General features: G+C 39.1%; 8 protein-coding genes and 1 long non-coding RNA gene across 16 annotated transcripts in view; 3 read left to right on the plus strand and 6 right to left on the minus strand.

Annotated features, from left to right (window-relative positions):
• Positions 1-5,076: 5,076 nt before the first annotated feature.
• Positions 5,077-11,744, minus strand: cdc45 (CDC45 cell division cycle 45 homolog (S. cerevisiae)). The gene is made up of 18 exons (XM_042421567.1): positions 11,522-11,744; positions 11,321-11,380; positions 10,077-10,169; positions 9,844-9,981; positions 9,471-9,620; positions 9,336-9,394; positions 9,201-9,249; positions 8,888-8,949; positions 8,730-8,780; positions 8,447-8,566; positions 8,153-8,284; positions 7,912-8,010; positions 7,628-7,789; positions 7,285-7,423; positions 7,099-7,182; positions 6,888-7,006; positions 5,900-5,976; positions 5,077-5,488 (listed from the first exon to the last, which is right to left on the minus strand). The coding sequence occupies exons 1-18, from the start codon at positions 11,570-11,572 to the stop codon at positions 5,424-5,426; spliced, it is 1,710 nt and encodes a 569-aa protein (XP_042277501.1). The 5' UTR covers positions 11,573-11,744; the 3' UTR covers positions 5,077-5,423.
• Positions 11,745-13,454: 1,710 nt separating this feature from the next.
• On the minus strand, positions 13,455-23,204 carry plpp5 (phospholipid phosphatase 5). Its single transcript, XM_042421568.1, has 8 exons — positions 23,062-23,204; positions 20,191-20,331; positions 19,904-20,012; positions 18,863-18,953; positions 18,692-18,755; positions 18,497-18,621; positions 18,029-18,199; positions 13,455-16,886 (listed from the first exon to the last, which is right to left on the minus strand). The coding sequence occupies exons 2-8, from the start codon at positions 20,259-20,261 to the stop codon at positions 16,717-16,719; spliced, it is 801 nt and encodes a 266-aa protein (XP_042277502.1). The 5' UTR covers positions 20,262-20,331; positions 23,062-23,204; the 3' UTR covers positions 13,455-16,716.
• Positions 23,205-25,529: 2,325 nt separating this feature from the next.
• On the minus strand, positions 25,530-55,784 carry nsd3 (nuclear receptor binding SET domain protein 3). 4 transcript variants are annotated; one of them, XM_042421633.1, is made up of 25 exons: positions 55,495-55,784; positions 51,504-52,363; positions 49,717-49,962; positions 49,446-49,608; positions 49,102-49,256; positions 47,398-48,021; positions 46,526-46,718; positions 46,333-46,433; positions 45,623-45,668; positions 45,382-45,512; positions 44,513-44,638; positions 44,283-44,409; positions 43,993-44,193; positions 41,947-42,126; positions 41,096-41,242; positions 36,104-36,260; positions 34,863-35,065; positions 34,642-34,754; positions 34,379-34,525; positions 34,160-34,282; positions 32,825-32,941; positions 32,578-32,719; positions 31,052-31,158; positions 30,757-30,961; positions 25,530-29,958 (listed from the first exon to the last, which is right to left on the minus strand). In XM_042421633.1, the coding sequence occupies exons 2-25, from the start codon at positions 52,317-52,319 to the stop codon at positions 29,687-29,689; spliced, it is 4,842 nt and encodes a 1,613-aa protein (XP_042277567.1). In that variant the 5' UTR covers positions 52,320-52,363; positions 55,495-55,784; the 3' UTR covers positions 25,530-29,686. The 4 variants fall into 4 exon arrangements, with proteins under 4 accessions (XP_042277567.1, XP_042277568.1, XP_042277566.1 ...); XM_042421634.1 differs by having other exon boundaries at positions 44,513-44,548; positions 49,717-49,965; XM_042421632.1 differs by having other exon boundaries at positions 49,717-49,965.
• Positions 55,785-55,836: 52 nt separating this feature from the next.
• Positions 55,837-56,602, plus strand: LOC121904102. Its single transcript, XR_006098170.1, has 2 exons — positions 55,837-55,999; positions 56,240-56,602. It is a non-coding gene; the product is annotated as an uncharacterized LOC121904102 (long non-coding RNA).
• Positions 56,603-58,690: 2,088 nt separating this feature from the next.
• Positions 58,691-75,814, plus strand: letm2 (leucine zipper-EF-hand containing transmembrane protein 2). Its single transcript, XM_042422008.1, has 11 exons — positions 58,691-58,945; positions 60,231-60,299; positions 62,476-63,016; positions 66,236-66,379; positions 67,534-67,677; positions 68,140-68,343; positions 68,918-69,037; positions 69,410-69,529; positions 69,951-70,049; positions 70,243-70,311; positions 73,174-75,814. The coding sequence occupies exons 2-11, from the start codon at positions 60,253-60,255 to the stop codon at positions 73,228-73,230; spliced, it is 1,545 nt and encodes a 514-aa protein (XP_042277942.1). The 5' UTR covers positions 58,691-58,945; positions 60,231-60,252; the 3' UTR covers positions 73,231-75,814.
• Positions 75,815-80,572: 4,758 nt separating this feature from the next.
• On the plus strand, positions 80,573-85,772 carry LOC121904221. Its single transcript, XM_042421857.1, has 2 exons — positions 80,573-80,957; positions 82,615-85,772. The coding sequence occupies exon 2, from the start codon at positions 82,622-82,624 to the stop codon at positions 83,930-83,932; it is 1,311 nt and encodes a 436-aa protein (XP_042277791.1). The 5' UTR covers positions 80,573-80,957; positions 82,615-82,621; the 3' UTR covers positions 83,933-85,772.
• Positions 85,773-87,542: 1,770 nt separating this feature from the next.
• Positions 87,543-90,515, minus strand: prnpa (prion protein a). The gene is made up of 2 exons (XM_042422276.1): positions 90,414-90,515; positions 87,543-88,621 (listed from the first exon to the last, which is right to left on the minus strand). The coding sequence occupies exon 2, from the start codon at positions 88,608-88,610 to the stop codon at positions 88,071-88,073; it is 540 nt and encodes a 179-aa protein (XP_042278210.1). The 5' UTR covers positions 88,611-88,621; positions 90,414-90,515; the 3' UTR covers positions 87,543-88,070.
• Positions 90,516-90,986: 471 nt separating this feature from the next.
• LOC121904697 (ras association domain-containing protein 2-like) lies at positions 90,987-105,204 on the minus strand. Of its 2 annotated transcripts, none has more exons than XM_042422560.1 (11): positions 104,988-105,204; positions 101,099-101,144; positions 98,766-98,839; positions 97,030-97,105; positions 96,641-96,792; positions 95,588-95,691; positions 94,787-94,929; positions 94,423-94,576; positions 94,173-94,294; positions 93,977-94,074; positions 90,987-93,434 (listed from the first exon to the last, which is right to left on the minus strand). In XM_042422560.1, the coding sequence occupies exons 3-11, from the start codon at positions 98,816-98,818 to the stop codon at positions 93,365-93,367; spliced, it is 972 nt and encodes a 323-aa protein (XP_042278494.1). In that variant the 5' UTR covers positions 98,819-98,839; positions 101,099-101,144; positions 104,988-105,204; the 3' UTR covers positions 90,987-93,364. The 2 variants fall into 2 exon arrangements, with proteins under 2 accessions (XP_042278494.1, XP_042278495.1); XM_042422561.1 differs by having other exon boundaries at positions 104,926-105,204.
• Positions 105,205-107,195: 1,991 nt separating this feature from the next.
• Positions 107,196-144,179, minus strand: part of slc23a2 (solute carrier family 23 member 2) — a 43,017-nt gene continuing 6,033 nt past the window's right edge. Inside the window, exons 2-16 of one of the 4 annotated variants that reach the window (XM_042421160.1) lie at positions 132,215-132,263; positions 130,033-130,256; positions 126,760-126,858; positions 125,518-125,634; positions 124,461-124,618; positions 119,727-119,815; positions 119,351-119,418; positions 117,571-117,752; positions 115,554-115,674; positions 114,796-114,952; positions 114,181-114,328; positions 113,952-114,057; positions 112,698-112,965; positions 111,781-111,876; positions 107,196-111,222 (exon numbers count right to left, since the gene is read on the minus strand). In XM_042421160.1, coding sequence (XP_042277094.1) covers positions 110,945-111,222; positions 111,781-111,876; positions 112,698-112,965; positions 113,952-114,057; positions 114,181-114,328; positions 114,796-114,952; positions 115,554-115,674; positions 117,571-117,752; positions 119,351-119,418; positions 119,727-119,815; positions 124,461-124,618; positions 125,518-125,634; positions 126,760-126,858; positions 130,033-130,256; positions 132,215-132,263 — 2,160 coding nt within the window. In that variant the 3' untranslated portion in view covers positions 107,196-110,944. Of the gene's footprint in view, positions 111,223-111,780; positions 111,877-112,697; positions 112,966-113,951; positions 114,058-114,180; positions 114,329-114,795; positions 114,953-115,553; positions 115,675-117,570; positions 117,753-119,350; positions 119,419-119,726; positions 119,816-124,460; positions 124,619-125,517; positions 125,635-126,759; positions 126,859-130,032; positions 130,260-132,214; positions 132,264-144,179 lie in introns of all 4 variants that reach the window. The other 3 variants (XM_042421159.1, XM_042421161.1, XM_042421162.1) reach the window with 3 other exon arrangements.

Below are 144,179 nucleotides of genomic sequence, written 5' to 3' on the forward strand. Positions count from 1 at the left end.
GCTTCTCTTTGTATGAATTTGATGTTTAGCACAGTATAAAATCATATCCAGGTGTCATAAGAAACTATATTAGAAGTGAGATACAGACATGAAAAACTACATTTTCAGGAGTTCACAGTTCTAGCACAAGTTTGTCAATTGTTTGCTTGTCTCTAAATGAATGAATGAAATGAATGAAGCATAAATAAGCAGTTCAAGTGCATTAAAAAAAAACAACTAAAACATGCACAATTTCTTTCAGTCCACCTGCAGTGTAACACAATTATGCAAATTCAAGCACAAAATTGTGCAGCATCCGTCAAATTCATGGAAATTTTTTTCCAGGCAGTACTAATCTCTTTTTGCCTGAAAGCCCTTTAAAACAATGGACGAGAGGAGAGCGATTCAGGGAATAACACCCCAACTGTGAAAGGGCTCCAGGGGTGAAAGGTCACAGGGGTTAGGGATCATTAAGGGCATCTGTGGGCTGACAGGCTGACATGAAGCTGGCAGCAGCAGGGCAGAAAAATATCAAAAGGTTTGAAGGTTTTTTTTTCTGTTTTTTGATGATTTTTAGTGGAATGTCAGTTTGCAGAAGTTTTCTGAGGTTGAATAATGTTGAGCTTTTGTTTGTGAGGTTTGATTAGATGCTGAGTTTGTGTTTAAGTGTGTGTGAGCATCTTCTCACAGCATGACAGACAGACAGGAAGCAGGCAGAAACAGTCAGCTGTGGCTCTTTGTGTCTGCCTGTCCAGTATAGCTAATCCTATCTGGAATCTGAGATTGTTAGAGACGGAGAGGCCGGAGGGATGAAAAAAAAAAAAAAGCTGACATAGTTTTAGAAGGATGCAGAGAAAGAAGGAAGTGAAGCTGGAAACGACTCTCAAAACTTCAGAAACCGAAATATAAATGTTGAAAGAGTAACTGAACACCAGATCGTGGAGTTTCACTGTTGTCTCTGGTTAAACATTTCTACTGTTTCACTTCCCTTTGTGTTTGCTCAGAAATGTGCTGTGATGTCACGGTGTACTGACACACCCTGGAGCACACTTCTACATCACTGCAGCAAGGAGATATGATATGAATTTGCTCGTTCACTTCCTGCAATAAGAGCCAATATTATGCACTGTGAGTACATTGTCAAACAAAACTTTATAACTACCAGCACACCTGGAAGTTGTTCTACATCCTCTCTGATCTACAGTCTTCATATTTGCCTAATATTGTCATACTGTTTCTCCTTATTGTAATTTTACCATAAAAGCTTCTATTAGGTGATCTTTTTTATGTGCTTAGTGCATATAGCACATCGTATTTCCTTCATTCTTTGCCCTCTAACTGTGTGATTTTATTGAGGCTTTTTCTGGCTGATTTTCTATATTTTTCTTATTGTCAGCAAATCTCATGTGCAAAGGCCAAACTAATAATGAACTCATCCTACTTACGAGTATTGTGTGTGTATCCAAAGCTTGATATATCATACTCCTCTGTGCCACAGAACTCTGTTGTCGCCCAAAAACTATTGAAAAACATGTCAATGAGCAGGGACGAGGAAACATGTCACCCAGTGCGGCGCCGTGGCTCATTGACACACACAATACTTGTAAGTAGAATCAGACAAATATAGAAAACCGCTGACCTCGTCCTTCAACTATGTTTACTCGGTTGTTGCTCTGTTATTGCTTTTACATGTGCAGCACCTTGTAACCTTGTTAAGAAAAGTGCTATATAAATAAAGATTATTATTATTACTTCTGTCTAGTCTGTAAATATATCCGTTACATGTCTTTTGGTTCCTCCTCTGTTGCTCTTCTAGGAAGGTTTCTCCTTATTTAAAGGTTAGTGGTTAAAGACTGTAATTGTTGAAACAGACATTTTGAGCAGCAGGATGAAAGGTCACCAAAGTCATATACTGTATATTCATCTTTTTGGAACCAGGTAAGTCTGTAATCCAATATTTTTAAATTTTGCTACTGACAAATTACGACAGGTTCAGTTGCAACTTTTCCCTGATCGATAAAATGTTTTTTTAAACTTTGAATCTCAAAGCACATAATCCTGCATCATTCACACCATAAAACACTGTAACCCTGCATCATTACTCCCACCGACATCCCTCTGAAACCACAATAAGCAGCTCAGCCCAGAGGAGCAAAAGCAACACGGCTGTTTGAGAGAGAGAGGCCTTCAAACATGCTGCTGTGCACATCACCACATCGGCTGTACGGTCCTGCCTTTGAGGGGATGTTTCCCTCTGTGTGTGTGTGTGTGTGTGTGTGTGTGTGTGTGTGTGTGTGTGTTACATGCCACATTCCTCAGATGCAGAGCGGCGGAAAGGGCAGTGGCCCCACTTCAGCAGAGGTGCATGGGGGGGGGGGGGGGGATGGAGAGCAAAGTGATTGATGGCTGAGGGGAGAAGGCCAAATGATGAGGCGAACAGGTGGATTCAATGCTGGAACATCATCAGACCACCTCAAACCAGCATCATGTCTGCTCTTAGACCAGGTAACTCTAGAAATTAAACAATTAGCTGATTAGTTCATCAACAGAAAATTAATAACCGACTGTTTTTGATATGCAGTTTATCTTCAGCAAATCCTCTCAGATGTGAGATTTTGCTGTTTTTCTTTATTTTATATCACTGAAAATTGAACTCATCTTTGGGTTTTTGACTGTTGCTCAAAAAAAAAAACAAAAGTAATTTGAAGGCATTTTTCAAATTTTCTTACATTTTACAAACTAATTTTTCTCCAATTTCACCAGCCCTCTTTGCTAAGCCCATTTTCATTTTGTTGCACACTGTTTTTATTTTAATTAATTATTTTTAAAGATAATTTAGATTTTTTATTGTATTAATATTAATATTATATATTAATATTATTCTCCTGCCATGTTAACTAATTTTTTAAGTGAATTTTACAATTTTCCTGCTTTTCTTTGTTGTTTTTACTGCAAAGCACTTTTTAAATGTGTTTGGAAAAGTGCTATATAAATAAAGTTTACTCTTTAAAGTTTAACGAGCCATGGAATAATCAAAAACTAAAATATATAATGATTGCAGCTGAACTGTCAGATGATTAAAGATGTTTTTAGGCTAGATCTCTATCCTAATAAACAACTAACATAAAAAAAAAAACAGACCTACAGAATTCTTCACATCAGGACACGGAGGAAAAACTAAGTGAAACATGTTAAAAAAAACTCCCTCACAGACATAAATAACAAGAGGAAACGAAGAAGTAACAACGGAAACAGAAAAGCAACTGAAGATGCGCTTATCAGCAATTCAAGATAATTATGTTGCTAATAATAGACAGCCTCTCCACCCTCTTAACGATATAAATGTGTCTTCCACAACCTTTTTTGTGTATCTGCTAAATGTTTCCTCAAACAGTATGGGGTATTATTTCTCCTGGATAACATCGCTCTGATGTGACTGTAAACAATATCATTATGGGAGTAAATTGTGCTCGAACAGTTGACCCAGAGGGCGCAGCGAGTTATACACATTCATACACAATTAAGTGATGACACACACACACACACACACACACACACACACACACACACACACACACACACACACACACACACACACACACCTCACTGGTAACAATAAGACGTTCTGCATTAACATCCTGCTGTGGCACGATGCTGATCTCGGCACGTTTCAGTCTCACCGCTGCCAGTGTCAGTCCGGATTTTTTCCTGTGAAACCACCCGAACACCGTCCACTCTGAAGGCCATGATCTCATCCTGATCCAGGAGCGATAAGGATCTCAAATCACCCCTCAGAGACCCGCTCAGGCCCCACCTTTCCAGTCGCGCTCTAGTCCGACAGAAAAAAAAAAAAATCACCGCCGGGAGGCCTGGCCTACATTCTCCAATGTGGGCCAAGGTCACGGCGCTCACCTTTGCCCTACATGAGCGGCTTGAGCTCAGTAGATGTAAAGATCATTAAATTTTAATAGTTTAACTAGAATTCTCACCCATAAGACAGTTTTAGTGTTGTGTGTAACTGCTAGTTGTGCGTCAGCAAAACAAAAGATTGGATCAAGATGAAACGACTAATCAGTTTGGATCACTCTCTCTGTCCCCGCTGGCTCTAACTTGCCAAAAACACCAACACTCTGCCAGATCTTTGTTTCATGGCAAGAGAGAAAGTTCCCCTAACAAATGGATTTGGACCTTGTAGGAGCCTGTTTGCCAACAATGCTGGTTCTTAACCCTGGACACTGGAATAAAAAAAAAAAAAATTGGTGGAAAATTATAATTCAGTTTTCCCGTCTTGGAAAACTTCAGCCTGAAGGCCTCATCTGATGATCAAATGGAGTTGAAAAGTGAAAACCATTAAAAGAGTTGAGTTGCTCACCTTTTTGCATATGAACACCTGTCACAGGGGCTGCAAGCAGGTATTTCTATGCTTCAAAGAAGTCACGAGGTATAAAAGGTTTAAAACTACAACACACTGACTCAACAGAGCAACCAGATTGATACAGAACACCAGTGAGATGATCAATATGATTTAATTTGATTAGGCTGAAATATCTAAGTGGCAGCACTGATAATAAATCCTTTTCTTATTTCCTTTAGCCTAAGATAAACGGGGCCATATTTTACTAAAAAGCAGGAGTTTCTTGCAACACAGTTATTAAAAAGGATGACGCATCAGTTTAAACTCAAGTTACATAATCACAACACCTGTTTCAAACAGTCATTCGTTAACAAAATGATCTGCTTCACATTTTTCCTTCACCTCATCACATTTTCCATCTAAATTAATGGAAACTGGTATGAAAACAGAAAAGAAAATGATTTAGAGTATTTGAAATTATCCTTTTTTTCTTTTTTTTAAACTGCTGTCTAAAATCTCTGGTGACTGAGAGAACATCAAGAACGACAAAATAAAACCTGAAACAAAAACAAAGGAACTTTCCAGTGTATGCCTTAATGATATAAAAGCTAAAACTTCAAAGAACAATTAACATCTTCAACGTCAAAGAAATTCAATCTCCTGTATTTCATCACTCTCACAACTCAAAACCGCAGAGTAACAATAACAATGAAACAGTTGAATTACTTTGCTCAATCAAAGCATTGAAGTCATTTAATATGTTTTATTAAACATGTTTAAAATGTTAAATTTGTTGACCTTCTCATATACATGGTCAGGAATAAAAAAGACAAAACGTTCAGAATTTAAAAGCAAAAATAAGACTCCCACACATTTACAAAAAGACTGTACAATATACACACAAAACTAATAAAAACCTTAAAAACATGGATAAAGTTTTTGTACTAGTGACACCGTATATATATATGTCTGATGTGATTGGTTTTAATCACATCTGACATAAAGATGTGAACAGCACCAGCACTCACACTTTTCAAGCCTTTAAGACTTTAGACTCAATCTCAAAACTCAAACTCAGTACTGAAGGTTCTCATGACAGAAGGGTGATGAGAGCGTCCAGAAACTTGCTCCTGTCCTCCGTCTTCAGTTCAATTACTGCAGAAGAAGAATCAGAGGTTAGAAGAGGTGTGCAAAGAAAAACTGCATACATTCATCAGCCAGCAACAGGTTTCCTTTAGGGAGGTTTTCTGCAATTAATTTCTCCACTCAAATGTCTCTGATACCTAAAATGTTTCAGGTAGGAAAGTGTAGCACTATTCTGGACTATGACTGAGAAGTAATTAACGACCTAACATGTAGCACATTTATTTCATGATACCCAGTGATCAGCATGCTTAACTGTCTGAATCTTCATGAATTTTCACAAATAAAGTTCAACTAGACATGAAACGGAGACAACGCTGCCACCTGGTGTCTAATGAAGAGATGACGACTCCCTCTCACAATGAACGTTAGTGAGCATAAAGACGCTGCACGATACAGAAGTAAAACGGTTCGATCACTTACTTGAAGTGTCAAAGTGGTCGTGAAGAGTTCTGGAGCTGGTGCTCTCTGCTGCTTTCTCAAACGCTCGGCCAAAGAAACTGAATACAGAGAATAGACGAGAGATGAGGAAATGATGATGTCACTCAAAACACCATAATTTCTGTGCATTTTAAATTTAGCAACAAAAAACACAACTGGCAACAAAAAAAATTGTGTTATTTTGTTTTAGTCATTTACCTCTAAGGAAAGATTTTAATCAAATGTTTTTAGAACTGCAGAGTCAATTTCAAACAACTTAAATCAAAACAGCAACAAATATAAGAAGGTAGAATTTTCTCTGAAAGCATCATATTAAAACGGCAATAACACGTTTATATGTACTGTAGGCCGGCAGAGTCAATTAAAGCTGCAAATATTAAATCAATGAGTTGATCAACAGAAGATTAATCAGCAGCTGTTTTGATAATCAAGTCATTATTTGAGCAAAAATGCCAAGAATTTGTTGGTTTTAGCTTCTCAAATGTGCTGTTTTGAAGCTTTTCTGTGTCATACATGAAGTGAACTGAATATGTTTGAGTTTTGGACTGTTGATCAGACAAAACAAGATATCTGTGCTCTGGAAAAATATATAATCAAGTCATTTTTCACAAATTTCTGACATTATATAGAAAAAATGAACAATCTATTAATCAAGAAAAGAACTGGCAGATTAATGAATAATGAAAATAATTAGTTGCAGCCCTGGAATCAAAGAAACGACACCAGATATGAAATATATTAATATATACAGTCCAAATATCAAAATTCTGAGGTTTTATTTTCTGTGAAACATTTTTGAAGCAGCTTCTTAAATACAGTTTTAAGTTATTTTGGAGAAACATTTATCTTGAATTACTCAGCATATTTTGAGCCTTAGCATCTCATTTGTGTGGGAAAGCTGTGCTGCTACACGCAGCCCAGCACAGTTTTTGCTGTTTATATCCTATAGATCTACAAAGTGGGGTCTTACTTCTTCTTGTCAGACGTCTCAGACTCAGGTGGGATTCCCACAACAATGACAGTCCCCTTCTCCACATCCTTGGGAGCAGCCATGATGAGGGGAAGCAGTTTGCAGCGTTTATTCCTCGTCTAACGGACAAAACAGCATGAGTGAAAAGACATCAGTAACAGTCTACTTCCTCCGCAATCTACCTCCACTTGGACAGCAGCGAGACACTCACCGAATGGACAAAAGCTTTCAGGAGGTACTTTGAGAGCAGAATCAAGGCCATGGGCTTAGAAAAGAGCTTCACATCAGGGGTGCCCTGTACACAAAAAAGCAGGAGGAGGAAAGGCTTGAGCTGAGCACGATCTACGGCTAACAAACAGTCACATACTGTGTGCGTTGACCATACAGACACTCGTACCTCCATAAGGTAGCAGTAGAGGAAAGGTCCTTGTGACAGGATGAGGTTGGTACAGATGCAGCTGGCTACAGTCTGCTGGACGGCAATAAGCTTCTTCTTTGCCAGGTCAATGCCTGAATGTAGTCGGTCCAGGTTACTCCTACACAGACAGAAAGGAGTCAGAAAGTTATTCTGACACAAGTATTTCATTATCAGGTCATAAACATTTTTACAGCTTTAAAATATTTCATGCAGGAGGTGAAATAAATCAAACCTGGTTATCTCTACATCGAAAAAGTAAGAAAATCCTGGAAACTTTAGGCAGTGAACTAATCAACCAGGCAATTTTATTTCTGCTACACACCTGGAGAGGGAGTCCAGAGCCTTGATGAAGTTGTCACTGTCACTCTCATCTTTCTCAGTGCTCTCCAGTAAAGCAGCAGTGGCGTGCACCATGTCGCTGGCAAGGAAACGGTTCTTAAAGCCAAAGTGAACACCAAACGTCTGAATGCGGATATCTTTCATACTGATGGAGGAGGAAAACAAAGACGAATCATTTCAGATTGTGTGTCAATAAATGCATCCGTGTGTAACCTATAAAGTCAACTGAATGACAACAGCATCACTTTCTCTTTTCTAGATTCATACCCGTATTTATTTGACGACTCTTCAATGACGTCCCGAAGGTTCTCTTTGATTGACATGTCCATGGAGTTGAATTTCTGTCGCACTTGCTTCAGAGGTAGCCTGTTACAAGTGGCACCACCAACAAATATTGGCAAGTAAAGCATGTAAACTCTATTTCACATTACAGCCTGAGCTCAACTTCTACTTTATAACTGGTTCTTTTGTTGATAAACATTTCATTGTGAAGTCACCAAGCACTTACCCCATGTCAGCCAGAAACTCCTGGAGTTTCTTTTGGCCATTTAAAGTCCAAAGCTTGAAGTTGCAGGACGTGTAACATGAATTACAGATGCTCTCATACAGAGACCAGTGCTGGTAGAGGGTTAAACGCAGGCTGAAGCAAAGATTTAAGGCAAACACAGAGAAAAAAAGAGACGGAGACAGCTACAAAGAGTCTGTAAGAGTGATTACTGCAGCTATAATACTTGAATTTATGAGTGGGAAGCAGAATTATAAAGCTCCATAATGATGACAAGTCAAGATGAATTAAGGATACTCGTATTCAAAGGAGATCCTCATACAGTCGATGGAGAGAGAGTTCTCCTCATCCTCATTTCGGTGGTTATGGCGGGAAACGTGTCGCTGCATTGTGGCGATGTCTGTTACATACTTCATACTTTAAAGGATCAAGGAAGACAAAAATAGCTCAATGTCAGTGCACATCGTCATGCAAACAAACAGTAAACAATAATCTTGCAGCCAATAAGAAAGCAAAAACATATGAAGCAGACATGTACTCAAAGGGAATTATGTTTTGGAATAATTTTAAAAAATCTTACTGTGTGATTTTATCATGAACCCACTGGTCTGTCAGCCCAATAATGGCCCACCTGCATAAAGAAAAAACTCAACAGTCTACATCTAAAAGTCTCTGTAGTCCACAGTGCATTTGCATAAAATGTGTGTCATTAAAAAAGGAAATTACATCAGAGCTTACCAGAGCATGTCCTTCGTGTCTTTAGTCAACATCCAGGCCAGTTCAAAAAACATCATTGCAGCCTAACAAAAGAAACATATGAAAACATCTGAATATTGTTCAGTCTGACTAAAAAACAGAAAAGTTAAATGATGATCAACATACAGCTGTGCAACCCTTAAAAGTCACACACACATACACACACACAATAAGATCAGATTTTCTTACAGTTTAAAGCTTTTGTGAAAGTTCAAACATGCAGATTAAATTCATATACATTTTTCAGAACTCGCTGGATATCATGTCAAGAAATTTTATAAAATCTTTTACTCACAGACGTTCCATGGTATTCATACTGCTCGTAGTCAAACAAGATCTCTCTCCTGTGAAATGAATGAAACATGTTTATATTTAGTCACCGTACTGCTTATTTGACAAACATGATCCCATCCTTTAAAAAACACTTCACCTTCGTGCCTCCCATTCCCTCCTCGCTCGCTGTCTCTCGATTCTCCTCTCAACTGCCCCCTGCAACGACACGAACACACTGTTACATTGTTCTGCTGAACTTCCACGTTGTGCACCGATTCTGTTAAATAGATACCTCATCAAATCTCCTCCTTTTGCCAGACGGCTCTGAGCCTTCGTCACTCTCATTTCCAGAGTCATCTCCTTCCTCATCATCTTCATCTCGAAAGATATCATCATAGGAGGGCACGCCCAGGTCATCGTCCTGTTTAATTAACAGCTTTATCTGTGGGAGGAACGAAGATGATGGTTTATAAATCTTAACTTCCACAAATGCAAGTATTGATGCATTATTTGTGTTGTTCAAACATCAAACCTTAAGAGCAAAATAAACAAACAAAAACCTTAACGCTCACATTATGATGCTTTAAAAATACAAATAAAGGATCCAACACATTTAAAAATCAATAATTTATAATAATTCATCTGAAATGGTCATTATCCATCACCTGGGTGTCGTTGTAGACGTTGACCACATCTACGGGCCGGTGAGTGTCGCAGATGAAGAAGATGGAGTCATCATCAGGCTGCAGCATCTCAAGCAGGTCAACATTCGCCCCACAGTTGATGAGAACAAAGTACCGAAACTACAACACAGAAAAAATACAAAGGACACTGTAGCAAAATTAAACAACTCTTCTTTATGATATAACTTAACTGAAAGACGGACGGAGCTTCGTACCTGCTCTTTGTGTTCGAGGAAGGCAGTACTGAGGTCCTGCCAGCCTTTCACTGGTACAAGTGTATATTGGACCTGGTCGCAGTGGAACAACGCCTGGTGAAGAAAAAAGATCAGAAATCATTGTCTAGTTTACTAATTTATCATCATCATGAATCTTAAGACACTTTTGTGACTAAAAAAAGAAGCAGATGAGAAAAAAATCTTAGCTAAATGTTTTATCATTTATTATTTGTCAGACTGTCTTACTCAAACTCACAGCACTATTCAAATGCAAAAAATTCATGACTGAGACAGCACTATCAGCTCTAGTGAAGTTGAGCTGCAACCATTAATTGATTAGTTATCAACCATTAAATTAATCTGCAACTATTTTGATAATCAATTAATCCTTTAGAGTCATTTTTTAAGAAAAAAAAGTCAAAATTGTCTGATTCCAGCTTCTCAAATGTGAATATTTTCTGGTTTCTTTAGTCTTCTATGACTATAAACTGAATTTGGGTTGTGGACTGTTGAGACAAAAAAGACATTTGAGGATATCATCTTGGGCTTTGGGAAACAGTGATTGACATTTTTCGCCATTTTCTGACATTTTCTGGGCCAAACAAGAAAATAATCAACAGATTAATCAATAATGAAAATGATCATTGGTTGCAGCCCTATAGTGAAGATATATTTTTGGCAGCATTTACATAACTGAGTGAGATAAACATTTCAAATATGCAAGCAGTACAATTTAGAGGTTTTTTTTTTCTTTTTTGCTTTCATGCTACGAAGCAAACAGATTATCTGGACACAAGTTTTTATGAAAATAACATGAAGTTTCAGTTGTCCAAATGAGTCAAATCAAGAAGATATATTTCAACATTACAGTCTTTTTAGTCACAAAGTCCCTCTTTTTGTTACTATACTTTCAACGCAGCTCAATAGGGAAGCACTGTCCTAGGAAAAACAAAGAGTGAATTGATGCTAAAAAAAAAAGACTAAATGTGTCAGATATCCACTTAGTATGAATAACTCATATAAGCTTCAGGTAAACTTTTAAATGCATTTTTTTGCATAAAATGACTGTATGGAAACACTGTGGATTTTGCCCCCCATCATTTACACTGAAAGCACATTTGAAGGGGACTTTTTAATAGCCAGTATGAGCAAGAGGGAAACCTCTTTCAGTGTTCATATGAGCACCTGACTGTTGTTTTAAGACAGACTTGAAACAACTAAGTCAGCTTTAAGTTATATCTTACCTGCAGTACCTTACAGGCACATAGAGCGTCGATGTCTGATGCCACCAGGAGTGCGACTCTCTAAAAGAAGAGTATCACAGTTTGTGTAAATGTATACCATTGTAAGTACTTTGTGCCTCAAACGATAATTGACGTTATCTCTCCGCTAAATCGTAGCGTAAATACTCTTCTTGCTAGCTTATAGCTCAAACAACAACGTACCTGGTTGGCAACAACTTCATAAAATTCCCTCCGTATGTCCGCGATAAACATTTTCAAGAATGTGAATTAAAAGTTATACAGACTGTTAAAAGCTTTAACGACGAGCAAAACACGATAAAATGCAGCTAAAGTCTCATGAACAGCGAGTTATTTGGTTATCTGTCAGACTCGGAGCTCTTTTTGCTGCACTGTTCCTTGTTGGAAATGTGGCGCCAAATCTACACGTCACACGTTGTACGTCATACGCATAAGGCCACGCCCCCCGCCATTGACAAACACTGCTACTTAAAAACAAAGAAGAAACCTGAACTAAACTTTGGTTTAGTTCATCAATATAACTGAGACCACGACTGCCACGAATACTGTTTGATGTAATCAAATAAACATGAAATAAATAAATAAATAAATAAATAAGGAAGTGAAATAAATTAAATTGTAATAAAATTATATGTAAAACAAAAACAAAACAAAACAAAAAACACACAAGCTTAAGTGTCATCAAAAAGAGCCTCATAAGTGTGTGTGAGGGGATTACTTAACATACAAATGTATGGAGTCAAGTAGATTTAGTGAATTTTTACTATTAATGCATCTCAAGGATTTTAAAAGGACAACCGATTCGTTTTAATGCCAAGCTCTACAGATGCCTGTTTATACTTTTGAATTCAATAAAGAGGAAAGAAAAAAACAAACAAGCCACCTGACAACAAGGCAGCAGTCTGTGCAGGTTCCTGCAAAAATCTTTTGATAAAACAAATTTTATGTCCACTTTGGAACAGGAGCTACAACAGAGAGTGAAAAACTTCAATAATTATCTTGTTCATTGCCCTACAAAAGCTGCATTTAATTGATTCCACACTAAAATGTTAAACTACTGACATTGCTTTCTAAAGAGCATTAATACTTTAATGAGCTGTGATCATTGAGGATGCTGAGAGTCTAAAAAATCTGATAATTAGGATGTATCAGCCGATATTAGTTTAGTTTTCTTTAAACAATCCATAACATAAAACATAAATATTGTGGATAAGTTTCCCTCAAATTAAATCTTTTTAACAATTACGACTAAAACATGTAGTGGACAAGATGTTTTACAGTTGAAAAATAAATTTGTCATTACTCTCTGGTGGACAAAATATAAAACACTTTTTCAAAAATGTATATTTAGCATCTCTGTACTTTCTGTTTCCTGTCAATTTTACACACAGTGGGGTTTTTTAGGGTTGATTTTCATATTTTTAGGTTCAACATCTCAATTTAAGGTAAAAGAAAACCCAACTAAAAAAGCATTAAAGGAATAAGTTGTAAAAATAATTACATATATGGTATAACCCTTTTTGACTCATTTTTATAAATACTGAGTCTATTTTAAATACATATGTGACATTTTACTCAGCAAAAGTTGTTTAGATTTCTCTAAATCCATATTTCCTTACAGTCCAGATTCCCCTCTGAAGCTGTTTACATCAGATTTGCATTAATGACCATCTACAACATTACAATTCATTAAATTAAAGTGAAAAGGTTTAAAATTCAAAACCCTCTGTTTTAAACAGCTTTTGGTCAATCACTCGGGAAGATACGATTTACAGAAAATTCAATTGTACAGTTAAATGAAAAAAGAAAACATGGGGGAAAAAATAAAATCATATAATTTTACAAACCTTTTAGTGGTGTCATAAATTTCTTAAAGGGGTGAATGTTGTGTTGGGGAATGTGGAGTATTTCTTAAATCCAGACTGCAATATTACTTCAACTTTCCTAATTTAATCAGGTGCTTCAGCATTGTTTAATAAAACTACATTCTATTTTATTTTTCTTTGCTTTTTAACATGTAAACAATTATTGCCAAATTCTTCAAATGTATCACAAGCAGGAGCCTGAACATCGCAGCATCTCACACACTCAACACCAGAATCACTGACTCACAAAATAAGCAAAGGACAAATGTGTGTATTGGAAGATTATTTAGAAACATCATTTTAGTGTCACCAAAAAGATTCATTAAAAGCATCACAACATGTACAATCAGGATACTGTGTCAGCATGAGCGGCTGCTATTTGCTCCTACAAAGCCAAGGCAAATGATGAGCATGACGAAAACAAAGCAAAACAGGCAAGTTTTGGTATCATCCCTCGTCATGACAGAACATCTGAAGAGACACGATCATCAACCTGATATACACCGACTTTCTGAAAATAAAAAATAAAAAAATCACAAAAGAAATGGATGGAAATGTGGGGGATTCTGTATCCTGCTCTGTAAAATTCAAGAAAGAAGTGATGAGAACAAATGACGTAGCTCTTAAGATGTGAAACATGCAGGATTTTATCAAAATGCAGCAGAATCTAATTAACTTGTATTTGATAACAATCTACTCAAACCCCCATGTGCCCACAAGTATGATTCCTATTCTCATGAAATAACATTATCACATTTAGGATAAACAAACACATATTTAAAATTCAAGTAAACTCCTACATGCCCCAAAAAATTAAATACAACACCTGTACATCATCTCATAAATACCTGTTAGACCGGCAAAGTAAATTAAAGATATTATTTGTCTCAAAGATGTGTATAAAGTGAAGGGTTTTTTTTCTCCATCTTTGCTACTCCCGCAGTTGTAAATGTTACACTTTTCCACCCAGAAATATTCACATTTGTCTTCGTTAAACTTCATCAACAATGAAATCTATGAAAAGTAATATGGGTTGGTTTTTTTTTTTTCTGAGGTAAAGAAAGGCAGCATGCCACATTTAAACATCATTATCTTCCCAAAGTGAATCCTATACACAAAATTAAAAGTTACAGACCCAAGTGGTGTCGACGACATGACAGAGAGCATACACTGTTACATGCAGTATATACTTCATTCATGAACAGAGAAGCAAAGAAGTAAACAAAGGCACAAAATTCACCAGGTTTTTCTGCCAAGTTTGGTCTGAAACTGTTGCGATCCAGTTCGATTTTAGCTGGATGTACGACAACGACGAACAAAAGTGCTTTGACCCTGCAAAACTTTGGCTGGTTTGACACGAAAACAAAAAACACGATGAGGTTCCTCTTAGTTTCTCATGTTTCAACCTGCAAAAAAAACATCATTTCTGCATAAAAATTTGACACTTTCTATCAAATTTTAAACCAACAAGTCAGCTGTAATTAAAGGATGAAATTGAAAAAAAACATTGAACAGAACGGAAATAAGTAAAACAGACTATAAACGTTCAATCTGTTAAATTAAACTTTGATGAAATCTACCAACGAAAATCAACAAACCACCAAATTTCTTTAAGTGACAATAAAACTATTAACAGGACAGAAAACCTGACCAGCAGGAGCACTGGGAGGCTAGCACCATCACCTGGAGAGGCTACAGTCTGACCCCACTCAGGTTCATCATCAGAAAGATCTACTGTCACTCCAAAAAAAACCCCAACAAAAACAAACAAACAAAAAAATAAACAACAACCCCTGTGACGTCTCTTCATCTCCGCTGAACATTCACACTTTTGTTTGAACGGGTCGGCCGCTGAGCCAGTGTGCAGTGACGTATAAACAGACCTACAGTAAGCCTGAGACCACTGAAAAAAAACATTTATATTCTCTTACAGTCATATTAACGCCTGAAGATATTTTGATGTGCTGTCCAGTTAGACCAGAGATATGATTTTTTTAAAGAATTATAAATAAGTACAGCAGGCACTGCAAAAACTGTAGTACGAGTCGAGTGTAACTGCTACATCAGGATGTTATCAAGTGATATATCAATTCATGAATATGTGAATGGTAACGGGTTGACATTCAAAATATAGGAAGACAAAGAGATTTAAAGCACTCGAGATGGAGACAGTAGAGCAAAACTGAGAAGACCAAAGATGCGACGCTGACCAAGTTGTTGAGATAAGTTGCTGAATTCGCCTCCAAAACAGACATCCTGGTCTGGTTATTTTATCCATTAACAATTTCTTAAATGATTTTCTAAAAGGTTGATTGTATCACAATATATATGTATACTGATATTGTGATTTAAAATGACATATACTGTTATAAAAAGGATCGCCCACCCCGAATTTCAGACATGAACAGCCCACATCAAAGACTCGTACTTCGCCAGGTTTCTTCATCCAAAATACAACCTGGTGAAGGGAATCGAAGTTCAAAGGTCGACTTACTAATGATTCAGAGGTTTCAACCGTATGTCACGCTACAGATGCACCCATCTGACTTTTTCTATTCCAACACCTTTTTCCCCTCAAATTTAAAATCTTTGTACCTCACTGTCATTTAGATCATTTATATGTAAGGTCACATGAGACCAGGGAGTCACTGAGAGAATATAACTGATAGCGGAAACACTGTTTCTTATGACGATGTTGATAACGAAACCGTCTTAATAAGGTCACCAATACTGATCAAACGGTGCATCCACATCTCATGGTCTTCTTCAGCGAGTGCATCAGACTCATGTCTAATCGTGTTAAGTTATGTGCTCGTCGTATATTGGGGGTTAACTATTGTTTCTGGTTAAAGACGACGGTCTCCAGCGACTTTCGCTTCTTCCCAGTCGACGCTGTGACTGTTTTTGATCTGATGTTGAGATGCGGCTAGAATCTCTGATTCATTAGTAAGCAGATGTTTGAACTTAAGATTCTCATTTTTCCTCCTCGAGTCTAAACCCTGCTTTTTTTGAAATAGTTGCGAGTTTACAAAACAATCACAAAATAGTGACCCTACACAACTAAACTGTTTCACAGCAGCTGAGCCAGAGACTGACGGGCAGTGAACTTTTAGTGTGGTGCTTGTGTACTTGACCTGCTCAGCTGTTGTGAGTACTTAATGTTATGTGATCTATAGGCACAATACACAGGGTGTGTACAGTAGGGCTGGGCCAGATGGGGAAAAAAAATAAATGTCATGACCACCAGACCTTTAAATATTGGCTGTTAAACTGGTTTTAGTATTGTCAGCAACTCTCAAATGTTTAAGGAAACTTTCAGGAGAAAAAGTGTCATTTTAGTTTAGTCTCATGTTTCACCACCAAAAAAAAAATTCCCACAATACAGTTACAATGATAAACAGTAAATATTGATATACTGCCCAGCCCTAAGGATGCGAAAACCAGAGGTTGAAGGATTAACATGTAACCCGTTATAAATGACACCATTAAAGAGTATAATCAAGTTACAGCTGGTTACAGGGGCAGGATGTAGTTGGAGTTGGCCAGCCTGCGTTCCTGTGCAGCGGGGACACCCTCTCTGTGACGCAGAGGTCTGTGGCAGTCGGGGTCCTGTAATGGAGGGTAGTGCTGTCTGTAACACAGCCAGGCGAACACGAGACCCAGCAGAGAACCCACTAACACATCTACAAGAAAGAGAGAGAAAGAAAGACACACATACATGAGGAGATTCATTCTCAAATCTGTGTCTCCACAGTGTGGGATGTGGCGCTAAAGGTAGTCCAGCATTTTAGTATCACACTCCCAAAAAGACGAGGTTAAACTCCAAAAACACTGCACTTCCCATAATGCAACTCAATAAATGACTAAACTGAACTTAAAGGTGCCCTGTGGAGTTTTTTTTTTTTTTTTTAAACAAACAAATTATCCTTGAAGTCTAACAAACATTTTGAATGATGTCCTTCCTCATTTAACATTTGCATTTTGTTTAAAAGAAAAAAGAAAAACAAATCGGCTACTGCACATTTGCATTTATTACATCTATTTTTTCCAGTCTGCAGTCTTCTAAATCGCCTCTGTTGGTGTGCTGCTACGTTTGTTAGTGTTTTATCACCACCCGTTGTCAAACAGGATAGCATGAAACCAATAGCAGGGCCTGAATCCTGTGTACTTGTGCACACACACGTGCACAATACAAACAAAACTGGGACCTGCTCGTAAAAAGAAAAAACAAAACAAAACTTAGTTGCTTAGTGCTAGTAGGGACCAAAGACTCCTCAAGGTACCCGACTTCTTTTTCAACTTGCACTTACAAAACAGAGAAGTGGCCCCACAATGAGAACAAAATAAACATATGAAACAAGTTGTGAAATGCAGTCTGATACATTTGAATGAAACTAATAACTCGTTTCAATTAGAATCGCTTCACTTCCGCAAAGAATTTATCCAATTACATGAGTTTTCCTATCTGGAATAAACTTGATCCTCCAAAAATTCAAAGAATCCCCCCGAAAAAATACAACTCCATAAAATATCAACCATTTTAGTAAACATATGTTTTGTTATGAAATGATTGCTGGCATAAAAATGAAGCACAAAAAGGTTACGGCTGGCAGTTAAACACAAAAGTAAAACCAACATGTTTGCAACCAAAATAATCTGCATTTGCCTTTAATGAAGCTCATGTGGGAGGAAAAGTTCAACAATGTCCCGTAATTGCATTTATGATATATTCGTCACTTTAAGATCACTTCTTTCTGTATGTGACTCATGGATCAGACTCGACATACGACATGATTTTAGTGCTAAGCGGTGCTCTGACTCTCACCTTGCCAGTGGTGTTTGTAGTCGCAGGTTCTGGAGAGGGCGATCACAGTCGCCACCAGTAAAGGGGTGAGGAAGGCACACAGCCGCCACGCTCTGCCTTGGCCTGCCGCATTAAAGCAGCGCAGCTTTCCTGCGATGTACAACGCCGTGAAGCCCAATCCTGCGAAAGCAACTGGAAGCAGAGAGAAGAGATTGAATGATTAGAGCCAGAAGAAGTTTTATACAGAAACAGAGAGAACAACAAAGAGAAGGGACCAGGATCAGAGCTGGAAAGATGTTGTAACGTCGAATGCTCTCCTGCTCACACAGCAAAATAATTGCCTGGAGGCAAAAATACACTTACGTACATCTATTTTCAGATGTATCATTTGCTCCCTGGCCTGCTTTGTACATTTGTTTTCTTTCCTTGTTGCCTGCTGATGAAAGTGTACCAGCTATAGAAGTATAATTGCCCAGAAGAGGCTCTTACAGGAAGAGTGTCCGCTAGGAAAGCTCTTTCTGCCCTCCATGACCACATCTGGGTCGCCGCTGCAGCGAAGCTCCAGGTTCATCTGACCGTCTGGAAAACAGCGGTAGAAGAAGTCTGGTCGTGGCCTGAGGCAGAGAGGACAGAGTTAGGTTTTCACCCAATATGGCACCAGATGACATTTAGTACAGCGTTTACCTGCCGACAGCCAGTTTGATGACGTTGGTGAAAACTCCGTTCAGCACCAGAGTCAGAGTCACAGCTGGATGAGAGAAGGAAACAGAACTGAATCATGAGGAAAAAGACTCTAGTTGACATTTTTATTAATATGAATAACCAGATGTTTGTACGCAGCTGTCTGTTTCTCACCCAGCGACGCCTCCTTCAGATCTCCTCGCTCAGACTTCTTCAGGAAGGTGAAAACCATGATTACGATCAGCGGTGTGAAAACCGCCACACTCTGGTGCAACGAAGCGAAAACACAGAATATAATTAGTCCAATCTATTTAAAGGAAGAATGAAAAGAATAGGTTCATAATTTTTTATGTGTCTTAAAACAACAGTCGGGTGCCAAAATGAACATTGAAACAGATTTTTCTTGCTGTAATTGTTCTGTTTACGTTTGTGTCTCGACAGTGTTTTCCTGTTCAGCTGCAGTAGAACAAAAAGAGGGAATTTGGCACTAAAAAGACTGTAACTGTGAAAGATATTGAATTGATTTGACTAATTTGGACGGCTGACGCTTCACATTAGCATCAGATAAACTTTTAAATACATTTTCGCACAGAAGGACTGTGGATTTTGTTCCCCATCACTTACATTTTAAGTGCATTATGAAGGGATCTTCTAATGGTCAGTTTGAACAGGAGGAAACATGAGTCAATGTTCATTTGGTCATCTGACTGTCGTTTTAGGACAGACTTGAAAAATTGTGGACTCGTCCTTTAACTACAAATCAAACACACTTCAACTCAACTTACAGACACTTAAGACATGCTTGATTAAAGTAAAAACAAAAAGTATTTATGTCCACTTTAAGTTTTGATAATGTTACATTTTATGATTGATAACAATTGAAAGCATTGAGGGATTTGAAAACAATAATAATAATAATATTCATAATGATGGATTAGATTTTTCCAGTAAAGTTTATGTCTCTGTAAGTTAAAATTGTTTTGAAATTAAATGAATCCAGTGACTGTCTGGAAGGTAGGAAACAAATCTTAAAATGTGTTTTGGAACATTGTCGACAGTAATATAAAGCGTTTTCATCATCAAAAGACACTAATAGTATATGGATTTATCGGTATAGTCCTTTAAACGCAGTAAAATAAAAGAAGGATTTAAAACTCAGCCGAGGGATTTATTTTGTCCCTCTTTAAGTCGCAGACATGCAGATATATTACTTACAAACATGAGAGATGTGGGTACGTGGTCTCTCTCCACACGATGGAATTTATACAACCACATCTCCTCCGCCTGGATCTCACGGTAGAAAGGAGGAAGCTGCTCCGTCACACTGAGTGAAGCGCACACACACACACACACACACACATATACATAATCAGAGCCGCAACATTTGTTTACCTTCGTTAAAACAGCACCTGCCTTCTCAACAATGGATCCATGAAGCCGGGATGCAAATTAAATAATGCATTCACAGATGCAAACGATCCGAAAGGAGGATCGATACTTACAGGAACACCACCAGCAGCGCCATCCGGATGGAGATTTCCGACAGGAAACCACGAAGCAGCCTCCTCTTCATTTTGTTTCTCGGGGATGGACTTCAGTCAACAGCAAACATCTCTACTTCACTTTCTGAAACTGAACTGCAACTACAGAAAAAATGGACAGTTTCAGGCTATAAAGTCATCAACATGCATGACATAAACTATTATTTGATGGGTTATAAGCTTATATTTGAATAGTTGGAGAGGTGGTGGGTGTGCAAGTGGAAAAAAAACCTGTAAATATAATTATTTCATGTTGACACATCCATTATGTTGTGCAAATATCTGCTCTCGGCCATCATGATGAATTATCTGAGGAGACGAGTGAAGTGGTTTTGCTTTGTCTGGGCACTTTATGTTCCACGTAAAAGGGACCCGCACACCCACACAGGTGCCGTCAGCGATTTTACCTGACAAACCACTTTCCAGGACGGTGTGGGAGTTTACAGACTGAGCTCCACTCGTATCATCCTCTCGTGTTATTTATTTTATTTTAGGGCTGCATCTGTAAAGTTCCTTCTTTTTCCTGCATAATTCACAAGTTTAAAAAAGGACGGGTTCAGATTATTTAAAAGTCTATTTTAATACAATATCCTCATGCCCACATTTACAGTGAAAGTCAATATTTAAGTAAAGTTATGCCTTCAGAAATTGAGTATAAACAGTTGTTTTTAATTCTAGTAATCAGTGTTTCCTCTCTGAGCTGCAGTGTAGTTACAGTAACACAAAGTTCTGTATTAAAAATAACAGGAACTTTGTTGATACTGATGTTGAGGATTACAGCAACAATTCAACAGAAAATTAATCTGCAACTATTCTGATTATCGAATAATCGTTTCAGTCATTGTGACTTTTCACTGTTTTCTGAATTTTTTATAGACCAAACAATTAATCGATCAATCGCACAAATATTCGGGTAATTCGAAAGTTAGATTCACTGTGTTATGCACAAGCAACAGCTCAGTCCACATGAACTTATAAGACACCACAAATGTTGCTGCAGTGGCGAAACAATACAACTTCTTACATTTAACAATACAATGCAAACAAAGCACTTTGTCTTCTGTCCAAAGATCCACAAAGACACAAATATCAGCTTCGTCTGAATGAACTGTTGCACAGAACGAGGACTGGACTGTGGATTTTGTTCCTCATCTCTTACATTGGAGTCATGCAAACTCCAATGTAACTCTAAATGTATTATTGGCATGTGAGTAGGGCTGCAACTAATGATTATTTTCATTATGGGTCTATAAAATGTCTATAAAATGTCAGAAAACGGTGAAAAATGGGAAACAGTGATTGACATGTTTGACCATTTTCTGACATTTTAAAGACCAAACATCTGATTGATTAATCGAGAAAATAGCCAATAGATGAATTGGTTATGGAAATAATCGTTAGTTGCAGTCCTAATCAGCATATAAAACAAAGTCATTTGTGTTGAGCCTAATATCATATAAAAATGTCTCTTGTGGCTTCACAGTCCCACGTTACTGTTTGACCTTTGTCCCTTAGTTTATCTTTATCTCTGACTAGTCAACAAGAAGAAAAAAACAATTTTAAAAGTTCATAAATGAGGAAAATGTTTCTTTTCATGCAGCTCCACTACTTTTACTCTGAATATATTTTAAGTAAATAAATCGTTTAGTATCTTTCCATTTCTTCACTTTTCAGCCCCCTAACTAAGTACATTTACTCAAGTACAATTTTGAGGTACTTGTACTTTACTTTCATATTTCCATTTCTCGCTACTTTATACTTCCACTCCATTACATTTCAGAGGGAGATATTGTACTTTCTATTCCACTACATTTATTTGACAGCTTTGTTTACTTTTCAGATGAAGATTTGACACAATAGATAATATAACAAGCTTTTAAAATACAACACATTGTTAAAGATGAAACCAGTGGTTTCCAACTTTTTTCGCTTTTGATGTCTTACAAAAAGCAGTGTGTAGTCGTGGTCCCATTTCAGATGTTTATGAGTTGTTAACAGCTCCACCAAATAGTGATTTTCCCTCTAAACTTCTCACATGGTTTCATTTCAGTAAATGTTTAAATGATCCAATATTTCACCAAAAATCAAAGATTTGAGAAAAAGTCCAAAAACTGACAACAGATTTGTGTATCAGAACTTAGTTTTTTTTTTCTTTTCTCTCCCATTAATCATCTCACGACCCCTCAGATTTATCTGGTGACCCTTTGAAGGGGCCTGACCCCTAGGTTGGGAACCACTGGACTAAACTAGTTAACTTCATATAAAGTGGATCAAACTAGCTCCACCTCCAGCAGCTACAACAGTAACATGCTGCTCTAACACTGATGCTTCAATATTAATAATCTAATGATGTCATATGTAATAATATATCAGTCAGAGGGACCAAACCAGTACTTTTACTGCAATACATTAACTACATTTTACTGCTGATACTTGTGTACTTTTACTTCAGTAGGATTTTTCATGCAGGACTTGTAATGTATTATTTTTACATTGCTCTATTAGTACTTCTACTGAAATAAAGGATCTGAATAGTTCTTCCACCTCTGCTGTAAAACCTGACATACAGGCCAACAAGCTGCACCTTCACTTCTACATGACACTCAAATAAAGAAACCGTTTATTTCATTAAAATTTATATCAGTTTAAACCTAATTTCACGACACCGATATATTCTCAGCCTGTGTCAACACATAACAAGCTCACATTAAGAGTCTGTGCTGCCGTAGAAACAAGATGTTAGCAGTCCGAGCTAAAGCTACCGAGCCACATCTGTCAGACATCTGGCTCATTTCCGCGTTAGTCAAACAGGAAACAGGCTCCGTAACTCACCTTCATCCAGACGGGTTTTTTATCTCCTCATCCTCATATTAACGTGTGTCGTTAACATGAACCAGGCCTCGGTACCCGCCGTATCTGCCGACGGAGGAAGCTCCACATTTGAGGACTTGAAGGAAACAGGGATGATGAGGAGGAGGAGGAGGAGGAGGAGGGGGGGAGGGGGAGGGGGAGGAGCTGCGTAAAGGTACCGGAACAACAGAGACACATCCGGTTGACTTTCCAAAGTAAAACATAAATGTCACTTATAAAAGTGGACCTATAGGTCCACTTACTAGCTTGTTCTGGAGCTTTTGATCATATTTCATATTTGGCTGTATGTGTATATATGATAATAACAACAAGATATATAATAAAGACAATAAAAGAGAGGGAGAAGAAACATAATAAAAGCAGATGCCTCCACACAGGTGCACTGCATGGTACAATTAAGCAATTAACATCCAATAATGCTCTGTGTACATGTATAAAAATGCTGAGCAGGCCCAGTTGATTCTGATTTTGTATCAAGATGGTAAGAGGAAAAGATCTGAGTGACTTTGAAAGAGGATTCATTGTTGGGGCACGGATGGCAGGAGCTTTAGTCACAAACTGCTCAGCTGGCTGGTGATTCAACAGGAACAGTGACTAAAGTGACATCTGCATTTAGATCTAGACTGTGTCAGCAAGAACAGTCTGTCAACAGTTACATAGAGAAGGATATTATAGTAGGGTTGCGGTGCATAAACCTCTCATTACAAAGATGAATGCACATTTGAGAGTTCAGTGGTGCAAAAAGCACTGTTGAAAAAAGTGATATGGTCAGATGAGTCATCCTTCACCAGTGCATGTGTGGCGTTCACCAAGAGAGCGGTACAGGTCTGAATGTTTGATCCTTACAGTGAGGGGATCCGGTGGCTCTGTTATGCTTTGTGAGGCATTTTGCTGGCATAGTTTGGGTCCACGTGTCTCCTTAGAGGGAAGGGTCACTGCAAATCAATACGGAGTTGTTCTGAGTCATCACCTTTATCCTATGATGAAGCATTTCTATCCTGATGGGAATGATCTCTTCCAGGATGACATTGCCCCCATCCGTAGGACACATATTTTCTTCTAAATATAACACTTTAAATCTCTAGTTTAAGTACAGATAAAGAATATAAAATTATATTTCTGCTTTATGAGACATGAAAACATGAGTTATTTATTTTTATTTATGTATTTTATTGTAATTTTTATAGGATTGGATGATGTATTTTTGTCAGTGAAGTCCATATGAAACTTTGCAGGATAACAAAGTTCACAAAATACTCTTTTAGAATTTAATCACAGGAAATTACAAGTGGAGTAAATTATCATAATTGCTGTATCTAATGTGTTTATTACTAGTGGAAATTCAATAAAACATGTTTTGAATATGATTATTGCAATAGTAATTTGAAATATGATCTATTGTAATAAATACAATAATAAATCATATTATAATATTCATTTCAATTTCATAGTGATAGCCTGCAAGTATTAAATAAAATATATATTTATAAAATAATGACTTAATTGTACACGTCAGGTTCTATAAACAATGTAAAATTTATTTATGTAGGCAGTTATGAACTTTACATCAGACATAAACAGCATTAAGACATCATAGGAAAAAAATGGAAATGAACAATATAGACTGAATGGTCTTACCATCAGACCATAAGTATGGTTTCTTTTTTTGGTCTAAATATTGATCAGAGACCTTATAAACACCAATTATACCAATAATCATCTGTTTACATGTTATTCTGTAGCCACTGGAGTTTATTTAAATTAATAAACAAAACAACAACAGAGTATTTTCAGTGTGAGACTATATATATATATATTTATATAGTCAATGGTTTGATCACCTGGGAACTGTGATGTGCTTTACAAACCGGAAATAGTAGTGTAAATAACTTTACCTTGACACGTGGATGCAAGAAGCCACGTCACGTTACAGAGCGCCATCTAGAGGTTAAAAACGTTTCATCCATTTTTATTTTGCTATCAAATAAATTAAAGCTTTGCCTTTTCCCAGTTTATTCTCTTATCTCATGAAGTTAGTTTAGTCATTTTTTTAGGATGTTAATTTTTGACTGTCATGTGAAAGTTTTGTAAGTTTGTTATTTTTCACAACCTAATTTCATCTTAGAGGTTTCACAGTATGAATTAATTTATTTTCAACACATTTACCTTTTACTCAGGTAGTTCCCACTTTTAATGTATCTAAAACACTTAAAATAAATTGTTTAATTTCTGTTAAGATTAGATTTAGCATTATTTTAATCAATTTTAACATCTTTATTTCATAAAGCTTGTATTTAATAGTAGCTGTGATGATTAGTTCAGCTGTGACCTGCTTCACAATCAGTTAAACAGAAAAGTCAATATATCGTCTTACTTGTGTTTTCACCAAATCCTCAAACATGAAAAAAAAAAAACATACGGTGAGAGAGTTTCACTGAGACAGAGTACAGCTTTATTAAAGTCAAACTTCAGGCATGTCTGAACTCTTCAAACTCAACTTTAGAATGAAAAAGGACAGAATCAATATTCTCAAATAAAAAGACAGCCATGTACAAAAAGAGTGTCGTCTCAACAGTCACACACATTTAGAAGCAGAATTGTACAGGCAAAAAATAGCACGCCACAGTAACATGATTCTATGCAAGTTCAATGCAAACTATGTACAAGTTCTTCAACAATATGCAGTTATGCAGTAACACAGGTTGAACAGTAATCAACATGGTATTTGTGTGTTCATCCACGTTTTTAATTGAAGCAACACCAAGAGAGATAGATATGACCCCAGTTAGAGTTTCTGTAAGCAATTTTACTACAAGTAAAAAGAGATGATGAGTGCTTATGAAGGTGAGTTTATTTATTTATTCCAACACTATTTCTCCTCTGACAGCATGTCAATCAGAAACTTATAGACAGTCGGCAACATTGCACAAAAAAACAAAAAAAAACAACAAAACTAAGGACGTCACAGTGAACTGAAAAAATACCCTTTGACATACAAAGGGGACGGGGGAGGGGTGGTCCATCCTAAATTTAAGGTCATATATAAAAAATAAAAATTAACAAATTCCTGGACACTTAGAAAAATCCTCTTCAGGCTTATTTAAGGGTCACTTAAATGAAATCAAACATGCTGTCTTCTCAAAAAAAAAAAAAAAAAAAACGTGGGCACTATACGGAGAATAAAACCAACAAAACAAACACATCAGATAGTATTTTAAACAAATGAAATGATGCATGTTGGGATGCATAAATTAGGCATTTTATAATACTGCTGCAGTGTCAGCTGAGAGAGGGCAAGAGGACGAACTGGCACAGAGTAATTCATGATCACACGATGTGCAGGTGCAAAAAAATATTATAATAATAAAGGCGGTTTGGTTACGCAGAATCTCTGTGCAATGTGGTAAAACAAATAAACACAAATAAAAACTAAATGTTGGCATTAAAATTAGGCTTTTAGAGACTCTCCAACTGATTACAAAAGTGGGTTAAACTAGCAACTGGTGTTGGAAGCATGAAGCTGAACAGCAGTCACCCTGAAAAAAAAAAAAAGGCTTTAAAACCATCACTCAGACATTTTTTTCGGACTCAAAGATGCCTGCGGTCCGATAATCACACATGTATGAACACTGTGTAAAAAAATAATATGTTAATAAATAAAAAAAAACTACGAAAATTCAAGTTAACACGCAGACTGAGCGTGAAAAGAAAAGTGTCTTAATGATGCACCGACCTAATGATGAACAAGTACTGAAGTGGCCTAATTCCTATGAATAACTATTAAATAAAATTAAAAGATGTGAGGCGTTTGGCAGATTTGGGAGCTTAGTTGTGCTTAGTTGCACAAGGAAATTAGTGAGTTTTTTTTCCCCAGGAATCCATGTGTGGAAAAAAAAAAGCTTCCCAAATGAGTCGGTGATAACAGAAAGAAAACAGGAGTAGAGCTGTCAAATGCAGAAAAGGGAGTAAAACTAATATGCTGAATATGTGCACGAATACAGGCATCATCATCATCATCATCATCAACGTCATAAAAAAAAAACAACACACACAGAGCATATTAACTTTTCTGCATTTGACGGCTTTCTTTTCTCTTTCTTCAGTCTGATTTCTTCATGATTAAACTAAATGAACGGAAATTATTTGGACACATTGGCACCGTTTCACCCCGTGGTTCGACATTTTTATATCGAACCACCTCGGGATGCTTTAAAAAAACCAAACAAACAAACCAACAAAAAAACATCTTCTTAAGGGGCAAACAAACAGTCATGTAACCGGGGAAAGAATAGCAAGCAAAGAGGCTGAGGCATGATTACAGATAAGCTTCCTCCTGTTGATGACTACTTTTTGAGTCCAGGCTAAAACAGCACAAAATCGCTCTGAAACGGGAACTTCACATTCCAAATATTGAACTGCTTTACACTGCTTTTAACACCAATTACAGTGAGTCACGATACAGGTCGATGAGCAGCGGCTGTTATCGAATGTGGAATCATTACACCAATGTAAAAAAAAAAAAAAAGAAAAAAAATGCAATGACTAGATACAGATATATTATGTAAAACTCCCCATTTTTTTAAATAGTCTATTTCACTTACACCTTGGTGGGGAGGGAGACAAATTACTGCACTGGTGTTTGAAAAAGAAATTGGTATAAAATGTGGTGCAATAAATACAAAAAATTTGAATTTGACAGATGAGCGATTAAAAACACTGTACAGAAGTTTTGTATTTGTACATTATACTGGACTGGACTGTTGTACACCATTATGTCTTTATATATATAAAGCCCAGCCTTGTAAGACGTTCCCCTGGTGGAAAAAATGAAGAGGTGCCTCTGTCAGACGCTGGAGGGCTTTTTCTGTAACAGACGAGGCAAACAGGCCGGGCTGGCAGTTATTCCTACTTGTGCCAAAAACAAACAACAGCTTTCAGGCCACTTTCCTCAAAAAAACCCCCCCAAAAAACCAAAAAAAAAACAACACTCGCCCAGCTCTCACCAGGTTTCTGACCGAGAGGAAAAAAAAAAAAGTTACAACACAGTTTGAATTCCGACGTTACTACAAGAAGAAGAGGTATCCATTTTGAAACACTTGTCATATGTTCTTTTAATATACATTTCTGTATATGTATGACCTAGTTAAATTGTGTAGCGACAAGGCATGTGAAAGTGCTTTTCAGAAAAAAGTTTGGCAAAACAAAAACAGAGAATTTAAAAAAAAAACAAAAAAAAAAAAACAACAACAACAAAGCATTAGCGGTCACAGTACACAACGTTACTGAAATGGACTGCGTCTGGGCAGTAGTTCCTACAACCAGAATCCAACTGAGGTGATCCCGTAAGGCTGATTAACAATACTTTAAGACAGCACCAGTGCTCAGAAGCTGGGCCCCTCCGTCTACGATATACAAGTGACAGTAACGGCTCAGAGGAAATGCGGAACAGAACTTTATCGAAAAAAAGGAAAATCTAAAAGGATCTGTCTTGTTTAAAAAAGCGTTTCCTTCCTCCAAGAAACAACCGGAGAGGCGAGGCTCCGTCCCTCCTGATCTGTAAGTACTTTACAATATTATGAGCCAATTATGTACACAATGGCGAGTGAGACTGGCAATATGAAAACCACAAGTACTTCTGTAATGTCATACCATTACACTATATACCATTATACAGTATTTCACCTTAATAGGACTATTTTCACAAGGAGGTCTGCGTAATGCTTAACACCTAAACAAACAAACATAATACACCACTCACCGAGATGAAGTGAGAGAATCTGTCTGTAAACATTAACAAACATAGATACGTATATAATTATATTCATCTATACCCATAAGTATATTAAAACCATGTTTAAGGAAGGTTGGAATGTAGTGTGGTCCTGAAAAAAATTGCACAAAAAAATCGGTCATTTCCCTCCTCCTTTCCTCCGAGAAGAAGAGATAAACACGATGACGGATCACGTCAGGAGTGATGGTCGGCCGTGGAGGTGCGTGTGTGTGTGTCTGTGTGTGTCTGTGTCTGTGTGTGTGTGTGTTTGTGAGAGGGATGCCGACCACAGCTTACAGCAGGTAAACCGAGAGAGAGAGGAGCAGCGAGGTGGAGAGGGTTCGGCTTCGCACCTCCTCTTCCTCCTCTCTCTAACCTCTCCCTCCACCTCACTCGTCGAGTTCTTCAAAGTGCCGGTTAACTGACAACGTGACAACACTTAAAAATTTCCACAGCTGTAAAAATTAAAAAAGGAAACAAAATGAGGTGGTGGTCTGGGCCCTTCAGTGGGCGCAGGCGAGCTGTAGAGAGTGTTAGTAGTGGTGTTTATGGCAAGAGAGGAGGGAAACGGTGCACAATGATGCCTGGTCACTTCCCCTGCCGACACCCCCAATCGCTCTGTTCTCGCCACGAGTGGCACCGAGGTGTTCGTCGGAGTGTCTCGGTTCTGCAGAGCAGCCATCGCACTGGTCAAAAGCACTGTATTCCCTTTCGTAGTGCACTGCTTCAGATCAGAGGTGGACTGGAGCCCGGAGAGAGGCTCTGGCCAACAGGAGCGTACTTTACAGGGAATGAGGTATTGAGGGAGCTGCTGCATCACTCTGATGCCGGCTGGCCCGGCTCCGTCTCAGGCTCCTCTTTGACCCTGACGGGGCTCAGAGCGGAGTGGCGCAGCTGAGTTGAGCTGGGGTTGGAGTCCAGGGGGCTGAGAGGGTTGTGACTGGCGCAGCAGGGGCGGCCCTCCAGCGAGGAGGCGGTGAGCGCCCCCGCTTCGTGATCCCGGCAGAACGAGCGAGGGCAGAAGTCACAGAGAGACGAGGCCGGGGAGCCGCAAATACTGCAGTCGTGCCACGGACATTCCCAACGTCCTGCAGACAGGAAGAGAGGTCATTATGGTCGTAGTGATTTCAGATTTAAAAGGTCAGATCGGTCAGTTAATCTGATCAAACTGATCCATTTTGCTATCTGGTCTATTCTGTACACACAACATCTATTTCCTGTCTGTCCGTCCTAGAAGAGGGTTTCCTCCTCTGTTGCTCTTCCTGAGGTTTCTGCCATTTTTTCCTTTCAGTTTTCTCTTTTTTTTCCCTTTTTTCTGTTTTTCCTTGTCCAAATCAAGGGTCTAAAGATAGAGGATGTTGATTGCTGTACAGCTTGTAAAGCCCCCTGAGGAAAATGATGATTGTGATTTGTGATATTGGGCTCTATAAATAAAATTGACTTGACTATCTGGATATAATGGTTGAAAAAACTTATAATTATTGTTATACAATTCCAAAACTACACCCTACTTGTTGATATGATGGTCCAAACTACGCCAAGTAAGCACCAACTCTTGTCTGTTCACCCATATTACAGATAACATATTCTTTCCAACTTCTGGTAGTATCTAACCATGGAGATAGTTTTGGTTTTATTTGTGAGGAGAATTTGGTTTGTGGTATTGAAAGCACTGAAAAATTACATTTAAAAAGATTTAACAGCAAATTGAGAGCAGGCTGATGACAAACTAATGAAGTGGTGTTTTTTATACTTCTGCATCATGTTATAACAGGAAAAGTTCACTGATAGAAATTAAACATGTGGTATTATTATAGTGAAACCATAAATACGGTTGAAAGCAGCTGAAATGACCATGAAAAATATCAAGCTTATCTCATCATTACCGTATGGCGGCTTGGTGAGGTTGAGACACAGCAGGTGGTACGCTTTCGGACAGTCTTTCCTATCACACATCACCAGCTCTCCTCCCTCTCCGCAGCAGAAACAGAAGTACTCGTGTGCATGTTTGCCCTCCGGCCGCAGCTTCCGCTTCTTGGGCTTCAGCTTAGCGTTCCTGGCCTTCTCCTCTTTTTCCATCACCACAGCACTCTGGAGGAAATGAGAAGAGGAAAGTAGTGTCAAACACAGCCGTGAAAGTCAGGATTGGGCTGTGATAGGAACTAACAGTAGTGTCCTCACCGTTGGCTGGACCCCGAGGAACCCAGAGCAGTTATCTGATCCACAGTGGCACGACGTTCTCCTGTTGCCCACACAGTGCAGGTTGTAGTTAAACGTCAGCTCTGTGCCTGCAGGAACAACAGGGACGACATTCATATTAAAAAAAAAAATCATCTGAATCACTGTAGGTTTGTGCACTGTTAACATTTGTGACACAATATATCCAGACCAGCCAACCCTGGAGACCACTTCGGTGATCTAAATGCATCAGATGCAAATCAATGCTGTTCACACAATGATTTATTGCACATTATTTGCATACATACACATTACAGTGTATCATTTGCATGCATGCAGCAGTCAAACAGACAAAAAAGTGGCTGATATGAAAATTCTTGACACCATTAACAGATTGTTTACAAGAATATCTGCAGATGCCGACACTGTTAGTTGGTCATTTATGCCTCTTTGTCCATTTGTCTTTCACCTTCAATCAGGCTACTCACTAAACTGCCACTACTGCTGTGTTTATGTAGTTTCTATTGTTTACACCTCCACAATACTAAAACTTTAAGCCAATTTGATTTTTAAAAATATGGTTTTCAGCTAATTTGAAAAGACGATGATGTAGCTGTAAACCCAAACCAGCCTAAATAGAATATTTTGTGGCGATGGGGAAATAAATAATGGTTAATATGACTGTTCTCAGTATAGGAAGGTTATTACTTAATGATGACCTAATAACAAAACAGGCTGAATATGAACATTTCTGTTGAAACTGTAGAAGCAATCACTTCCCTTCTTACATATTGTACTTTGTTTCCTTTCCTTGAAATTTTCCTTGAGTAGGCAAAAGTTATAGACTACAACACACACACACACACACACACACACACACACACACACACACATACACACACACCTCCCATTAACCTTCTAAGTAACATTATTTCTGCACTCACTTTTTTTCATCATGCCATGATCTGCTCCTCTCATTACGGTTATGGGTTTGGCTGCGATAATAATTGAATGAATACAGTTCTATGAAAAGTCACATTTAACAATATGTGACAAGGATAATATAATGTTACTTTGCCAATTTAAATGCCTGGTGAACAAGCGAGCTAGCTTGCAAATTAAGTAATGTTAGGCTAATGTTTTAAACATTTTCCAAAGGTTGTCAGGTCTGTATTAACTTAAGTTAACTCAATTCACATTTTCAGCTTTCCACATCCACCTCAGTCCGTTTATCTTTGCAAAGGAGTTAAAAGAACCATTCTCACTTGAGGAACCAGCCATCCGGAGTGAGGAGGGGGAACGAGAGGGATAAAATCGATGTCATGTTGCTGTTGATTTGCAGTCTCTTGAAATGACATTATGCATTTATCAATCATGATCATCCCGGGTGGAAAATGAATCCGGCGCTCACAGGCATTACCGGCTTTTTTGCGCAGTTTCGAGTGACAAATTGTACCGGCGTACTTTGATGTCAAAATGCGTCCAGGTTGGCAGGTCTGTATATGTGTGATGTTCTCATGTGAACTCACCAGCCTCGATATCGCAGAGGGTGAAGAGTCCGATGCGAACGTCTCCGTTGACCGTCCACTTCTGAGTTTCACAGTTGGGGCTGCAGCTGTGGTTCATAAACCGAGATGAGTTTCCTTTTGGGCCGGCGTCGATCACACGATCCTAAAAGCGAAGACGGACATTAAGACAAAAGGTTTCTGCGATACATTTGGAGGAGGGGTCTCTCCTGAACAGTGTTTCAGTGTTTGTCAGCGTGACTGATGTTACCTTGGTGAGGGTGAGCATGTAGAAGTTGGTCACGTGATTTTCGTGGGCGCGTTTGATTCGCTGCTGGCACTCCTCTGAATCGATAACCTCTCCTACATACTCAGTCACAAAGTCGCCCTGTAGGAAACATTTTTACATGATGTTTTAGGTGATATGCAGAAACCCTTAATGGGGCAAATCACTGATTTTACACTTCAACTTTACTTCACTTGTCACGAGGAAGAACAGTTGTATAATTTCTTCTTGAAAAAATAACTCTGATGATGTCATCAGTAATGTTTTTAATGTAAAGCCTGGATTACAAACTGAAGATGGGGAGGGTTGGGTAGGGGTCACAGGGGTAGGGTTTTGTTGATACAACGGATTAAAATCAGGTAATCTCAGTCTCTGCTGCTTCAAACTATTTTTTCTTTTATCACTTTATCTGAAGTGAGAAGAAGACAGAGTCAGCGTCTTTCACAAGGATATTCTGACAGGGTGCGGGGTTGTTACAGTCACTGAACCTGTGATCTTATTATATGGAAAATTTTGATCACTGATAATAATTTTGCTGGTATTTAACTGGCAGCTGAAGGTAACCCTGGAGCCAGTGATACAACTCTGGTTTAAACTGTGGCTGTGGACTTTTATGAAATGTCATCTCTCTTTATACCCTTGTCTCCTGACATTCTGCACTGTTACTATCTAATAAAGGAAAAAAAACTACAATATTTTAAAAAAAAATGACCATCTTGTTCATTGACATTCAATCTCTTTCACTCATTCTCAGCCCTGAAATCATGACTGAATTTTAAATTTTCTTTTTTCTGCGTTTCCTGTCAGTTTTCTGAAGTTTTTTGCATCCACATTTCTCCTAACAAATGAGAGTTTGTCCTCAATTAGAAAACATACAGTACATTGTTGTGACTAACATGATGGTCACCATTTAATTTATAACTCCTATCAGTGATCTACCTGGCCTCAAAACGCTTCTGAATTTGCTTGTACTTAAACATTGAGTCCTACTGTTATTAATTTGACACCTTGAAGTAAATCTTGACCAAAAACAAACATATTGTCCCTGAGTAATTAAGTCCTTGTCCCTCTTTGGTCAAAAAAGTCCATCAGAGGGCAGCACTGGGCCGGCATGTAATTCTAAGTTATGTTTTATCAAATTGTACTGTTAAATGTCTGTTTTATAGACATCTGTTTTGCATACAGTATGTTCAAGAGAAAGATGGTTAAGATGTGGTTTGATAGTCAAGCCTTTCATGGTTTTAAGTGGGTTGGTTCACATTTAAGATGTAAGTAAACACAACAGAATGACTGAGACTGAAAGTTAAGCTTGACACCCACCTTCCTCAGAGCCTGGTTGGTCCTGAGGCCCCAGCCACGACCATCTGTCTTTATCACCTCTGTCTCTGCATAAAGCCGTTTGGAGAAACACTGGTTCTCACAGTTGTCTCCTGCAGGACAAACCTGTCAAGCGACAACATGAAAGGTAAGAAGTTATGAGGTGGCATTTAATCACTCAAGAAATCAGTTAAACAAATGATGACCAACATGTACACAGACCTGTGGATGGCACTCGTACTGCAGCATGCGGTTGAGACACTGAGAGTCGAGGCTGCAAGGATGCTCGTCTGTTGGTCTGCAGTTGCATCGTGGGATTTCTGACAAGTCAGCGACGTGCACTTGCACTTTGCCTACTGGTTTGTTGGACTGACACAGGAAATCACACCCACATAATGAGTCGAGACACATTAAAAACAACTTCAACTTAAGTGTTATACATGTTTGGGTTGTTTGTCGTGGGTGCGATAATGACTTAGCATTACCTTGATGAATTTGTACGGTGGAGGTTTGCGAGAGTTGCGTTCCTGCTCCAGAGCCTCCCTGCTCTCCCTCTGAGCCTTGAGCTCCTGAAACCGCCGGGCTGCTTCCTCCAGAGCTGAAACACACCGACAGCGTCTTAGAAATTCATCTTCCCAGCTGTTTTACAGAACTAAATCACAAGAGATTTGTCTTGAAGTAGGAGGAAACCTTTAATGATAATTACCTTTCTTGAAGGTTTTGTTGATGTTGATCTGCCCCGTGACAAAGTTCTTGTCATTTTCCACGTAGGGGAAGACGCGGCCCTGGTTGATCCAGTAGTAGTCATGGGAACCGAAGAAGAAGACAGGGAAGTCACCGATATCGTGGCGAAGGCTCTGAATGTTGGATGGCACCAAGCGAGGGTTGCAGATCTCCGCTGGCCACCACCTGAAAGAGAGCAGGACAGAGACATAGTTCCATAAAAAGGAGAAGATGAGGAGATAGAAAAGTGAGGACAGAATAGTAATCAAAAAAGATGACAGCCTGAGGGTCACACTAGCACCAAACGCTTAAGATATTTACTTTGCTTCTCATTCATCTGAAACCTTTGTGAAGGACAATTTCCATCATTTTTTAAAAGGAACCTGCAAGGCTCCTGGAAAACCACAGGTTAATAGAAACTATATTTTTTCTTAAATGATGAAGATATTATTTTTGTCCCATCACCTCACCTATGCTAGCAGACTACAAACTGCATAAATATCAAAGAGCATGTCTCACAGTCAGTTGTGAGGCAGGAAAACACCACTGCTGCACTCTCTGATCAATATTTCCTGAATACCTGCATCTATGATATAACATCACACATCCTGTTTCACAGTTTGCAGCCGATTTGTTGGACTGAACTCAACAGATAAGTCTGGAGATATTCTATATTTTTATTATAGTCAACAAATCTCATAAAAAGACCAAAAGCAACATTGTGCAAATCATTTTCAATACTTTCTAACTTCTCCATTTTTGTGTGGCTCTCAGGCCCAAGCCCATGTATTCTTACAGAAGACAAGCTTATAGTTTCAACCAGCTAAAAATCTCCTTAAACAGCTGGGCAATGTAGATTTTAGCAAATGTTACTCAAACATGAGTAAAAAGTGTATTTTGGGGGGGGTGTGGACTTGGTGCTCGAGTATTTACAGCAGCAAGACTGTGTTTTGATGTTGTTGTTTCATGTTTTCATGAAGAAACATGTCACAGCGGGCAACGGTGTGTCTATGGCACAGAGTAATAAGGTATATCAAGCTTTGGAAACACAGACAACACTTCTAAGTAGGATCAGTTAATTTTTTGTTTTGGTCTTTTCATGGGGTTTTTTTTAATAAAAAGAGAAATACAACATATCACCTGACTTGTGCTTTAAATGTGACCGTACCATAAAATGGCAGTTGCACAACCCTCTGCAGTCTATAATCAGTGCTCTCTGCGTACCTGTAGTTACCCAGTTTGACCCAGACAATTTGTTTGTAGTGAGGTTTCTTCCCTGCCCTGCAATCACTGCAGGACCACGCCCCCTCCGGCATCTCCATCTCCAGACACTCCGGGTGGAAGGAAGCTGGGCATGAGTCGCAGCACAGCAACTTGCCTCCTACATTTGTATGTATGGATGTACACATGTATATATGTGTGTGTTTTTTGTGTATATATGTGTGTGTGTGTGTGTGTGTGTGTGTGTGTGTGTGTGTGTGTGTGTGTGCGTGTTTGTGTGTGTGTGTGTGTGTTTGTGTGTGTGTGCATGCGTTGTGGGAAATGGGTATGCAAAGAGAGGAGGAGTGTACGATTAGGTGATGCACCTTAAAACCTGGACAAACTCTGAATCTCATTTGCAGACAAGCCAGAGAAAGGTATAAATACTACAAAACCAACAGGCAAATACAGCATCAAGTTAAAGTTTTCCAGGATCTGGTATGACAGGAAAACGGTGTCTTTGAATGGAAAATATTTTAACCTGAAGCTGCTTTACGAATTCATTATTCTGAACTAAGAAACTAAAGCCAGCAGCTTCTACTTGAGTGAAGGCTGCATGAAAAGGACTGATAATGGTTGGAAGCCCCTGCATGGGGGGCGAGGGGGGGTCGTCCAGTCAGTTGCAACTTTTACCGCAGAAGTTACAGCATGTCTGGCAATCAGATTCAGAGCACTGTACCAAGACCAGTCTATGGGAAATACATGCAGCAGCAGCACAGGAATAAAACCAGCCAGCGCATTAACAATGAATCAGGGTTGAATCAAAATAACAAATTATTGGCAAAAAGCAGGCATGCAGTCCTGCTGGTAAAGCAAACGTTTCCCATCACACATATCACATCCTGCACAGACCAGCTTGCATGGAATCTTATTTTTATAATATTGCAATTTGCCAAATTGTTCTTTCTTCTTTTAAGAATTGTTGTGCCGATATCACAACATTAAAGAGCTCAATGTCACTTGAGGATTCTTATATTTGATCTACTGTACTCATGTTGAGTCCAGATTGACAGTAAATTCCATCCAAGGCAGGTCAAAGCTCAAGAAAAATGGAGGTGAGCCGAAATTTCATTTCATCTGACAATTTCAGTCAAACATAAAACTTAGTTGCAGTCGGCATAAAGGAGGTGAAGCTGGACAAGGCCTTTCAAAATCAAAAAACAAGCCCAGAGTGCTGAAGCAGAGAAGCAGTGCGTCTCCAGCAGCGATAAGCTCCACAAACCACAGACAGAGCCAAAACTGACCCAGAGCATCCAGCATCAGGGCACCTGACAGTAGTTCTATTTCGTTCTTCCTAACCGCCAGTGGCAGTGCTTTACACTGGATGTTATCCGTCTCACGCACACACACAGGTCGAGTATGTAATATCAACAAAGTCACATGTGACCTGGGATGACGTAGTGTATATAAACCCACGTCACACATAAGATGTCCCTTGTATCTTTTCGTGGCAGGTAATCCACAAATGCAGATTGAATCAAAATAAGAAGATAGCCGGTGACTTTTTAAGTGCTCCCCTTGCTGTATTGCTATTGGTAGACAACGTCTCAGTTACCCCCTGATGAGTGCTTTTGCTCGTTACTTTTGATGAAAAGTGTGACTGCTCCCCATTAAGTGGTTTCATTTGTGGGTACACTTCTTTTGCTGTGATAGTTGCTGTAGAGGCGCTTTGGTGTCGTACATTAAGGGAACAGGTTATTTGCTCCCCGTTGTTTGGTCACTCATTTTGTAAGTTCAGCAGAACTAGCAGTTAGTTCACTAGTGTCTTGTTACTGAGGAAGTTGTTTTGATTTGAGTTTTGGAAACTCACCGTATTTAGCAAATTGATTGATTGATTTTTCTGTTACCAGAGAGTGCTTTCACTCCTGAGTAGCCAGTTATCTTATACATATATATATATATATACATGTATAAACATGTATAAAAACATTTAAAAAATTAATTCAAGACATAAAATTGAGAATACAAGTTATTCATATTGCGGCCCACCATACTGGAATCACGTTTGCCGTGCCTGCATGTCTTCACTGCTAGCTACCGATGGCTATGACAAATGCCCCTCATGCATCAGTGTTGTACACCTGAAGGAGGGGCTATCTGACAGTCAGTGAATGACTTGCAGCCTCATAACACGGGAGCTGAAGCTAGCCTTACTAGCTGAGGTGGAAGGACTGCTGCCTGAAGGCCAGCCTCCACCTGGTGCCTCTTTGAATGTACGGAGTGGGCCGAGATGCTCCCCAACTGAGGGTGCCCTGCCTAGGAAAAAGGCCAAGAAAGTGGACTGTTTGGCAGCTAATGTCGATACACTAGTGTTGCTCCTTAACCTTCAGTCAAGCAAGGGGACTGCTATCCAGATGGACAGCCCTTTGTATCTCACCCTTTGAGCCTCTGGAGCAATCAGGGCTGAAATGGTCTTCAGCAAAGGTTGCTTTTCTTCTGACAATGGCATCCGCGAAGCGTGCGAGTGAGTTTCACGCCTTGTCGGTGAGTTAAGCATGCATGCACTGGAACTCGAATGGTACAGGGGTGGCACTAACTCATTGTTCTTCCCAAAGAGGTTGGCTCCAGCACCCTCTAATCAGGTCATTGAGCTGGCAGCTTATGACCCCTCATTCCTACAGGATGAGGAAGCTGATTCAGCAGAATTGCTCTGCCCAGTAAGGGCCTTGAGGCGTTATATACAGGCAAAGGCTGGCCTTCGCCACTCTGATAGCCTGTTTGTCTGCTATGGGGACCATAGGAAAGTGCACACCCTGTCCAAACAGAGGCTTTCCAGGTTGACTATTGTTTAATATCAGCTTAATATCAGGGGCCACTCCTCCAGAAGTCTCCACTTCCTGGGCAATGATACGGGGGTCCCTTTAAGTGAGATTTGCACTGCAGCTACCTGGGCTTCATCATGTACCTTTGCCCATTTTTACAGGGTCAATGTTGCTGCTCCCCATGCAGTAGCAGCAGTGGTCTTTCAGGAACCCTCAGGCCATTCCCGGTAAGGTGGGTTTCCTTGTGACTATGTTAGTAATGGTCATCCAGTGTTAAACACTGCCTCTGGCGGTCAGGAAGAATGAAACAGAACCAGAGTTACGTACGTAACTACAGTTCTATGAATTCTGGACGACCGCCAGAGTTTTTGGTTACTCAGAATCCTGGTGAGAAGATTCTGGAGGGACGTTTCTTGATGACATGAGCTTATATACGCTACATCATCCCAGATCATAAGTGACTTTGTTGATGTTAAATATTTGACCTGCGTGTGCGCGAGACATATAACACATAACAGTGTTATGCACTACCTCTGGCGGTCATCCAGAATTCATAGAACTTTAGTTACATACGTAACTCTCATTTAACTACTGCAGGTTAAATGACCAATTATGTTTTCCCAGTGGAGATATTTTACTCATTTAAAGGACTGTTTATTGCAGAGATATTTACTCAGATTGACTGTTCATGCACAGCATAAACCAGTCTCACAATGAGCCTCAGGCAAGAACCATGCATACTAAAAGATTATTTTGTCGCAAAACTTGCTGCATTCACCAATTTTCTTGTACTCAGAATTATTTGTTAGGTACAAACAAAATAAACCAGTAACCCACGCCTGTTGTTAGAGTCATATACAGACAGTCTGCCTTTGTCCGCAGCGGAAACAACACCGGTTTGATTTAAGAATCATAATCTCTTAATCTGAATTAATTTAAATGTCACTTAAAGTATCAAATACTAATTATGTAAACGGCTCCTATTAGTGTTATATTTTTTTAAATCATAAATGTTGCTGCCTTAACATCCAAGCCCTACTTTACTGTCGTAATTGGTTGAGGTCGAGCTAAATTTAGTTGATACAATTAATAACATCTACACATCATATTTTATAAACTGCTCGTGTCTCGTAAGTAAAATCTTACACAGAAAAGTAACTTGTAAATATAATTGAGAAACAAATCCAGTGGAGTAAAGAGAACAATACTTCCCTCTGTACTCTGGTGGAGTTTACCAAGTAAACATACATGTAAAGTACAACAAAACTGTACTTAAGTATAGTACTTGAGTATAGTACTTAGTTACTTTCCACCACTGTACACTGGCCTTTTTTTAAATTTTATTTACTGATTTTAGTGGCATATTTCATTTATATAGTTCAGTAGTTGTTAGGAAAGCTTTCAATTTGTAGTCTAGATTTACTGTTGCACAGAGAGTTGACCTAGAGTGTTATTGTCTCATCATTTTGACCTCTTACCATTTAAGTCATAGTCCACTTTACTTAACAAGACGTTAATTTTTTAAAATCTAATTTATGTCAAGCCCTCTTTATGTCTGTCACAATACGCCGCTGCTCTGAATGGACGTCCGTGGCAGCTGTATCAATATTTTCACAATTGTTTTGTGTCCCCTAATGCGACTACTGACACCTCTAAATGTGTTCTGTTTTCATCTGCAGATATTCAACAGCAGGACTTGAAGCTCTGCAGAGTGAGATTCCTCTTTTTGTTATATCTGTGACTGAAACATGCTCACAAATAGAGCAGAACAGGCAGCCTTATATAGCAATTTAGGGCGTTGATATTGCTCACGATCAAATCTCACAAGTGAGCACTTCCTCATGAACAACTATCATTCAGCAAGCTGAAACAGGAAATTAACAAGTTTGTACAGTTAAGAGTTTTGGTGAATCAGAAATGAGTAGGAGACATTTGGGATAACACTAAGAAAATGTTCTTGCATGAGGCCCAATGTTATCCGTTAATGTGTTAGGGAACTTGGCTGAGGTTACTTCTTTAATGCACCACTCTGCATTAAAATTAACTGCAGGTTTAACCAGTTAATTAACGTAGCACCTCAAGGCTTTGAAATGAAAGTTGCGGACAAAAAGGGAAACTAAATAAGAATGGGAGCAGGCACAACACAAACACAAACCAGTGGGACAAAGGAGAAAGAGAAAAACTGTTCAGTTACCTTTCCCAACATTCTTTTTGGTAGCTGACGAAGGAGAGGGAATCATAGGTAATTTCAACTCAGCACGATTTGACTCAGTCAGAAGGTAGTGGGACTTATAGGCATATGAACTTAATATGGTGTCAGTAAGGTCTTGCACTAACAGCCCTACACAAGACACACAGGAAGAGACGGGGGTGAGCCGCAATCAAACTCGAAATTACCCAAATATTCACAAAAGAGAAAGAACGAACACACACAGTCTCACACACACTCACGCATACACACAGTTAAAACACAAGAAAGACACAAGTAAAACAAAGTTTGCCCCAACACAAAGAGGCCAAACAGTGCACTCAACTTATGTTTAACAGGAAAAAACTACAACATCAGATCATACCTGGATCACAATTATTAAAAAAAAAAAAAAAAGTAAATAGTGTGTTTTCTGACAGATTCTTCTAAGTGGAGTGCAGTGTAACAGCCTGGATCATTCATCATATTAGTATCGTAATGGAAAACAAACATTACATTTCACAGCACTGCTATTCATGAACAACAATGCCAAACATGAAACATGAAATATTAAAGATAAAATGTCTAAACAAAGTATGTGAGGTTTCAGATTTCATTCTTGAGGTGTTATCGTAGCTGCATGTGCCCAAAAAATGTGTCTAAGATTTTTTTTAAAAAACTACAGTCATGGAGGGCGACTGGGTCCTCTTTTATGCATAGCGCAAGTCAGAAGACATCAGCCACCTGTGGTGAAATCATGAGCTTCTAGTTTTCCCTGATCCGCCTGTTCGGGGTTGCCGCTGAGTCTGAGGCTGCGGGAGAGGAGACCGTTAGCGAGTACAGTGTGAGGGGCTTACCTCTGGCACACAGGAAGCACCAGCCCACGTTGACGGGCGAGGTGAGGAGGCCGTTCCTCTTGGTGCTGCAGTGGCTGCTGCAGATCATGATGTGATGGGTGAGGACGACGCTGCCCGCCGCCACGCAGCTGTCTCCCGTGTGATAGGCCACTGGACAGCGGATACAACGCATCAGACGACCTGGACAGGAAGCAGAGAAGAGGGACAAAAGATTGATAATGAAATAAAACGCTGTCTCTGCAATCACTTTCTATATACAATATAGTTCACTATTTTAACTGCTCACCATTTTATTTGACTTTCTCAGTGTGATATGCCACATAGGACGATACACCTGTCAATAACGACGCAAAATAACAATGATCCATAAGTATCTGAAACCTCTATTTCCTGTTAACCACTGAGTACACTAACGAGTATCTCTAAACGAGCGATGATTGTGGACACAGCCACAGTTTTGCCCCAACTCCTGTCCCCTCTGTTATTTTGTAAAAGAGACAAAGATTATGTGAACAGCTCACTCCTTCAGTGGATTCATGTAGCTGTGATGCAGCACAGCAACCGGAGCTGTGAAAAGCTTCACTCTCTTTCTTTACAGAGTTTTTGACGATGAATTAGGTCAGATTTCTTTATGGGTTCCAGCTGTAATTAAAGGGATCCAATGGACAAATAAGACTGTCTTATTTAATTTGTTTGGTGTGCAAGACAATCACTTCCTCAAAGCTTTATGGTAGCATACAGGCTAAAGGTGGTTTCATAAGATGGCCACACGTGAAGTTTGGAGTGTATTTTCAGAACAATACATCCATGAGCGACTCTTAAAGGATAGTTTTACTCACTGTAATTATTCCTCCTCTACAAAATGTACTTACAATGTAAGTGATGGAGGACAAAATCCACAACCCTCCTTCTGTGCAAAAAATTATTTAAAAGTTTATCTGAAACTAATATGAAACTTCAGTCGTCCAAATGAGTCAAATCAAGTAGATACCTTTCAAAATTACAGTCTTTTTAGTGCCAACTTCTCTTTTTTAGTTACGATCCTTCCACTGCAGCTGAAAAGGAAAATGCTGTCCGTTGAGACACAAAGACGGAAAGTTTTGCTATAAAGACTGTAACTGTAGAAGATATTCACTTTATTTGACTAACTCAGACAGCTGAAGCCTCATATTATCTTCAGATGAATATTTAAATACATTTTTGCTCAAAACGAGGACTGTGGATTTTGTCCCCCATCACTTACACTGTAAGTGCATTTGGAGGGGATCTTCTAATGGTCACTATGAACAGGAGGAAGCTAAACCTGTTTTAAAGAGTGCATAATATTATTCAATTTGAGAAAAATCCCTGAGGGGTTTTGAAAAGATATATCTCCATCACCATGCAAAACATTTTCATTTTCTTTGCTATCCAGCTTTGTGTCAACGGTGCAAATTGTAGTTGATGGTGTCACCGTGAGACAAATGTTCTTTAGGGACATTTTTGGCACATTTTAAACCACAAGATACCTAAAATTTGTTGCAAACACAGTGCATTTCTTCACTTTTTTTCACATGGGATATTTGCAGCAGAATAATGCACCATCATCTGAGGATCTTTCCAGGAACAGGGCAATTACTTTATTTTTCTCCAATTGTCTGCAGCCTTCAGACGCCCTTCAACTAAAACCACATTTGGTTTCAGGTGGAACAGGATGCTTGTGGGAAGACTGTCACCAAATAATCTGCAGAAGTGCATCAGGTTGGCACTGACCAAGATTTCAAGGTGTGCCTCCTAAAAGTAGCACCCGTTTGTCATTTTTCTCTCTCTCAATATAATTTGTCTCAAGAAAAACACACTCTACATTTCATTTCTTCTTCGTGCACTTCACTCTTACAGTACAACTTTGACTTTTGATCTCATTATTTGAGCTTTTTCTGTTGCTACACTTACAGACATTTTGGTCTAAGGTGTAATAACTTTTCTTCACACTTTGCTGATGTAGCACAGTCATAACTTGCAGACTCAAAACAGGAAATCAGAATGACAAATCAAAAGTTGTTTTACCTTTGCTGGCTCGCTGCACGTCTCTCTCCAGGCAGCAAGTTGAGCAGCTGTGCTGAGGGCAGCTGAAGCCGCCGCCCGAACTGCTGGTGGTGCCCGGGAGTTTACGGACACAATCCTCGTGGTAGTAGCAGCCACATCCAGACACAGAGCAGCGTGTCACCTCCCGCCCCGCTGTTTTACAGCTGAAACACGGATGATTGCCTGGAAAAAGGATGACAGAGAGTCTCTGATAGTAAAGAGCAAAAAAGCTTTGGACATCAGACACAGTGAAGCTGAAGCAGTTCACTCACCATTTCTGCATTCCAGACAGGTGAACCTGCCTTCAGGTAGGGACGTAAGACCAAGACACTCCAGGTGAAATTGTCTGTTGCAGTCTCCTTCACACACCACCAATCCCTCTCCATACACCTCACAGATCTGCACACACACACACACAAAGTTAAAACATCATACAACTAAATACCTGTACATCTTCAGAAGAAAGTGAATATAAGAAAGAGGAATCATGAGCAATGCTTACCTGGCAGACAGTGTCCCTCTTCCCCGTGCTGCTGTCCTGACGAGACAAACCAGAATCCACAGACTGAGTATCTGAAGCGTCTGCATCTGCAGCTGCTGGACTATCAAGACTCTTCCCAAATAAACCCTGTGAGATAAATAAAGACCACGCGTGTTGATGTGTCCTGCGTGCAGGAAACCAAGCCTCGATGTTTAGTTACCATATTGGCTCAAAAAATAGCCCTGATTATACAGGACAACCTTTTCCAACCGCAATTATATGGAAAAGGAAAGAAATAGATGAATCTGTCTCAAATCTGATTCTGCAGTAAAGACGTCAGACACTTTTTCAATTTGTTTTCGCGTGTTAGGAGTTTATTAAATGAGCCATCAGAAACTCCCTCCCATTAATATGTGCTTCCTAAACGCTTTTGGGGCTGATTAACTCCAAAGGACACACAAATGTGAAGAAACTCACTAGCCTTAAAGCTACAAACAACCCACATTCTTATGCAACAGTCTCATTCTGTGAGACAATACTTGCTCCATTCAAAGAAAATAATCTGCTGTTGTGAAAGAATAAATGTCTTATTTCATATATAATACGACCTCCACTTTTACAAATGTAATATCCAGAAGAAAAATATCATCTTATGTTTGTTGTGATGGTGTAAGAAGTCTTGCACACTACTAAAAATGAATAAATAAAGGATCCTAACAGAGAAAGTTAAACAAATAGAGAAAGTTAAACAGACAATGATTCAGGAGAGCCAAAATGTAGATTCTGATTTGTTTATACGGATCATGTGTACAAAAGAAATCAAATCAAATAATATTTTCCTCTTGGTGTGTGTGTGTGTGTGTATTTTTTTGTATGTTTTCCAACCCTACCTGCGGATCATTGAGGCCTCTTGAGTCGGAATCAGAGGTATCTCTGTACTGAGATGAAGCCATCTCCACATCTGTTGACGCTCTGCTTCGCTTCTTCAGTGGCTTGCAGGCATCTGAGATCTCACTGGCTCCTAAAAGATGACATGACGGATGATAAAAAGGATGGATTTCACTTTCGGGAAATACAAGGGAATTGCCACCAAAGGCGTTTACAAAAGGCTTCAAAGAGTTGATGTTCTACCTTTCTGTGAGCCCGTCCTCAGTGTGGTCTCAGGAGCCATCTCCGCCTGTGATGAAGTTAAACATCGAGTTTTAGTGTACAGTTGTCGTCATTTTGATTCAGATGGTAGCAGGTTAGTTTGAAAAAATTTGGCACTTAAAATAGGACCACTGCATTGATGCAGCAGAGGAACAAAAACAGGAAACTAAAGCAAAAAAAAACTTTCAGAGCAACACAGTGTGACATCTTCCTGCAACACTGCGTTGGCCAATCAAATACCTGATTAGTTTGTAACGTGAATGCTGTATTTTTACTGTTTACCTCACAATCATCATGACAAAGGATAATCAGATCGCAGCCGTGATATTGTTCCAGTTGGAAATTATATTAAGAAATACAGTGCAGTGTTTTGGCATCTGTTAAGTCTTCAAACTTCCTGGATTTTATTTCACTGATGCAATCAACACTGACACTTCTATATATTTTTAAAAATGTATATTATGGGAAATTTTGCCTTTATTTAATAGCTGACAGTGGAGAGAAAAAAAGGTGTGTACAGAAAAAGTGTGGAGAGAGGGGCATGACATGGAATCAAACTGGGGACGATGGGATTATATGTTATGTTTCTTAACCATTTGGTCATCAGGAAGCATCACTATTGCATTTTTTTATTTTTTTAATGCAGTGCTATTTTCAGTCTGAACACCAGGTTAGCTGAGGAGGACGGATACCTGTTCCTTTTTGGTTTTCTTCTTAGGGACGGGATCGTTGCCTCTCTCTGACTCAGACCTGCTCCTGACTGAGCGCCGCTGCAGCTTCCTCTCCTGAGAACCTGAAAACGAAACCATGAAAGTATTGAGCTGTATCTCTTCCTGATTGTATGATGTCTCAACATGTCAAATAACATGTCTGGGTTTTACAAACCTTGTGGGCTACTGTGGTGTGAACCAGGAGAGGAGGTCTGCTGCATTCCTCCCTCCTCACTCCTCTGACTGGCGGGGGATTCTCTCCTCTCCTCCCCCTCTTCCTCCACGTCGTCCACGTCCCCATCCACGTCGCCGTCCCCGTCCCCGTCTTCCTCCTCCTCTGGACTGGGCTCCGGTTTAGCTCTGCTGTCCTAATCACAACAAAAACCCGTGCATATTAAAAGGGGACCTCTTATGTTTTTTGTGGTTTTCTGTTTTTCATATACTGTTATGACGTCAGATATCTCTGTTAAATACGATAAAAGTTTCAAAGCTTGAGGTTAACGTATACAGAAACGCTCCCTGCAAGTCAAAAGTCAGGGCTTCAACCTGCTCTCAACGCTTCATTTGTAGTGGGGTTTTTTTGCAGACGAGCTGACATCAGATCGTTGCACATGCCTGTAAATGGCCGTCCATTCAGTAGCCTTGGTTGCTAACGTTGTTGCTATGTTTTTTCCATGTGTTGTTTGCATTGTTCTCCTATCCTTCTACTATAGTTTATTTCACGGTTTGTTTATGTAGCCTCCCGAGCGGCCAGAAGTCGGCTGTGACGCAGCTTATGGAGGCTAACCAATCAGAACAGAGTGGGCTCATCGGGAGGGGGGCCTTAGAGAGACAGGAGCTAAGACATCCTGTTTCAGACAGCTGAACTGAGAGGCTGCATAAAGAGCCAGAACAAGATAAATAAGGATTTTTTTGAATTATGAATAATGGAAAGCTACTCTAGTAGAGTCCCAGAATAAAAACATAGAGCTGGGAATGAGCATAATAGGCCCCCTTTAACTCACAGAATAAAATAAAAAAGTTGCCTTCTTCCTCAGTTACACCAACCTCAGGTGAGCAGTATCCCAGGTCGGGCTGCCTGGCCTCTCTCTCCACCCTCTCCTCTTTCTCTTCTTCTTTTTTCGGAGAGGGAGCTGCTTTCTTCTGCAGCAGAGGCCAGTCACACTTTGTGATCTCCACATTCAGTCTCTTCATGGTGATGGAGAGAGGCAGCAGCTTTCTTGCTGCTGCAGTTTTCCAGGCTCTAACTGGTGGTGGGGAATCCTGCCGTGCTCGTGCATCAGAACCAGCGTTCTGTTTAGGGGAGCCGATTTTACTTGGGTCCCCCCTCTGGTTTTTCTCCTCGTTTGATGCCTGGGAGTTCGTGTTGTCGTCTGTATTTGAAACGCTACACTGCCTACGTGGCAGTAGCCTTCGTGGTGGCTGCTCTCTGTCGGGTGACTTCACTCCTCCGTCCTCTTTCTTGGTTGTTGAGCCACTAGAGCGCCGGTTCCGTTTCTCCGCTCTGATGCTGGGTTTCTTGGCTGAAGGGGCCTCACGAGGGTCTGGATCAACATAAATGAAGGTGTAGTTGTCAATTCGCTCCTGCCGCGTCATCAGGAAGGCGTCCTCGGCATGGCCCACACCCACTTCCCACTGGGAACGCTCCCTTTGAGGGATAGGCTTCAGAAGCTGGAGAAGAAAACATCAAAAAGACACAAATCAACTTAAGAATTTCACTTGTAAATAGAGCACGACTGATCGGCAACATGATATTACACATTCTACACATACAGCATACAGTACCACAAAAAAGTTTGGACATACTTTCTCTTTCAAGGGAATGGGAAGTTCTGTACTAACTTTTAGATTATATGCAGTGAAACATCCCAAAATTGTTGTGTTGTCTGCTGCCAGAGGACACTGCTCCCTGCAGTTTACAGTAAACAAGGTCATTTTGTGTCTTTTGTATTAGAGGAAGCATATTTTGAGCTGTTTTGTGGAGAGGACAGTTCAGAGCAACCTTCCACTAACACAAAATGTTTAACAGCTGCCAATTATGAAGTATAAATAGCTAAACTACAAAGTGTTTGCAATGCAAATAACACTGTCATAATATGACATTTTTCTGTTTTTGTAATATTCGAAAGAAACACAAATAATTTTCTGCATTTTGAAAATAACAAGCCCTAATAATGAAAAACTGTAAGTTGGCAGAGTAGAATATATAACATCAGAACAGATGCTGGTGTGGAGAGTGATGTGTACTCAGGATTTAAGTTTATACAGTATATTCATTGTTGAACTGTAAAATACTTATCTGGTTCATTCTGCACAACTTGAAAACCAAAGTTGAAGGGTTTTTTAATAAACCATGTGTAAATATTCATCAGTGAAAGTAATACTAGCCAGTATATTGTTATCTCATGTTTTCTCGGGATCTACATCAGTCCTACTACTTCTACCAGCTGTGTGATCTTTTTCTACACCTGTTTTATATATGTGCATATGATTTAGTCATTGGTTACCTTGTTTTGCCACAAATAAAAAGATAAAGGAACTCCTAATCACATAAAATAAAATAAAATCAAATGAAATTGTCAATTTTAATCCTAATACATATAAAGCCTCAATCTTCTATTTTCTGGTGATAGTGAATGTTGACTTTGAGTTAATGATTCTTCCTCCAAAAAATGCATTTATATCATCTGTAAAAAAACCTCATTATGTTGGATAAGTTTATCAGAGGTTCTTCAGTAGACTCGTACGTACTTTGTGTTTTTCTACGGGGTTTGTGGCCTTGCGCAGAGTCTCAGCCTGAAGTTCATCAAACTGTTGCTTCCCCTGGTACATGACTATCCTCTTCTCATGGATCCATGCTCGCTCTGCCACGCTGCCAAAAAACTGGACGTGATACTCCCTGTGACCTGTGCGGCAAATGAGAAAGTCAAGATAACAAGCTGCAGAGTCTGTGCCTGATATACAGTATGTGAAACTAAATACGCAGGCTCGGGGTGTTAAGAGACATTTTGGACCACTGTGATCAACCTTTAAAAAAGCACATTTGTGTGCAAAAATCTTAACGAAGGACGGTGTTTGTCTGTGTTTATTCTTACCTCTGGTGTTGATGCGCGTGTGGACCTTCATCTGCGGGTCAGAGGAGACCATGCAGGGCCACCATGGGTAGGTGCCCACCTTGGACCACACCAGATCTCCTATCACAAACTCCTTACAGAAGCCCGTCTCTTGGATCACTGAAGGGTGATGGACTTTCGGAACCTAAAAACAGAACATAAATGGATCAATAGTCTGCTTTTGAAATAAAAAATAAAAAAAGTTTTTGTTTCATGTTTTAATTCTTTGGAGAATGAACGGTTGAGCTCTTGCCTTCGGCGTCTTTGGTTCAGTTTTGATAACGGTCTTCTGGGGCTTCTCTGCCGGGGCCGCGGGTGTCTCTCTCGGCTGGGGCGAGACGTGGGTGTCCTCCGTCTGACCTGTGGTACCTGCCTGTGGTTGGACCTGGTCCAAGCTCTGTTCCTGGACCTGCAGCTGCAGCCTCGCGCTCTTTTTCCTCTTCTCCTTCTTCCTCTCATGTCTGCGCTGCATCTGAGTGGCCTCGTTCTTCTGAGACTCCTTCTGAAGATTAAAAAATAGAAAAAGGAAAACAGCGGTGATGAGACATCAGTGGACTTTTTTTTTTTTCTGTAACGGCAACTCAAAAATGGATCCCTTTGCGAGACGATATCAAAACTTTCTCAGATATCTACTTCTTAAGTGATGCTGAAAGGATGATTAAAAGCAAACCAAGAGGCACACTGCGTAACATATTCCATATGAATTTTAATGGGACAGGTTACACTTCTATTTAGTGATGACTTCCTTGTAATTTCATGTAAGGTACGTGTAAGGTTGTTTGTTGTGTACTGTATGTAGAGCTGAAATAACTGGTTGTTCAATTGATAGACAGAAAATTAAACTGCAACAATTTTGATAACGGATTACTCAGTGAATATTTCAAGGAAAAATGACCACAATTACCTGGTTCAGCTGCTTCAAATCTGAAGATTTCCTGCTTTAATAAACTGAATATCTTTTGGTTTAGTTGTTATTATTCGGACAAAACAACAAATTTGAAGATGTCATCTTGTGCTCCAGGAACTTGTAATTGGCATGTTTCCCTATTTTGTGGCATTTTACAGTCCAAAGTATTCATCAGATTAATCAATAAGTGAAAGAATAGTTAGTTGCAGCCCTTTTATATCGTTCAGGGTTTGGGAATAAATTTGCTGATTGCCACTTCTCTATACGATGCCTCAGATGTCTTTGAAGTTGCAAAACAATAATAGACAAAAATTAATAACCTAAAAATAAATAATTTAGTTTTCTTACAATTGTCAGATTTCAATTATCCCTGATGACGGGCAATATAAAGACCCACAAAAAACAAATCTCAAGACAAAGCAGCGGCAGTGTGGGTTGAGGCTCTTTTTTTTCTCTCTTCTCATCTGGAAATTTGAGTATAAATTTTGATTGCAGAGATGCTCTATAATGTCTTTGAATGTAATTTTGTTAATATGCACATATTGATAAAAACGAGAGCTGTCGATCGACAGAAAATAAACCAACAACTCTTTTGGTAATAGTTTTATCTCTTTGTAAACTGAATATATGTTTGGGTTTTTGGATTGTTGGTCAAACAAAACAAGACATTTGAAGACGTCACCTTGGGCTTTACGAAGTCATGATGATAATAAAAACAACCAAAGCAGAGTTTAAAAGATCGAAACACCAGATTAGATGATTAATATTATTTAGCAGACGCTTTTGTCCAAAATGACGAACAAATGAGGTACAATCCAGCCACAGTAGAGGCCAAATTCAAATAAGTGCCACAACATTTACTTTCAAATTCCACCTCACACAAGTGCCACAAAGTTGGCGATGCAAAGAGAAACTGGTTTTAGCCCTTAAAATATATTTATAATGCTCATTGAGTGGTTTCTTTTGATAAGGATCAAGTATGTGTATAGTTTAAATTTAATCAACTACAAAGGACTATTCATTTCCCTCCAAAATGAATCGCTATCTGTGAGTGAGGAATGTAACTGTGTCTACAGTGGTTGTTATATCTGTGAGAGTATGTATCTGCAGCTGATTGGACCTGCATACACTACCTGCAGTTCTTGCAGCAAGTCTCCACACAGGGCAGATTCAAACAGCTCTTTGCCGTTCTGATACGTCTTGATGATCTTCAGCTTGATCTCCGGAGAGCTGGTTTTCTTCAGCACCCCACCGGGCGTGTTGGACGGGGTGTGGGAGGGCTGAGAAGAGGGTGTGCTGTCCACAAGGGAGGGCGGAGGGCTGGAGGAGGGCAGGTGTAAAGGGGGAGGAGGCGGGAGAGTGTGGGTCATGATGTGCGGCGTCTGGGGTAAGTGGTGCTGGGAGGGCAGAGGCGGCGGTGGAGGGCTCTGCGGGTGCGGGTGGGTTTGTATGTGAGGCGGGTTTGAGTGGAAGAGATGCGTGTGGTGGTGATGTGAAGGGTGGTGGTGGTGGTGGTGGTGGAGGTGAGGGTGATGTGTGGGCAGCGGTGGCGACACAGGAGATAAGGGTCTTTCCTGGAGGCCCGGGCCTCTCAGGACCGTCCCCTCCCCTGGCATGAGGCCATGCTCTCCGTAGCTCCGTATGGCCCCGTAGCCGTTAGCCGAGCCGTTGGGGAACTGCGAGTACATGGAGAACTTGGCCTGTGGCTCGTACATGCCCAAACCTGGAGGATAGCCATTCGAGACCTGCGGCATGTCCTCCGAGGCCGACGGCGGGTAGGAAAACTCTGCATCCAGGGCAGCATCGTAGGAGGGACCACCATCCTCACCCGGGTCACTGCCGGTGTCGCAGGTGCCTTCCTGTCTGATGTTGGCGGAGTCAATGAGCTGAGGGGGTTGCTGAATTGTATTTCCCATGATCCCTTGCATGAAAGAGAAGGAGAAATCCATTGTTGGGCTCCTGCATCCTTAACTGTCTTTTTCTTTGACTGGACCTGTTGAAAGACATGTACGCAATTAAAAGGAGATGCAAACTGGCTCCGATTAAATATTTTTCTTTTTTTTCCAAAATCAGGACAGACAAACAACCCAAATACCTTGTTCAACATTATCTCAATTATCCTTTTTGAGGCTGAAAGAAATTATATGACATGTAGCACCACATTGACACAACTTATCTCTCATTTTTACGCTCCGCAGCTCAGTACCAGATTATGGTACAGTGCAGACCACAGACTCCACCGTGGCAGAGTCATAATATTTCGTTCACAGGCCCCAAAACACACCAGTACTCCTGTTCAGGGATATTGTCGCCAGTTTGCTGTATTTCACTTATTTTTTGGTAATCTGATTAAATGTAAATGTATTTGTAAATATGCACCGTGTGAGCATAATATCAACTGACATCATAAAAGTGTAGAACCAGGGGGTCCCATCGCCGTAGCCTTGGGTTTAAGATGCCACATAACCACATTTACCTTTTGCATGTCTTCCTGTCTGTATCTAAACCGTTCAATATTAATCTTACAAACAAGTACGACCTGCCTTTACAAATTCATCATTTAGTGTACTTTAGTGGTGCATAATTCCAAACAGATTTGCAATTAAACAAATTACCACAAACTGATTGCAACATAGTGAACCTGAGGGTCAGGGGTCTCTGGGGCAGTCGCCTGCTTTGCTGTGTTGGTAACCCGGCCTTGATGCTTTATGAAGCCACAAGATATTATGTGACATGCAGCACCATCCTGAACACACAGATCTCTCTGATGTAACCTCCGCAGCACCCTGGAGCTGAAATGATCAGTCGATTGACAGAATATTAATCTGCAACAACTCCTCTTCATTTAAGCATCGTTGTAATTGTTTCAGCAGAAACACCAATTATCTACTTTGAGAACACACACACAGCGAGGTGCAGATAAGTGTGAGCGTCAATGCAAGCCAGTCACAAACAAAACCACCAAAAATCTACAGGTGCCAGCATCTGAAATATGAATATTTGCTTGTTTTCTTCATCTTCTGTGCAGTGGTGAAAGAAGTATTCAGATCCTTTACTCACATACTACTTAAGTAAAAGTACATCAGTATCAGCAGCAAAATGTTTTGGTTGCTCTGACTGATATATTTTTATATCTGACATCATTATATTATTAATACTAAAGCATCAGTGTATAAGCAGCATGTTACTGTTGTAGCTGCTGGAGGTGGAGCTAGTTTGATCTACTTTATCTACAGTTAGCTAGTTTAGTCCAGTTGTTCCCAACCTAGGTGTCGACCAAACCAAAGGGTCACCAGATAAATCTGAGGGGTCGTGAGATGATTAATGGGAGAGGAAAGAAGAAAAAACAAAGTTCTGACACACAAATCTGTTTTCAGTTTTTGGACTTTTTCTCTAATCTTTGATTTTTCTGTGAAATATAGGATCATTTGAACATTTATTGAAATGAAACCATGTGAGAAGTTTAAAGGGAAAAATCAACTCATAGACATCTGAAATGTGACCCCGACTACACCCTGCTTTTTGTTTTTGTAAGACGTCAAAAGCTGAAAAGGTCGGAAACCAATTGTTTCTTTTTTCCCAATTGTATCTCTAAAAAGCTTATTATGTTATCCTTTGTGTCAAATCTTCATCTGAAAAGTAACTAAAGCTGTCAAATAAATGTAGCGGAATAGAAAGTACAATATTTCCCTCTAAAATGTAGTTGGAATGGAAGTATAAAGTAAAATAAGTGGAAATACACAAGTACAAGTACCTCAAAAGTGTACTTAAGTACAGTACTTGAGAAAATGTACTTTCCATCAATAGTCACTCGTCAGACAAAACAAGAAATCCAAATATGTCAAGTTGCGCTCTGGGAAATTCTGATGGACCTTTTTCAATAGTTTATAGACGAAACAATTAAAAAAGAGAACAAGAAGCAGGCTCGTAAAAGTCCCAACTCTTCCAAAAACAGGATAAACTCTGAGCCAACATCCCCATCAGTTATCATAAAACTGCTATCAAAACACAACACGAACTCCAGCCAGCTTGGCCTCCTCTTAGCTTTGCCATTAATCATCTGTTTAGTGCTTTCTTCTCCTCAGAAACTACAGTATAGATCATTTTGTGTTTTTTCTTTATTTATTTCAGCAACACAAACACATGGTGTGTGGCCTTCAATCACAAACAAAACAAAGAGCAGTTGACCAGTAGCTGACACACACACACACACACTTGACAGTTTTAAAGTCTGTGATGATTAATGATCAGGTTAAAAGTGTCCAGGAGATCCAGGAAGTGAACAAACTAATCCTCTTGATTGTGGTTTAATTAGTGGAGCAGACTCAGGCTGCACAACACTGCTGGATAACAGTGAAGTAAACATCCATAAAGGTGTCAACTAACGCTCACTAGCCACCTTTATCTGTTAAAGAGATGTTATTTAAGGCTCGTATCGAGTGTGGCAAACATAAATACCTGGTTGAAACAGAGTGGTTTCATTTATAAACGACTGCGCAGACACACACACACACACAAAACACTGTTTCACTGAATGATCTTATAGCCTTTCTGCGATGTTAGCCTGAAGCTACCTGGCAGCATCAAAGGGGGGTTGTGTTGAAAAGATGTTGAACCGTTAAAACCGTTAGCGAGAAAAAACACACAAACACACACACACACACACACGAAACCGTGTTAATATCTGTCGTGTAAACACACACACGGCTAAATGTTTTATTTAAGTTATTGTTTATCCATTTATCACACATGGAGCAAAGATGAAAGGGAAAGCTAATGTTGGCTAGGCTAACGCTACACTGCCAATATGGCTGCCTTTTTTTTTTTTTTTTTTTTTTTTTAGCCCCTTTAAATCAAATTGTCTGGCGAGATTATACCTCCATCACTGGCGGTTTTTAGAGGGAAGGAGAAATGTGGCCAAAATATATAAATAAGGATAGCAAGCGGGTGAAAATACGGACTGAGGGTTGGGGATAACAACATGCATCGACAGCGGCAGCAGCAACAGCAGCAGCAGCTTTGGCAAACACGCTTATCGCTAAAAAGCAGCAGCAGCAGCAGCACAGATTTTAATGCCCGAGTCTCGACATGCAGGCAAATAAAAATGAATAAAAACGTCAATACCTTCAGCGTGTCCCATTCTAAACACATACACCAGCCAGCAACGTGTCCTCGTTTAATGTATAGGTGTAGAAAAAAATGTAAAATAAAAAAATAATCCTGTAATATTGATAAAAGCGCAGGCCTTTTCCCTTTTTTCGTTTTAACGCAACAGAGAGGAGGAGGAGGAGGAGGGTGTTACGCTATCTGGTCGCTACCCAATCCCAAAGCTCGGCTCTTCCTCAATGTAAGGGGGGACCGGAGCGGTATTTTAGTGAAGCCCCCCTGCAAGAAACACAGATCAATTCTCACTCCCCCTCCTCCTCTGTGTGTGCAATAATAATAATAATAATAATAATATGATAATAATAATCTGTAGCTCCCTCTTCCTCTGTTTTTTTCTTTTTACAAATGGCCTCTGCTCAAATCACAGCAGATCCAGACCGAAGCGGGTCAAAACAGCAGCAGCAGCAGCAGCAGCACTCCGGGATGTGTAGTTTACTTCAGATGGCAGAAGGAAAGAGTAGAGGTAACAAAATAAATAAATAAATAAATAAATAAGGAGTGTAGGATCAAATGCAGCACTAAAAGTCACGCCTGCACTAAACTGAATGAGGAAATTGCATGTGTGATATTTCATTTGTGCACAAAAAAAAATCACATGCATTTTGTTATATTGTCATTTAAGGTAGTTTGTGATTGAGTGAACAGGGTTTAATAATTGTTTTGATGTTGTTGTTTTTTTTTTCTTTCCTTCCCATAATCACAGCGCGATGCAGATGCTGCACCAGCGTCTCTGATTGGTTTTTATACGCCTCCTCGCCTGATCTCTGCCTGAGATGACGAAAACAGGTGAAGACCTCTCACTCTGACTTCGATTTCCTGCTACCAGAAAAATGTTGTAGTCCAAAGTATGTGACATCGAGCACGTTGGATCTCCCGAGAAAAGAGGAGGCGATTAAAAGTTTTTATATTTTTTTTCACTCTCCAGACTCTCACACCGAGAAGTCTGAATTAAGAGTATTGGATCAAACATTTTCTCTAAAGTAAAAAAAATGGTAGTAGTATCATGATGGCTGTCTCTGTATATTTTATTTTATGTTTGAAAACATTTTAAATTTTATAAATTCAACAGGTGTGTCGTTTTCCTCATTGCTATTTGATCTAGTTAACTTTTTATAAAAAGGTGTTAACACCCAATTTCTGAACAAGAATTTAAGAATTTATGAACATGATATATTGATTTATTCACCTAAAAATAGTCAAGAATAAATAAATATATTGAGTCTATAAAATGCTGCAATTAGTCTATAAAATATCCACCAAACCTTTTTCAGATTTGTTTGTCTTCCTGGCAACATAAACACACATCAGCAACAAAAAGGCTGGGAAGGTTTAAGGAAAGCTGCAAACGAGCTGCATTATGGGAAATGTAGGATGATCCATATTGTCAGGAAATCTCAGTTTCTGCTTCTTTGATTTTGACAGTTTGTTTTTTAATGTCTCTCTTGTGAAAGCCCAAACTTTATACTAGCGGAGTTCACCTTTAACCCAGCAGCAGAAACAGAGTCTTCTCACACACCTGATCAATGCAAGTCCAATATTTATTAGCTCTTCTTTGCCTGATTTGATCCACCAATTTATTTGGAAAACATCAGGGTCTTATTGGCTCTCGGATGGATCTTCACCAGCCATTTGTTTATTTCCATATTTGGCTTGCGCGCTAGAAGCAGCTGCCAGAGGTTTTATATGGGGGGTCATAAAGGACATTTGAGACTCGACCATTCAGACCAAGATGAGCTGAGAGCGGCTGAAAGCTACACAGAAGTGGTACTCAATATATTATGAATATTGATTATCATTAGACACGTGGGAACGATTCAAGGGGCCCAGAGCTCAGTCTGTCTTGAAGAGTCGGACTACATCTGGGGTGTGTTGATGATCTTTTAAATTGTAAACAGCTATTAAAACTGGATGTTATACTGTAGATGTAAAATGACAAATGATTCTGTTTTTTGCTGCATAGGAACATTTGCTGTTGGATACAGTCCTGAAAGAATAATAAAATACAAGCCTGTTGTTGTCTGATTTACTGAATAAACAATATGTTTAAATACATGTGCTTACTGCAGCCATGTCACTCCTCACCACCTGTCTTAATGAGATTAAGGCCTGGATGAGCACAGATTTCCTCCAGTTTAAAAGCAGCAGAACTGAAACTTTCCTTGTTGGCACGCCACACCAGATTCAGTCATCCGCCCATACTTCATCTCACCTTCGACGGCCAGGACATCCCCCTTAGGTGTTAGGTTTGACCCTTGCATGATTTTTGATGACCATATATGACATCTGCACAAAACCAACATCTCTAAACTCTGCCCCTCTCTAACTCTGTCAGATGCAGAGAAACTTGTCTACGCCTTTATCTCCTCAAGACTGGATTACTGCAGTGCAGCTCTTCACATAGATCCCTGGCAGCAGCATCCAGAAGCTCCAATACAATCAGATCAGCGCTGCCAGGATCCTGATGAGAGTACAAAAACACAAACAGATAACACCAAGTCTGTTTTCAGTGCACTGGCTCTCTGTCTCCTCCAGGATTGACTACAAAGCCCTGCTACTCACACCCACAGCTCCTCCAGCCCCCCAGTACTAAGCTCCGCATCACGGGGTCATCAAACCTCCTGCTCTGCTGCATCCCGCTTGTGGTGTTTAAAAACAGACTTAAAACCCCTTTTATTAAGGAAGGCTTTTTCATCTCAACCGTTGTTATTTTCTTTAAATTGTTTGTTCTATGTTTTTAACGCTGTAGCACTTTGAGATTCACTGTGTATGAAAAGTGGAGTATAAATAAAATGCACTATTTTATTCTTAAAATGATTTGCTATATTTGCTTTTTTCTTTATTGCCATAAAAAAACAGTTACAATTTCCACTTCCACAAGGTGATCATATACAGAATATCAAAATATTCATCTTACGGTTTGCAGGAGAAAAGAAAAAAACAAAACAAAAACAAGAAACTCTGAAACAAACACATCGCTATAATACTTGAGGATGAACTGAGGCCAAAAAAAAAAATGACGGCAGGAAGGCACATTTGTTTGGGTGAACGCCCACTTTTACAGAGCAGAATGTGGGACCATTTTTTTAACCCACAGAGTGATTCCTCTTTTTTACCATAGACGATCTTCGGTATTACGCACACAACACTCGCGCATGTACAGCGTGACCTTTCAGTGCGGCCGGTTGCCTGTGGAGGCTGCACACACAGAGTCACGGACAGGTGTCGAAACCATACGACGCATCTAGAGGCGATCTTAAAGTATAAACCCACCGTAAATGGGTTTATCACCACACCGGCCGTCACTCTTGTCGCGTATGTTGTTGTGGATGGATTACATTATTCACGTCTCACCGAGAAGCCTCACAACGCCCCGTCAGCAGCGGCCATAGCTCGGTCACTGACGCTGGAGGTGAGTCGGTTCGTCATCGGCTAACTACCTCACCGGCTACGCTAGGCTAAGCTAGGCTAGGCTACAAGCTGTTAGTCAACGTGCTAGCGTTATGCTAATGTGAACATAAAGTACTGGTACGTTTCTTGTCTACAGTAGTGATATATTTGAAGTTTTTAGCTACTGAATGTTTGATTTTAGCTTCATGTCTGTTGCTAACGGTAGTGGAAAATTACCAGAAATGCTCCTCCGCCCAGAATTTAGCATGAATGCTTAGTTACGTCTGTTTAATAGCGGCTGCTACTCAACGCAGTTTCATTTCCTTATTTGAAGTATTGATTTAGAGTATTAATTTGTAAATGTAACCGATTAGCTTTTGATATTTGATACATGTTGTATAAGTGCTAAGCATGAAGCTGTGTTGCTATTGTGCTACATAACGTTGAGCTCTCTTGCTGCATGGTTGTCATCATGCTAACGTTAGCTCTGTTATATTATGTAAGTATTCAGGCCCTTTAACTTCCTGAAGTGAAATTAGAAATACTGCAGTCTAAAATTAATCTTTTACAAGCAAAAGTCCAAATTCAAGCAAATTCAAAATGTTACTGAAGTAAAATACTCGCTGTGCAGACTGGCTTCTTTTAGAGCGATAACTTATATTATTATAGTCTGTTATATTGTGTGTGTTATATCAATAACAAAAACATGTAAGAACATTTTAATATTGTATTCTATCAATGTGGGGCCAATTTTAGATAGTTTTGGTAGATTAATAGTAATAACATCCTATCATCCTATCAAGTGTATAAGTGTGTCATATTTTTTATAATAATGATAATCACACATTGTTTATACCTTTCACACAAAGTGCATGTTTTTTTTTAAGAGCAAACAGTTTAAACAATAGTTAGAATGCAAAATCTTCGTCTGAAAAGTAACTATAAGTGGCAATTAAATGTAGTGGAGTAAAAATAGAATATTTCCATCTGAAATGTAGTGGGGTAGTATAAAGCAGCATAAAATAGAAATACACAAGTACGAGTACCTCAAAGTTATTTTTAAGTTCAGCACTTGAGTAAATGTACCAGTTACATTCCATCACTGATGTTATATAATTAATACTTAGCTACTTCATATCTGTTATTTGTCTGTTTTGCTCCTTGAGTGTGGTTTTGGCAGGGTGTGATAGGACAGGTTGTATTACTGTGCCACTGTTTTTAATTTATTCAGTCAGCCTTTCGCTGCACCCGAAGAGTGACTTGTAACCAGACACCTGCATGCTCTCTTTCTCCCTCTCTCTCTCCAGAGTACTGTAATCTGCCATTGCAATGGCAGTCTTTAGTCACCAGGTGCTTCTTGCAGTCACAAGATCAAGGTAAGTAAACACCTGTTACACTTGTCTAGACCCTATAAAGATAATAAAATAAGAACTGGCAATGCAGCGCTTTAACAAAATGCTGGATTCATAACTGAGTATCTGCACGAGTTTCACTGACAGTATTGACAAACTGTCTGGCTGTTTTGAAGTAGAGTCAAAGCGCAGGCTGTGTCTGTTTACATAGTGTCTCCTGCAGTGAAGCCTGTTCAGCTAATCCCATGATTCCAGTCAAACATAAGAGGACGACTCACAGCTGCTGTGGTTGCTCTGCTGGTGTTGCAAGATCAGAAACTGGGCTAACAGAGTAGAGCACATGACCAGTGTTATTTACCGTGACCTCACTATGAGGTTCTCTAATTCCCATAAGCCGTGTAAGTGGAGTTGACACTTAATTCACACATAGGAGTCTTAAAAACATTACATTGACCTTGTCATATGCTTTTTCAAATATTTTTTAATTAAAAAAAATACTTGAAATAGATTAAATCTCCTGTATCTCTACCAGAATGTCAAGCTGTTGTTTGTAAAAGTGATTATTGCAAAAGGAAAGTTTTGACATTTCTGATCAGACTTGGTGATAAGATTTAGGACTCATGGATTCAAGGATGTTTACATTGTGTGACTTGGTTTCAAACGCATCCCTGGTTGGAAATAGTCACCTCAGTCTTCTTCTTTTAGTAGCAGCAGCTATTTCCTACAGATCTCAAATGTCAATCTCAAATGCAGGTGTGTGAAGAGGAATTTGTTTACAAGTAGTCACTAGAGACACAACTGAGTTGTGTTTTGATGTCAGGTGTGAGCTGTAGTCCATCTCAACAAGACTGATACACCCGTCTGTGTTGTAGAAACAAGATCTAAACATGTTAAATAAATAAAAGATGTTGTCCAAGAATGTTTCCATGAATCCACTGAGTGAAGAGGCTTAATGGGTTGTTTGACTGTTCACCAAAATATTTAAGAGTGGAAAAGAACAGAGATTAGTTTCCCAGAAATGTTGACATGGCAAGACAGTATGAGCAACTGTATTATAATTAGATGTAAACAGCACATAATTGTGGGTGTAGTCTCAAGTAACCTTTTTGGCTCCTCTGCCTAGGGCTGGTAAACTAAGAAAACTACTTTTTGTTACAGGCTTGTTTGGTTAAATTTACATATTTTTTGTCTTGTACAGACTCTGCAGGGCTGCTTTATCTACTCGTGTAGTTAATCATTAAAGCATTAGAGACACAAGGAGGGAACATTACATACTGTAAATGTAGGTGGGGTAGTTTTAAAGCTGCCTAACATGCAGATAACATGGAACCTGTTTGATAGTGAATTATAGTTTTGCTTCTTTGTGATTGGCTCAAGAGTAAACAGAGGCCACGAGGGACCATATTGCTAAGACAATGTGTAAAGAAGGCTTTTTTTAGGTGTGTCATCAAGTTACACTTGCATATTTGATGAAATGATAAACTCCTGCACACTAAAGGTACGGTCACATTACATTTCCTTTCAGCAAAATGCCCTCCCCACGCGGCCCAGAAAAAGGACTTGATCTCATGTTTCTGATGTGGCTAATGAATAAGTATTTATCAGAGAGATCACAAGCTGCAAACAGTGTATGAGAGTGGAGCTACAGTTTGTAGTGTGTGTGTGTGTGTGAGATGATGAACGTCTTTATTTCCAAATACAGTGCAGCAGTGTTCCTATTCGCCCAGTCAAAAGTCAAACAAAGGTGAAGTCTGTCCTGCAAATCTGATAGAGCTGGCTGGAAATTGTCGAAAACAGGAAATGCATGCTTTAATTTGTCCGTCATGCCGTCTACGATAGAAGTGAACTGGAAACAGAACAAATATTCATAGGACAGAAGTGTAATGTGACCATACCTTAACTATAAACTGCAAATTTATTAAAACACAAAATTTATTCAGCAATTACAGCATTTGGTGTTTTTCAATTTGCACTTACTTACCTTCATTTAAATAATCATTTAGTTTTCTTAAAAAAGCTATCAACTGATCAGTTATAAAAATTGTAATTTATAATTTTAGTGTTAATCACCTAAACAGTTCATCCAATACACATCTGAGCACTGGCAGACACTTTAAGTACCTTTTTTTTTTTTTGTTAGCACATTGCCTTGCACACTATTATGTAATGTCTAACCAGTTTTTCTTCTTGCCCTCAACAGGGGATCGTATTTGTTGTCAAAGAGGCACAGCTGCTCCTCTCTGTCTTCCAAAGCCTATCTTCACATAGACCCTCCCCGCCACGTCTCGTCATTATTCCCACTCAGGCACTCCCGCCATGGCTACCCCAACTGTTACAGACGTCACGACCTCGGCCGGTGCCAGAACTCTGCATTGCTCGCCCGCTCTCTGCACAGCTCAGGTTTTTGGCTCCAAGACATAAAACAGGGGGACACCAAGACCTCCTCTGCCGCTGCCCAGGATGCTTCTCCAGGAACAAAAAAGGACTCTCTGGCCGCTGCACCCCAGCCTCAACCTCCGTCAACTACCACTCCGGCCTCCACTACTGCCGCCACAGCTGCTGCCGTCCCTCCGGTGCAGGAGAGGGCAGTCGCGAAAAAGGCTTTGCATCAGAGGATTGTGGATGAGTTAAAGCATTACTACAATGGCTTCCGGTTACTGGGCATTGATATCAAGATTGCAGGCAGGATGGTGTGGAGGCTGCTGCATGGACAACTGCTCACACGCAGGGAGAGGAGGAGGGTAAGAGAAGCTGAATATAAATCTGTCTAATTTTGCAGGACTTTTTATATTTTCAATTTTGAACCCCTACCTTAGTTACTGTGTCATGCATATACAAGCACCCAGCCCACATTGACTCTTAAGACACAAAAAAATACTTACAGGAGGTCATGAACATAACTTCTTACATATAACAATACATTGCAAACAAAGAACTTTGTCTCCAATCTCTACAAATAAAACCTGCCAAAAAACATTCCCTCCTAAAATGCACCTCATGTTTTTAATCCAGAAGAACTTCAGAAATGAAGGATGTTTTTGTAAGAAGTGTAGCTCACGAATCATCATATAATGAGCAATGAAACATGAAATAGACTTCTGTCTCACCTAAATTAAATAACAAACAAAACCTTTACCCTTTGGTAAAGGTTCACCATTAAACTGTTTCTAATGGTTATGTACCTGAAAGTAACTGTCCACACTGAACTTAAAGGGGATCTATTATGCTCATTTCCAGCTCTATATTTTTATTCTGGGACTCCACTAGAGTAGCTTTGCATAATTCAGTTAAAAAAACTCCCTATTTATCTTATACTGGCCCTTGATGTAGCCCCTCAGTTCAGCCTCTGTCTCTTAACAGGCAGTCTTAGCTCCTGTCTCTTTAAGGTCCCCCTCCCAATGGGTCCACTCTATTCTGATTGGCCAGCTTTCTGAAAGCGTGCAGAGGGGCACCCATATCAGAGTTGTGTTTAAGTTACTGCTGATGTAAACCCATCATTTCCTGCTATACTGCTTCATATTAAAAGCTAAATAACGGGAGACTTTTGTTGTGAAGAATTTACAGGAAACGAAACATTTTCCTCACAGAATTAGCAGAGCTTTGTTTGCGTCGCTAAAAACCAGTCACATATTTGGAACTTTTTGTTCAGCGGATCAGTTAGAAATAATGCTGGGAGGAATAATACAAGCAGAAACAGCCACAGTGATGATGACGTTTGATCAAAACCTGCAGGCGACGAGCACATCTCCTAACAAGTAAACAACTTATTTTACTTTGCAGTGTTGTGTAATGGAAAAACACTCAGAGCCTGCCAGCTGGACTTGAGTCATGGCTCAATGGGATTTCCCCCAAAACAATGGAAAAATGCCATAATGTTAGTGGAACAGGGCAGTGAACTCACACTGTGTGTGGAGCAGATGACCATATAAAGAAATTTGTCACCAGTTGACGTCGGCTCGAGCTGAAATTGGAAAAAACATTGGAAATATGAACATCCGACATTGTAACATTATATTTATTTTTATATATATATATATATATACATACATATAAAAAATAAGGAATAGCATAATAGGCCCCCTTTTGATTTTTCTTCTCATAAAGCGCTCTGGTCTTCTGTCTTGTCATACTGTATAAATCCTTCTGGTCACAGCAGCATGCCTGTCCGGTTCCTTCACAATAGTCTGGTTCCTTTTTATTGTAATTACTAGGACTCAGCTCTAGAAGTAGTCCTCCTCAGTCACTCTTCGTCTGGGTTGTTGTCATAAATCAAAGAAACACATTTTATGGCTTGAGGGTTCCTTTGAACACACCTTTTACATGTCAATAAGGAATGTGTACTGTGTGTTCCCGAAGTCGTAACAAATGAGGGCAAGAGTGGTTATGCAGTTGTGTGGTACAACGTTAGACAGACTTGTTATAGATTGTTTTAAGCTCTGCGACTTTTAGTGTCCATCAGCAGTTTTCTGTCAGAAAAGGCTGCAAAGAAAAAAATCACTAAAAGATGTGATTGATTATTGCAGTACACAACTCCTCCTTATTATCCAGAGATAATACTACTACTACTTTTACTACTACTACTACTTTCTGCATTATTCAGCTGCACAGTGCAGAATGGTTTGTGCAGGATTTAAACTTGCTCTCTTTATTTTCCAACATTAACAAAATATAGAATGTATTGCAAAAATGTTGCTGAAATATAAACAAATTTGATTAGTTACAGTATATCAGAGACCGACTGATACTGTATTTTTGATGTCGACACCATATGTGAGTCTAAAATAAATCTGATCACAATATCAGTCAGTATTTATTACATCTTATTACATCAATACATAAATAATCAATCATTATTTATGTAAACAGTTGTGACTAAGATATGTATTGACCAGAACGTATTACAGTTTAAAAATAAAATTATCAGCTCTCACTGGAGGACAAACTATGTAATGGATATAATGTTTCTATATTACCTCAAACTTATTTTTGACTTAATGCGATTATTTATTACTTATCGATTGGCGATATATATCTGTGATACGGTAATATGAGCGGATAACCTGCTGATTTATTGTGCAGGTTCAAGTTTATATTTATTATTTTTCATCCAAATTGGCTCCGCTTCCAACACAAGCAGCATGTTAATGTTTCAGTAACTGAAACTGCTGGCTGCTGTTTTTTATTGTGTCGGCTTCATTGTTGTTCAGAACACTGAGCAGTTTTGGTGTCACTATTGTCAAATGTCAACAGTTTCACCAGATCTGACTGGTGAAATGTGTAGTCAGTTACAGGTGCTATATGTGAAGGTTATGAACAGTGATGTGGTCAGCTGAGATCAGCTGGGATGTTCGGAAAGCATGAAAATGTTTAAAAATGATAACGCGCTCTGGAGAGGTTCTTCCCTTAAAGTATGAACTTTTCCCAAGAGAGGAGTGCCCCGATTGCCGAATGGTCACTGAACATGTCACATAACTGCAACGTCCCTGGTTTGATTCCAGCCAGGGACATGTGTTTCCTGCCTCTTCACTGCCCACTATCAAATGAAGGCAAAAGTGCCCAAAGAAATCTTTGAAAAAAGAATTTATCAAAGAGAAAGTCTTCTGTTGCTTTATTGAGAGAAGATGTTGGCAGGTCTTGTAGTAAACTGTTCACTCAAGGACATAATGTTACAGTCTATGTCTTGCTGACTGAGAGGTGTCCATATTGAGTAAGCAAGTTATGTGTGCATGCTCAGGGGCTCGAGCTGTGCACATGCCATGGTAAAACTATATTTGGTCTATTTTGAGGACTGGCAGAGCTTCATTGCACGTGTAACAGATCTCACACGCACCCCTGGAGATCTGGGTACAGTGGGTATATAGTAGGCTATAATAAGTAATGAATGCTAGTAATGAATACTGGCTCATGTTACCAGCCACATTTTGTGACATTAGCATTGTTTGTGTTTATTTCTTTTCCAGCTGATGAGGACCTGCGCTGACCTTTTCCGTCTGGTGCCCTTCATGGTGTTTATCATCGTCCCTTTCATGGAGTTCCTCCTCCCCGTATTCCTCAAGCTGTTCCCAGAGATGTTGCCCTCCACCTTCGAGACGGAGTCCAAAAAGGCATGTAGACATGTATACACAGACGCACACACACACAATGTCGCTAGCTTGACCTCGCGACAGGGTTCATTCTGATTATGTAACTTCTCAGATATGACTGTGGCTGCTGCACTCAGAACCTCTGGCCATGCAGACTTTATCTAATCTAGTCTATTTTCTGTCGGAGCTGCAGCACAATGTGAACATCACGTCAGAACCTGCAAAGTGCTGTAAGAAACACAAACGGCTCGTTTAAAGCCTCCCTGATAATTTGACTATTGTGTCTGTAATTATAATGTTCCAATGATATGACTTGGTCCTTTTGTTAACTCCAAATCTCTTGTAAATGAAAAGCAGCAGGTTTCCGTTCTTGCTCCAGTCAGCCCCGTCAGCTCGGATGTTCCCGGCTGTTCTGGAGCACGGTTGAGTGATTCACAGATATGCTCCTCGTGCTCCTGACAACACACAGAGGTGTCCGGCCTCTGACAACTTAGCAGAACATAAGAATATGTGTTGATAGTGTTATGATTATGTAGTATATAATATGATTTTAGTATCTACAATAAACCAAAGACAAAAATTTTTAGATTTTCTTGGAAATGTATAAACTTTTATAATTTAAACTGCAGTTTTAACAAATAATTATTCAAATATTTCCTGATAGATAGAATTTTTTTTTAATTGTTTAAATTTTAATTGTTTAGCCCCATAGCTTTTTATATTTTGCCTTTATTAATGTAAGAGAAACTACGCAAAAGAGAGTCCATGTTAAAACATGATGTTTTTGAAAAAGGTGTAATTTTATGTGGCCACTTGAAAAAGCAAAATGTGAAGAAAAATATAAAGACAAAGTCCTGAACAGGCAACCTGCAGTCACCTCTTCTACATCATGTTTCTGTTCTTATCTTCAGTCTATTCCACTGTCTCAATTTGTTTGTCTAGTCCACAGTTTTTGAACTTTTGTACTTGAATTATCTTGAAAATATCCAACAACTAAAATGAAACATCTCAACTTTGTACTATTGAACTGTAGAGTACTTGTAATGTATTCAACACAGTGTCCTGAAGTGGTCAGACCGGTCAGTAACAACTGTATTTACATAATTGCGTCACACTGTAGCTGCTGTTGTTTAAGTGCTCATTTTAAAACCAAACAACATGTCTTCACGTTGCAGGAGGAGAAGCAGAAGAAAGGTCTGGCTGCTAAACTGGAACTGGCCAAGTTTCTGCAGGAGACCATCGCTGAGATGGCTCGCAGGAATAAGGCGAAGGCTCAGACAGAGGATGAGACGCAGCGTTTCTCCACATATGTTCAGAAGGTAAGTTATAACAAAGGCTTCTAAAAAAAGCCAGTGGCAGCCTTTTAAAATCTCACATTAACTCTGCATAATACAGCACATAATATATAACATATTACAATTCACTCAGTTTTAACTCGTTTGACAAGCAAAAGACACTGTAAATAAACTCTTCCATAGTTGAGAGTATAATTGGGAATCTCAGACGTATGGAGGACCTTCCACCATGAATAAATACTGCATTAATGAGGGGAAAAATGTTCTTCGTCATACCTGAATGGAAGCAGTTATGGATGTAATATTAATAGACAATGAAATGTATGGTCTGGTACTTTTGTTTGGATTTCATCCAAATAAGGAATGGAAATGTTGGAATAAATCTACCGAGTTGTTGGCAGGTCTGAAACTGCTGCTAGCACTGCAGCTCTCCTGACTGGTCCTGTTTCAGTGCTTCACATTAACAACCCCGTGTTCCCTCTTCAGGTTCGGGGCACAGGTGAGCAGCCCACCACGAAGGACATCGTCCGGTTTTCGAAGCTGTTTGAGGATGAGCTGACGCTGGAACACCTGGAGCGCCCCCAGCTGGTGGCTCTGTGTAAACTTTTGGAGCTGCAGCCCATCGGCACCAACAACTTGCTGCGTTTCCAGTTGATGATGCAACTCAGGACCATCAAGGCAGACGATGAGGTGAGAATGAAAATTGGGAGTTTGGGGGGGTTTGTGGCTGCGGGCCTGTCGGTGTGATTTTACAGTAATAACAGAAGAGCAGGGAGAGAGAGGAAGAACAAGATATGTATTTCCTCATTTAACAACTATTAAAGGAGGAAATAGTTTCCTGTTCCTCTACAAACTGCCTTTACATCACAGCTAATGATTTCACAAACATACCAGTGTTTTGATTTATGTCTCGTGTCCCAGGCAACCACGTAGTGTCCGTCCATGCTGTTATGTTGGTACAACAGCTTTTAGATAGTTGAAACTTGCTCGAATGAATTAATCTATCACAGTGAACAATATCGTTTTTTTCCTTTTTTGCTGTCTTATTACGGCAAGGAAATCTTTTCATAACATTTCTTGTTGTCAGTTGCCTTACCACATTAAAAAAAACAAAAGATGAAGGTGATTAAAAGTTAACTGTGATAGATTATCTGTGTTAAGTTTTAAGTCTCTGCACATTGACTCTATATGAAAGTAAAAGTTTAAATGTTTGGCAGTAATGTGCAAAACTTTTTTTTGACTTCCTTCTCTATTTTCCGTACAGATGATTGCAGCAGAGGGTGTGCCGGCCATGAGCGTGTCGGAGCTGCAGGCAGCGTGTCGTAGTCGAGGGATGAGGTCTCTGGGTCTCACCACCGATCAGTTACGACAGCAAATGCAGCAGGTGAGCAAGTGAATGTTAGTTTGTGGCTTTGATTTGTTTGATAGAAACTGAAAACTGGTTTCACAAATTCACATTATTATACAAAAGTTGATTGCAATGAAACATAATACAAGTTTTTCATTTCTTCTCCCTTTTATCATGCATATGATTACATTGTCTTTGCTTAAGTGAAGGGAAAGATGCATCATTTTAGTTGTTCAAGTTTGTGAACAAATGCAGTAAAAATGAATATAAACAGGCGTTTTTTATTTGGGTCGTTTGAGCATTTGTACCATCATTTGGAGCAAACTTGATGCAAAATGTGTTGAGCAGAAGAATCAAACCTCTGATGTTTTGTGACTGATGTAATAAATGTTCCTCTCCTCCGTCTAGTGGCTGGACCTGCACCTGAAGGAGAACGTTCCTCCATCTCTGCTGCTGCTCTCCAGAGCCATGTACCTGACTGACCTCAAACCAAAACCCCCGGTCATCCCCCCTGTTCCCAAACTAGAGGTTCGACCTTTACAGTCTACTTAAAATCTTACAGGTCACGTCCGTTGCGTATTAACTCGAATGTACAGATTAGAGTAAGTGGTACCAGGCTTAACATTCCAGCTGTTAAATAGTTGGTATGCAGGTCGTTGATGTTTGGTTCATAATCTGCCTTTCTTATAAAGCACTGACTGTTTCATAACGAGTTATCCCCTCCAGATATGTTTTAAGACATAAACAAATATTCTGCTTTGAATATCATTTATGTTTTCCACAGAAAAGTATAATTAACGAGTATATAATATAGAATTAAAATTACTTTCTCTCCTTCTCCCTCATTTAAAAATGTAACAAATACAGCTGAACAGTGAGAAAAGCAGACAAGATCTTGTCTTTTGCAGGATGTGGTTTTCTTATCAGATGTTTGTTGTTATTTTTGCAGAAAACTGCTCCTCCTCCAGTAGAGAATACAGGAGCAAACTCGACCTCAGTCAGCACTGACATGCTGGCGGACCCTGCTCGCATCATCAAAGACAGACCGGTCAGTACGCTCCTAAAACACACAGCAGCAAGAGATAAGATCAACTTTATTGATGAGAGGAAATCACTGTAGTTAAGAATAGATTACTGAGGAAAACGGTGGATGTACTTATCGTACAGGAGTGGTTGTACAACATTTTTTTTTTGTTTTTGTGTGTTTGGTCTTATTTTTCTTTTTATCTTGTGTGTTTTAGGTGGAGGAGATGAGAGACAAGGCTCCTGTCGTGTCAGACAAACCTCTGACTGCTGCTGAAGTCCTTCAGGTGAGCAGAAAGCTTCCCATAACTATAATTCATAAAAAAACAGTAAGGTCTAAGTTCTGCCTTGTGTGACAGTGTATAGGAACACCGGGATAAACATCGTCTTTTTTATGCACTGTTTGGTAGATGAGTGCAGTTAAAAAAATGAATAAATAAAAAAAGTGGCGCTAATATATATTTATATATAGAGTTTATAGAGAATATAGAGTTTCTTTTACATTCACATGTGATGACTTTTAAACATTAGGTTAATAGAATAGCTCATTCACTGTAGCAGGTCAACAGAATGGATCCAAAAAAGATGGCACCAGACCAGCGCCCAAAAGTTAAAGTTTATTTATTTAAAGTGCAAAATCACACCAGGGTGTGTCAATACACTTTACAGCAGTAACACAATATTAAAAGAATCAAACAATATTAAGAGAATCGAGGAAGGACAACACAAGTTCACAGCTCCCAAGTGTCAGGTGCATCTCTTGAGACACGTCGCTGCCCCGAAGGCCCCCCTGCTCTCTCTTTGCTCCATACTGTGTGAAAAACAGCAATCTGATAAACTGACTACCAGACTCAGCACAGTCAAGTCAGTTTTATTATGAACCCCAATATCACAATACACAGATTTGCCTCAGGGGGCTTTACAATCTATACAGCAATACGATATCCTCTATCCTCAGACCCTTGATTCAGATGAGGAGAAACTCCCCCTTTGAGGAGGGAAAAAACCTCAGGAGGAGCAACAGAGGAGAGATCCCATGTGTGTACAGAATAGACCAAGATAACAAAATTACAGATTGATTGATAAAATATATGATGAAGAATCTGATCAGGAGGACTTCGAGCAGCTTCCAGATGTCACAAAACTGAATTTTTCACTTCTGGGATTTTGAAAAATACCAAAGCCACCAAAATGTCAGTGGGAAATGTAACTAAACCAGTAACTTTCTCCCCAACGCTGCACACAGTCTACAGTTTTCACAGACGAATGCATAACAAGGTAGTAAAATGCACATGTCTGAATCAGAATATCACCTGTTTCTTGAAACAAACCTGCGTGCGGTGCTTACATAAACACACGTCCTGCGTCATTAATGGCTAAAACAGCTGCTGCCTTCTTTCAGCCTGAGAGTCTCTGGAACTTGAATTTTGTACCACCTCCTGAGCAGGTCTGAAATTTAGTGTCAGGGACTCTCTTCCAAAGTTAGTACAGTGGGGACAAAAGCAGAACCCATGACGAGTAAAGTTCCTTCTGTAGAAAAGGCTCGAGAGTTTCCAGGACCTGTGACAACCACAGAAACCAGTAGGGGATCGGATTCCAGACGTGGATTTGTAATCCAGTTAGTTTTTCTTAGCTTTGATCTTCCTCACATGACCTGCTAATCTCTCCCAGTGCGACACAGCTACTATTCTGGAAAAGCAGCTCTTCTGGAGGGCAACAGATACTTCAATATAATACAGAGCAGGTGGAAACTACATTTAGATGTACAGAAGTAATAATTTGAAGTTTGCCGGAGTAACCGTCACAAACGGAGAAAACTACTGGCAAAATAGGAGCTGAACATGTCAAGTTAATCTGTGTACGGTCTAAAAATAGCAGATAAATATAGACCGATCACTGTCACACATGCTCAAAGTGTTTTAGTGTTTTTTTTTTTTTTAAACCAACCAGTCGTTTAAAGTGACACCTCATGAGATCAAAACACATTTTAAAGCCTGTCTGTAGAAAGTTTTAATTGTATCTTTCAAATCATTATGATGTCACCAGTTTTTGCTTTTAGAGAAGATACATCAGCTTATTTCCTGTCTGTGTGTCACTTGTTTACTCTCTGACACTGATTCTTCTAGGATTACTTACATAACAGTTGTTTAAATGTCAATTCCATTAAACTAAATTTCCGCCCCTTACATACACGTACACACATCGTTCAACAAACTTTGGTTATCTTGCAGGAGGTTACCGTTTTTCTGCAGACTCAGCAGGTCAAACACATGGGATATTTATTTAAGATTAGAAGAAACATGACCTGAATTTAATATTCAATTTCTCCCAAGTATCACTTCAGTTCTGTCCTCTGCTGATAGACGTGGATGTTCACTACCACGTTTTGTTAATTTTTGCAATATTATTCAATTTTTTTTTGGTGCAGAAACACCAAAACTCCAATGAACACACATTTACTGCATCATAGGTCAATGGCATTATCAAACCTGCCAGCATGGAGAGTCCTGGTGGTTCAGTGGTCTGACACGAACACCATGTGACCCCAGTGCCCATAGTTCATGTCTGGCTGGGGACCTTTATCACATCCCGTCTCCCCTCTATCACTCTCTGTCCTGTGATTTCTGTCACTTCATGGCTGTGAGCCGGCTCTGAAATTAACACCCACCAAGCACCAAATGCGGGTAGATTTCCCGTTTGAGTAAATCTTGGAAGGCTGCCTGAAGGAGCAGCAGCCACAGACCGTCTCTAGCGCTCCTAGTTTCACAGCACTGTTTACCGTACGGCGACATCATCAGCTGCTCGACAGCTCTCCGCTAAACTGTCACTTGCCGCTGGTCTACTACCTGCTGAGATAATCTCAATGAAATGTACTGAAACAAATATATATGTGACACAAAAAGGCAATTTATTATTTTGGCTTGTAAAAATATGCTTGGTCGGTGGATTTTCTCATCTACCAGTCCACTTGGCAGATGAGTCAAAAAGTTAATTTCAGACACTGGCTGTGAGCTATCAAATAACAGCAATGCTATAAAAACCTGAAATGGATCCATAATAAATAACTTTCCCAGCAGACTGATTCAACAATTTTCAGTGGAAAATACTGAACACTGTTGCTAAACTTTATTCTCTGACTTCTTCCACAGGCTAAAGCTGCCACCGAGGTTTCCCAGCAGAGCAAAATGAGTGCCAACGGTGTGTAAAGAGGAGCAGAAGCCTCTGGACTGAAGAGGAGATGGACTCACACAGCCCAGTGTCCTCAGGGGGACGACAGGGATGTAGTGGTCAGACGACGGGCCATTGATGGTCTAAAGTTCAGTAGCCCCCAATTATTTTAAAGCCCCTCCGTTACAATCCCTTCTCCTGTCTTCAGAAACAGAGGTAGAGGAAGTCCCCGACTTCTCTCAGCATTGTCTCTGACATGTTTATAAGAACAGACGATACATCTCGTCCAGGAGTCGAATTCCCTTACTGTCCTTCTTCATTAACACCCGGAGGAGGTCTGTTGCCATTCAGTCCTACCCTGAACTCTCGGCTTTCACATTTGTGCACTCCGCTCTCATTAAATCTCTGTTAGCACCGGACAAATCAGCCTGAAATCTCACTAGACTGGCAGACCACCGATGGATGCTGTTGATCTTACGTCCTGGAAGCAACACCTGAACCTCACAGGACACATCCTGGTCAACTGTTTGGTTTAACGGTGTCTCCTTACAGTCTAGACGGTCTCCTCCTCCTCCTGTAAATTTGTAAATATCCTGTATATTTTCGTTTCTGTCTTACATCGCAGCAGCAGCTTTGTACAGTTTGCTATGCAAAGACCTAATGTCTCTTGAAATTTTTTCAAGTTTCTCTCTGTTAGCAATTTTATTTGCAACACTTTTAACTCCTGTTCAGGACAGATATGAGAGAAGTTTTCAGAAATGCTTTGCTGAACTTTCTGGCTCAGTAGCTGCTCCACCTTCATCTTCTCTCAGTGAGCTGCATCCTGCTGATGAGCTGAAACAAACATCAACAGCAGCACGTTCTGAACCTTTTGCATTTTATTCATCTGCAGGTTCAGTCAAAATGTGTCATTTTTGTCAGCTGGAGGAGCGATCCTGCCTCTGAACAGGGTTACGTAACGTAGGTGCTTGCTGCTGTAATTAGCAAAGGAAGACTGGTATATTATTAAGAGAGAGGTCACTCCTTAAACCCAGATGAGACTGTGGTAAAGTGCAGTCTGCCTCCACTGGTAAGCCACTGAATGGACAATCTGTAAAATTTGCAGATTTTATTTGAATATATGGTGTATGTATTGTGTTTTAACACTATGATGCTAAGATTTCCTTAAACTGAAAAGAGAAAATACTTGATGTTGTCCATAAAGATATACTATTAATATGAGAGAGAAGCATTAATCCTGAAGCCACAAATGAGATTAACATGTTTTTTTTTTTGATTGTGGCTCTAAAGAGGTAAATGTATTGCATTATGACTGATTTCGCCCAGCTATCCTACATCATTAAATTCTCATAAATATATGACCCATAAAGTTGTTACTGCAAAGTTTACCACTTAAGTGTGTACTGTATAAATACAGTTCTGTGTTTGTTTTACAATGATTAAGATTTTGTAACATCCCCCTTTATACATTTGACGTTGTTGGAGTAACTGATTTCATTGCTGCTGGATGAAAACTTTTGTCTCCAAACCGTTTTTTTTCCTCATTGCTATTTATCCGTAGGCACCTACTGGAAGTAGATGCCGTAGATGAAAGGATATTTTTTAAGCAAAATAATTGCTAATGAAGATTTATATTATTGGTTTTTTCATATGTGCCTAAGGTTAAAGGGCGATTGGGTTCGTGTTTGCATTTTACATCAAAAGACAGATTTCTCTTTTTCTGTATTGTACAATGTCAGCTTGTACTTGAGTTTGGTTATTCACCTCAGTGTGTTTAAAGTGCCCAGTTGCACCTTTTCCTCTTTAGTGGAATGTCTTCCTCCCCCCCTTCGATCGTAGTGTCAATCCAAATAAATCATTAACAATAATCTTGATTGTTAATACTGATGAAAAACAATCTTCTTTTTCAGTCAGGTTTGCACTCTTTATCAGAAAGTGAATATGAGAAAAGTAAGTTTAAAAAGAATCAGAATAGTTGCTTTATTGACTTTTTTTTTGTGCTCTGCTGCCATAATTTAAAAATCCCCAAATTTCCCCTCATGGCAGTTTTCTTTGGAAACAAAAAGTTTGATGTCTTGAGTTGCAGGTTGATGCTTTTTAACAACACTATCAGTTGAGAGAGATTTTGTCATGTTTGATCTGCTGGAAGGTTTTCAGATTTGAATAATTTGCGGGTACTGTGTACTGCATGATTAAACGATTGCGCAGCATTTAAACGATGGGAATGGCTTCATATTTCTGCTGTGCCACTGAGACTCTGAGTGTGCCAGACTGAAAAAAAATGTTTGTAAATTTCTGTCACAGTTATCGGACAGAATGCAGTTTAACACATCCACAATAAATCTGTTCACATATTTTCCATCTTGTCCTAAATAACGTTTCCCACATCACGTCACGTCACGTCATTCATTCAGTATCATAGTATATGGAAACTATTATTAACTCCTGCTATAACAGATTGTTTGGTACATCAATGCCATCATGATGTTGTTCTCTGTCTGCAAGCAAAATCTGCATTGCTGTCCAGTTATTAACATGTATGCATCAGCTTACCATCGCAAATGAGTGTTTGGGCAAAGAAAGACCAGAATTTACATGATTAAAATCATGAAACCCCTCACAGTCGCGTCCTGTTTCTCTCTGTTGAATATGTGTGAAGTTTATTTATGTCGTCTTGTATTGGTGATATAAATCATTACTGTAAGGAAGCCGCTGTAAACAACACATATAGCTAATTAATTAGCGGCTGCTTTGCTACACTGGCTTAATTATTTTGGTTTATGTTATGTCAAGTCAAGTTTATTTATATAACACATTTCATATGACAGGCCTAAACTCAATGTGCTTAAAAACAAAAGCAAAAAAAAATACATGATAAAAACATATAACTTGTTAAGACTTTTTAATTCTCATATTGAGGATTGTAGTTCATAGAAATACAGAAATAATCACACAAGAATGTTTAAATGTGTAGTTTTTCATGGCCAGCAGGTGGCGCCATTTGTATTCAAGAATACAGTATATTAGTGCACTAAATGATAATGTCTGATATACCTGTTTTCTGGTTGTCTAAAGAGTAATTAAACTCCACGTCTAAACTTATTTATATAAGTCAAAGTGCACATTTGTATATTTATTTTATTAGGTTTAATCACCCAAACAAAAATAATTTAAACAATGTCTTTAGTTACTTAAATCACAGAAGAACATCTGAGTTCTTGGGACTCTAAATTAGTCCACATCTAATGATTTGTGGTTTCTTGTAATACTATTTAGTTCCTGATTACATGTGATAGCGAGAAATATGTACATGTAACTGGAGGAGGTATCTGTCAAATGTGTCTAGTGACAGAAACAACAGTTTACAGGTGTTTACATGGATATCGGTACCATTTAGTTTCCTAAAAGTTTTTTTAAAAAGTTGCCTGATTTTATATGTAAATTGATTATGAGGTCGTACTGTAGATGCTGTGGAGCAACAATGATGCTTTAACTTTTCACCCAAATTATAAAGAACATTTACTTTCACCAGCTTTTTGCTATTATTTGTCCAGATTATCTTTATGTGCAATCTGTGGTTCTGTGGATTATCCAAACATGGACTCTGTTTCTAGAAAGAGTCTGTTTGACATGAGTTTTTTAAAAATGTTGTAAACACCTAAAAGGCCCTTTATATCTACATAGGGAGCGGATCCTCTTCCACGGGGTTGGTGCTAAATTGTATGGGCCAGAGGGACAGTTTGCAAAACTCTCACAAGATCTATACGCCTTTACCTAACCCTAAACTTAAGCCTAACCCTAACCACACTCCGAGAGTTCATCCCTCCGGTCCATCCAATCTAGCATTTACCCTTTTATGTTGCAGAGGGTAAATGTTTCTACAGTAACCCAGAACAGATAAGCCAAACACTGGCTCTAGAGACTGCCTTTTGCGCTTTTCTGGAGTTTTGTGACCACTGTAGATTGTCCTGTATGCTTGGAAGAGGAGGGGAGTGGTATTCAATTGGTTGCAATCTGCAACCTCACCACTAGATGCCAGTAAATCCTACAAAACTGTTGCGGAACACTGTTCATCACAGGTGAAATAGACAACTTGGTGTATTTATTGTATTAACTTTCATGGTCATAGGCACTAAGAAGGATTTAGATTTGAAAACATGTTAATTACCAAAAAAGAGCGTAAAGAATAACATTTGGCTGAACTTAAAGTCGGAGGGGTCCTGTGCTATTTAAACCTGCAGCTATTTTGGACCAACAGTTTCATGTTGAAACGTTGACATACATCTGAAAGGATGTGAAGTGCGAAAACAAATGGAGGCTGTTAATGTTTGTGAACATACTGTTATGTGATGTGTGATTTAATGTTATATTCCTTTTCCAGTATACCCAGCACAAGAAAACTGGTGATAAGTCTGTGTTGTCCTGTCAGAGTGGATCTTGGGATTTTAAGATTTTTGATCATCACCAAAATAACCATAACCAAAATTTTATATTTCATAACATGAAGAATATGTTAAACCTACAATAAAACATATTTTGCAAGCTCAGGCACTAGTTTTTTTCTTAAATTTACACTAAAGCCTGTGACACATGGAAAGATGCAAAGTAATGTGGCCGAAACTCCCTCTGTGGTCAAAGCTAACACCACACTTAGCATGCAGCTAAATGAAAAAATCATGTTTTGTACAAATACATTTTGAAAATATCCCTTTCATTGAATCACTCAGCTACTTAGAAATTGCCGAGTGTTGTGGTCACACTGATATGTTCTGTTTGAGTCCGGTTTTTTTTAAGGAGTTCTTGAATTTTACTTTTTCCAGAAAAAACACTCAAAAGGGGTTACCCCCAGGAACCAGAATACCCTGCTTGGGACTATCCAGGTTGAGGTTACTTGGCAGGGGGCTGCCCCTGCGGAGGAGGTAATGGTGGTTATGACAGTTATGGAGGTCATCCAGGTCAACTGTAAGCAAAAGAACAAACCAGCTGCCACAACTATGTCTGTAACTACCACAACTACTGCTTCACCCCCAACACTGGCTCTGGTAGCAATACAACACTGCTGCAGAAAACTTCCCACCTTGCCAGAGGCCGCTATGACGATGATGGCACAGATGACATTGTGAATATCGGTACCTGCTAGCGATTAAGCAGCTGACAGTCAGGAGATGTGTAGAGTTGTTCATGGTTTACTCCCACAGGTAAGAGAAGGGGCTGGAGATGGGCTTGTGAGGGCCGTCAGCTGTCGTCACCAGAACTATACTGATGCCACTGATAGCAACATGACCTTCATAAGCAGTTAAAGAGGTGGATCAATATAGAAATTAGGTGAATGGCAGAGAAAGAGTTAAAATAATTAAGTAAACAGATGGAAAATGATAAAGGTGGGAGGAAAAAATGGTGTGTGTGTGTGTGTGTGTGTGTGTGTGTGTGTGTGTGTGTGTGTGTGTGTGTCCTCTTACCTTTTAACTAACCTGTTAACTTGTGTTTCAGGAAACAAAGGGAAACGTTAGAGAACCAAAGTGTTGTAATACAAAATGAAAAGATCCATTAACTGCACAACATAATACTGACACATTATTGTCTAATTACATTTCATTTAACTAGCTCTAAAGTGAGAAGGAGTAACATTATCTTCTTGGATTAAGCCCAACAAAAACAGTAGCAGCCCTGTGTCAGTATAACATCCTCTCTCCTCTCAAAGACCTTTTCCATCTTGCTTTCTGTTTTGATAATTTAGTTAATTGTTTCAGTCATTCCAGCTTCTCAAATTTGCTTTTCTTCTTTGTCATATTTGACAATAAATTGAATATCTTAAGGTTTTGGACTGTTAGTCAGACAAAATAAGCATATTGAAGACATCATCGTGGGCTCTTGAATGATATTTTTTCACTATTTTTAACATTTCATTGACTAAATGATTAATCAAAAAAATAGACGTCAGATAAATCAATAATGAAATTAATCTTTCGTTACAGCTCTACTGCTCTCTCAATTATTAGGGCTTGTGGTGAACATCCTGTACACAAACATCAGGAAGGTTTTTCATCTTAACTCCTGTTATTTTCTTTATGTTATATGTTTTTAACGCTGTGGCACTTTGAGATTCACTGCAAATGAAAAGTGCAGCACAAAATAAATGCATTGTTATTCAGTATTATTGATGCATTAACATCTATGTAGTAGTTTTAATGTTACATATAATTTGTTCTATTGACAGCTTACAAGTACCCACGCTCTGAATCACAGCTCCTTTTTCCTTATTTGCAATGTTTTTGACCAACTACAAGCCTTCATCAGGCAGAGGAAGAGGAAGGCTTGTTTTTTGTATCCAGTATGGACGATGTTTTAGGTCATAATTAAAAATTAAAAGTCAAAATAGAAAATTAAAAGGGATATTTTTTTTTTCATTTGCACTTTACCATTTGGCATTTTAAATTTCATCTTTTCCATTTTCCATTAGGCATTTGCCATTTGACATAAGGCGCCTTCTCATTTACATGCAGCTTGAAAAGCACAAAAAGAAAAAAAAAAGCTTTTAGTAAATAAATATTTCCATTTAAGCTTTTCCATTTCCCCCTTTGAGTTTCATATTTCTTATTTCCATTGCCATTTTCAATTTCATCTTTACAATTTAAGCTGTAAGTTTCATCGTCTCTTTACATTTCAAATGATCATTTTACATTTTAAAATTGCTTTTTCAATTTCCTTTTTCTTTTTTAAGTTGAATTATGGCCTGATTATTCCTAATAGTGTAGTAAAATAATCATCTTTTTAATTTGATCTCTTTTGATTTTCTATATGGACTTTTAATTCTAATCATGACCAGAAATATCCTCCATACAACAAGTGGCTAATCAGTGATCAAAGGTGGAGCTCCATCGTCATGGTTACCGTGCCCATTAGCTTTCTGCCACTTCTAGCCACTTGGCATCATAGCACATCCTAGAAAGCTCATAGATCAATACTGAAATCAATAAATTTGGTCTCTACTGCAGTGGCTCTCAATTTTTTTCACATCAAGGACATCCCTAAACTGATACAAATCAGACCACAGACCCCAACAAGACAAGACATTTGATTTTAGATGTTTTATTACAGAAAGTGTATGAAACCCATGACCACAATAATAACATACATTCAGTCACTGAGTTACTTATTGATGGAATTATAGTGATTTTCACTATAAATTATTCCCTTTTTGCTGGTGACCTCCTGGGTTTGAGAACCACTATTCTACTGGATTACTGAGCAAATGGCAGCAATTCATGAAAAAATGATGCTGTGTGGCATAAAAACTGTTGTTTTACCATTAGTGGTAAAACCATTTATGATTTACACCAACCCTACAGGAGCATGTGTAACTATTTAGTTGTTAATTAGAGTGGTGCAACAGCTTTGATTCAGTAGCCAAATGCATTACTCATAACTCAGTTTTAACTAGTTTGAACTTATAACAGCTGGAGCAACAGGCTGTTGCTGCCTTACAGTGGATTTTGTGTATGTTGGGCGGTAATTTTCCATGTGAAGTCATCACATGTTGGAAGATGCTGGGAAACGTGTTGAATAAAACCCCGCCCTGACTCCTCATCTTCTGTCTCTATGCGGCACACATCTCTCGTGCTGCTCTCGCGCTACATGAAACTGACAGTTTGCAAACTGGGAAAAAAAAAGAAACGTTAAATAGATTTTCAACTGGCAAAATACGACTCGGGATTTTTTTTAATTTAATTTTTTAATTTTTTGAAGCTAATTAAATCCACTCAAGGTAAGGCTAGTTCTTTATTTAAAGTAACTACACCAGTTTTAATGCTGATGTAGGAAATGAAATGCACTTTGTTTTTACCTCACGCGACCGTCTCTTGTCTGTAATAAACGCTGTCTGTACTGTGTGTAAATTAAATAGATAGATGGATTACCGACACTGACAAGCCTTCGTCGATACATGGTCAATAGTTTTATAAATAACATGTTATTAAGAAGACTTGTTGTGTCTCTATTACCCTCCCAGAGAGGTTTTGTTAGTGTCCGTCTCACTGCCACACCTGCTGTCAGAGCCGTCTGTGGACATTTTGGTGCCCGGGCCAGAAATCCACTGGTCCCCCTCGGCAGATTGTTCTTTTCATTATATTTTATAACAATCAGCCTACAATGGTTTTGTAATATTTAATTTTTAAGTTATTCAACTTCCTTCAGTCTCTTGTCTCTGTCTTTTAACTATTCACACGGACAGTTGTGCCCCTGTTATGTCTTATGTCTGGTTTTAATTAGATTTAGGATTTGATTAGGAACATAAGAAATCTGGTTATTCATGTCCTTGTTTGTTTCTGACATTATCCAGATTACTGATCATCTGTGTATGAGTATCTTTGACTGCTCCACATCACAGGCAGTCTGTCCATTTCTGTACTGAGCTGCAGTTATTATCAGTATGAGACTTTAACTTATGATCCAATACTTATTTTAGTTGTACATTGTGAAACTTGCACTGCGCGCTTTGGGGCCCACATTGAAATTAGTGAAGCAATTTAGATAAGTTTCAGTAATTTTCAAGCTAAAATGCCAAATAGAGCTGGGCGATATGGACAAAGTCAAATATCACAATATTTTTGACCAAATACCTTGATATTGATATTGCGACAATATTGGAGGGATAACTGTCACAGTGCACGCCAGTACCCGCTAGAGAATAATGACCACGGATGACTAGATGTGTGCGCTGGGACTTGGCTGGAGGTTGAGCCCTTGGCTGAGTGGTTAGCGTAGTCGTATGTGGTCTAAAAGACTGGGGTTTGAGACCTGGTGCGGGAGCCCTCCATTGCGACGATAACTATTTGTACTCTAACAAAATATTCACGCAATGAGATATAATATAATACAATGGATACAATAATCATCAGTAATGTGGATATAATGACTAAGTGGGTAAAGACAAATAATAAAACAGAACAGTCTGGTAAGAGAAGAAAATGACATCACTTTACTGTAATGCAGCCTTTAAAACCAAGAAAAGACAACACTCATGTCATATCATGATATTACAATATCCAATACCTAAGATGAGTTCTAATCTCATGTCATGATATCGATATAATATCGATATATTGCCCTCATGCCAAACATTAACTGGTTCCAGCTGCTCAAATGTGAGGATTTGCAGTTTGTCTGTGGCATAAACTGAATATTTGAATTTTAAGACGCCACACTGGGCTCCGGGAAATTGCAATGGACATTTTTAGCAATGCTTGGCGATTCTATGGATAGTGATGTCGATCTGTCAGCCTGTCTGTATGCAACTCAAAGATTTTACTGTTTCCTGGAAAGATAGACGTTCCTCATGAAATTACTTTGTAAGCATAAAATGATGAAATTATCTCATATTTTCCCTTCTTCTCTCTTATTTCTCCTCCAATCCCTCCCTGCAGGGCAAAGATGAAGCTGACTTCATTAGCCGCGTTGTGTCTGTTGCTTCTTTTATTTCATACCCAGTTTTCACTGGCCAAGAGATCAGGGAGCAAGAAGACCACCACCACATCCAACCGGGGCAGCACCCAATCTAGCACAGGCAGCAAAAGTAATCAGGGCACCAGCTCTAAACCTAAACAGTCTGGACATCCCAATCAAGGAGACTACAATCAGCAACCAGGCAGACCTGGTGGAGGAGGCTACCATAACCAATACCCGTCATGGGGCTCCCCATATGGAGGAGGTTATGGTGGTTATGGCCGTTATGGTCGTTATGGTGGTCATGGTGGTTATGGTCGTCATGGTGGTTATGGCAGTTATGGTGGTTATGGTGGTCAAGGTGGTTATGGTGGTTATGGTGGTCAAGGTGGTGATGGTGGTTATGCTGGTTATCCAGGTGGATACATCAACCAAAACCCGAAAAACAAAATCCTGAGCCCTCACTATGGTGGCAGCTTTGGATACGGGGGCTACAGTGTTGGGGGTGGGTCTCCATTTTCCAACTCAGTTCAGAGGATGAACAAATTTCCCAGCCATGAATCCAGAGGGTTTGGGCGCAGTGCGTTCATGGCAGCAGATAGACGGACTATGACAGGAATGGCCCTGGGCTACGGAATAGGAAGGTTCCCTCGCCCTCACTTCCCCTTCAGAAACTCCCAGGAGGAGTACTACTACAACAACTACATGTACCAGACCTATGGTGCCAAGTCTACTGATACCAACGACTACAGCAGAGACTACAGGTACATCCAACCGCCTGAACGCTATGACAGCTACATGGAGTCCTGCATGAAGAGAACAGACCTTCTGTCTGCAGAGAATCAAAAGAAAAACAACAAACCAGCTGCCACCACCATAACAACTACGACTACTGTTGTCACCGCAGCTCCCGATACCAACACCAGCAGCAACACAACAAAGACCAACAACACTGTTGCAAAAAACTCCCCAACCCCTGCACCTTCAACTCCCCACCCTATAAATCAGCCTAAAGCCATTCCTGTGACTCCAGCTCCACCGGCTGTCGACAGCGCTGAAAACGACAATGACACAGTTAGCATCATGGAGATCGGCTACCCCTCACTGATTGAACAGCTTAAAGTCAGGAAATGCGTGGAGCTGTACATGATTTACTCTGACAAGTTCTTAGTAAAAGAGAAAGAGAGATATATTGGAGGGGTGCAGGGATTGGAGACGGGCATGCGAGGGCTTTTAGCAGTGATCACCAGTGTTTTAGTGATGCTAATGAATAGCAACATGCTAACACTGCTCCATTAGCAGTTAAAGTGATGGAGAAATATAGAAATGAGGTGTACGGCAGGGTATGTGTTAAAAGAATGAAGTAAATGGATGGCTTTTATTAATTTATGACTTTTTTAGGACTTTCTCTATTGTGTGTGGATTTCTACTTTGTGTATTTCATATTTTCTTCAGGAAGTTTAGGCGTTGCTCGACATACACAGCTGGCGCACACACTGCATCTCATGTTTGAAATATATATTCAAGGTAAGGGAGAGGAAAGCTTAGAAAGGGAGAGCCGGGGTGGTGCAAACTATTGCTCTTCCCCTTTCCTGTTCTGAGAGAGAAAGCATCCATTAACTGCTCTAAGTGAGTTTGAAGGTGCGGAGGAGTCGGGCCCAGTAGCGTCCATTTAGCAGATTTGATTTTACTGTCTCTAATGAGACTCTGGGACTGTTTTCACTCTGTAGGATACAACCACATGGAGCCATAGAAATTCTGAGTGCCACTACTCCTGCTCTTTTTCAGATTTTGAATAATTTATTTAGTAAAGGAAAACGTTCAGTGTCGTTCAAGAGGAAAAAGGGTCTGAGAGGGTTAGCTTGCACCGGTGGAGCCACAATGTGCTCTGTCGTGGTGAAGATCTGTGTAAATAAACTACTTTGCACAAATGGAGATCTGCTTTAAGTGTTATATGATCATATTAACTTCAGGGGTGTTGGTGTTGGAGCAACCGTCTGATTCAAGGATAGTTCAAATAATTGGAAAACAAGGAATAATCCAAAACTATCAAATAATACTCACTGTCTAATATCCTATCAGCTAACATTACTAACATCAGTGCTTTTAACTAAAAGGTTTTACACTGAGCATAACTGAGTATTGGTAACGAAATATTACACACTTATCTCTTCATAGTTTAAAGCATAACTGGACTTTCATCATATATGGTCCAATGAAATACAGAAAACCAAAACAACAGACTATTACATCTGTTTCCAATATTATGCATGTTGTTGTCCTAACACGCCTTAAATTACTGACTTTTGAATCAATGCAAAGCAAAAAAGCACCTTTCCAGAATGTTTCTGTATGCTGTTTAATGTTTTTCCATGTATACAACTCTTGTTTTATACAGTATGTCTTGTATTTTCTGATATTTTTTATATACTTGCCTCCCTCCTTCCCACTATCCAGTGTTTTGCCCCTTTCCTGTGATTACAGAAGTGCTCTTAATGTGTACTGATGTATTAATTCTGATCTGAATGAACCTCCAAAGCTAATGAATGTTATCTTACATTATCAGCTGAGTTTATTGTACTGTACGTAAGATCTGCACAATCATTTTTCTAATCATGAAAGCTCCTTTATAAAAAAAAAGAACAATTTAAAGGTACTCTCTGGAGTTTTAATCATAACGAAACATATTCAATCATATACAGGATTTCTAACACACACGTTTAACACATTCCCTACATAATAAAACATTTGACACGTCATTATTCAAGTCTCCAGTTTTCATGTGAACATGTAGGATAATACATAACAACATACAATATACATTAAAATATAGGCTGTTATGGCTATCTGTGCATTAGGAAAATAAATGTGATTTACTGCTCCAATAGAAACAATCCGTGTTGGGTTGAAATTTAATTTAATACTCTTGTTCTTCTTCTGCCTCCTCTGCTCTGCTGCAGAGTGATTAACGACCACAGGATCTAAAACCAGGTGACTCACAATGCACTTTATCCCCAAACTACCATCACAACAGACACGTTTTGTTGTTTGACTCTAACAATTTGTGATCTACAGTGGTCGAAAACTCCACAGTGTACTTTTAATTTGTTGTAATATGTAGCCTGTATTATCCTGGAAGTTCTACTGAGTGTTGACTTGCACTTTTTGTTTGTCTTGTCAAATAAACTTATCAACTAATTAATGTGCATTTGTGGATGTTTGTTTTTATTTTGACAGAAAACAAGTATTACATGAAAAGCTTTGGTTAAGATCAGTTAAGGGTTTAACACATTTGTAATTAAACATTAAGTTAGGATAAAAGAGGATTTTACAAAATTTGGAATTTACATCTAAACTTAAACTTTTAGGAGAAGATGACAGGAGAAATAATGTCAATCCTGACATATTCTGTTTTTGTGTATATATGTATTGTATGTATACAATGATGAAGTGAGTTCCCTGTATGTTGCAGTTTATGTAAAATGGAGAGAAAAAATGGGAGAAACTTTAAAGAATTCAGAAGAAAACCACCAATGAACTTTAATTTCTGCAGGATGTGATTCTTTATTCTTATTCTTTGTAAACGTATAACTATGGAAGCTGAGAGCAGCCGTATTTGAAATAATGTAATTATTGATAAATCTAATAATAATAATACCCAATAAGCAAATCTAATAGTTCACTTAATTATCTCACAATAATCACTAGTTGTGATAACTTTATTTTATCCCCACATCTCGAGATCCAGAGTAAATGATCAAATTATGTCAGATTTCTGTTGTCTGGAGATAACAGCGTAATTTTTTTTTTTTTTTAAAGATTGTTATTCTTTTGTTTACAGAATCAGAAGTTAATTCTGACTATGTTTCATTCTAAATCTGAAAGTCTACTAGTTTCCAAAAACATTGGTTTTGCAAATATTGAGTAACTTAAACAATACATTTTTATTAAAAGTGACTTTATTGTATACAAAGGACAAACTAAAACTCAGACAAAGTGGTGGAAAGTCAAGTGTGTTGTGGCAACATCTCATATTATGAAGGTTTGCATGAGGGATCAGCTGCCGTGTCATCACTTCTTTTTGTTGCATGAATATAAACACACACTGCGTCAGATGTTAACAGAACTACTGTACTGTAGGAACAGAAAACATGAGCACTGGTGTGATCAGCTGCTGTGTTGTCATGAATCAGAGATGTGATACAACGCCGCAGGCTGTTAAGTGTCAGCTGACAGGATGGGTCATGCAGCACCCCGACCTGCCTCGCCTTTGATATGTTAAGTGCATCTAACGTAGACTGACCAGAAACCACCAAGCGTGTGTAGCATAATGTTATTAGACTGTTTTATGATACACAGTGAAGTGTTTTTCCACATCTTACATGTCGTTTTTCCACTCATCAGGCCTCTTACATCAAGCTATTTTTTGCAAGCATTGTGGTGTGAACATTATCATAATTGTCTTAAAAATCTAATTTAATCCATCTGCAAAGGAAAATGATGTGACTTGACTGAAAGCTTCAATCTGCTACTAAATGGAGTGTTGAGCTTTCAGTCTCAGCCAACACTGACGAGAAGGCCTTAAAGTGCTCAGAAAATTGGAACTTCTACTATTATATGACAATTATTGGGCAAACTCCATTTGCTGAGGAAGACTGTGTGATGTGATTGAAAGCTCCAGAAAAGCTTCTAAATGACCCTGATGGTGAAAATGCACATATAAATATATATCTGAACATGTCTGCTGAACAGATTACTATGTATTTCAGCAGTTAACACCTGAATGTGGAGACTAAAACGCAACACAAATGTTTGTTCTAATTTTTTATTTATTTATACAACAATATTAAACAGGGAAGAATAGTTCGCAATTTAACAATCTACAAAATGGCTAAAAAAACATGCAAATGAGTTAGATACACGCATTGTGTTGATATGTAGGGCATAAATTAAGTTATGATGAAATATACTAAGAGATGGCATCATATGAAGTCTAAAGCTGCTCTTATACTTTTGGTCCTGACATGTTTTCTTGAGGTAGACTTAACCTGATGACACATCTTATTTATTCCTGGTTTATCTTCACAGATTCATCACCATCATCAAATATCAGCACCACCACAGTGATTAAACATATAAAAAGACTGGCCACGATAACAGGGGAAATGGAAATGTGGGACACAATGCAGTCAGGTATTCATCAAGTTAAATGATCTTATGATGTAAAGGTGTCACGCTGACATGTTGTAGAGGTTAGATGGCTCTTCCTATCCTCATAAAGGGTCACTTAAGTGTCGACGAAACCGAATTTCATCATCCAAGGGTCATATTTTAGATTATATTTGCTTTAAACCAGTTGTTCACTGTGAGGTTGTGGGTTATTTTTCATCAGGGATTAGTTGTGTCTGTTTTTGAGATGCCAGCTGTGTCTCCAGCTCTACATGACTGCCACCCAGTGGCCAATCAGCAGGGACATCAAGGAGCCGATCACAACGATGATGCTGTTGTAGATGGGCCCGCTGGACGCTCCGGTGTAGTACTCCATATCTCCAGAGCCCTCTGGCTCATTGGCAGGCCTTGAGCCATAGCCACCACCGTAGCCACCGCCGTATCGTGGGTATCCGTACCCCCCTCCGTATCCTCCATATCCTCCATATCCACCTCCATATCCTCCATAACCTCCACCATACCCGTACCCATACCCAGGGCGACTCAGAGCTGACCCCAGCATTGATCCACCTATGGCCCCTGCTGCAGCTGCTCCAGCTACTTTTGCTGCACTGGGGCCACTGCTCTGGGCTGGGGCCGGTCTGTAAGCTTGGCCACCGCCGCCGCCCCAGCCCCGACTGTATCCTCCTCCACCTCGGCCAAAGGAACCACCTCCACGACCACGACGGGCCTCAGAGCTGGGTAACAGTGTGGCTACGAGCAGCAGGCAGAGGGCCACCGTGAGGGGGAGTTTCTGCAGCCCGGACATGATTTTTTATCCTGTAACAAGACAAAAGAGACATGATGATGGATAAATATTAGTTTGGAATTTGTTACTTAAAAGACAAAAGACATAAATTGTTGATTTTAGATCGAACCAATTCATTAGTTGGATTATATTCAAGCTCTGAAATTATCAGCTGATATCAGCTGACTGCTCAATTCTTTACAACAGTAGATGTATTCAGATCTGTTACTTCAGTAAAAGTTGTAACACCACAGTGTAACAATACTTATAAGTCAAAGTTTTGCATTCAGTATCTTAAATTCAAGCAAAAAAGTATCTGCAAAATATACGTAGGTTATCAAAAGTATTCATTATGCAAAATGGACTCTTTCAGAAAGTCACAACACTAAATAAATGATAATATTGGTATATTAATTTTGCTAAATTAACATGTAAGCATCATTTTAATGTTTTAGCTGGCTGAGGTACGTTAACCTTGATGTTCACAATAACTGGGAACTATAGCTGTAGTGGATTTGCTCAGACACATAACAGACAGACGAGATGAGACGTTCTCACTGCAGCTTTAGTCCTGCCATGTGGTATTTTTACGTTGCTGACAAATCGAGAGCGGTACAGATCACAGTTCTTAATCCAGCTTTGAGAAACTCATCTTACACAAGTAACGCTGTCACTGCTGCAACACAACTTGACCTGCAGCTGACAGGGGATCAGATAGCTTTCATAATCTGTAAGAACTTTAATTAGGATCTGGCCGATACAGTTCTGGCTCTAGATCTGTGGACGAGACAGTCTGAATGAATGATCAGAGCTCTGGTCTGTTTGTGTACATAAACTAACAGTTTTTTCAATGTTAAACCATAAAAATACCTGAAACAGCAAATAATAATGCAACTAAAAGGACAAGTTATCTTTTATAGCCAAATTGTTTGATTAAAATTTAGCAAAAATAACAAACACTTGTGTGAGAACTACCAATACATCTATTATGAAGTTTTAAATGATGTTTTCTTCCATACTGCTGACAGGATTATTCTATTTCTTGTAACAAATAATTATAATATAGTAGTAAAAATATAGTAGTTTAATAATAATAGCTGATGAACTATATCCTGGTGAGCAGCATGACATCATTTGCTCTGCCGTCAACAAACTGTACGCACTAATCTGTCCTCTTAAAAGATGAGTTGAGCTATAATTACACGGGGTCACTTAGTTTGAGAATAATCCAATGACTCTCAGCTGCAGCAGGCCAGACCCACAAAGAAGATAAAGTGTTTCATTATAAGTTTCCATATTTGGAGCACTTTGATCTGTTTCCCAGTGTATTATTAATTATCCTTTCTAGATATATAGATAAAGATATATAGTTTGCTCAGCAGTGGACATAATAAATAACATTACATCCACAACTGGAGAAGTAATGCTTACAAAAACAACCTTTCAACCTGCTGAACTCCACAGAAAAACCTTCATATATAAATGTAGTCAATAAAACATCAGAAAATAGTGAAAACACAGTTTCCTAGAGTGAAAGATAATGTCTTAAAATGCCTTATTTGGTCAAACTACTTGTCCAAAAACCAAAGATATTCACTTCACAATGATATAAAACAGAGAAAAGCTGCAAATCCTCACACTGAAGGAGATGGAACCATTAATTGTGGTCAGTTTTCTTTAGGAAATGACTCAAACAATTAATCAATTACCCAAATAGCATAGATACATTTTCTCTCAATCCACTAAACAATTAATCATTTCAGCTGCACACATCTAAAACATCTTAAAAAATGATCTCACACTTCTTGGAATAAACGAGGTCACCTGTTGAGTGGCTGTGCAGGAAGGAGATGAGGCTGCGGAGCCGTTCAGATGATGTTTCTCACGAAGTTGACAGTTAAAAACCAGAGTGTGTCCCAGCTGCTCTGACTCTTCTTCTTCTTCTTCTTCTTCTTCTTCTGTCTGTCTGTATGAAAGTATGTTTCAGGGCCAGCCTGTTATCCCTCAGACACAATCAGTCACCCAAGAGTGGATCACTCCGTCTCTCACCTGCTCATTGGCTGAGTGTGCAGTAAGCCGCTGTACCACGGTCATAAATACCTGTGTTGTGTGTGTGTGTGGGCGTATGTACATTTGTGTTTGTTTCTAATTATGTCTGAATTATTTAACCCGCCCACTGATTGAATAAACCAGAACACTTAACGACTCGTCCAGAAGCTTCGACCTACTATGACTAATGGAATATCTTGTCAGTTTGAGCAAGTTGTGTCATTATATCATTTTAAATTATACAACAAGATTTTAACATCATTATGTAACATGTCAGGCTTTTTTTTTAAACCTGGATGAGAGGGAAGGAGATTACAGATATATATATATATGTACATCTTTTCCCAAGATAACATTTTTATTAAATAACAATCATCGTACGAAAAAAAAAACTACATTTTCCAAGTGGTAACATCAGTTCTTAACATCTCAAAGACTAAAATTCATTCATTATTTTGTATAAGAAACCATACAAAAGCAGGCAAGTCTCAAGAGTCACTGAAAATATAACATGCACACTCTCAAGAGTCACATACACTCAGTTCGGTGTGGGCTGTACGGCGATGGACACGTTGAACTGTACGCACACAGACACAAGCAGACGTATCGCGAAGCGCTGTACACGTGGAGGCAAAACTGTGCTGCTCTGAAACGCTCGTTCACACATTTACAACATTCTTCTATCAAAGATCAACCATCAGCATAATTCACAGTCTTGTGGGATTTCACTCATGTGTTGTGCTTTTTGCGTCATTTATAAGAAAAGAAGAAGAAGAAAAAAAACCCCAAAACAACTAATGTGAATATTGTTACATTTTTGTACAATCAGTATAACGTCCGACACATATCAGGAGTCACTGTGTGAAGGATGTTGATCATCTATCGAACAGTATTTTACTGTGCTTTTAAAATCTCAACATGACATCTTGTCATCTTAATAAGGCGAATACTGCACAGGACAGGAAATACGATGATACACAAGAAAACCACAATGGCTCAAAGGTGTTGGATTGTTTTGTGGTAGATTTTTTTTTCTTTTAAAGGAATAGTTCAGTATTTTGTCATTTCTTGCAGAGAGTTAGATGAGAAGATCAATACCACTCTAATGTTTGTACGTTAGCTTATCTTAGCACAAAGACTGGAAACAGTGAGCCCAGATCGGTCTAAAGGTCACAAAATCCACTTGTTAGAGTCTCTGCTGGAAACCACCCAGAGACGACAAGACTCAAGGAAGTTACCTCGCCAAGCCGAGAAACAGTCTGGCTCATAAACCCATAATAATTCGTTTTTTTTGACAGATTAAACAAACAAGACATAACATGTTAATCTGTGAGCTTCAGTGGCGCTGGTGGGCAGATTTTGTTGTCTCTGGACAGAGTCAGGGTAACTGTTTCCAGTCTTTAAGCTTTATGCAAGTCTTTATTGGGTATCTATATCTAATTAAATATCAAGTGCATTTCAAACTCCGCCTAGATGTGTTTTATAAGAGGTGGAGGTGATCTCCAAGTGGAGTCAGATTTGCCTAAAAGGTCTCATTCCTTGTCATAACTGTATACACTGTTATTCTATGATTAAGTCTGGAGTTGACATCAAGGTTTGTGTTGTTTTTGTTTGTTTTTTAATCCTCAGTTTATTACTTTATAAATTGTTTTATGTTTTAGTAACCTACATCATGTGATTGTGGCTCCCTCTGATGGGATAGACCTGTTGTGCAAAATTTGGAGTGCTGTCCTAGTCTTTCTTTTTCCTCCTCATTACGTATTTCATATCTATCATACAAACCTGAGTGTGGTATCATTTAACTCTTGGCAAGAATGTGAATAAGTGTATTTCCCAAAATGTTGAACTTCAATCATAAAATGTCTTTAACATTCAGTTTGCCAACAGAAAACAGTATCTGAGACATTTGTCAACCAAACAGACTGATGGTAACAACATAAATGGTCTTCAATAATCTCTGCAGTGAACCTCTCAGCTGCAACAATGTGGAGGGGGTCAATTTAGTTCCTTCAATTAAAATATTAAACTAATTTTCAAACAGCGGGGACCATAAAGGCACCCAGTGCATTGTGGGAGCTTTTAAAGCCATTGTGCTCGAGGTTTAGAATTTTCTACACAGTAAAAACTTTCAAAAATGTGATCGTTTTTTGTGTCTTTGTGCTTGAAGAAACCTTTTAACAGGCACTTTACTAAGACCGTATCACATTGCGTTTGTGCTTTTTAATTGACTTTAAGTATCTGCTCTCAATCTGGAGGGTCAACACAAGACAGGACATCACATTTTAGGCTCATTCTGCGCAGCACCGCAAAAAGGTCAGAATTACTCAACAGAAGAGGAATGAATGTCTTTCTGTGTTTACTGTACATGGTGAAAGAGAGAAGCAGAAAAAAGATGAGGAGGGAGAGAGAGAGAGAGAGAGAGAGAGAGAGAGAGAGAGGCAGATGTGCCAGAATAAAGAACGTCATTTTAGTCGTCAGGGTAAGACTGTCGCTGAGATGGTCGGACTCAACATGCACACAGTGTGACATGTTAAAGTTTTGTCTGTAAGTTGCCTGGATGGTTTGTCAAGTATAAAGTCAAGATAGTCGCTGAAACACATACACGGGTTCCTTGTCAGCTGATTCTCGGTTGCTTTCTTTTTCACAAATGGATGGAGGTTATAGTACTCTGGGAATGGTTTTGACAGTTTGACGTTTGGTGGAGGGAATCCTCTTCCTGGAGTGGATCACATACACGCTGCCCCCTCTGGAAGACAGCCGAGCTGCTTCTCTATTATTGACCGCAGGAAGTTATACCTGCAAGTACAAGCAGACACATGGAGAAAGATCAAATGTCTGTGTAGGTGAAGATACATTTGATGATGATTTTAGAGCTTAGATTAGTTGATTGACAGAAAATTAATCGCCAATTACTTTGACAATTAATTAGTTGTTTTCAGTCATTTTTATGAAAAAATGCCAAAATTCTCTGGTTCCAGCTTTTTAAATGTGAATATTTTCTGGTTTCTTTAGTCGTCTACGACAGTAAACTCAATATCTTTGGTTTGTGGACTGTTGATCCGGACAAAACCAGACATTTTAGGTTGAATTTTGGGCTTTGGGACCATTTTCTTACATTTTATAGACTAAACAATTAACCAATTAATCAAGAAAATAATTGACAGATTAATTGATAATGAAAATAATAGTTAGTTGCAGCCCTAAATAATTGTAATACTATGCAAACTTCTATATGACATTTTATGTGAGCTGATCACAGTTGATGTAACTTGAATCTTTGGTCATTAAAGCCAAAACAAATCTGATTTTTTTAAGGTAGATTATAAAACTTGTCGAACCTTTTCCTGAGTTTCTGCACCTCTCTGTCCTCCTCTTCCTTCAGCTTGGTGATGAAGCTCTTCAGGACGGGCATCTCAAACTTGATATACTGCGCCACCTGGTGGAACAAAAGAGAACTGTTATGACAAAGCACAAAGAGAGGAGTCATGTGTGATCCAGTATGGCTGATGTGTGACGCTGAGTGCAGTGATTTACATCATATGTGACTTCCTCTCCCAGGTCCTCCTCCATGAGGAAGACTTTGCAGACTTGCTCACAGGGACCCTGCATTATTCTCAGCACCAGAGGATAGTCGCTCCTCTTCAGTTTCACACGCTCTGAGACAGTAACACAGCCAAAGATGCATTAATTAACAGAACAGAAATAACACATTATATATATATACAGTATTTTATGTGTGTTATATTATGCATGACACAAAGAAAAACTGATATTACACACTCACCTCCACTTGCATGGACAAGGTAGAGTGCAAAATCATCCGGGCTGTTTTCAATTTTAAACTTGTTGAGAAGAACTCGCAGCACCTGAGGAGTTCTCATGCAGCTGTTGATCCGAACATTAGTCACTGAGCCGTAAGCGGGAGTGAAAACAGCTGTCTGAAAGATAAAAAAAATATTAAAACATGAATTTAGTGTCCTGTATAACATTTGCGTACATATTATTTGTAACTCAGTTTAAGACAAATGTAAGAGAAATAGAATAAAAAGCTGCCAAAACCTGTGTGAAATTTACTGTAAAAGTAGAAAATGTACATTATTCACAATATTTTCAGGGAGCCATGGATGGACAGGTAGAGGTGTTATCACCTTATGGTTGTAGAAATGTCCATTGATGGAGAAGCGATGTCGTCGTATCTTCCTCTGGTCGCTTGGTGACCGTCGCTGGCCCCGTCTTAAAACCCCGGCATCACTCTTCGTCCTGAGGAGCTGAGCCGAGCTCTCACTGTCCTCTGTCCAATCAACAACCGTTAGCTTTTATTTATCAGTTATTAAATGTCTTTAACATAAATATAACTTTTAAAAGGTTGCCCTGCCTTTAACTTAAGGACTTACATTTCTGACTCTTGCTAAGCGAGTGCTTTTGTGCTTGCAATCATTTTTAAAAATAGGTGTTGGGCTTTCAAAGGGTGGATGTCTTGACACTGAATTTAATCACATTATCAAAGTAAACTGGAAAGAAAACTGGTATTTCTAATGTTCAGGTGAAGACAGGATGAAGCTAATATGAGAGAGAAATGTGGTGCTCACTTCTTTTATAGCAGTCAATACCACCTTTTTATATGTAAACCTTGAAATCCCAAGTTTATGCTTTTATTTCAGCTAAGGAAATAATACATTGCACTCAATAATACACTTTACAAACTAAAAATAAGGCTTTAATTCCTTGCTCATGAGAAGCTGCCATTTTAAAGATGGTATACTTTAATTAGAGATTTGGTCCACAGTATTTAGAGCTAAGATACTTTGATTTTATTGGCCAACATTTCTTTTTTATCTTTGCAGCTGATGACACAACACAAATAAAACATTAAATGATTGAAATGACTGAATCTGTATCGTAGCTATGGGAGAACTATACGTCTCTATACTGTCGATAAAGCCGCTCACCTTCTGCCTGTTCTTCCATCACGCCGTTGTCGGGTGGCGTCACTTCCACTGTGGGCGGACTCTGCTGCTGAGTCGTCTGTTGACCGTCTGTGCTGTTTGGGGAACTTCAAAAACAAAACATGGGAGAGAGAACAGGAATAAGAGAGGGAAGGAGGGAAGTGGCAAACGACAAAAAACTATAAACTATAAAGAATACAGCAGAAAATATTTAGAAGATGTAATTGTTACTTAGTTTCATGACACTTCTTGTAAATGTAAAATGACTTGATTGTACATTATGTAAGTAATAATGTTGACAGTATTAGAAGAAGTTGGATCTTTATTTTACCACTTATACATCATACATGTAGGTCATATCCCTGTCAGTTAGTTTCAACTTGTGACAGCTGTTCCCTTTTTGTCAAAGCAGCTTTTCTGTGTCTGAGATTTGCTGCTTCCTTTAATAATTTAAATAATTATTACTGCGGATGATTTGGCCTCTTTGGACCTCTCGGTTTAAGAGGCCGTCTATATGTTTCTTTGAAAAATTGCGAAACCTGACAGCCAGATGTGTTTGGTTGCTGGTAAATGCCGCTAACTGGCAGTGATTATGTTATTCTGTCTATTTCCTGGAAGTTATTTAAGTCCTGAGACACCCAAATGTCAGCTGCATGCCCGAATGGCCTTTTCTCCATGGAACAAGGATAGCTTTATGTGATGACTGAGATTACAGAGCTGAAAATGGTGTTTGAAGCCTATTGAAACAAATTGATCTGTGGTAGCTTGAAGTGAAATACAAAACTGTGGATTGTGCTGAAACGTTGACTTTTATCTATGGACTGCCAACTGGTGTTCAAAGGATTTAACAAACTGTGGAAATCAAGTATGAAATTCTTCCAAGGAATTTAATCTGAGACGTGAAACAATGTCGACCTACATGAACAAAAATTAAAGACACTCTACCATTTCTCATCACACAAACTAGATGTAATCTATATCTGACCCCAGGTGACCTGACTATATGCCACTGTGTCCGGTCAGTGAGGTGTAACTGGATCTGTGTGGACCTCTTACCCTTGACTGTCCAGATTACAACCTGAGTGCCAGGATGTAGAGGAAGGCGGCGGTCGAATTCGCTCGTGGTCATCCTGCATCTGAAGCCTGATTGGTCGACGCAGGCCCCAGAAGATATTCAGCAGGCCTTCGACGATTAGCTCCCCCTCTTCCTGTTAGGAGAGAGGAGCTGTGATCAATACACACACACACACACAAAAAAATACACACAATGGACAGTTATTACCCCTTTGGGCATCAGTGTTAATGGTTTGGTGTATTGAATTGCAGATGACTGCAAAAGTAAAAGCAGCAGACAGACAGTGGTGGAGACATTCAGACACACACACACACACACACACACACAGACACACGCACGCACATGCACACACGCACACACGCACACCCACCTCTCTGTTCCTGAGCTGTAGGTTCTGTCCTTCATAGTAGAGGTTGTATGTCTTAAGATGTGCGAGGATGGTTGCCCTGGAGACAGAGATGTTGAATTACTGAGGAGATAATCTTCAAAAAAATAGACAAAAATCTCTGCACACCTGAATGTGTGACTGAGGAAGGTGCAACTTGAAAACAATGAGAGGAACTCACACTGCCTCACTGCTGGAATATTTACTTAATCTCAACGTTTCGGTTTATCCGACCTTAATCAGGTATATGGGCAGCATCACCACACTTCCATATATATACAAAGCCTCAATCATCCAATCAGAGGGCAGCACCTTGAACTAACCTCAAGCATATGTGTCACCATCCAGGTTAGTCAAAAAAAAAGGCACTAAAGAGACTAGAAAAATACAGAATGACCTCTGTCCTCTGATTGGATGATTGAGGCAGCTTCTATGTATATATGTGGAAGTGTGGTGATGCTACTAATATACGTGATGAAGGTCGGACAGACTCAAACGTTGTGATTTAATAAGTATTCCAGCAGTAAGTGAGACAGTGTGCAGAAATAACACTTAAAGGAACATACCGCTGATATCACATGGTTTTAATCCCACTAACTGAAAATCATGTACACATGACATTGCTGCTTAAGTTTTTAGATTGATCTCCAGCTGTCCAGGCAGCCTCCTAAATCTGTTTATTTCAGTTTTAAAATCAACTTACAGACGCTCTGACACAGTGACTGAACATATTACTTTGTATACGTATATATTACTTTATGTGGCGAAGCAGTGGGAACTGTTTTAGAAACACTTCCGTGGTGGTGCATTCAAAGTGTTTGTAATAAACATTATAGACTGAGTTACTACATAACTAAAGACTAAACTACTGCATTAAAATTAAGCAAGTAACTACCAAATTCATATCCTTATCATGACATCCATGTAAGGATAAGGGATATCGTTGGCATCATTAGCACAATATTAGTAAGGATATTTTCTTATATCAATATAAAGTATATTATAATATGACAAATGTATATAAAATCACATATAAAATGATCTAAATGGTCTTTAAAGCGACAGACATTCACAAATTCTTCATATGTGTAAAACTACAAAATGTATGATTACATTTGTTAGGACAAATTAGGTTGGACAACAGATATTTATGAATAACATTATATTAAATTACAATGATTTCAGAGACCTGTAACAGCGACCATATGAACAAGAGCTAGATGTCATCAAAAATCTGAAGTACATCCCTCCAAAACAACTAAAAGCATGTTCAGTGCTCGCTACAAGAGCTTTACAAGAGTTATTCTTATATGATAAAATCATATAATCAAGATTAGATTCTACTTTAAGACAATAAATGATAATATTGATTTATTACAGTTCCATGTTTCCATTTTGGGCTTAATTTTCAACAACCTACCATGAAAAGCCGCCAATGACAGCCAACAAGTATTAAAAAGATTACAAACTGGTCATGTAAGTGGTATAAGTAAAAATATGTGAGTAGATAATAGACTAGAACCTATAAAACCACCCGCGTGGTGCTTTAACATCTCTATTTTAACCACACAAAGCAAAGGTTAATAAAGGGCAAATATCTCTTCTTACCAAGACAGGATGTTTCACTAAACGAAACTAAATGATGTTTTAAAAATCATATATGTATATACAGGTGTTTGTATATTTTTTTAATACACATCCATGTGAGTATTTAACCTTACTTGCTGATGAACTTGTTCTCTCCAATCTGAACCCCGTCTTGTATATCATCCATTCTCAGTAAGCATGAGAGGGGCTGAGAGACAAAGAGACAACACACACAGAGTTAATCATTTTCATCCATCTGATTCAGTCTCATGACTCCTCATGACCAGCAGCCGGCACAGACACGAAGAGGTCAGTCTGGAGAAGAGGAAAGTGACAGCAGGAAGAAGAGGAGGAGGAGGAGGAGGAGGAGGAGGAGGAGGAGGTAACGCTTCAGTAAACAGCAGATCATACCCACTACTATTTCCTTCAAGATCAACTGATAGTAAACAGTTAAACCACCGCTACGTCTCTTTACACAATCAAAACATTTGGTGTGTGTGTGATGGAGTGAGACAGCTGCTGACCCACACGCCCTTCCTCCTTGTCTGTATTTTTTCCGTTCCTGTCACCCTTTAATTCTCTCCTCATGTGTTTCCCTCTCTTTAACACATAAACACTCACACTCACACACACAAGTAGGCACACATGCAGCTGTTTTAAATGGCGCTCTGCCAGTACCCCTTCCTTTCCCTCGTAGCTGAAGGAGTGTGTGTTTGTCTTTGTGTGACTACAGAGGGGGGCAGAACAGAAGCCCCCGGAAAGAGACGAACAGGTGCAGCGCACATGGGCCACCCGCTGAGCCAAATTATTTCAGCTACTTAAACATTTATCTCTGAGCATGCTACGAGCAGCACACTTCATAAGCACTTATCTGTAATATGTGTATCTTCACAAACATGAACGTTCTCTGAAAACTGACTGGTCATATAGTTAAAGAATTAAAGACATGTCACAACTCATCTAAGAGGATTCATCTCAAACTCTCGAAGCATAAGTCTGAACATTTTACCACCTGGAAGACTGAAACTAATCTTTTTTTCTCTGTATCCCCGACTTTCATACACAAAAGTGGACCATACTAATGTGTTTGCATATTTAGCTCCTCAACTACAAATAATTAATATTTCTACTGATCATTTTTAAACACAGGCTAATTTTTATATAACCTTCATTCAATCAGGTAATCTCACTGAGGTCAAGAGAGTAGTACCTCAGTGAGATTTTGCAAGAGAGTACAGCAGAGAGCAAGAGAGCAAACACAGCCAGACAAATAAAAGCACATACAGCATTAATCACAGGTTTAAAAGTCAGTGGATTGAGAAATTCAAGTTTTAAAATCCTCTGTGATTCATTCCATTTCTACAGATGCAAAGTAGTGGAAGACAGTCTTCTCAAGTTCAGTATTTTCAGAGGCGTAAAAGAGTTTTAGATTTTTAGCCATGTTAGTGCCACGGCTCTGTGGATCGCCATGCTGGTCAGTTGGTTGATCAACCGCTTTGGTCCAGACTGAAAGATCTCAACAGCTATCGAATGGATTGCTATGAAATTTTGTAAAGGCCTTCATAGTTTGTAGAAGATGAATCCTAGTGATGTTGGTGGTCCTCTGACCTTTAGTGGCACCAGCAGGTCAAAGACCACTGGCTGGATTAGCACCAAAACAACAAAAACACTTTGGTTTATCACAAGCTATCTGCAAAACTAATGACAGTTAATTTAGTGCTATTTAGCTAATGTTAGCATGTTAACAAGTTAAACTAAGATGGTGAACTTGACCCATTGGTAACACTGATGTTAGCTTTTAGCTCAAAGTACCTCTGTGGCTTAGTACAGCCTAATTACAGCTGTTAGCATAACTGTAAACTCTTCTGGTATTTTTACAACAGTTCTAGTTAACCAATGGTGTCCACTTATTTCAGTATCGTATTAAAATCAATTAGCAGACTTTTGAAACGTGTTTATGTTGTAAACACCAAGTCGTCATTGATTTGTCAATGTTACATTATTGTTGTGTAGTAATACAGTTTAAATGCAAATGTTATTACTTTACAACAGTAATGTAAGGTAACGTATGTATTGTAACGTCCACTATAATGAATCACAAAAGTCAAGCAAGTTTCGATTTCTATATTGTATGGAAACGAATAGAAACCAATGTCAACTTTGAAGTAGAAGGTAGACAAAACATCCGTATTTCTAAGAGAGCATAGCATAAGTGTGCAAAATGGTTAGTTGTGATAAAAAAGTGTTTTGTAATAGATGTGCTATATCACTAGTATGGCCCTTTTAATCTGTTTATTAGGTGAAAGCCTTCTTTCTTAAAACATTTTCTCTGTTTGCTTTTAATATTAGTGTTAGCTCATAAAACAGTTAGTGCCTCGATAATACAGCAACTAAAGACGCATTAGTAGAGAAACACATCCACCATGTACGGTATAGATATCTGTTGCAAGACTACAAGAGGGCTTACCGTAGTGACGACTTTGTGATCGTGTTCAGTCACCAGAGCGAGGGAGCTGCAGATGTACACACAGAGATCGAAAGGTTAGACAGGTGAACTATATGTATCCACAGGTCATTAACAGCTTTGTCCTCCAGGTGTCGGTTTCAAATGACCCACAGGGTCTTTCCTTATGAGTAGGACAGCAGCAAACAGACAGGGAAGAGTGGGGGCGTTTAAAGGAAGTGCTCCCCTTCCGTTAAATCACTTCCTCCTTTACTCAGTCAGTCACACAGGAAACTGACACTCGCCCTTATACGGCCCGAAACTTCCTCAATTCAAGCAGCAACGATGAGTTACCCTGCACAGCCAAACAGAGTTTACACACACAAACAAAAACTGATAAGACCCAAACATAAACTGCCTTACACCATTAAGGCTCAAGATTAGACACATGCCAACAGTTTATACTGTAAACAAAGACAAAAGCCGACAAGCTGATTAATACAAAAGACTTAAACACACTGTGCTGATATAGACCCTGTGGCTGTCAATCTCTGGGACAGATGTGTTCAGTTATTGTGGGTGAATTAAATATTAAACACCAATCAACCCAACGCCCTAAGGTCTATCAATATTTCAACACCTATATTAGGCCCTGTCAAGCGTTCAAAAGCTCGCCATTGACCTACACAATGGGAATCATTAGTCTTTAATAGAGCGGTCTTGGTCAAAGGCGGCCGTGCTCGTAGACTCATTTATGTGTGATGCCAGTGGTCGGCTGTCAAACCAAGACAATGTTGTAACAGTCTGGCGAGTGACAAGACCAGCATGAACTTTACGTCAACTAAATCGCCATCTGATAACCAAATTGATCCTTTCTCTTCTCTGATGTTACCTCGGGCTCCTGAAATACAGATCGAATTGGACAGTTAACCTTTAAAGCTGCTGTGACAATGTTACACATACTAATGTGATGAAATGTGTACACTGTTGTTCTGGCGTTATTAAAAGGTTTCTTCTGCTCAAGAGTTTTCTCAACCCACAGGACAGAGCAGTAAGATATCGTCATAGATATTTGGGCTGCAGCTAACAGTTATTAGCATTATTGATTATTTTCTCGATTAACTGTTTGGTCGACAAAATGTAAGCAAATAATGAAAAATGGTCATCACAATTTCTTAAAGCCCAAGGTGACATCTTCAAATTGCTTGTTTTGTCAGAGCAACAGTTTAAAATCCAAAGACGCTGGAAACAATCAATGTTTGGCATTTTTGCCAGAAAGAAAGACTTAAACAATTCTTTAATTATCAAAGTAGTTGCTGATTAATTTTCTGTTGATCAGCTAATCAATTAGTTGTTTCAGCTCAAATTAATATATGAAACTATGGTGTCTTCTCCTGGCTGTAAAGGGTGTATTACAGTTATGAAGGGCTGGCTATTGTTTGAAACCTTTGCTGAAACAATACCAGAACAATACCTTTATCAATACCTTACTCGGAGGAATATATACACCTTTTCACAGAATAAGCTGGAATTAAATGTCGACTTAACACAAGCAGCTGAGCCAGCTGGCAAAATGAATGTTAAAGCAGAAACTATCTACACATTTAAATCTGACATCGGAAGCAAACTTTTGGTTTCAGTTTTCGATGGATGTACTATGATACCAAAAAGTATTTGTCAGAGTTTCAGTATCCAGTCCCACAGTTACATGATACAACTGTTCAACCTTGACTGTAAAGCAGAGTAAAATAAACATTGAATTCTACTTTTTGGGCTATTGTATCCACTTTACTAACCATGGATACTAAATCCAAACAGGGTTTGACAGATTATCTCTGTCAAACCCTGTTTGGATTTCATATTGCGTAAAAGCACCAATATTTACTTATGTATACTTCTTTTTGTCAGTATTATCAAACACTATTGTAACAGAGTTTCTCTTTAATAGAAACCCCCCAAAAAACACAAAAACTGGACTTGCATGGTTACCATAACACAAAAGCAAAACAAACATATACAGTACTTTCACCTTTTGTACACAATGTTCAGTAATTTTCATGATTAAAGCCTTAAATTTTACAAATTATCTTGATTTTTACCCAAAACAGTGATAGCCGTTGTGCTAGAGGACCTCATCTCTGTGGAAACAGTCTGTATGACATTCAGACTGCAGACAGCTCGCTCTGCTTTGTGTTTTGAAGCCAACAGCAGCATATAAATGCAGCCACACTGACCCACAGCTGACCTAGTCCTGTTTTCAGATCAGGGAGCTCTTTTCTGTATCGGACAAACAGTCCAAATGTAGATCTCATTGACTCTCTGAATTCCCCTGTGGCTCATTACAATGTCAACCAGTCCTCAGTCTCCATGTCTTCCCCCCTCTTTCTCATTCTCTGTATCTTCAGCTGGTCAATGTTTCATACCACAGTAACTCTACTTGTTAGTAGCCGTCCAATTTTTCTGATTAGGAAATTCTTTCCTCTCTGCTGTCTGTCTGGTTTTCCTGTTCAACTTTCTCCTCTGTCTCCTCCATGTTCCCTTGTGAAAGAGTAAAAGCTATCTACCATGCTATTAAAACTCATGACCGCAACTTCCTGACTTTGCCCCATGCTCTCTTCCCCCCGCTCTCTCATTGACACACATGCATGCTTGTTTTCTGCCCTCTTGCCCCATTGCCTCTGAACCGCCTCTGTCTTTTGCCAAGAAGATGAATGGCTCTGAACCTCCTCTCCGCTTTCAAACTCACCCTCCAGCCTCCACATTACTACTGCTTCTGCCTCGCTATTGTCACCATTGTCATAACAACAACCAAAAACATCTGAGCTCCAGAAACTAGCCCAGGAGCACCGAGCCAAAAATAGTATGTGTGTGTTTGTTTCTTCTGCTTCTTGTTAAGACATATTGGGGCTGTCAAAAGCCTTGCCAGGCATGATTTCAATCTAAATGTGTTTCCCAGATTTCCCAGGTCATACTGAAACTATTCTTGCTGCTTAGTTACTGAATATTTTATTTGTTGTTTGCTTGTTTTATCAGTTGCTGGTTTAGTAGATTCATGTTGCTAAAACTAATGCAGTCGTATACAACAGCTCTGTGATAAACGCTTCCTTCATATAAGGTTATAATGCTTTTTTAGTAAGAGGTGCTGATTCAACTTTATGGTCACTTTGAAGGCTGTAGTTTGAGATGCAGTTCTTTTTATCTTGTCCAACCCTTTTATATTAATAAGGATTGACTAAATATTAGAAACACCCCTCAAAAAATTACCACAAAGTTTAATCAACACCTCTGTAAAACTGTTCCAACAAAAAGTGAACATCATAACCTTTGTAAAAGTAGGATTTATTGCAGGGCTGTTGTATTACTTTTAGCCATGAGTGTTTAATAAAGTGAGTGTAGATTACCAAACATTAGGAATTCACTTTTTGGCAGATGGTCTACTCTGTACTAAAGCACTGCCTCCGTCTAGCCAGGCTTATGTGTGCTGACAGGAATCTGAACTGCTTGTTATGTAACCCTGTTTTACTAATACATAGCTATATATACTCCCATGTGGAGACCAAATGTGATCAAATGTGGATTTTCCATCCATTTCTGGTCATGATTTTAGACTGAACCGTCATATAAAGTGCTTTGGAGCATACCTAGTATCACTGCTTGTGAATAAAAATGCGCCAAATATGCCTTAAATGTGATATTTTTAGTCCGTTTGGGTGGCGTTTATGCCTTTCTAAACGGAATAACTGTTGCTGTTTCACATTCTATGTTGTCAAAAACATATTTCAGCCTCATTTTGTACAAAACAATCACGCTATCGTCTCATCAATCCACAGACATCATCATGATCAGCCTACTTAGCTACAACGCCGCTCCTGTCTCATTCCTGCCGAGTTTAGGAGCTCTTCTCTCGGCTTACCAAAACCGGGGACGCAGGCTCTCCGGTTCTCCTCCTCCTCCACCACCTCTTCCTTGTCCTCCTTTTTTTCCGTTGAGTCTGAACTGTCCGTTAACGTTAAACTCCTTGGTCTCGCTCTCCTGCCGTTGGCAACGATCACTGGGGCGCGTGCATCCAGAAGCTGGTCTGAGGAGGAGGAGAGCGCGAGGGGTCCATCTGTTGTGGCAGAGCTCGCGGCGCAGCGGCCCCGGCTGAGAGCCAATCAGAGAGCGACCCTGACGCCCCTTTGTTCGCGCTGCGTGCGGAGATGAATGAACTCACGGAAACAATAGAGACCCCAACACAATCAGTCCGGTGAATAACGAGACTCTCGGTATTATTCAATGGAGACTAAATTCACTAAAACTACATATACTAACTAAAACTACAACTTAATGTTTAAACTTAAACTCTGTCGACCCATTTATAACTTAAAAGTGCAGCGTAATATGGTTCATCATTTAATGTGTGGGGTGTATGGAAGCTCAGTTCTGCCAGGAAAAGAAAAACTCATGGTAAATCAAAATTATGACACATTGAAGGGAAACTTCGGTATTTTCAACCTGGATCCATATTTTCCCCATCTTTTTATGTCTAAATGGGTAATGGGGACATTTTTTGAAACTGGTCCAGTATTGAGCGAGAGCGCTTGAGCTGGCAGCTGCGAAACAGCTGTAATGTAATTCGATGGGGCAATAGCACCCCATTAATGTACGTCCTCTAAAAGTGCTTGTTTTTGCCACAGACAGGCTCAGATTGTTATTGCAAGTGTCTGACAACATTATGGAAAGGACCATACAGAGAAATAAAACATGTTTCTTTACCTTTCGCTTGATTCAGCCTGTTTGTTATTCTGTCTAACCAAGCCTTATTCAAGGAGAGTCTCTCCAAGAGTTGATTTGTTGTTGAAATCAGCTTAATCGTCTGTTTCACTGCCACAGTGCTCTCGCTCAATACTGAAGCAATTTCAAAAATTGTTGTTCCCATTAGTCACTTAGACACAAAAAGATGGGAAAATATGGTTCAGAGTTTTTTGGTGAGATTAAAGTCAAAATTATGAGATAGTAAATTTGGACTTGGTATCACATAAGTTTTATTTTGTATCTCAATTGTTACATGAGTAAGCTATTTTTATGTTATTCATTCCTAAAATGTTTTTTTACTTCTATACTGATGAGAAAACCAGCGCTCTAAACAAACAAAACAAACAAAAAACAACCTTAATTAATATATAGTACCAGTCAAAAGTTTGGACACACTTTCTCATTCAGGGGAATAGAAAGGTGTGTCCAAACTTTTGACTGGTACTGTACAAACATTTTAAAAGAGAGTTGTTGCAGCTGCCGGTAACAGCAGAATAATAAAATCCAGAAAATAGTGGCTCTCATTCTGAAATAAAAATGTGACAATGTGAGTAGTAGTTGTTTATATCAAGGTAAAAATCCAACATTGACATTTCATATAAGCAGAAACTATGTAGCTTTGTAGCCGACGGGAAGCTTGTGTCTTTACAGAAAAGTGATTTTGACCTGATCTTTTTGCCCTACAAGATGATATCAGATGAAAAAAATTGAACAGTAATATTTGGTCAATCCATAAAGTATCACAGAATATGACGGATTTTGGTGCAACATTTGCACAGACCAGAGAGAAAATAAGTTTACAAAACCTAAAACCTTGTTTGTTTTGATTTACCTTGTGGAAAAATGAAGACAAAAGACCGCATTCATTCTGTAACATCTTATTAAATAGTTTTAGGAACAAAGAATAAAACATTTTGTTGCTACAATTAGTTTACACAATTTCTCTTCCAGGATGTTTAGCAAACTTTACTCCATTAAATATACATTTATTTTTTTGTTTTTACATCTATTTAAAGTTTCTCAGCTCGTTCTTTGATTTATACTGGTAATGTGTTAACATGGACAGAAAGCAATGTTAGAGTAAAAAAATACAATATGAAAAAGGTCCTAACAAACAAACCAAATGATTCCACCAAACCACAGATTTAAAATAGGATCAAAATGTATTTACTTTTTAAATAAAAGTACAACAAAATGGTGCGTTTTCCAGCATGATTTAAGATTAAAAGTTATAATTTGTTTCTTACAAATATTTGCTTGCAAAAACATAAAAATGATGTATAAAAAAAACCAAAAAACATTTAAAAAGAACAACAATTTAAAAACACTTAATACACAAAAGTATATTCTTCAGGTAGCACCCCCTTCAAAATAACTGAAAGGGATTGATGTCTTTGTGTTACACCTTATGGCCACCTTCTTAAGAGCCATCTGTTGCTTAAATTGACTTGTATGTAATTCAAGCCAGTAAACCACCAAGGTAAAGAGTCTGGTGTTGTAAAAAATTTTGTTAAGTGGACCAATTCTGTCACAACTATGAGAACTATGAGGAAAAACATAACGTTAAGGGACCCACAAATGAAAGAAAATAATCAAAAATCCAATCAGGAGGAAGATGCTTGTAGGCACAGATAAAGACCTTCGATGCTCATCTTGCTGTGAGGCGATGAGGCAGGTTTCTATGACAACTTCATAGATTGCCAATTACCAATAGGCTCTTAATAAGGTGGCCAGCATTAGTCTTCTCCTGCATTCAGAAACATCAACAGTAAGAATTCCCGGGGAGGAAAAAAGGTACACAAACAGGTACTGTGCCTAGGTACACTAGGTACACATGAGAGGACACCAATATATATTTTCACTGCAGGACTGGGGGGGGGGGGGGGGAATGGGGAGGGGGTAAAAAACAGACAATGTGAGGAGAGAAGATGTGTTGGGAGAAGTAAGTGCTGGTTGCATGAACATGATATGACAGAAAACAAGGTCACACCACTGTGCATGTGATTATTACAAGTGCAGGCTATGTACTAAAAGATTTCACTACGAGGGGTGACGAAAATGATCAAACCTCTCTACGCATACTCCTCCTCTAAGAGGGAAGACCTTGACTTGTTCATCCCTTCTCCTGGAGCAACGTATCAGCTGACGTGACAGTAAGCACACCTGCTAACATAACTTTGTAACACTGCTTCTACAACTATCCCGTTGCCAGTCCTGAGCACAGCCACAACATTTAGATGAGGATTTTGAGGTTTTAGATTTGAGGTTCCGCACACATCAGTGGTCACTACTATAGCTAGCCAGGTCATCAACGACAAAGGCCCAAAAGTATTCAGAATCCAAGTGTTTCAGCCACTTGTCTCCAGGTCAACAAACAACAGCTGTTCATACTTAACTATGAATGTGGATGAGCACTCTAGTGATGTTTTAGAGTTTCAGGTTAGTGAGTATTATTCACTAAGATCCTGATGTTCTTGGCACCATTTTAATGTGCAAACATTACTTGTAGTAAAAAGGCCCTGACTTCTGAAATTCGACTTAACTGTCCAGTTCAACGTGTAAAAGTGTTTTGTTATTAAAGACAACATCATATAAATGGAATGAAATAGGAGCAGCTCACGTCTCACACCTTAGAAACTACCTTTCCTTCTCCAGGCGAGTTTCTAAAAAGCACCGACTGTAGCTGAGGCTGAGGGCAGGAGGAGGTCAATCACCACAACGATCTTTACAGGGCAATGAACGAGTAAACTAATAAATATATTTTCAACATTGTGCAAGAGACACATAAACCTGCTTCAAACAATCATCACATGTCAACTTTCTTCTCATAAATAAATAAATAGGTTTAACAAAAGAAAGGTGAAGAAATGTGGGGTGAGATTTCTAATTAATTTTGCAAAGTTTCTTGATAGTGACAATTGCCAAAAAAAATTGAAAATAAATGTTTTGGTATATGTTAAGAGAACAATACGCAAAAATATGAGCATTTAGCTTTTTGGTCTAGTAAAAATCTCAGTTGGATTAAATATTTTGTACTTTTTTTTTCTAATTTTTCTGTTAATTTCTCATTGTGCTACTTTTTTATTTCTACATTTACCAAGATCAAAATGTTGCAAACTCTTCTGTGGTATTTTTTAAAAAATTTTTTTAACCACAGTCTTTTAGAAATGTATTTATTTATTTTAAACAGCAGAGGCACACAGTGTGGTCAAATCAGAGACTATTGGGTCTCAAACCTTCGTCAATAAGGTGCAAGCTGCTGATGCTCTGAAACTTTACATTACTCAGTCCAGTCTGTCTGCAGAGACTGAGGGATTCCTCACGTGCCAAATACGCTGCCACGGCCTGAACTACAAACAGGCATGACCTGTAACAAACATCAGCAGTAAACTACACAAGAAGTAGGATGGGAGTGGGAGACGTATGGGTGACTGAGGATGGGAGGAAGAGGAGGAGGAGGAGGAATGTAAGGGAAAGTCAACACCACTGAATAAGTGAAAATTGCTAACGACAAATGACATCAGAGACAGTCATGATTGATCGCTGGATGACAATCAGAGTCAATCCAGAGAACAAAAGAATGAGATTCCAAATCTCCGACCCCCTCTTGTTATCTTTGAATATCTAAACAAAATCTCCACCGTTGTTTCTTTGCACGAGTGTGCGAGCAAATCGATCTCACACATGGAAACACCAGGTGGGTTTGGATAGTTGCAGGGGCGTATTATTTATGATGCAGCGTTTGTAGATCCTACATTAAACACTACTGCTAAAAACAGCATAAGTGACCCCTTAAAACAGTGACAAAGAATCCACGCAGAGGATCATGGAGCTCTGCGACAGTCACAGGATCAAAAACATTTAATTCTCTTGTAATTTATCTTTTTTAAGCCTAGTATTTATGTACACAACATTTATAATTTCTCTGACAAGGCCACATTTCTGCATTATTGTGTGCCATTGCTGTAGTTTTCACCAACGCACTGCTGTCATCACAACAGTACAGGTATCGTTCTATTATGCAAGTGCCTATATATATTAGAAGAGACAATTAAGGTTATCAAATGAAAATCTGGCCAGATTAATTTAGTTCCATAATGAAGAAACACAGGTTATGTCCCATTTGATTTGCCAAATGAGATGAAGGTCTGTTTAGGAGGAGTAGAGTTTTGGACTTGTTAGTAAATGCTGAATAATACTGTCACAGTAAAAGAGATGTAAACTAGTATATTAGTGAGTTTTTGCCCTTTCTCACAGGGCGTCAGGTGAATATTAGCGCTCTATGACATGAGCGGATGTGATGCGCTGTAAATAGGTCTCTGAGGGGTGAGCTGTGGAGTGACATTCTTATTCTGAACTCAGGAGGCAGACAGTGCAAAAACAAAATTTCACAATCACTGCGTGTGGCTAAGGGCACCTGACGAACCACTTCCGTCGACCTGCATGAACCCGACGTGCATTTAAGCGCTCAAACTAGTTTTTTAGTGAGGATGTTGGTGTGTGTCCATGTGTGTGTGTGTGCGTGTCTTTTATGTGGTTGCATAACAAGTCTAGAGGCAAATGATTCATACAGAATTTTTGCATAATCCTCAATTGACATAATAAAATCTACTGTGCTCTTAGTAGAATATCTTTTATAAAAATGATTTGGGCAGCACAAGTTAGCAGTGATTACGAGTCAGTGAATCATCAAACATTCAGCTTTGATTGTTTGACCTCCATCTGTCTCCTGTCTGGATTAAAGTACATTTTGTGCACAAACCCGTTGTCTCTTGCTGCATACGGTACACACATGCATACACACCAACGAACCTCGCCATGGTGACATCTTTTATAGCATGCTGTGACTTGCTATAGCATGCTTAAAAATAGCATAGTGGGAAGTGGGAAAAGACTGACACAAGCTAAAGAAAACACAAATTGACAGAGGGGGTTTGGTGCGTCACATTTTCTTCCACATGATCCCAAATCCTGCACCGTTTCTGTCCTCCACTCTCCCATCCTTTTATCTTAGTGTACCATCCCTTGCTCCCCAAATTCAGCCAGATTTTGCATTTTTCAGATCCAGCCCGTTGGCTATACCCGACTCTCCCCCGGTGATGTGCCTGCCTCCCCTCCAATTGCCCCTCCCTTCACCGAATCCCCATGTCCCATCCTGCTCCTGCAGACTTCCCGTAGCCTCCCCCACTGATAGCCTGTGAAGGTGGGGCTGATGGGGATGTACTTGAAGATGGGGTATCTGCGGATGAAGTCCATTCCAAATGGCAGGTCGTAAGATCTCATCCCTTCCAGCTCTGCTGCACTTAGACCAGAGCCACGTTTCAGCTTTCTGATGCCTCGTTCTTCGGGAGAACCTGAGGAGAAAGGGGGGAGAGATTAATTATGATGGCCACAAATTGAAGTGACAAGTAGGAACACGAACAACATGAACTGAGGAGCCTTCCTATGTCGCTTTAATCTTATGACCTTTCAGAGGACATAGACGCTTAAAGGGAAAAGCCATCGTAAAGTATAAATCATCCGTGTGTCCGCCCATCGATCCTATGTTGCTTATCTGCGTCCATGTTGCAGTGGCTGTCCTCCTCCTCAGCCACGTCATCCAGATCTTGCCTGGGATCCTGAGATGTTCCCAGGCCAAATCGGATATATAATCGCCCCAGCATGTTCTGCCCTTATATACCCGTACCTGCTTGGCAGTCAAAGCCACATTATTTATGATTTCCTTCCTTTACATAGTTCAGTGTCTTCTACAAAGTTTGATAATCATTTCTTAACTATAATTACATTATATTGATACAGTATCATCAATATCATCCAAACTCTAAATTTTACAGCACAATGCATATTCTGTTTTAGGGTTTATTTCTTTCTAACAACATCAAGTGTTAAGCAGAATGGATTGAATGCCTCACCAGGGATGGTATTGTCCAAAATGAAAGCGGCGGAGCCTCCGACAAACATGGCAGTGGTGAGGAGCACGTTCAACACTTGGTCAACCCCAACTATGCCTGAAAAAGAACGAGAAGAAAGGTCAGTAAGTGACTGAAATATGTATTTGTTTGTAAAGGGGATGTGAAACAAAACTGATATCTGTAAGCAACCTAATTCTAGTCATGCCGTATGTTCGGTAAATTAATTTATTCACAGTCATTTGTTGATCATCCATCCTAAAGAGAAAGCAATAGACAACTACTAACAGAGAAAGTTGAGTTGGGGATGTAACACCTAATGTTTGCAGTTTTATAAGATGTAATAAATCATAAGTGTCCTGTTTAACTTGAACAAAGAAATCGTCTCAAATGTTGGAGGAATTGCAGCTGTGGCTGTAAAGATGAGGAAGAGTTTGTACAGAAAAAAAAAAGTTGGTTGCATGGGCTCATTTTATCCCAGAAAAAACAACACAGAGCAAAACAAAGGCATTGTAAATACTGTCAGAAAGAGAGTTGGGAAAAACAAGTTATTTCCATCGCAAGAAAAACAACAATATCCCACCTACAATATGACATGCACGGCTAAGAAGTAACAATAGAGAAGTCATACACCGCAGACTACATGTCCTAAAACCTACAGCGGGAATGCAATAACAGATGACATAAATGTGTTATTACATTCATATAATTACTTTTTTTGATGCTTAAATGCTTAAAAATGTTTCTTAGCAACACAATATGACTGAATGTTAATCTTGTGCAAAGGCATATTTAAAAATCTATCTTTCCATTAATCATTACAGAGTTAATGTGACAACTAATCTTAATGCTTATTTCAGGTGACAGTGAACGCCCGACCCCAGTTTGTCTACATGTGGGTTTCTCTTCCCTCCACTCACCTGTGACCAGCGGGTTCTGTTTGAGGTAGCTCGGCAACATCAGCCCGAAGAAGATGGAGAAGCCCAGAACAAAGAGGTTCCTGGAGGAGTTGAGGTCGACAAACTGTAGGTTGGACAGTCCCACCGCTGTGATCATACCGAACAAGGTGCAGAAGAGAGCTCCCAGGACAGGGTCAGGCAGAGAGGCAAACAGGGCGCTGAATTTACCCACAAGCCCCAGCAGCAGCATCATGGCAGCTCCATACTGGATCACACGTCTGCTGCCCACCTGGAGGACGGATTACAGATCAGCGGGATGTTAGGGAGCCAGTTGGAGCGTGTTAGGAAGCTTTGATAAACTCAGTCCCCTATCCGCTCTGCCTCCATTTGTGGCGGATGGTTCGGCATGTTAGCAGCCACCCAAAACCAGCGAGTGTGGCGGGTTAGAGGACAATGAAACCTTCCGACAGACAGTAAACGTCAGTGCTGACTTGTCATTCTCCACCACCCCTTACTGGAAGCACAAGTGCTGGATAATGGAGGTATTGGATTACTCTCAATGCATTCTCATTGTGGGTTTAAAAATCACAAAAAATGCAGTTAAAAAAAGTAAAAAAGAACCATCGTTTTGTGCTCAGCTACATAAATTAGATTTATCTTGTTTTTATATATTATATTGAAACAAGAGCACAAAATGTATCATATAGCCAATGCTACATCTACAGTTAAACAGGGCATAATAAACAGTGTGCATGGATACTAGGTACTATCAGTATCCATGGTGACTCATCATCATGTCAGAGGGTGGTGAGTGTATCCCAGTTTATTTATTTATACTCGCTCCCTTCAAGGAGGGACACTTGGTATGAAGGCTTAGTGGGTGGAGACTGGTTTGGGGAAGGACCATTGTGTTAAGTTTATTTATTTGTACAATCAAAGCATTGCTGCATTTTGTTGTACTTGATTTTTTGATTGTTGCTGATATTGTGGTGAGCATTACGATGTTTGACGTCTGTCCTGTCTTTAACTGTAATATTCTTAGTTGTTGCTTTATTTGTTTGACAAATGCCACAGACACGGAAAGATTTTCTAAAATGATTAAAAACAAAACTAACCAATGGTAAAATTGTTATAATAACTCAATAAGTGTGTGCAGGAGAGGAAGGAGAAGAATAAACAGGAACAATAAGAGCAGATACAGTAAAAACAGGAACATAGAGTCAAAAACAAAACACAGAATAAAGAAAAGGTTAAATAAGTAATGGTGTTAGTTACCTTTGTAATTCCCAGAACGCCTATATTTGGACTGGAGGAGGTTGAACCATTTCCTGTCCCGAAAAGACCATCCAGCACACAGGAAATACCCTCTACAAATATTCCCCTACAGACACAGAAGATAAACAACCCAATTACAGTATCTTCCAGAGAGTAAACTACCCGTGCCCTTTTCTCACAAACAACAACCATATTAAAGAGTAAAAGGAGGAGTAGAAATGAAAGTTACCTATTGATGGCATGGATGGGAGGTGGAGGAGCACAGGAGAGACGGGCGCAGGCGTAATAATCGCCGATCGATTCGATGATGCTGGCAACCACCGCACTCATCATGCCGATCACACCCGCAGCAGTGACTGTAGGGAAACCCCACTGGACTGCAGCGGTAAAAACACAGTGTGCGTCAAAACTGAGAAACAGCTGCATCTGAACAGAGAACATCTCAAAAATAATACTTAACCACATCACCACAGTTCCTTTAGTCGTTGTCAGAAAACACCAATAACACCTGCCTTTCCCCTAACTACTGTATGTTACATTACTGACTATTCATCTCAGCAAAAAAACATCAGAATATGTGAAATGTGGGCAACTCTAAATCCAGGAAAAATGCTTTTTGTACATACTGAAGTGACAGCAGAGCAATATTTTTGAAAGCTTTCATGTTTCATGCGTAGCAGAAAAATGAACTGCAGCGAAAATCAGCGAATCTGACGTGTATGAAAAGGTCCCTTTCAAGTCCTGACACCTGCCTGCAGCTGCTGGGATTATCACAGCTAAAAAGGAGATGAGGCATAACACTGACAACCCCTTTTCTACAGCCCGTTCTCATAAACAAACTTACAGGGATAAGGGATCTTGAACCACGGTGCCGCTGCTATGATTCCTTGGCGTGCGTCTGTGCGGGCGTAGAAACCGTACTTGTCCTTCACAGGTGGGAAAACATCCGTCACAGTGAAAATGAAGCATAACAGCCACGAAACCAGGATGGCCATGATGATCTGGGTGCAAGAGAAATGAAAACAATTACTTTTTAAATGATACTTTTAGACACGTTTTAACATAAAGAGGAAATAAGTGAAAAAAAAAATTGTTGCAGAGTGTTGCGTAATGTTTCCAAGGCTATGGCATGTTGGCAGCTACAAAAGAGAGTCCACTTTAACATTTCTATGATAAAAAGTGACCCAATAAAAATCAAAAGAACAGTGGGATGTTCTTTGGGGAGACAGCAAAAAAAAAAGACTGATGGGCAACTTTATTGTGAGTTTAAAAAGAAAGTGAGATATCCTTTGTCTGCTGACAGTTTTCATGTTTAATATATCACCACCAGAGGGCAGGAGGAGGCTGATTTACAGTCTGCACAGTGGCACACAAAGCAGAAAACCTCTTAACCTTCCAGAGAGAATGAGATTAGCTGTGTTGAATAATTTGTGACTGTGATGGGAACTCGGGAGCTTGTAATGGAGCGCAGTTGTAAAGGAACTGAAGGTCACTTCATTAAGCCAAAGAGCAGAATATTTACTGAGGAAAAAGTTCACAGTTGCTAAAAGATAAAAAAAAAAAAGTGTGTGTGTATTTTTTTTTGAGAAGGTCTGTACTTACAGGGAACATTTTGAAGACCTGCAGCCTATAGGAGGTCCAGCCTTTCTTTGCTTTGTAGATCGGCAGAGGGAAGTGAACATTTCTGGCGTACTGTGAGAAGAGCAGCACCAAGAAGATAGTCCTGCAGACAGACACAATCCTCAGTTTGGTGTATCATATTCAGAGTAAAGTGTCTTCTTATTCATTATTCTTCTTCTTCAGGAAGACAACGTGAATTTCAGCAACAACTTATCCCGTTGTATGAACATTGTTCCACTTCCTCCTGCCTCCATCTGACTACGACCCCGGAGGCTTCAGAAACAATCAATTATCTTAACCGCATCAGAAAGAGCAAATCAGTGGCAATAACAAGCACATATCCTCTGTCCCTGTGGAGCCAGGGGAGAGAAAAGGCCCTCCAGCTACAGTGTAAACAGCCACAACACAGCAGGAACTGATGTCATACCACCTGAACATCACAGCTTTGAAGTGGATCTTCCCCATGAGTCAGTGGCCTGTATCTTTATAGTCTGTATATGATCCAGTATGTTCTTTTCAAGTAAAATGAGTCAAAACCCAGTATATGACTGGACCATGTATGGTCAATGTGTGAAATTGTGGCCAATCTGTTACAGGGGTGAGTCAGTGTTTGTGTCTATAATGTGAATTCCTAGATATTAAATGTTCATCTGCATTTTCTGTAATGGTTCCAGTTACATTTGCTGGTTAAGTGTATTGATGTAGCATATCACATGACATGGTTAAGCAACGTTTGAGTAATAATAAAAAAAAAAAAAAATTTCCACTCATATCTTGGGATGTTTGATTTGAAAGAGAACTGCTCTTTCATCTGTTTCACTCTGCTGATGTCTCTCGTATTTCACTTTTCATTGAGTGTTTTGTCAGAGTGATTGTTATTTGTGGTGCTTTAACTCTGTGCTCTCCCTCATGCCTCTATGTTCCTTTTTTCTGCCTCTTTCCTGGTTGATGATCATGGAGGCTGCGGTGGAAATTATAAATAAAAAGTTTGACACCGTTTTGGGTGCAAATTCAGGAAGCTTATCTCCACACAGTAACCGCAGTTACAGTCAAATCAAGCGCACCTGCAGAGCAGCTGCCCCACACTAAACTGATATAACAGCTACATGAGTTTCATGTCTTACCTGTAAGACTCATGTTTTAATGCTGCTGTTCATCATTTGATGAGAGAACGTCAGAGAAATAAAAAGCTTGCGTTCTGGTATTAGTTCAGTTATTAAGTCCAAACGCACCACGGAGCATCTCTCCTGCCGGCTACTGACAGCGCTGTCAGCCCCAGCCCGAGAGTCGATCACACTTGACAGTAGAGACGATGGTACGTGTCTGTTTAAAACAGGAGTTTAGCCAACTCCACTGCATTTAACACCAGAGCTGACAGCTTCAGAGAGGAAACTCCAACACTGGGCTCTCTGCACCAATGGTGTAATCTCATCACTCACACACTCACGGACAACCACGGTTATAGGGCTGGTCTGTGTCTGGTCCAGCCAAAAAAATGCTTTCTTTCTGTCCCAAGCTCTTTCCCCAGACCTCTTTTCTGCTCAATTAAGAGAGCCAAGAATATTCTCAGACATCTTTTTTTTTTGCACATTTAGACTACACAATGTTCTCTCTGTTGAGGAGGGAATCTAGAAAGGTTGTTTTGTTGGTGCAATTAAAGTGAATCGGTTGTGTGAAGAGAATCCGCTACAGGCTAAGTATTAAATACTTGGCTGTAAGACTCATTGCAGTTTCTTATGAACAGTTTGAGTGATTTCCAATAGTGGTAGTGTTTCATAGCAGAAAAGAAGTCAAAATGTTTATAGAAACTCATTTCCTGCAGCTTTTTACACTACAGTTATCCATCTGTATGCTCAGTATGTTCCAATTTTCCCCCAAAATATGGCTAAATGCACCTGCTGCCCTGTTGCACTTTGACAATCTGGAACATACAAAGCAAACAGAGCAGCAACACTTTTAGGATGTTTTTGTTGACGCCTGCATGTGAGTCTGGACTTACAGCATAGCGATGCCCCAGTGTTTTCCAGCTCTCTCCCCTGCGGCCTGGAAACCAGACAGGCCGATGAGGGCTACAGTAGGGGTGATGGTTAGAGGTCCAATGTACTTCAGCAGAATCCCGGGTAGACCCAGCGCCCCAATACACACCTCGACCAGGGACGACACGATGATAGCTCCTTGAATCTGACAGAGAAGGAGAAAAGGGTCAACGAAACAAAAAGTTTTAGATAATAATAATCAGAAGGTAGCATTAGCCACCTTTAGACGGTACAACGACAATCATATAAGTTTATTGCACATCACATTGTGCTAGACACCTATAATAAAATCACAATCTCAGTCAGACTGCACGATATCAATTTGAGACGTGTCAGATTGTGCGCTGAATGTCCAGTGAACTGTAGCACTATGATGTAAATAGAGAGAAGAATATGAAAGCAGAGGCACGTTTTCAGCTCACTCATATGTTTCAAAAAGTCACAAAATTATTTTTCATTTCAACTCCATCATTTTGGTTTTTGCGTGCCATGAACGTATTAAGGAGAACAAGTGTTTTCCCCCTAAAACTTTATTCAAAAAACTGCACTCGCACAATGTGGCGATGTCCAGTGTATTCTGTGTCACTTCATGTCATACTCTGATTCATTTGCTTGTTTATTGTGGGTCGTAGCAGAAGTCACATTGTGAGAATTTCATCTTGAATTTCTGACGCTGTCAGAATTTTGTTTCAGGTTGTCTTTGGTCGCCAAAGCTCGTGATAGGTCGGTCAGTCGGTGGACTAGTCTCACAGTGTGATCTCGGACCACCATTTTGGATCAAGGACCAAAGATTTTACTACGTTTCTCTCACGACTGTCAACTTTCGTCTCAGACAGCCTGAAATTGCACAGTGTAAGAAGGTCTTTTAGACATTGCTGGTTGGTTTAAAGTCAAGTTCATTTTTAATCAACTGCAACTGTTATCTTTATAGTAAACCGTTGTAAAGGGGCAGACTCAGAAGGATACAGAATAATGTTGACTAAAGCAAGTGTGATTTTAAGAGAGAGATTTACTTTAAATTAATACTTCTTATAGTTGCAAGATGTCAATTTTTTTCTAATCCTTCACTAAATAATAACTGAAAATAGAAATCTGTAGTCTTTTTTTTGTTGGAGGAGATGGGCTTTGAGAGCTAAAAATGTTTATTTTTAATTTGACAATTCGGGGTGATAATCGTGTTTGTGGTCCTGTCGTCATCTGTCTTCATGTTCTCTTCTTCGCCGGCACGTTCCTCCTGCTGTCAGCCCGTCGATGGTCCAGTCAACAATTTGATTAAGTCTGATTGAGTTTAGTGTCATTTATGCGTCAGAGAAAAAAAACATGACTCAACTGGCTTACGCAAACAGAAAAGGTTAATGCAAATTAGCAGCTCCTGTCACAGAAAACCAAACCCCGCAGCCATATACAGTCACAATGTTCCCATCTGCAAAACCTCTCCTTAGACTGCCACCGATTAAACATAACGTTAAGAAACATCAGTTATTCAACTATAGTTGTATAAAAAGTTGCACAAGGAGTTATTCAACTACAGTTGTTATTCAACTACAGTTGAATAACATCTCGCGTGTTGGCAACGTTTAATTAGTGCAAACATCCTGTCTTTGCTTTAGAGCGGTACCTTTTAACTGTTGAACATGTCTATCCAGTTTTCATTTTCACCGCTTTGCTTTCTTTTCATTTCATTCCTTCTCTTCCCACCTTTCAAGCATGTGTGAGTCTTTTATTTGTCTCTCTGTGTCTCACCTCTCGTATCCTGGGGTGCCAAATATGCTCTGTGTGGAGGAGCTCTGTGCCATTCATTGCTGGAATCGCTGCTCATGGAAAAAGACAGAGGGATGAAATTGGAAAAAAAAGAGAAGTAAATTTGATCACAATATGAAGTTAATTTAATCACAATATGGATCACAATATGAAACAACTCTAATTATTAGTTATATTTGGAGCGCAGAGCGAGATAAACCAGCTAATCCAATTTGAGGCAATTTAATTTCCTACTGGCTTTGATGCTGACAGTATTTGGTTTTGGGATCAAAGTAAACCAGGTCTGGTTACATTCCAGATGGGCATGTCTGCATTGAAATGAGTCAAGAGAGAGACAGAAGAGAAGGAGAGATGTTACCTGTACTGTTACACTTCCATTTGTCCAGCGACAGAATGGCCCTGGCTGGTGCGAGGAAGGCAAAAGCGCTGGCCTGGAACAAAGGCAACCTGAACACAAGCAAACACACACACAGCACAAATGATCAAATAGACGATAAAAAATGTATTTCAGTGTCAAAAAAAAAAGCCTATTTTCTCTCTGGTGCAAGCCATTCAAGTGACAAGACATGTGAAATACAGAGGGTGTGCTATTCTTCCTTGCAGTTATTCCCAATTATCTAAATCATAATAATCATTAACAGCATGGACTGTGAGAATCCCCCCCTGAGCCTTTTGTTGGGTAAGTCAGCTAAAAACAGGATGGGGTAGTCAGACCAGTTATTGCAGCCACAGATTTCCCTCCTCCTTCCTCATTCTCCCCTCAATTTTCTTCTACTTCCACTGAAACACACTCATGTACACATGATATTTTCTTTTTTTTTTTTTTTTGGACATAAGCAATAGTCAACCATGCATTACAACACGGCTGCTCTTTTTTCTTCTCCCGGCTCGAATGACGAGGAAGGAGACATCGGCAGATCAAAATCACAGATGAGACGGGTGAATAAACCATAAAGACGTCACATCAGTGAAAATGTCACAGGCAGAAACACAGAGTTGGGAAATAAGGGAGTGGAGGAACATTGATATCTTGAGAAAACGGATGTGAAAATTCATTTGAAAAGAAAACAGCCTTTACTAGTTTGTTTTAATTATAGAGTAAAACCTGCAGTCTGGCACCAAACCAAATTCCTGATCGAACCATCGTTTATTTGAATTTGAATATTCAACCCCCGCCTACTTCACACAGTCACATGTAGTCTATATATGCACTTCATCTTTCCCCAGAAAAGCATTTTTTGCTCGACCTCACTTGGCATTTTTCCACTTCCCTCCGGCTCCCACCTGCTCTTCACAAACTGTCTCTCTCTTCCTCGCTATATTTCCTTCAGGTTTTTCTCCCCGCCCTCCCCCCCGCATCCTGCCGCTTATCCTCATCTTATCCGCTCTTCATCTCTTTAAACTGCCTCCTCAGACCAAGTGTCGTGCATTCAGATATCTCCAAAAGGCGTCTAGATATGTCGTGATAAGATTTATCATTCTCCACTAAATATGCATATCAACTTACATCTGTTAATAAAACATTTCCATGTTGAAAATAAAAGATTGAGTGTTCTTGTCATCCAGCAGGCAGGCAAAAACTTGCTCAAGATGTAACAAACACGCTTAAAATAAAAAACTTCACACGTCACTTGTGAAAATGGAAATGTGCTCACGTAGATAATGCTGTTTGATAGGACAGATTTTCAGTGTGTGAAGCGATTTGAGTCCAATTCTTCACTGATGCAATTTGTGTGATGTGAATGTGACCACTTGTGATCAGATTACTGTTATTATAATATAATATTACACAAGTATTTTGGTGCTTAACATGAATGTGCCTTTCACACGTCTTTCATGTTCTTTGGCTTGTTGTCTAGGTAATGTAAGTATAATATCTTTTCCCCGAATTGCTTCCTCCTCCTCCTCACTTTCTTTCCATTCACTGGTATTTGATAGATAGGCACCGTCTTGTCACCTCAGCCCAGCACTGCCTCTGTGAGAGTGTGGGCCATTTGTGTGATAGGAATGCCACTGATGTTGAAGCCAAGACCAGACTTGACTGTGTCTTTCTTTGTGTTCAAGAGCGAGGAAGAACTGAGTAAGAGATGGAGAAAAGGTCATTCTTTGCCTTAAAAACGGGACACATCTTGCTTTTTGTGTTTTTTCTCTTATTATCTCCGCCAGGTGTAAGCCTGGAGGGGATCATGCATTTGGTCATGTGTGTGCACACGTGTGTATCTGTCCGCAGCTAATCTCACTTACTACTGGACCCGTGAGCCTCATATGTTTTGTGCACATTTATGACTGTATGCTCAAGGACCTCTTGCGGTTGCGGCGATTCACAACTTTTGAAAAACTTATTTTATAACACTATTCCTTATGAACCTATAGTAAAGCTTAGACTTTCATCTTTTCAGCAGTCCTCGCCATTTTACAACATGTGTTATGACATAGCAAAAGGCCTTTCTGGCAATCGGCTAGGCTAAAAAAAAAAAAAAAAAGTCTGTTGCAGGCCACATTTTGGCTTTTGTCATGGCTAAAAAACTGACAACCATAGAAAAGTTCGGTCTCATCTTGAACTGGAGCATCTGCAGATTAATTCCATACCCGACAAATCCCTGTTTATATTATATTCACCACCATCTTGACTGTAAGGGAGCCGGGAAGGACAACTGAGTGAGATTCAATTCTTCTTGGTTTGGGGAGAGAGAGAGAGAGAGAGAAGTAGGGAGTGGTTATATTTTGTGGTGTGTTACAACAAAATGTTCAAAATAAATAACGTCTAAAATGAGAAGTCTGGACTTATCTTCCCGTTTATTGTTTCCTTATCGTCTTGATGCCTTTTACGCTCTATGTAAAGCACTTTGTATTGCTTTGTTGTTGAAATGTGCTGTACAAATAAACTTGCCTTGCCTTATTAAGTTTATACAGTTAAGCGAACCCAGGATGCTCAGTTACAATACCATTACATTATTCTATGCATCCTAAAGAAAACTGAGACTTTACTATACAAAAACACTTTATTAAAAACTGTGCATGCATCTATACAAGAAAACTTACACACCTGGCGAGATCTACACTCTACTGAGTGCACTCTTCTTATTTTTATGCTGTTATAATGTCAGATGTCTATTTTAAACATCGTCTACATTGCAAAACTTGAGGTGAACATATGTAAAAATGCTCCCTGAAAGTCAAAAGCCAAACCTGCTCTACTTCCCCATCGAACTGACCACAGATGATTTGTGAATGACGACAGCTGTCTGTTCTGTACTTTCCGTTGCTGAAGTTGTTCATGTTGTCCGCTCGCATTTGAGTAAAGTACACTAAGTTTAAAATGCATTTTTATATTTTTATATGAAATAACAAAATTTTAAGGAAAAAAGGCCATGATAAAACTACATATACAGTACCAGTTTGGGCACAGCTTCTCATTCAATGGATTAAAAAAAAAAAAAAGTCTCTCAGATCCTCCCGCTGAATGTTTGAATAAGAACAAAAAGAAGTAGGCTGCACACTGTTTGCACACTATTTTAATGGAGGAATCAGTCAAGGTCATCGAGTTGGTGTCAAAAAGAACAAAGTGTGTCTGCGTTTGTCTGAATGAGGTGATTTGGTTGGAGAGACAGACGGCTGCTGCTGCACACTGGAAACAATAATGAGAAACTCAGAATCTGTTACAACATGATGGAAAGATTAGTTTTAATACAAAGAAAGAAAGACAGAGAGAGACAGAGAGAGAGATTTTACCTCACTGGTTCCTGTTTTATAAAAGAAAAGTAGCACCCCATGCCATCATGACCTGGCTTTTATTAAAACTCTGATCTAAAAAATGTGATTATATCCATGGCAACAGGTGATGTTCATGTCAGATTTATCTATATAATAATAGATAAATCTGACATGATCTAACATGACATATTATATAATATTCATTATCTATTATTGGTGAGTGATGGGACTGATATAACCCCCAGAGTTGAATCAGGTGAATCATTACTTACGCAAACCGGATCACATTAAGTACGGTTTGATATATATATGTGAGGGACAGCAAAGAACATCAGAAACACAAGGTGGTGAACTAAAGAGATGAACAGATTTACAGGCACAGATCAACACGTCTGAGAACGAATGAACACCTGGAGGCAGGGTGAGGACTGAGAAAAGACAAAAGACGACAAGAGGAGGAATCTGTGAGAGCAGGTTGACGTGAGGTGAAACATAAAAAAGATGGTTTAGATAACAGAAAGCAATCAACCTGGCAAAAACTGGGTCAAATGGGCTATTCATGACATGTGCATACTGCATGGCCCAAAGCAGGGACTTCCCTTTCGGTTAACAAGCAGACAACAAAGACACGGCTGTGTGTTTAAATCGATTATAGTATCAGCGTAATTCAGACTGCTTGCCCAGAGTTGATGTAATAGTTGAACTGCGTATGACTCCCTCCGCTGGCCAGGAGTCAAACCCCACATGTCTTTTAGTTCCTGACATCTCTTCAGCATCAGTTTTGTTTTCTCATTTCAGAAAAGTTACTACTGGGAAGTTAATTTCTTAACTGCCCATGATGACTGCAGTCACATGAACGAAACAAGGAACTTTAAATGTTCTTAACTCCTATTTTGGTTGAAAATGCGCATATAAGAAAGTTTCAATAAAATAAGAATCTAGCATGTTAAAATATGCCTACTTAATTTATCCATAAATCAATAATAAAAAAATACTGTTAAAGCTCCAGGAACCCACCATGACTAAAAAAAAAAAAAGAGAGAAGAGAAAGATGTATAAGCATGTACTTAATGCATGCAGGCACACTTAAACGTACTCCAGCATGACATAAAGAGGAAGGATGGAGAAAGAGGAACTTGATGTCAACGATGGCCGTCATCGTTAAGGAGGTACTTAGAGATAAGAGTGAGAAAGTGAGAGAACAAGGGAATGAAGAAGGGAGGAGGTGAGAATTGACAGAGAGAATACAATGTGAGACCTGTAGAGAGGCTGCAGGTTAGTTTGTGTGTGGATGACGGGATTATTGTACTGTATGTCCATGTGAGTGTTTGTAGACACAGTATGAGAGAGACAAGTGTGTGTGTGTATGTGTGTGTACCTGCAGCCCAGCGTGGTCTGTAGCAGGGTGGTGATCCCCACACAAAAGAAGATGGTCCCTATCAGCTGGCTGGTGGCCCACTGGTCGAAGCCGACGCACATCGCCTCAGCGAGGAGGAACGGCACCGCTATAGTTCCACTGAAACATGTCAGGTAGTGCTGGAAAGACAAGAAGCAACAGTTTGTATGTGTGTATGTGTGTGTCTCTATTGTTAAGACTTAACTTGACACCAACTTTAATCACAGTACAATCTTTAAAGATGTTCCCAAAACATATCTGATAATAGGGAAATTGGGGAAATTGCACAACTACCACCGAAATTTTCCGTTTGAGTCCGAGTTCTCAGGAAAAACCTCTTTTTAGATGAAATCACCAACACTAACATGATGACTTTAAATGGCCATAACTCAGAGGTGAAAGGTTCATTTTAACGTGTACATTTTCATTGTACTTAAGAGTTTAGGTATTCTCCAAAAATCATAGTTGCAATCAGTCAATGAGCATGTTTGTCTATCACTGTTTTTTGATGCAAATCTGTGTCCAGATGCTGATTGAAATTTCTTATGGTGTGTTTTTCCTGCCCCATATTACAACCACACATTTTGAGGCCCTTTCTATTTCCTTCATATATATTTCACTAATCTAGTCCAGCCTCTCACTAATGACTATGAGAGGGAGGGAGACAATATACTGTATGACCAAAGTCCAGAGTTGGATATTAGCACATAGTGGTTCACAGTGAGCAGATTAACCCACTGAACCAGCAACATGTGCTGACGACTGCTGTGAGCAAAATCCTATTTTTGTGTCTCGCGTCCAGTTGCGTAACATGTACCGATGGGATGGTCAGATGAAAAATACTGCACCGACATGAGTGCGACCACGGTGCAGGATATGACACACCAAGATTATACAGGACATCAGTTGGTGTTTTTCAGTGCATATAGTGAGACATTTACAGTTTAAACACATCTGTCAGTCATGTAAAGCAAATACAGTATATTGATGACATGTAATAATACACACTGTAGGCAAGTCACTCAGTCTGTAGATTTACCTGTAAGCCTAAAAACACACACAGATACCAGGGTGGGGTGTCCTCAATGGTATAGATCATGTCCATCCTCCTTGCGTCCACACTGTCTGTGCTGTCCAACGTCTCAGACATTGAGCTCTACACACACACACACAAAGAAAGAAGATGTTTAATATCTTCAGAACTTATATCTATATTGACACGTTTACTTTCTCCTGTTCCCATTCATTAAAAGAATATATTCCTGTAGAATATATGCTGAAGTACAGGAAAATAATCTAACCATTACTTCTTAATCTCATAATGTTTAATCTTTCCTTCACCTGACATTGAATGATTAACTATCAAGTGAGAACATCATGTCTGAGCAGATGTACTGTGAAATTTTGAATGGATTTTGTGAATGAAAAGAAAAAAAAAAAGGGGAAAAAAGAGAAAGTGGCAGGAAGAAATAAAGAGAGGGAAACTTAGTGAGAGAGCAGAACACATGACTGCACTCAGAAATGAAAAATGCACAGTCACAGTGATGAGGGGGGAAAAAAAAAAAAAAACCGGCACAGTAGAGATAACTTGTGTGTTGAGTCAGACTGTACTGAGGCCCAAGGCAGCCGTTGTGTATTCAAATCTCAGCAGCACGTCCTTTAGCAATAGTTGAAGATACATTTTACTGTTTTAAATACAAAGAATCTGTTCAAAAGATAAAAGTAAAAGTAAAAGATAACTTTGCTTTAACTTAACTTGAACTAATGACCAACTCTTATTTAAAGAGCAGGCTTCTCTTATGGCTAACAAAAGTTTATTAGATAAAATTCATGCTACACATCAAAGTAAGTGGTAAGTTTAAAAGAAAATGCATTTTAGGGCCTCCTAAAGAGAAAACTGATGAATTGATACTTTTCTGAAAATAAACTGACCTGTATTTATAGATTTTTGCTTAATGCTAGTCACTATGAAAGTCATAGTTTACATTACTTTGTACTAAATAAGTTAAAAAAAAAGATTGAGTGTAGGAAAATGTAGGGGGGAAAGAAAGGGAGGAAAGCAAGGAAAAGGACTGTCACTAAATATGTCATTAAGCAAAATTACAATGTGCAGCACAAGCAAGAACCAGTAACTGTATGAGTCAGCTTTTTGGACCATGTGACTATGTGTCAGTCAGATTAATAGGATGTTTGTCTGAGAGTAAAAGTAGAATGACTTTGAATGACTGGTAAAGAACGTCAGGATGGTGTTGAACTTCCCCACTTTTCACCCTCGAGTTACCTTTTCGGCTCCTTGAGTATCTTTAGTGTAGATAGCCATCAGCTCTGTGTTCTCAGTGTCCTGGTCTCCACTGGCCCCGCTCACTCCATTCACCACCACCTACACACACACACACACACACAAAGTTAATTCATAAGGAAATCTTTAACTACAGTTTGCCAAAGCATGCCGATAAATCAACGTGTGTTCCCAGCAGACTGAGGACAACATTCACAGCTTTGACACATTGTTGGCCAGCTGACAAAACCACATTAAAAAGAAAAGGCGAAGTGAGTGTGAAAGTTTGTATAACCACCTGTCTCGGTGCTATAACATGAAAGAACAACAGAGTTATAAAACCAACTTGAAGGCTGAGGGCTACAAAAACCGATCACAACTGAAATAAACAAACAGGGCAACAAACCAGATTCGGCATCCCAGACATAAACACGTGTTTCCTGTGCAAATGTTTATCCTTACACATTTCTGCCACCGAGTACGTGCGCAAGTGTGTGAGCATGTGGTGTATGAGTGTCTGCCTTTCCTGTTTATGTCCTCAATTTATCACGTTAATCAACAAAAAGTAGGTTGTTATATGGAGGGAACACACTGTGAGAAACATTAAAACACATAAAAAAGTACATTTAAAAGATGACATTAATGATTTTTTCCATGCCTGAAGGACAAGATGTAAAGAGATGGAGGAATGCAAATGTGATCATCCATCATCTGCTTAGTTTTCACTGTAAAATCCTGTGATCCTTTCTGAGAAAAACCGAGTAAAGTCCTTTCGATGCACTTGTGTTTTCCACATGTAAATACACTCTGCTGTGTCGACAGGCCGAGCCTCTCAAATTAAACAGAGTTCACTTAACAACCTGGTCTCTATGTGTGTAAATAGAGTTTGTTAAATGTTGGAAATGTCTATAACCTCAGGTGTCGTTCGGGAAGACAAACATCTCTTCACAATGCCTCACCGGGACAAAATAACTACAAGGAAACTTTAAGCTTATATCATATTTCCTTCCTTTTGCATTCTGTTGAACGGCTGCAGATAATGACGCAAGATAAGCTTTGTGATTGTTCTAACAAATGGATCAAGCTTATCTTAAGAGTCTAAAGGAAGCAGACTTCATGGTCACTGTCACAGGCCTGTGGAAAGTTTTACCCTTGTTTGATGCTTTTGTCTTTGTTTCATGTCATTCCCCCGTCTATCTCTCCCCTGTCAGTGCTCTACTGTTGACAATGAAGGCTCCCAGTCGGTCTCAAACCAGGGACATTGTGCCAATTTTAATTGTTTCATATTCTGTTGGGTAGTTAAATCTAAAAGCATCACAAGGCTGCAACATATTTTCATTATCCATTAATCTGCTGTTGTAAATTCTTAGAGCCCGTTATGGGATCTTCAAATGTCGTGATATTCAGTATCATGTGTGACACAGAGAAGCTTTAAATCACCACATCTGTGAAGTTGAAACCAGCAAATTTTTGGCAACTTTGCTTTAAAAAAAATGACGATAAACAATTATTAGATTATCAAAATTGTTGCTGATTCATTTTCAGTCGATCGACTAATTGATTAAATTGATTAATCATTGCAGCTCTATTTGTATGTAAAATTTTGAATCAGCAAAGCAGTATAGAAGTACAATATTTCCTTTTGAAATGTGGTGGAGTGTATGAAATAGCTTAAAATGGAAATACTCAATGAAGATTAGGTATAAAAGTACCTCAAAATAGTGCTAATGTAAAGATCCACCTCTGGTTTCATGGAAAAAGAGTTGATCAGTGGATTTCCTGTTATTAAAGCCAGTTGTGAGTCAGTGTGATTTATGAATGGGTTGTAGCTAAATTGCTATTGTCGTCATTTTTCCATTTGACCTGTATGAAGTACTGGGCTGGTGCCAGAAGGAAACGGCCAAACAACGGAAAAGAACGGACCAAGCAGGGGTAGTGTGACCCGAATGGTCATGAAACAGACAGACAGTGTCTGTACTTCTCACGCCGTCCACTCACACAAATACATTCCAGGTCAAAAGTAATGCCAAATCTGAGCGTTTGAGAAAGACAGAGATGGGAGAGGGGGGGAGGAGGAGAGTAATTATAAGGTTGCGTGTGTAAAGTAAAGTGTAATCACATTACATTTGTCTGTAACACAGTAATGTAACGCATTACTGTTCCTACATTCGGTAATCACAGTAGAGTTACCTGCGTGCCTTTCATGCACGCTTTCGCAACAATCGCCTGACCTCTCATGACATGACTTTGGATAGAGTTCCAACACACATGTACACACATGTGTGGGAGAGAAGACAGAAATGGCAGAGCGATTTACAACTTTTGAGTGGTGGAGGTATGCACATTACTTCAAATTTGTTACGCGAAAGGAAAAAAATGTGACAGTAAAGTGCAAACTGTGCCCAGGCCAGAAACAACTATCCACTGCTGTGAACGCATCATCACACAGCAGCACCTGCAAAGGCAACATGCTAACACAAAGCTAGTCGCCAAAGACTCCCGGACCCAGAATGATGCTCGAGGTGAGTGTATGCCGATGCCAACCAAGCGGCCAAAGCCCTTGATTTTCAACAGGTAACGTTAACAAAAGCAGAGATGAATAGGCTTGTAGCATCGTACATAGTAGAGGAAATGCTGAGGAGGAAAACTTTTTCTTTTGAATGTCCTCCTTATTAAGATAGGGATTTGCTCTGATATGTGGGCATATGTAATGTTAAATTGGTAACTGGCAATTACACGACAATGCATCTCAGGCATTGTTGCGGAGTAATGCAAAAGTAATGTAATGAATAGTGTAATTAATTAACTTTCACAGGGAGTAAGTAAGTAAAGTACTGCGTTGCTTTTTAAAAAGTAACGAATAATGTGCAATACATTAAATTTTTTGAGTAACGACTCCACAATGGTATTGACCAAACCCAATATTGGTCATTGCTTCATTACATGAGCTAGCCTTACGCCAAATACACGACTGTAGTGACACGCGTAAAAAACAGAAAAATAGACTTGAAGTGTAAATGAACACTTCAGGTCACGATTATGCCCGTGAGGCACAGTTGAGCCTGCACAGGGTGGGTGCAGCCAGCTGCGTACATTAAAATGAGAGCGTATCTGTTGCATGTGACGTGCATGTGAAAAATGCATCTGACACGCTTTCTGTCCAGACGTAGGGTTAGGCATGCTTATATGATATGCATGTCTGTGGTTTTGTTGTTGCTGTGGCCACATTTAATGGCAAATAAAAAGGACAAACAAATAAAAAACACATTTATGTACCGGGATCGGGTAGAAATCAGCTCCATGTTTGGTCTCCTCTTCATATTTTCCTCCCTCACTGCTGCTGTCCATCGACTTGGAGGTGGTGTTCTTCCCAACGCCCATCCTAACGTCTTCAATGTCCTCCTCCTCGTGCTCTCTCTCTGTCCCTCCTTTGTCTCGCTCTGGTATCAACACTGCAGATGAGTCCGTCAGTCCGATTACATCGTCCAGAGCTGCCTTATCTGCTTGAAAAAACAAAACAAAAGACAGATAAACAGAGATTAATATTGTCATCTATAACTCAAAAGGTTCTGATATCCTAACTTCACTGTGAAGGTCTGATCACATCAGGCAGCCTGAGAGTACTTCATGTTGGTTACAAACTTGACCCTGCATCAGGTTTGTTTTGTTGGTCCTGCCTATCTGGACCATACGAGTGGGTAAACCAATATATCAATTATCAAATTAAAAAAAAGGGAACTCATTTTGGTGGTTGCAAAAAAATTAGATTTGCTTCCTTTTCTCTGTTTCATAATAAAATATTTAAGGGTCAGGGTTTGTTGTGGCTACTGCAGCTTTTTAGTTGCTTAGGAAACAACAGAACATGTCAGACATAAGTTGCCCAAGGGAGAGCAATTCCTCTTTTTCAGTAATAATCCATGTTGCCAAAATGTCATTGTCTGGTACACAAGGAGAAAGGACAGGGAGAACATGTACAGAGGTGATGATGCAAATAGATTGGGGAAAGAGGAAAAACATGGTGTTTGGTAGGAAGGAGGTTAAGGATGATCAGAGGAGTGTTGATGGAAAGAGAGAGAGGAAGGTTTGTCTTATTTCTGGTGTCATGTCAACTTCTGTTTGTTTAAAACAAAGTCCCTGAGTTGCGTCAATCTGTAACATCCCTGACAAACATTTTTGGAACAGTCAGTGGCCTTTTATTCAATTTATCATTAACTGTCACTCAGTCAATGTATCGGAAGTATGAGAAAGTGAAAAGCTGTCAACATCTCAAAGTTGAGAGCATTCACTCAGTTACCTGTCAAACCCAATAAAAGGACCCAACATGTCAACCGGAAAATGAGTAAAACAAATGTTCCTGCATCTAGACTTCTCTGAATTGTCCTTCATATATGAAAAAGGGCATCAAGGTGCTTTTTAAAAAGCTACACAAATGGAGGAAGGACAGAAGAAGACAGCATCAGTAAAACATGATATCTCATATGATATTTCACTCACTGGCCTGAGATGAACTAAACTTCACATGATGTCTTCATATTCCAAAAAGTACAGCTCATAAAACAAGATTATTAAAACACAAACATATATATATGTATTATTGAGGCTCATTTATCTACTGGCTAGTTCCTGACCAATATCACACTGTAAAACAAATCTACAACATGTATGAATACTGTATCAGTATGGGTACAACTGTAGATTTTCAGGGTCGAGAGGTCGCGTTGCAACACAAAAAGACTTAGAGGTGTAATACCTTTAAATGTTGACCTAAGCCACTAAATAGTTTGATCGATGGGTAAAGACATAATATACTTGTAGACAAGCTTTTACAGCTCCTGTTTTGTTTGTCCAGTTGAACTCCGATCGATGCGAAGTCGCTTCATTCTTTAAAAGGTCATTTCATTTATTAGTTAGAAAACGTGGTTACCAAACCAAATCAGTACTTTTTGATAAACACTGTATTTGTATTGCAGCAGTCCAACAACTACTGTAACTGTAGCAAATGAATGTTTACATGACCAAGAAGAAAACCATGGAGCAGAGCAAAAGCTGAAGAAAAATGAGAACAAAATTGGCTTCCAAAAAGGTGGACATGACAGAAAATGTATTGGCAAAGACTACGGCAACAAGAACCAGATTGTAAACAAACAAAAACAAGATTTTTTAATTTCTATCCAGTTTATGCATGAAAAAACAGTGAATGTGGCACCTATTCTGTGCCGCTCCATGACTTGTATACTCACACATACCAGCTGCTGTATGTTAGGAACAATTAAACTGTTAATGTAGATGTTAACAGATGCCTTGTACCCAATGTAACTTTTATCTTGCCCTATCACCTCTTTTCTTCTTCTTTTTTTAAATCTTTAATTTTAGGACCCCAGCCCCCCCCCTCAAATGACCTTTCCCACCCAGCCAGTCTCCCTGCTTGCGGTGTAAGATGTTGGGATAGGTGAAATACCTAGTTGACACATCCCATCGCTCCTGTCAAGCTGGGCGGCTGGGAGCATCTGTGTGGAAGGGGCAAGAGAGAGGGAAAGGAGGAGGTGGAAGAAGAGAGGAAAGAGAAGAAGAGAAGGGGGAGAAGCAGAAAGGAAAGAGGCAGAAGGGACGGGTCAAAGATAAAGAGGAGGAGGAGGAGGAGGGAGGTGAGACATAAGTTAATTTGACACACAGCATTTAATCACAAGCAAAAGTTATTAGTGTGACTGATGCTCATTGTAAATGATTCTCAGATGAAATATTGCATTAGCAAAGGCAGCAAGAGCGGACAGCGGTGAAGTCTTCCACCCACAGAGGGAGCAGGTCATGCTGGCAAACATGAGAGCAGAAGAAGCCAAAGTAAAGCTTATCAAGAGGAAGTTGAGTTATAGATAAGCATTGCATCGGTGTAATGCAATGGGCGAGTTCTTCAGAGTGGAGGCAGAATCTAATACCCCATTTATATCCCGCATTAATATGTGAACATGTTAATTCAAGGTTTAGATGCACAAAAGGATGCATTGTGATTGTAATTCTGGTTTATTACAGCTCTGGTCTTATTTTCATGGTTTTGGTCGTCAGGACTTCTGTCATATAATCAGATTAATAATAACCTTGTAGCAGACAAGTTAACTGCTCAGATCTGAAAACAAGCTAAAAAGAAATCCACAGGGAGAGAAACATGAGCAGCCAGATGATTGTGCAAGTTTTGAACCAACAGGGGTCTCAAACTCAAATTACCTGACCTCACTTGCCAGGTTTTTCCCTGCTGGGGGAGGGGGAAGGGGGCATTGGTGTTTTTTTTTGTTTTTGTTTTTTTTAAACACAAATTTTAACTTTAACACTGTTAAGCTTACCAACTCGTTTAATCCATCTCACCCTCTTGTTTAGCATATTACCCTGCATGTTTAATAGAGTAATGCCACCTGTGATTGTATTCCTGGAGTATAGCAACTTTCTCTTTGTTGATAAAAGTAGTCACAAAAAAGTACCAAAAAAGAATTGTTCACTTCTCTTGAATCCGTTTCTCTAGTTTTTTTTCTTTCTTTCAAGTCCAGAAAGAAACAATTTGGTGTCAGTGGTCAAATCTGATAATTGTGAAAAAAAAACCCCAACAAAACAGAACAATTGTTATTGTTTAATTTTGCAGCCTTGCTTGGATATTAGAAAATGAAATGACTACCCTAAAATAAAATACAGGAAAAAATTAAAAGGTGAAAACATTTCAGAAATTAATTTGCGGATGTGATTGAACAATAAAATCTAAACCAAAGACTGTATGTAAAGATAGATGTAGGGAGGTGAGATGTCACACAATGGTCTGTATTGGAGCCGGTTTGAAGCCCGGAGTTGCAACGGTGTGTTGCCTTTCACACTCTGGAAACACGCCCCGCTACCTCGGACCAAAGCAAACGCTCGCTTATAACTTGCTTAACTATATTTTCAGTTTTGCTTCATGTTTGACATTTTGTACTTCGTGCACGCAGGCAGTTTTCCTGTTAAGTGTGTTAAAGTTCGGTGTTACTTCCTAATAAAGTGATTTAGATAAACCGTAGATCGTTAACTTGTTTACATCCTCTGATTGTTTTACGGCTCATGTTCGTTGCCTCGTCGGACTTTGTTTTAGCGACGTTGAGATCTCTGAACGGAAGCAACAATTACTTTGATGAGTGTACTTTTAACCTTAATGATAGAAGTGATAGTAAAAACGAAACAAAAATAAAACCCGAGTCGAGACGAACCGTCCTTTAATTATGCCACGAGGGCAGATGACAAAAATCATTTTTTCAGTCTGTTGCCCTACAAAGTAAATCTCTAGGACCAATGACTGTGTTACATACAACACATGAAATCACTGCACTGCCTGTAGCTCATCTGACTCAGATGTGAAATGACTTTGACAGAGTATCCCAGCAGCCTCTGGGTGACTGAAGCTCTGATAAGGCGTGTGCAACCACCGGAAGAGTCTTGCTACTGTTGCATGACGACCTCAAATGGCCTGCTCCAAGAGACAGACAGCCTCTCCTCATCCCTGTCTTTTCTGTCTGTTCGTGTTGTGGCTGACTGGGAATCCACACACACACACACACACACACACACACACACACACACACACACACACACACACACACACACACACACACACACACACACACACACACACACACACACACACACACACACCAAAACTTCAGACAACCAGGAGAAAACAACAGAGGGGGAACTGGAGCGAGAGAAGGCAGAACTGAAACTGATTATATAACTGTTGTAAAGTCTACAGTTTCATAAACATAGAATAGCTTTTATATAATGTTAAAAGTTAACATATAAATGTTTCGGTGCATGAGAGGAAGCAAGAGAAAGCGAGAGAAACTCATAAAATAGGAAAAGCAAGAGGAGAAAAAAGAAAAGAGAAGCAGAGCGAGGAGGAACAAAGGCATATGTGGTGGTAATTTTACCTCACAGGCTGGCGGATAGTGTTACCGCCTGGATCTATAACCATGGTAACCTGATCTGTGGATCCTATGTAGGCTTGTGCTGTGTTGTGTGGGATTTCACCGGAGGAGGACTTCACACCAGATGTGTGTGTGTGTGTGTGTGTTGGCGGTTTCCATTCTCGCGCCAAATTTGTGTACAAGCGTAGCGTGTATATAAATGTGTGTATAAACTTCATGCTCTCCAGATGTGAGTCTGTCATTCAGTCATAAAGTCTGGACTATATTAAGACTGCAGCTGTGTTACAGTGATTTGTGAGTATTGGCTTCAACAGAGAGTTTTAACATCTTGTTTCATTCAAGAATAAATATCTGGGGTCATGAAACCACATAAATTTGGGGATTTTTTTTTTTCAATCTAAGAAAATGAAGTGTTGAATTCCTGCATATTGAAAAACATTATATCCATATAAACAAATAAAAAGTTTGTTTACTTCTCACCTTTGACTGCTGATTCAACCAAATAACCAAACGAACAGCATATCAAGACCTTCATTTTTCTGTCTGCATGTAATTTGTGTATATGTTTAAACCAGCCAATAGAGGCACATTAATTTAGCGATGCCAACAGGTTGATAAACATTTAAAGTCTGCCAAAGGTTTCAGTTATAACAGTAAAACTTGTGTAATGTTCCAGTTGTTTAATTTAAAATAAACAGTCAATTCAACATTTTAAAAAAAACTGCTGCTGATTTCCACGAAATGATGTAAATGGAGGCCCTCACATCTTGCGCTAAAATGTTCGTGTTCGTCGGTTTGTTTTGTAATAATTCCTGGCTGTCAGGACTAATACTCACACACCTCCTTTGTTATGATCATTCGGAATAAAACGGTTGAACGTTTAACAATGAAAAATACAGCTAGTGACAGGTAGAATATGTGCCGTAATTTTCCACAAGACCTGGGCCGGTTGCCATCCTCTCAAGTCTGACAAGCAAATTAATTAACTTGTCAACCGAACAACTAAGAGGTTTCATAACCTGTTGTGAAACAATTTGAACCGGAAAATAATGATACAAATCAAGGTAAAAAAAAAAATGAAACGGAAATATGTTAGAAGGACGAGTTCACAATGTGAATAAATTTCTTAATACATTTTGACACAAAATCACTGTGTGGACATACTGTGGATGTTGTCCCCCCCATCACTTACATTGAAAGCACATTTGAAAGAGACATATTTTAACAGCCAGTATGAACAGGAGGAATGATTACAATGAGGAAAACCTCTTTCAGTGTTCATACAGACACCTGACTGTTTTAAGACAGACTTGAAAAAAAATGTGATCCTATCTTCTAACATGTGCGCATGCTGCCGTGCACATGTACACAGACACGTGTGTGTTTGTGTGTGACAGCAGGCGATGCTTTACATGACTGGTTACACGTGAGGGGGTTCGTATTTCACCGTGAGGGGGGAGGGATAGGGAAACTGTATGCAAGGTCATGTTTACATTGGTCAACTTCCTGCCAGTGGAGCAGGGGTGAGTGGAGATAACAGTTTGACTCAACAGCACAGCTACAAGGACGGCAGACAGGGAACACGAAGAGCGATCGAGGTTTACGTGTGCACCTGCGAATGTTTCAGGGACGGGCGGCGGTGCCAGAGGGTGACCAGATGTCTGTTGGTTTTTATTTCAACTAGACAAATCCAGCTGGTTTCACTGAGGATCAGACGAGGCTGGATGAATCACAAACTGATGTTTGTTCTTGTTCAGGGATACATCTGAACACTACCAACTAATGTGTGATGAATTAAGCTTTAAAGTAATGTTCTACCAAGAGCTGCAACTAAAGATTGACTATCAATTCATCTGTTTTATTAATTCAGTTTATAAATGATCAGACGAAAGTATAAGGTGACCATCATAATTGCCCAAGATGACGTCTTCAAATTGTGTGATTTGTTTGAAGATTTTTATTTTACACCAATAAAAACTGTAGTAAATTTGTACATTTAAAAAGCTGGAACCAACAACTCATTATTTATTAATCATTAAAGTCATTTATCACATTTTCAGGTTCACACTGTAAACTAGAACACAGAAGGATGATTAAACTCTTCCAGCCTTTTGAATTTCAATGGTTAACATTTCTTTGAATGATTCATCACCCTCATACAGAACATTTTATACGTCTGTCCCCGGACATCAAGCTTCACAGCACGTATGTACGGTAAAATTAAAACTAGCAAAGTCAGTCACAGTCTGGTTTACAGTTACACATTTCAACCTTTTAAGTCTGGTTCATGTTTGAAATGTTTGCTTTTCTTGAATTGCTACACTTATGTAACATCACATATGTCACATTTTAACTGTTTTAATCTGTTTTCTTATTGTTCTATGTAAAGCACATTGAGCTGAATGTTCTTTATGAAAAAAGGTGCCGTACAAATATAATTTTACTATTTAGTTACTGTTAATTTTAGTTCATCACTTGTTACTTTCATGAATATTTATTCCTTTTTTTTCCCCTTTGTGTTTTAAATATTAATTGAGAAGTCTGTACATATCATTCACTGTAGGCTGACAATTATTAAGCTCTTAAGACAAAAGGCTTCTCTGAACCCACTGAAAGGTTCAAACAGGACCAGATGTTGCCAGTTTAAGCTGCACAGCCTCCCAGTCTAAACCTAATGGTCCATCATCATGATCATGATGCCATGGACGCTGCAGGATGTCTCAGCCTTTGTGAGGTGATTTTCAAAAGCATAACATCAATGTTTAACCGATCATCAGCCCTTCAAGCAGAAATGAGGAACTACATAACGAAATCAGCTGGTTAGGTCTGAGGTTAGGGTGTAAGACGCCAGCATCACATGATTATCTATTCTGGTTCAAACTAATGGCCATTTCTTTTTTCCAGTTTCTCCCACACGCTCAGACAATACACAAGTCGAGCCGACACCAACTTCAAAGAGACGCGCACATCTACTAATTTGTTGTAAACATCGAATTATCGTGGCGTCGGCGGCAACAACAATCAACACTCATCTTTCACAGAAACAACCAAAACTCTTAGAAAAACATCCTTTACACAACTTTCAAGACTGTCCTTGTTATAATTTACTTGCTAATTCATGTAACCAGTAGACATAACAGCACGTGGTTATGTGTGTTGTTCTGGTTTTGCAACTCTATTGTGTCAACTGAGCAGTTCACTGGTTTTAATGAGCCACTCAAACTGGATTATTTTTCTTTTTTTGTTCATTACAGTTCATGCATGATGATTACTTCAATGTTGTCTTGACTTCAGAAAGAGGTACACTGGCTACATCTTAAAAAACAAAACTTAAATACTTTGTCTTTATAACAAATTGGATAAATTTTCATCCCTCATTGATCTGTTCTGTAGCAGAATTGAACCTATTTATGTTTTGGAACAACTTAATAAATTCTGGGGAAAATGAAAAGTGTATCTATCAGAGCACAAACACACAAACCAAAGTAATACAATAAATAGTAGAAATGCATACAATTATAAACAGGTAAACTACATAGTAACAACTAAAAAGGAGTGTTTTTTAATTCTGGCTGCCTTTGGGATTTATCGTAAATCTTTACCTTCTTCACCCAATCATGACTTAACTTGGGCTGCAACTAATTATTATTTTCATTATTGATGAATATGCTGATTATTTTCTTAATTGCCTATAAATCATCAGAAAACCGTGACAAATCACAATATCTAATCATAGAGCACAAGGTGATCAAATGTTTTGTCTGAACAGCCTAAAATATTCAATTTACTATCATTTAAGACCAACAAAAGCAGCAAATGTTCACATTTAAGAACCCGCAACCATCAAATGTTTGCTTGAAAAATTACTTCAATGATTCATCAATTACCAAAATAACTGCAAATTAATTTTCTTTCAATCGACTTATTGATGAAAAAACTAATAGTTACAGCTGAACATTAAACAAAGAACATTCTGGGACAATCTGCCATCACCCTTGAACACCTTTGATGTAAAAAGTCGTTTATTTTTCACCAAGTTTCACTCCCACTCAGTTTTGGCTGCTCTGTGCCGCACCAGGGTTGTAAACTGATTTACTTTATCACCACTTTACAGAAAGTACAATTGAGATCTTACACGACAAACAAGTTTCATTATTATACAGGGAATTTCCTTGACTTTCAGAATAATTAACCTGTGCTGTTACATTTGTTCTTACTCATTTGGCTGGTCTAAAGCCAAAAGACTCCTGCTTTCTTTGGCACTTCACAGTTTAACAGCAGGTGGACTCTCAAGCTGTGCAGCACACAAACATATTTTTCAGTTAAAGAAACCAAAGCAGCAGGAAAATCAGTCACATTTAGATCGAGAGAGCAGAGATGTTCAGCCTTCAACTGTACTTCCATCATCACTTTCTCACAGCAACACCGACACCCACACAGCATGCTATCAACAGCACATGAATGGGCGTTTAAGGTTAGATACAAAAAAAAAAAAAAAAAAAAAAATCCAACTCTTTTTCACATTTGTTCTCTGATAAAGTAGGTCTGTACTGTAACTGTACACTTTTCTTGCAGGTTGCTCGGGCTGCTCCGCCACCCACTGCCTCAGGCATTTTTCCATCAAGCCCAGCAGGCACATTTAAGACCAAAGGCATCCATTGTTGCTTGAAGTTGATAAATTCCTTTAAAAGCCTACCTGAGCCAGAATCATGCTGTTTCTCACAGTGAGACGACCGGTTTCATTTGCTTGTACAGTTACTCTGATGCGATACGATAACTTTCACTCAGCCTCGTAACAGTTTCAGGACGACTGGCAGAAAAATGCCAAATTTGAGATGTTAAAACAGTTAAAGTGGATCATCAGTCATCACAGAGAAAATGTTGTGATTAGTCTCGGGCGGTATCATGGGCCCTGTTTACACCTGGTATTAACATGCGTCTCGGGTGCATTGGATGTGCCGAGGCGGATGTCAATGCCAGGTGTAAACAGGGTATAAAAAGGGTATTTAGAAATCCTGAAGGTATGATTTTCAATACAGTCAAAAATACAGACTGAGAAAACCTGGAGTTTACGAGGAGCATTTGAAGGCAGCATGTAATCCCCCCCTCTGAACACATTGTGGGTCACGACGGCTGAGTGGCGCTGTCCGCATATGTTGACTCCACGGACAGTGAAGACTGCAGAAGCAGCGATTCAAAGACTAAATTTGCTGAAAACTTTAACCAAAATATGAGATATTTGTGTCTTGTTATGTTTGTGGTGAATGAAACTCGCAAGACTTTTCTTTGTTTAAGCTGATATTCATCTGTCGGCCTTCTGTAAGTTTGTTCCTGACATTTATTCAGCTGTTTCTCCGATGTGGTGACGGATGAATGGTAAGAGACAGTGTCAATTGTTTGATCTGTATTTTTGCCTTGTACTGCAACTGAAATGCTCATATTCATAACATATTTTCTGAGCAGTTGGTGGTTTGCGGCCTAAGCTTAATTGTGATTGTACTTCGTTACAAAATAACATGTACTTAACAAGTTAAAGGCTGCCAGAGCAAGATGACTATGCAAAACAGGATTATGGTTTTGTGGTTCAGTGAAGTTCAACAGACGGTAGAGGTTTGGTAACATGGTATGTAGTAGAGGACCAAAAAATATATAAATATCACTATTAAATAAGTATTATAAGGCTGTAACTAGGTATTTTTTTCCATTACTGGTTAGTCTGTTGATTATTTTCTTGACGAATAGATTGTTTTATTGATAAAATGTCAGAAAATAGTAAATATATCCAAAAAGCTTGTTTTATTCAATCTAGATACAAGGACGACCTTCACACTGAAGCTCCTTGTACTTTCTTTGCAATGTTTTGACCAACTAAATGGTCAAGACATTGCCTGAGGTCTTCCTCAGGCAAAAGAAAGGAACAATTGTAGTTGGTCAAAACATCACAATTTAAGTACAGGGAGCTCTTTGTATCTAGTTTAATTGTTTGTTGTTGTTTTTTTTACATCCAGCACCTATCCCACTGAGGTTTTGTGGATGTCAACACAGCTATTCTGTTTTGTTTGATCAACACCCAAAGATATTTGATTTAAAAATACCAGTTATAACTTCTTTGAGCCCATGATGATGACTTCAAATGTCTTTTTTTGACTCATCAACAGTCCAAAACCCAAATTTATTCATATATGATAAAAAAGCTATAAATCTGAAATCTGAGAATTTTTGGCATGTCTGCTTAAAAAAAAAAAAAAAAAGATTGTCAAAAAATTGTCAAAATATTTGCAGTTGCAGATTATCTTCTGCCAATCAGCTAATAGTTAAAGGACCAGTGTGTCCGCCACCCCCCCCCCCCCCCCCACCACTAGGCCCTCTCTAGAGCCGCCTGGACCCGCTCCCTATGTCGATATAAAGGGCTCATTCTAAAAGACGAAAACAATTTATTTTCAGGTGATTATACGCTAATTAAAACATAATTATAAATATTATACTCCATTTCTGCCAAATCCGTTCTGTTAGATGTCACTAAATCTTTCACAGTGGCCCTTTAATCTTTTCAGCTCCAAAGAGTCACTTGCAATATTTCATCATGCTTTCAAAAATACATCCATCTCCAAAAAGACACTCCACCCACCCATACACGCACTATGTAGAGGGAGTGTTGTGGTTCCAGTGAAGTGTGGTGGTATAAACAGAGGACACAACAGACAAAACAAAATAAGAAGCATCTGTAGATAAGGAGAAACTCTGTTAAAGAGCGATATGAAGGCTGCATCACTGGGCGAGGCTCCAAAGACAGAACTGATAGCACAGATAACAGAGATCAATGGATGAAGCCTGTACATTTAAAAAGCGACCAGCAAAGACTGAACAGAGGTTGAGCTTTAACAGAGCAATAGTTTATGTTTTGTGTGTGAGCAGCAGCAGCACACACACGAAACAAGTAGGCAGCCATTAACAGCATTTCTTCAGCAACCAGGGAAACATGATTTATGCGTGCAGACAGTCAGCATCCCTGCTGACGGGAAAATGTTGGCCACTTGCACACATTGTACTTGTGATTATGGCTGCAACATACAATTATTTTCATTGATTAATCTGTAAACTATCTTCTCAATTAAATCGATTAGTTCTATAAAATGGTGAAAAATGTCGATCATCGTTCCTTACAGCCCTCATATGTCTTTTGTCCTGAGCATCAGTTCACAACCCAAAGATATTTAATTTACTATCATAGAAAACTAAAGAAACCAGAAGATATACACATTTTAGACACTGGAAACAGAGAATATGGATTTGATTAATCAACTATCAAAACAGTCTTCAGCAACTATTCAATAAACAGACAAACAACAGATAGTCCAAAACCCCAAAATTTTATAGAACCAGCAAACATTTGGCTTTTATTTGATTAGATTATTAGAAAATTAAATCAACCAATTGTTGGAGCTCTATTTGTGATTGAACAAGTTGTTTGCAGCCACTGAAGCCTTCCCACTTCACTACAACCTCTATTTAAAAAAAGATGTCACTCAATAACAGCTGCATACACAGTTTTTTCCTTTATGAAAGCTTTATTAGTGCTTGTTAACAATCTGTATTCATGTTAACAATTATAACACTGATTTAAAGGACAAGAAGGAAATGGAACAAGGCAGCGACACAAGGTTTTCAGTGTGGACGTAGAGCTTTAGAAAAACGTCTTAGAAGCACCAGTATGGATTCATGTCGTTTTATGTGTTTTAAAAATTAAATGGGCAGACCTCAAATGGACCATTTCCAGTAGGATGGAAAACCACAGGTGAGTCAATTAGTAATGGTCTTGTGTCTGCTGCTACCAGTCCTTCCATCATCCGTCTTGCCACTGATTAAAGTTTTATGAAACTTGAAACTATAATGTCGGTCTGTTCCAGTATTTGCACTTCACTGATTGAAGGAAATGCTACAATATTTAAGTGTCTATGAATCAAACAGAAAATCTTTGCGGATTGCATTTTTTTCCCATAAAACTCAAGAAAATGATGCATATTTAGCTACATGTTTGTCCTCTAGCTACCAGAGGAAACCTTTACATCTTTTCTCTTTTATTATCCGACTTGAGACTCGGCTGTGACGACGTAGTGAGGTAATCCACAGCAGGAGTTTCTGAATAATGTTAAATTACACCAGTTGGTCTATTGATTCATCAGTGTGGTCTTTTAATATCAGAAAATGTTGAAGTGTGTCAATTACCATTTCCCAAACCCCAAGATACGACTTAAACTGTCTTTGTCGTTTTGTCCCGGCCAACAGTCCACAACCCAAAGACATGAGGTTTAAGTTAAGAAACCAGAAAATATTCACATTAAAAAAAGGAGCCAACACCAGGAAAGTTTAGTATTTTTACTTTTTAAAAAGGTTTTATCAATTCTCAAAATAGTTGGTGAATAATTCTCTGTCGACTAACTGATTAATTGTTGCAGCTCTAGGCAAGTGTGTACCAAATCACCTACAAAATTATCAAATGGATGGTTTAAACAATGAACTCTGTTCCACACTTCAGGCAAAACAAAAACTTCAGTAGCTTATTTTGTTGTTTTTTTTATCGACACCTTGATTGGGACGTTGATTTGACCCAACAGAATTCTGTGGAAATGCTGATACAGTTCTGTATAACAGGGATTTAAAACATGCACAACCAAACAATGAGACACTCACACTGTAAATCAGCTCTTTGTATTGTAACATACAACGAGTGTACGGACTAATAAAACATGTCTTTGCAACTCCAACACTAATAACAAAGTAAGATTAGTTTGGATCACCAGTAAGTCAATAAGTGGCCTCGGGAGTCTCTTCTAACACAGACACACACACAAAAAAAAATCTTTAAATGTAAATCTATCGAATGCTAATTTATTTTCCAACTCATTGCACTCGGCCAGATGTGACCCCGCAAAACTCAGACAGTTTTGTGTAATGTTTAAACCGGTGCAAAGTTACATTAAAGGCTATTGTAAATTAAACACAGGATACAGACTCAACAAAAATGGCCTCATGAAAACGTGACCTGACGGATCAGTTAACGGCTTACAAACATCACTTTACTGGCACCGGGAGGAATAATTCAACCTCTCATACTGTTACAGTGATGAATGCAGGTTAATACTGCTCGGTATGTTGTTCAGTGCTTGTTATGCAAGAATCAGATGGTGTGTGTGTGCTGTCACCTTTGAATATTTAATCCCCATCTTTACTTTGCTCCGTTTTTACATGCACAAAAACTCAGAAAAAATTGTAACATGCAAGTAAACAGACTGCAAATTTAAAAAAAATGAAGTAAATGTTATTTAAGGTCATATTGTTTAGAGCCACATGCTAAAATCTTACAGTTTACCACCACACACACACACACACACACACACACACACACACACACACCTTTACACAGTACAGTGGGAAGGCACAGCATGACCCAGCACTACTGTGTAATCTTAGTCACATGCTGCGTACAGC

Source organism: Thunnus maccoyii, chromosome 9, assembly GCF_910596095.1.
Source record: "Thunnus maccoyii chromosome 9, fThuMac1.1, whole genome shotgun sequence".
In the NCBI taxonomy this organism is placed as follows: Eukaryota; Metazoa; Chordata; class Actinopteri; order Scombriformes; family Scombridae; genus Thunnus; species Thunnus maccoyii.

Coding starts and splice junctions, on each gene's coding strand:
- cdc45 (XM_042421567.1), bottom strand. CDS start 11,572: ATGTTTATCGCGGACATACGGAGGGAATTTTATGAAGTTGTTGCCAAC. Junction 11,381..11,521: donor ATGAAGTTGTTGCCAACCAG/GTACGTTGTTGT, acceptor CTCTTCTTTTAG/AGAGTCGCACTCCTGGTGGC. Junction 9,982..10,076: donor TCCTCGAACACAAAGAGCAG/GTACGAAGCTCC, acceptor TCTGTGTTGTAG/TTTCGGTACTTTGTTCTCAT.
- plpp5 (XM_042421568.1), bottom strand. CDS start 20,261: ATGAAGAGGAGGCTGCTTCGTGGTTTCCTGTCGGAAATCTCCATCCGG. Junction 18,756..18,862: donor TCTGAAGGAGGCGTCGCTGG/GTGAGAAACAGA, acceptor TCTCTCATCCAG/CTGTGACTCTGACTCTGGTG. Junction 18,622..18,691: donor ATCAAACTGGCTGTCGGCAG/GTAAACGCTGTA, acceptor TCTCTGCCTCAG/GCCACGACCAGACTTCTTCT.
- nsd3 (XM_042421632.1), bottom strand. CDS start 52,319: ATGGATTTCTCCTTCTCTTTCATGCAAGGGATCATGGGAAATACAATT. Junction 48,022..49,101: donor ACCCCGTAGAAAAACACAAA/GTACGTACGAGT, acceptor TTTCTTCTCCAG/CTTCTGAAGCCTATCCCTCA. Junction 46,719..47,397: donor TGGGATACTGCTCACCTGAG/GTTGGTGTAACT, acceptor TGTTGTGATTAG/GACAGCAGAGCTAAACCGGA.
- letm2 (XM_042422008.1), top strand. CDS start 60,253: ATGGCAGTCTTTAGTCACCAGGTGCTTCTTGCAGTCACAAGATCAAG. Junction 63,017..66,235: donor CACGCAGGGAGAGGAGGAGG/GTAAGAGAAGCT, acceptor TTTCTTTTCCAG/CTGATGAGGACCTGCGCTGA. Junction 68,344..68,917: donor CCATCAAGGCAGACGATGAG/GTGAGAATGAAA, acceptor TTTTCCGTACAG/ATGATTGCAGCAGAGGGTGT.
- LOC121904221 (XM_042421857.1), top strand. CDS start 82,622: ATGAAGCTGACTTCATTAGCCGCGTTGTGTCTGTTGCTTCTTTTATTT.
- prnpa (XM_042422276.1), bottom strand. CDS start 88,610: ATGTCCGGGCTGCAGAAACTCCCCCTCACGGTGGCCCTCTGCCTGCTG.
- LOC121904697 (XM_042422560.1), bottom strand. CDS start 98,818: ATGGATGATATACAAGACGGGGTTCAGATTGGAGAGAACAAGTTCATC. Junction 95,692..96,640: donor TGTAATCTGGACAGTCAAGG/GTAAGAGGTCCA, acceptor TTGTTTTTGAAG/TTCCCCAAACAGCACAGACG. Junction 93,435..93,976: donor GTGCAGAAACTCAGGAAAAG/GTTCGACAAGTT, acceptor TTGTACTTGCAG/GTATAACTTCCTGCGGTCAA.